Source organism: Lontra canadensis, unplaced genomic scaffold (assembly GCF_010015895.1).
Source record: "Lontra canadensis isolate GAN:19392208 unplaced genomic scaffold, GSC_riverotter_1.0 scaffold3, whole genome shotgun sequence".
Classification (NCBI taxonomy): Eukaryota; Metazoa; Chordata; class Mammalia; order Carnivora; family Mustelidae; genus Lontra; species Lontra canadensis.
This window is the reverse complement of record NW_022630997.1, coordinates 23,984,299-24,128,477: the sequence shown is the minus strand read 5'-3', so window position 1 is coordinate 24,128,477 and position 144,179 is coordinate 23,984,299. Positions and strand designations below refer to the sequence as shown.

Below are 144,179 nucleotides of genomic sequence, written 5' to 3'. Positions count from 1 at the left end.
CCCTCCCCCACTCCCCCCCTCCTCCCCTTACCCCCACCCCACCCCCTGCCCAGCACTGTTAATCTCCGCCTTTCCAGTGGCTCAGTCTCCAAATCTTGAAGCCTTTTTCTTTTACTCCCCACAGCTAATCATCAGCAAATCCCTCTGGCTCTCCTCCCCGAATACATCTCTTCCAACCAGAATCCAACCCTGTCTCACCACCCTGCCGGCCCCACCTGGCCCAAGTCAAATCTAAGGCGCCATCACCCTTGGCCTCCTGACCGGCCTCGCTGCTCTGCCCCTGCTCCCTTGCAGACCGGCAACCAGAGGGCGCCTATTAAAATGTGATGTCACTGTCTGCTTGGGCTCAAAGCTCTCAGAAGAAAACAGTTTGACCGTTCTGGAACCTGTGGCCAAAGTGCTGCCCAAGGCCGTGGTGTTCTTTCACCCAGAAGGAAATGGAGAGACTACCAGTCCAGGGAGGAAGCTGGGCTTGAGCCAGAGGCCTAGGTCACCTGCCACTTTCCCTGCGGGAGAGCAGCACTTACTTCCCCCAGGCCTCCAGAGGCCTGACGCTGAACCATAGCACAGACTTAAAGGCCAAGAGGGAGCGACGGACTTACCTTTCTTCCGAAACTTCTGCTCCTCCAACTCTGGTATCCGAGGCAGCAGCTGCCCTTCTGTCCCCAACAAGGAAGAGGAGAGAACGGGAAACCAGCTTCACCAGTCTCCTATGAACCAAAAGGCCAATTTAATCAAAGCCCACAGCGTGCTGTCCTGCCCAAACGACTGGCTTCACCTGTTTCAGGGCCGTTGCTGCTTCTTTTTTTTTTTTTTTTTTAACAGCTCCATTGAGGTACGTTTGACATATAAAAAAGTTGCTCACATTTAATATACAACTTGATGAGTGTGGGCATATGGGGACTCCCACAAAACTGTCACCACAAAGTAATAGACATACCATCACCTTGTGTCCCTTTGTTTTGCTTTTGTGATAAGAACTCTTAACACAGGATCTACCCTCTTAACAAATTTGTTAGTGTGTAACACGGCAAGCTCTATGTCCCAGCTCTGAAACAAATTCACCTTGCAGAAGTGAAACATTATTACTGACTGAACGAAAACTCCTCATTCCGTACCCTGCCCGTCCCAGCCTCTGGTAAGCGCCACCACACTCTTGGACACTCTCGGATTCTATTACTTTGACTACTTTTTAGATACCTCAGTAAGTGGAGTCATTCAGGATTTGTCCTGTGATTGGTGTTTTTTTTTTTTTAAGTAATAGTTTTTATTTTCTTAGGTAGGCTCCATGCCAAATGTGGGCTTGAACTTATGACCCTGAGATTGAGAGTCACGTGCTCTACTGACTGAGCCGGCCAGGTGCCCCAGTGACTGGCTCATTTCACGTAGCATAATGTCCACAGGCTCATCTGTGGACTCTCAAAGTGTTTTCTGTGCTCCCATGTTCATTGCAGCACTATTCACAACAGCCAATGTATGGAGTCCATCTAAATGTCTATCAGTAGAGGAATAAATAAAGAAAATATGGTATATACATACAGTGGACTAGTATTCTCCCTTAAACAGAAATACCATGGGCTTCTTTTTCCTTAAAGATATATTTGAGAGAGAGAGCATGAGCAGCAGGGGAAAGGGAGAGGAAGAGAGAATTCAAAGCAGACATGGTGATCAGCATGGAGCCTGATGCAGGGCTTGATCTCACAGCCCTGAGATCACGACCCGAGCTAAAACCAAGCGTTGGACAGTTAACCAACTGTGAGACCCAAGCACCCCTCATACCATGGGCTTCTGAGAGCAGGCTGCTGTGGAGCAGGAAGGACATGCAGGCTAACAAGTAGGGCACAGAAAGACTGGAACATTCATCTCCTAGGCAGGGCAGGGGGTGGGGTGGGGTGAGGACTGGGTTACTTTTGAGTTGGAGATATGGTACAAAGGAACATGGGGAAGAGGAGTGTTAAGGGCCCAGAGAAGAAATCGGAGCAACTAAGGATTTTAGAAGTTCTCTTTGCTCATCTCTAAAAATTGATGAGCCTTGTAACAAGTTTTCCTCCTAGTTTAGTTATTGCAAAATAAGCAATCACCCCAACTCCGTGGCTTAAAATAGTAAGAGTTTATCACTGCCCACAAGTCTGAGGTCATTTGGGTGGTTCTTTTGTTTGTGATGGGGCTCATTTCTGCAACCGTTATCAGCTGTGAGATCTGCTGATTGTGGCTGTGTTTTCTCCCAACTTTGGGCAGATTTGCAGGCTGGTTTAGGATGGATCACGAGCCTTGCAGGCTGGTTTAGATTGGTTTAGGATGGGCTGCCTCCCATGTGCTCCATTATCCTCTCTGGAAGGAGGTGAGACACACCTGAGAGAGCACATGCGAACTTAACAGCTCTGCAGACACAGGCGTGATATCGACTTACCTGTGACTTCCACCACATTCTATTGGCCAAAGCAACTTGGGAGGCCAAACTCAGAGTCATTATGGAAGGTTGCTACCCAAAATGTGGATACAGAGAGGTGAAACATTGGGGCCATAATCAATCTACCATACCATGCCAGCCCCATCTTGGAGTCTGCTACCTCATTGTCAAAGATGCCCCCCCCAAAAAACAGCAGAATGAGTGATTAAGACATTGGGATGCACCAGACTTGAATTCACATCTACTTGTGTGTTTGTGTTCGGGCAAGTTGCTTAACCACTTTGGCCTTAGGTTCCTCATCAGTGAAATGAGGATAATAATCTCTTTCCCTCAGGGCTATGAATATGAAATGATGTGAACTATGAAAAGACTCTCCCTGGCCCATAACAAGTGCTCAAGGATTGATAGCAGGTGTTAGAATATACAAGACTTACAGCCTGGCTCTGGAGCAGTGGGGGATCCCAGGGAAGCCCTGGGTACCCCCCCCCCCTTCCCTCCAGGCTGTAAGCGAGATGTGGAACATGAGCGGGAGCCTGGGAGAGAGGATAAGAGGGCGGAGCGGGGGGGAGTCTGTGCGGAGCTATCCTCTGTGCCGGGCCTCAGGAGGCCCTTGAAGAAAGTCACGATGGCCCGGCAGCCCCAGCATCTGCGAACCTTTGTCAACCCTGGAGGTGAACACAGCTGACTCTCTCCAGGAACAGGGAGGAAGCCATTCGTTAATTCATCAGGTCAGCTCAACTACTCCAGGAAGATGATTTTTTGTTGTCTTCACCTAACAGTGAAGGGGTTGTGGCCTCTCACTTGACTTGGTTTCTGCACAACTATGTGTGTTTGTGCATGAGAGACAGAGACATAGATTCCCTGAGAAGAAATTCATTTAACAACAAAGCTAAAAGGAACCAGCAGACTATTTGGTTTACCCTCCTCATGTGACCGATGAGCAAACTGAGGCCACTGAGGCCAAATGGCTCGTCCTAGTTCAGTCTGTCCGTGGGCCTGGACTAGAACCTAGGTGTCCTGCTTCCCTTGACACCAACTATGGGTTCAGGTTTCCAGAACCAGCCTCAAGTTGAAGAATTGCTTGAAGGAAACACAGAACTCATTGAAAGCTATTACACTCATAGTTACAGTTTATTTCAGGGAAAGGATACAGATCAAAATTATACAACAGAAGAGACACATAGGGCAGAGTCTGAGGGGTTCCAGGTGTGAAGCTTCCATTGTCCTCAGAATGCATTACCTTCCTGGTATGGCTATCAGTGTGTGGCCATATGCACAGAGTCTGGTCAACCAGGTTAGCTCAGCCACGCTTCAGTGTCTAGACTTTCTATTGGGAGCTTATTACATAAGTATAAGTGACTAATTGCCCATGAGATGTGAGCTCAGATTCCCATCCCACTCCACTCCCAAGAGGTCAGGTTCATTACACCTGGCCTAAGCAGCCTACCATGAATCACTTCAGCATAAACTATCAGGGGTGGGGTACACAGCCTTCCATGAATAACTCTTGGGAAATCCCAAGGGTTTAAAGTTTATCTCCCAGGAACCAGGAACAAAAGCCAGACCTCTTTGGCCAAGGCCAAATTCCTTATACATATCCATCACCTGCCTATGCCCTATAAAGACAGTTACAGTTAATGTAATACCTTTACTGAGAGCATACTGGGTGCCAGACCCTGTACATATACTTTGTCTAATTGCCATAACAATTCCGTGAAGTTGGTATTGGGCCCATTTCACATATAAGAAAATTGAAGTTCATTAAGTTGTCCAGTTTTAGAGCTGGAAAGTTACAGATCTAACCAAGGTGACACAGCATACTCTTTGGGCTATTGAGCCCATGCTGCCAACTTTGTTCATTCGTTCATTCCACATTTATTCAAGCCTACTAGGTGCTAAAGAATTAGCAAAGAAGAAAACAAAAATCCTGCTCTCTTAAAGCTGATGTTCAATTGGGAGAAATAGACAATAAGCAAATAAATATGTAAAATGTATAGTATTTCGGTTGGTGATATTGCCATGGAAATAATTTAAAGCGATGTATATATTTTGGACCTTAATTCAAACATATCAACTAGAATAAGACATTTCTGAGACAACTGAGAAATTTGATTATGGGCTAACATTGTATGATACTATTTTTTGTTGGATTTGATAAATGGTGTGGTGACTGTTCCCCAAAAAAGTACTTATTTATTAAAGATGCAGACTGATGTATTTATGGACAAAATAAGATTGTAAAAATGATGCTAATTATTGATGCTGAAAAATAGATACATGAGGAAAAGCCTTTATACTATTCTAATTTTGTGTATGTTTGAAAAGTTTGTTGGTAGGAAGTTTTTTAAAGTGATGGATAAAGGTGGCAGATACAATGTATGAAGGGTTTTGTGAGACCAAATATGTAGGTCAGAGAAGTCTTCACCAAGAAGGGGACGGTGAAACGAAGACTTGAAGGAGATGGGGAAGAGATCCATGTGGATCTCTGGGAAAGAACATTCCAGGCAGAAGTGGAAACTAGTGTAAAGTGAGAGTGTGCCTGGCAGAGCATGTTCAAAGAACAAGAAGTCAATGGCGGGAAAGGGATGATCAATGGGTAAAACAGCAGGAGATGGCATCAGAGAGTAACAGGGATGAGTGGGGAGGAAAGGAACTGCATACAAGACCATATCTGACAAAGAATCTATACCCAAACTATATAAGAATACTTAGAAACCAATAAGAAAAATGCAGGCAACCCAAGAGGAAAATGGACAGAGGACTTGAACAAGCACTTCACAGAAAAGAAAATGGCCAGTGAGCATATGCAAAGGTGCTCTACTTCATTAATCATCAGGGAAATGCAAATTAAAACCACAATGCTACACCACCACACACCCACAGAAAGGTTAAAATTAAAAGGCAGCAACACTAGGAGTTAGTACTGATGCGAGTGTAAATTGGTACAAATCGCGGTGTGTACTGAAACTGAAGGTACGCATACCTTTTAGGCAATCAGTCCCATTTCTAGGTATTATCCAACAGAAAACCATGTAAATGTTCACCAAAGACTGGAACGAGAATGTTCAGAGCAGCACCATTCTTAACATCCGACAACTGCGGATGACCCAAATGCCCAGGAACAGCAAAGTGGAGAAACCAGGGGCGACTCCACCACATTTAGAATGACAAAGTCAACCAGGTAGATGAATCTCACAAAAACAGTGAGCAAAGGAAGCAGACACAAAGAATACTGTGATTCCCTTTATGTAAAGTTCAAAAACAGGCAAAATTAATCTATGCTGTCAGAAGACAGATCGTGGGTCATGACTGCGGAGAAAGGAACTAGAAAGGAGGATGGGGGTTAAGGACGGACTGGTGACGTCCTGTTTCCTGACCATGTGTTTGATGTGTGGACAGCCACCGGGCTGCACACTGATGATGTGTGCACTTTTCTGTGTATTATGCTTCAGTAAAATGATTTTTAAAAATCACTCAGGGGCATCTTGCTTCCCTCCATGGTGAGCCATGATAGGTCCTCCATGCAGACTCCCCTCTCCCCCATCCCACACTGAGTGAGAGCAACACCAAGAATGGGGATTGTTGCCTGAAAAAGAAAGAAGACGTGCCTTCTCAGCTCACAGCTGCAACCTCTAGGGTTCTAGACGTTGAAACTGTCATGGCGAGTTCTCTGGCTCCTGGGTGAGGATCTACTCCAAAGAAACAGGGCAAAACTGTAAACGAGAAATGAAAATATGAGGACAGTCTCTTCCCCTCAGCATCATGAATGTTGATAAGGAGACTTATTGTATCTTCTCCAACAGAACATTCTTACAGAGGATCACGATGCCAGTTAAGTTGTGGTGTCATTCTGAATCAATTGTTCAGAGTTTTACAGAAAGAGAAATTGAATATTTTAATATATTTTAAGTGTAGACATTATGAACTCTTTAAAAGCCAAAAATTATTACAGCTTTTCAAACTAGACATGGAAAGCCCACTGAGGCATCCTGCAGGTTTTAATTTCTAATATGGTAAATACTAATCTCTGTAACCTACATAAACAAAAAGCTCTTTGGGTTCTCAATTTTTTTTAAAGAGTAAAGGATCTTGAGATCAAAAAAGGGAGAAAATCACTGTAGATGATCCTCTGCCACACTAGGTCCATTTATTCCTATGACCTCGTACTATTTTTCTAGAACTCCAACAACCAAAGGAATCTCTGGCTGCGCCTAGGGTGCCATTCCTTCAAGCTCAGGAAGCTGCTTTTCAGTGACCTGAAGGACTTTGACCAAGGTTAGCTTGTTTCCTCCTTGGCAGTTTGGTCTATTTTGGTTGTTGGGCTGTTTTTCCCCCATTCTTTTTTCTTTTTCTCATTTTTCTTTTATTTTTACTTTTATCATGTTTTATTGTTTTTCACTCAATTATATTTTAGTTTGTTGATATTTGCTTTTTGTCTAGCACTGTATTTTGATTCCATTACAAAGACCAGTTCCTCAGGTGAACTTTGAACTGATTTTCTTTTGAGGTGATTTGGACCAAGCCTCTCCCCAGCTTTTCCCAAATGTAAGCTGACCTTGACCCCAAGCACAGCCGCGAGGCCACGAGACTGCGGGGCCTCTCAGCCACCTCTGCTGAGGACAGACTCACTGGTACTAACAATGGTCTCCTGGAGGCCACGGGCAAGCATGGCTCAGCTGTGGGGAGGCTGGCCCAGCACCTCCTGCCCGGGGAAGCGGAGGCCAGGAAGGTCACTGATGAGACGCCACAGAGCTCCTCCCGCCTCCAGAGACTTCCCCGCAAAGCAGGAATCATGAAGGCGCTGAAGGATGATCCCAACACAGGGAAATGCTGGAGGAGCCGAGGCTGAGGAAGCTCCCGGCCTCATGAGGAAGGGCGCTGGCGGAGGGAGGGCTCCGAGTACCTAGTGGCTCCCGGCGGCAGGAAAGGGAAGAGGCTGAGGCAAGTTCCATCAGACGTTGTCCTCTGTGCAAACCGTCAGCAGAGGCGTGCTGCCCATCGAGACTTGAAGGCAGAAAACCTGCAACTGGAAGATGGCGGGAACATCACGATTGCAAACTCTGGCTTCGACGACAACAAGCCCGACACCGACTGTGGTGCTGCCGCTGGGCTGCCCCCAGCTCTCCCAGGGGAGAACAGGAGGGGGGAGTCCACACTCTGCCTTTTGAGGGATAGACCTTCCAGGAGCTGTGGGGTCGGGTACCAAGCAGAATATCGCCCATTCCATTCTCACCCACAGAACGTGAAAATCTGCGTGAGAAGTTGCTCATTCCCATCCCAGGAAGAGAGGCAGGTTGAGGATGCTGAGAAGGCTCCGTGGATTGCTGTGGGTCATGACCCCGAGGACCCGAAGGCCGTCCTGGAGCCAGTCTGCGACTACAAGGACCCTGGGCAGACTGCGTGCGGGGGGGTGGGGGGGGTGCTGGTTACATGTGGAAGGAGAGATCCAGGACTCACAGGCCACACACCTGCTCCTGCGTTCTAAGAGACCCAAGGGCGCGGCACTCCCTGAAGCCTGGGCCTTCAGCTGACCCACCCCCCGCAGCTCCCCTCCCCGCCGGCCCCTCTCCCCGGGGTGGTACCGGGTCTCCGCCAACCGCAAGCCCTTCCCACCCGAACTGCTACTCCAAGGCCGCTCGGAGGAGCCGCGCAGCTCCCGAGGAGACCCGGGGAATCGCAGAGCCCCTGTGCCCGCCAGCCCCCTGCCGGCCTGAGGGGAAGGCCCTGCTGTCCACACTGCCATCACCAGCCTCTCCAGCAGCACAGATCCAGGCAGGAATCCCTCACTGTGGGGGAGAGCCAGCCTCGGCCAGGCCTCCAGGCAGAAGGGCAAAAGCAGCCTAAGCCAGCCGGGGCCCCGGCGCACGGCCCCTGCTTCCGCCAGCGCCCCGGGGCCCCTGAACCAGGAACCCAAGGCCGCTCAGGCTTCTCCGCGGCGCCCCAGCAGAGCCCTTGTGAGGAGCCACGGCGGCCCCGCACAGTCCCCCCACCCCCGCAGGGCCCCGGGGCCTCCCCTGTACCCACCCTGTGCGGGCGGCGGAGCCCCGCGGGTCCACCGGGAGCGCCCCCTGCCGGCAGCCCGGCAGCTGCCAGACCCGGCGATTCCGCGCTCGGCGAGACTCGGCCTCTCCTTGCGGCGAGGGCGCGGCCATATCGTCCCCGGGAGCGTCTTCGGTCAGTTCCAGTTCACAGCCACAGGCGGAATCTCTGTCCCACGGTCGCCGGGAGGAACCTGCATGACCCTGAGAGCAAAGGCCCAAGGACGGCACCCGCACTCCGGGGCGGCGAGGGGAGGAACTGCCCGCGGACGCGGGGCAGGTGGAGGACGGAGGTGACAGCTCCGCGTGTCCCCGCGCTGCTGCTGGAGGCGGCCGCCGCTCTACCCAACAGCGGCCCGTGCCTCCGCGACCTTCCGGGGACGGGAGAGGACGGCCACACCGCCGCCGGCGACGCTGCTCCCGCCGGCCCTGTAGGGGGACAGACACAGTGCCAGGGAGAGCACACGAGGCGGCGCAAGCCCAGCTGGGCCGCCCGGTCGCCAACCTCACCGCGTTAGGCAGAGGCTCCAGCAGCCAAGGCGGGGCACAGGGAAGGCTCCCGGGTGCGGGCTGGAGGCGATCGGGCCAGCGGCCACCTTTCCTCCCTGCTCCACCGCGAGCTGCGGGGCTCCTGCCGGTGGCCGGGGCTGAGCCCTCTCAGGGCCTCCGCAGGCCCACTTCTACTCCTACCCTTTCTCCGCGTCTTCCCTCCTGGCAAACCAGAAGCCGGTCCTGCCCCGACCTCAGGCCCCTGGGCGGGTGGGCTGGTCCGGCTCTGGGGCGGCAGAGGTGTGGCTGGGGCTCTCTGGCCACCCTCCACCCCCAGCCCTATGCCTCCGCCTTCCCCAGAGCCGGACACTTCTCCACAAGGTGCTGTGAAAGGGGTACTTGTCCCCTTCCCCCAGCCTGTGCCATCACCTCCCCAACAGCCCTCCAGGGCTTGAGTGCTGAGGGGACTGATTGCAGGGCTCCGCTGGGGTCCACTGGGCTGTCTCCCTCGTGACAGGAACACTGAGCATTCTCCGCAATAGCTGAGACTTTGGAAGCATCCACTGCCCATCACCCTCTTTCCCTTGGTTTACACTGATGTGGACGCTCTCTAGTACCACCACAGTGACCTTGTCTCGCCCCACCCTCCTACCTAATCAATCTGTCTCCCTGGCTGTCCCTTCCTGACAACATGGTCCATCCTTGGGCTGGGGCACAAGCAGGGCAAAGTGGCCCCTGTCTGCCGGCCTCACTGCTGGTGTAGGAATGGTTGGTTATGGGTCTTGGCTGGTGTTGGCTGCTGCATCCCTCAATTTATTTCTCTGCATTTCTGTTCTTGAGAAAAAAGGCTCAGATCTAGGGCTCCTCTTCCCTTTACTGCCTATTCCTGCCTTGTGGAACTGTCCAGATGCTCCGATGGGTCCAGGAGGGCATGGCATGGCTCCTGAAGGGGGTGGGGCAAGGGGTACCTCAGCCAGCCCCCCACCCCCACCCTAGCATCCCTCCTGCACTTTATTTTTCTTCAGGATCAAACACATAGTAAAAAGAATGTTTGGGTGGGGGGAAGGGAAACGTTAAGCCTCTATAAGACTTGGAATCTGAGAGGAATGGGAGACATTGGAATTTTCACAGAGAATTGACATAAACTGACTGATTTGTTGTTGGGTTTTTTCAAGGGGGCAGGGGAGAGGCAGAGGAAGAGAGAGAATCTTAAGCAGGCTCCAGGCCCAGTGCAGAGCCTGATGCGGGGCTCAATCTCACAACTCTGAGATCATAACCTGAGCTGAAATCAAGAGTCTTCCGCTTAACCGACTGAGCCACCTAGGTGCTCCAAGCTAACTTTGACATTTTAACAGGATCCCTGTTATATTTAGGGGACCAGGAGGGAAGTAGGGAAACACCAGGAAATACTGCCATCATCAAGGGTGTGGTGAGGGTGGACAGGACCAGGGTGATGTGCGCAAAGGTGAGGAGGAGGGCATCCCTGTGGCTGGCAGCTTGTACCTGTGGGATTAGCCGGCAGGGTGGGATTTCCGACGGGCCTCCAGCCTGGCTCTCTCTGCCTCCCAGGCCCAGTGTGGCCTTGTGTCCTCTTCTATCTCTTCTCTCAGACCCCCTCTTCCAGCTAATATTGGAAGATCCAAGTAGCAGAAGCCAAAAGAAGTCATCTAAAATGCAAAGTAAGAAGTACAGAGTGAAAGGAGAGGTAACACAGAGGAAGAGAAGGCCCTCAGTTCATGGACTCCATTGTAAGCAACAGAAACCAACTCGGATTGATCTCAACAGGAAAGGAATTTATGATAATGATCTTGGGTAGATTGCCACCTTGCCAATGTACATGGAGAGCCAGGTTCCATGGAGCCCAGGGTCGGTGCCCATGACCAGCTGACCCAGCTCTTTGAGGGCAGGCAGCCCCACCTCCAGCAGCGAGCTAAAGGCTCTACAGCTTGCCCCATCCAGCTCTCCAGCCCTGAACCCTGCATCCATCTCACCCCAGCCCTGCTGCCACCACTGCTCTAGGAACTCAATCCAAGTGGAGGCTCCCAGTCCCCACTTCTCTGAGTCACGTGTTCCTTCTTCCAGGTCCATGTGAGTCACTTGACCATGGGATAGAGGGAATCTGGGAAAGCAACCGTTAGTCACTGTCATCTCCCCATGGAGTTGGGGGGCAGCCTCTGCATCCCACTATGACCCGTAAGGCATGGGACATACCAAACATACAAGGGACTACAGATGTTAAGCAGACTTCAAGGAAGACACACAAAAATGTCCATAAGAAAAAAGATATCAGATGGGGACCAGAAAATGTCCACACTACCAGAAGGAGAATCCAAGAGCAAAATTACTCTTGAGGGAACCACCTTAAATGAAAACACTTGTTCAGATATTTGTTTAAATATTATTGTCAACAGCATATAAAATTTCATAAAACAATATTGGTGATAGGACAAACACTCAAATCCTGATGATACCATTTGACACACACCCCCCTTGATCCAGCTCTCTCTAGAGTTGACTTAACCCTTAGAATTCACAGATGTTCAAGCAAATTATCTTTTCAATTCCAGCTAGTTTGAGATAAGTTTCTGTTACTTATACCCAAGAGAATCTGGTATAAACAACTATATTTGAATAAAATTGGCACTTAACATTGGTTGATTCTATTTGGTCTATAGACGTAAATGGACTTAAGTACTTTTAAGTCCTATCAGAAGGAAATGGGGAATAAAAATAGAAATGATTATAGATTTATTTTTATAACCATCTGTGAGAGCTTTGGTAAATTTTATTTTCTTTACAATTTTTTCTTAGTTTTTAAGGTTTAGCTTTTTATTTTTTTTAAGATTTTATTTATTTACTTGAAAGAGATCACAGGTAGGCAGAGAGGCAGGCAGAGAGAGAGGGGGAAGCAGACTCGATCCCAGGACCCTGGGACCATGACCTGAGCCGAAGGCAGAGGCTTTAACCCACTGAGCCACCCAGGCGCCCCAAGGTTTAGCTTTTCTTAAAGTGGGACAAACCAGTGTTGAGCAAAAGAAGAAGAGGTCCTACTTTCTTCTGAAAACATTTTAAGTTCCAGGCAAGGCAGGTTCTATTTGTTCCTGGAAAGAAACAAGCTTTGACGTAGATTTTATGTCAATGTGTGAAAGAATAGACTTAACTATATTATATGAGAGGAAAGGAGTAAGGGAGATTGAAGAGCGGTGAGAAGCCCCTTTCCACTCCCACTGGCAGAAGACTGGAGCTTTACTCTCTGGAGATGTTCATCCACAGAAACTCTGGATTTCAGGGCCCCAGAACCCCCAAGCAGGCGGTAAGCTGTACTGAAAAACAGGGGATCAAGTGAGCGTCTGCCCACCAGTCAGTGGGACCCCCTGGCTCCCTGGTCCACTGGGCTCCCTGAACCCTCTGGCTAATTTAGGGCGCTGCTTTCAGACTACTTCAGACTGCCTTTTCTTTCTTCTTTCTGATTATATTTATGTTTTGAATTCTTCACAAGGACATGTATTATTTATGTATATTAACAAACATTCAGGAGGTGAATTATTTCCAACTTAGATATACCAGGCACCAAAGAATGTGTCCATTTGTTTCAACAATGAAAGGACATCTGGAGCAACAGCTAAATTGGAATGACCATCTGATTAACTTGATAATCACTATTATTCACCAAGATCTATCAGCCCTTTGCATAGACAGCAGTCCTTGAAAGAGGAAGAAACTGGCATTAAGATAGCTCAAGTAATAAATGTCTGACCAGAATTCAAACCCATCTGTCTGGCTCCAAAGTCTAAGCCCACATCCAGCACCTTAAGACCTCAGTGCCTCTGCAAATCACATCAAGGTGCCACCCACAAATCTGGACTAACAGACAAATTAATGGTAATTAGTTATTCTTAATTTTCTAATAAAAAGAATACATTTTAAAAATTTAAAAATTTAAAAATACATTTTAAAAAATTCAACCTCTTTCCCCAATATTAAATAAATTGCGAGATAGGTACCCAAAATAAGATCCAGTCCTGCAGTAATTGAATGATTCCTGATGGAAATCCACAGAGTAAATGGCTTTCTAAATGGCGGTTTCGTAACGTATTACGATGTCCTTAACCGCCAGGACGCGCGCGAGGCCCGGTCCTCGCCTCCCCCCACCCCGAGCCCGGATGTAGATGACCTCCCGGTCGCAGCTCTGAGCCCCAGCTCGCGGGAGCTGGAACGCAGGGCAGCCAAGTGCGGCGGAGCTGTAAGAGGTCTTGAAGCACCAGGAGAGACTTCGAACGACGAAAAATTCATTTGCAAGTTGCCGCTGAGGGTGAAAAGACCATAGACTCTGGGCAGAACTGCAGGCGGTCGTTGCAGAACGTAAAGAGTATACACCAAGACCGAAGACCACTTCGGAGTGGTTGTGGACGCGGGTAAGGCCCGGAATTCTGACACTGATGCTTGGCATTTCATGGCTGGTTCCTGGCTGTTCCTCTGTCAATGACAGCAGGTCATCTAAAACAACCTCAGAGAAAGAGGGACGATCCATTCCTTCACAAGGGGTTGGAGAGTCTTCCGAGGCCCGAGTCTGCCGTGGCCCAGTGCAGGGCGAGGAAAATGATCAGGGATATAGAGAGGGGCATTACATTAGGAAAAGGGAGTCAATTCACTGAGAAGACATAACAATATTTAATGTGAGTGACCCTAACAACAGAGCACCAACATATATGAGCCAAGATTTGATAGAACTGCGAGGAGAAAGAAACCAATTCACTGTGGAGTGGAGACTCCAACACACCTCTGTCAGGCATGGAATCCATCAGGCAGAAAAGCAGCGAGGGTGGAGTTAAACTAAACAGCACTATCAATCAAGGGGATTTGTGGACATTTATAGAATCCTTCATCCAACCAGTGCAAAATACACATTGTTCTCAAGCTCATGTGGAACATTCACCAAACAGACCACGTTCTTGGGCATAAATCACACCTCAGCAGATTTACATGGATAGAAACCAGACAGTGTGCTCTCAGAACACAATAGAATTAAACTGGAAACCAGTAACAGAAAGATAGCTGGAAAACCCCCCAAAGAGTAAAAACTTAAGCAACATACTTCTAAATAATACATGGGTGAAAGAAGAGGTCTCAAAAAAAAAATTAAAAATGTTTTGAGCTAAATGAAAATGAAAATACAACTTACCAAAATCCGTGGGATGCCCAAAAGCAGTGCTTGGAGGGACATTTATAGCATCGAACGCATAGTTTAGAAAAGAAAGATCTAGAACCCATCATCAAAGTCCTATCTTAATAAACTAGAAAAGAGCAAATTCAATCCCAAGTAAATGGAAGAAAATAAATTTTTAAAAATTGGAGCCAGAGATTTCTCTGTTTCTTCAGTGAAATTGAAGACAGGAGATTAATGCAGAAAATCAAGGAAACCAAAAGCTGATTCTTTGAAATGATCTATAAATATCAATAAACTCTAGCCTAGCTACTGGCTCTTTTCCAAGAAAGAGAGAGGACAGAAATGACCAATAGAAATGAAAAAGAGGCCATTACTACTGACCCCACAGACATTAAAATGATAACAGAGGAATGTTACAAACAACTCTGTGCCCACAAATCTTGTTGATCTTTTTAAAGGACCAAATTTTGGATCTGTTAATTTATTTCTATTTTTCTATTCCCATTTCATTTATCTCCTCTGTAATCTTTATTATTTCCTTCTTTCTGTTATCTTTGGGTTTAGTTTGTTCTTATCTTTCTAATTGTTTAAGGTGTATAGTTAGGTGATTGATTTAAGATCTTTCTTCTTTGTTAATATATGCATTTATAGCTATTAATCTCCCCCCACCCCAGCATTGTTGTGCTGTGTCTCATAATTTGGGGTGTATTGTATTTTCATTTTCATTTGTCTCATTATATTTTCTGATTTCCTATTGTGATTTCTTTTTCAACCCATTGTTTGCTTAAGCATATGTTGTTCAATTTCCACATATTTCTGAGTTTACCACTTCTTCTTCTGTTACTGATTTTCAATTTCATTACATTGTGATCAGAAAAGATATTCTGTATGATCTCAACCTTTTAAAATTTTTTTAAGATTTGATCTTTGAACTAATACATGGTCTATTCTGGAGAATGTTCTATTTGTACTTGAGACAAATGTATATTCTGCTATTGTTGGGTGAAATGTTCTGTCTATGTCCCTTAGGTCTAATTGGTTTATAGTCCTCTCTTTCCTTATTGATCTCCTTCTGGTTGTTCTATCCATTATTGAAATGGGATATTAAAATAACCAATTGTCATTGTAGTTGGATATTCCCCTTCAGTTCAGTCCATTTTTATTTCACATATTTGGGGGCTATGCTATTCAGTGTGTATATGTTTAAAATTGTTATATACCCTTAATGAATTAAAGCATTTACAAGTAAATAATATTCTTTTTTGTCTCTTATAATCTTTTTTAACTTGTAATCAGTTTTGTCTTATAATAAAATAGTAAACCCATCTCTTTTTTGGTTACTATTTGCATGGAATATATTTTTCATCCATTAACTGTCCTCCTCTTTGTGTCTTTGAATCTAAAATAAGTCTCTTGTAGAAAATATAGGGTTGTATTATACATATTATAAAAATATGTACAAAATTTACATGAGGAAAACCACAACACTTTTATGAAAGAAATCAAAGAAGTTCTAAATAAATGGAAAGATAGTCCATATTCATGGACAAGAAGACTCACATTGTTAAGACATCAGTTCTTCCCAACTTAAACTATAGACCCATCACAATCCCAATCAGAATCCTAACAAGTTACTTCGTGAATAGCAACAGAATTATTCTAAAAGGTCCTGGGATCAAGCCCTGTGTCAGGTTTCTGGCTCAGTAGGGAGCCTGCTTCTCCCTCTCCCTCTGTCCTCCCCCTCTCCTTCCCCCTTGCTCTGTTCTGGGGCTCTCTCACATATGTGCTCTCTGTCTCTCTCTCAAATAAATAAATAAATCTTTAAAAAAAAATTAAAGACCTCTGTTCTGTGAAATACACCATTAAGAGAATGAAATGACAGTCTATAGGCTGGAAGAATATATTTGCAAAACACTCATCTGGTAAAGAACTTGTAACCAAATTATACAAAGAACACTTAAAATTCAATAATAGGGAAATAACCCTATTAAAAAGTGGACAAAACACTTGAACAGATACCAAAGATGGCAAATAGCAGATCAAAATATGCTCAACATTAAATGTCGTTAGGGAATTGCAAATTAAAACAATGAGATACCACGATGCATCTATTAGGATGACTAAAATCCAAACACTGACCATACCAAATGCTGGCCTGAAATTAGAGCCAAAGGAGCTCTCAGTCATTGCTGGGGGGAATGTAAAATAGTACAGTCCCTTTGGAAGATAGACAGGTAGTTACTTACAGAGCTGAGCATAGTTTTACCACATGGTCCTGCTATCATACTCCTTGGTAGTTCCCCAGGTGAAAACTCATTCCATGCAAAAACTTGCACGTGCCCAGGTAGATCAGTCTTACTCATAATTCCCCACATTTCGAAGCAGCAGAGATGTCCTTCAGTAGATGTCCATAGTAGATAAACTGTGGCATATCCAACAATGGAATATTACTCAGCAATAGAAAGAAATGACCTATCAAGCTAAAAAAAGACTTGGAAGAAATATAAATGTATGTTGTTAGATGGAAGAAGCCATTCTGAAGATCACGTACTTTAGCATTCTTACTATGACACTCTGGAAAAGACAAAACTGTAGAGATAGAAAATGATCAGTGGTTGACAGAGGTTTGGGGGGAGGGAGAGATGAATAGGTAGAATAGGATTTTTAGGGTAGCGAAACTACTCTGATTGGTTCTGTAATGATGGACACATGTGTTTGTACAAAAACTCTTTGTACAAAGGATATACAACACAAAAGAGTGAGCCCTAATGTTAACCATAGACTTTCGTTAATAATAATGAATCAATATTGATTCATCAATTATAACAAATGTACCACACTCATGTGAGAAGTTAATAATAAAGTAAATTGTGTTGGGGGGTAGTGGGGGAAGTGGGATATTTTGGAATCCATACTTGCTGCCCAGTTTTTCTGTGAACCTAAAACTACTCCCCCAAATTAAAATCAGTTAATTTTTTTAAGAAGTAGGTTGATTTTTGACATAAGTAGGGAACCCTGTAGAAAAGCTTGAGGCAGAAAAGCAGAACAGTCAGATAGAGGTTTTGGAGGAAGCTGACTGGAGGCCGACTGGGAAGGGATGGGGGTGGAGTGCAGGGCAAGGGGGCACTGAACAAAGTCTGGCATCAAAGAGTAATGCGTGGACCATGTAGAAGATGGAGACAGTCTCGCGAGGCTAACAAGGAAGGGAGAGGATCTGGGCTTGAGAAATACAAGGCTTAACAGGCGAGATGTGGCTGGTTGTGAATGAATGGTCAGAGGGAAAGGACAGAACAAAGCCCAGTTTTCTAGCCTGGGTGACCTGGTCTCCTTTCTGTCAAAAGAGACAGAAAGTTCCCCTAATCTCAGATAACACCCTGTGTCCATCCCTTTGTCCTCACAGAACGAAGTATGTTCTTGTCGTGTGTGTCTTTGTCCCAGGGCAGCCCGCCCCTCTGAGAACGCAGAGCAGAACCACGTCAGGTGCCCAGGCCCTCGCATCACCGGTGCTGGTGCCCAGTCAGCGCGCAATAAATAGTTGTCAAAATATAAAGAGAGAATAAGAAAGGGAACGTGAAGGGGAAAAGACACCAATTTAATGAGTTCCTTTCTGCACACAGTCTGAAATGACTGCACAAAACCTAGGTGTAGATAATGAGGAGGCAACAGGAATCGTGGGGGGCAGAATAAGTTTGGAAATAAAGATGTGGGAGTCTCCAGCAAGTGATAAAAACATAGAAATCAGGGGGCGCCTGGGTGGCCAGTTAGTTAAGCATCTGACTTCGGCTCAGGTCATGGTCTCAGGGTGCTGAGATCAAGCTCTGCGTGGACTTTGCTGGGCACTTCTCCCTCTCCCTCTGCCCCTCCCCCTGCTTATTCTTACTCCCTCTCAAATAAAGTCTTAAAAAAAAAAAAAAGCATGAAAGTGAGAAGGGCATCAGGAGCAAACCCTAATGAAATTCAACATTTAAAGGAATTTATGGGAGCACCTGGGTAGCTCAGTCAGTTAAGTGTCCCGCTCTTGACTTTTGGCTCAGGTCATGGTCTCAGGTTCATGAGACAGAACCCTGCATCAAGCTCCACACGGGCATGGACCTGCTTCAGATTCTCTCTCCCCTAACTGCCCCCACCAAGTGCGTTCTCTCTCTCTCTAAAAAAAAAAAAAAAAAAAAAAATAATAATAATAATAATAATAAAGGGATTTACTTATTCCTACTTCATAGTCTATTACCTTTGCCTTCTAGAAGTGCATTGTCCCCACTCCCTGGGCTGCTCTCAGAGCTGACCTATGACACAACTCAGAAACACACCAGTGACCTAGGGTGTACCCTGAGGAAACCACAGGCTGTGTCAAGCAGGGTGACAGGACATCCTGGACATTCCAGCATCAGTCTGTTGAAATCACCCTATAACCAGTGATATGTCAAACTATGCATTTAGAAGCTCAGATAATGTTCTTCAAGGAAGGATCCAGGCTCCTCCTGCCTGTCCTCCTTACTTATACTGGCTTTGTCCTCATACTTTTCATCTCATGGACAGTGATGGTTATTTCAACTCCTTTGTGTCTCCATGAAAATGGGCAGCAGGAGGAAAGGGAAACAAGGAGAAAATAACTTTCTTGTACAATATCTTTGCCATTTTATTCTGGATGGGAAGCCCTCCCCAGTGATTTTTTTACCTTCATCTCAATGACCATCTGCAGCTCCAAGAGGCCAGAGATAAGCCTGTAGCTTTTACAGCTGCTATGATAGAACTTAGAGACGGGAGAGATGAAACCTGAAAACTACCAATCAAGTATTGCAGACTTAGGAATAAATGTAAGTTACATTATTATACCTGTATATTTCCTAAAATCTTGTGCGCATATCTTAAGCTAATTTGCTCATACTGATGTCAATTTCTATTTACATAGTTTTTGGTGTGATCATATTTCCAAAATGTCCGCTCAATTATATTCCCGTCCTTTTTTATTTTCAGTCTTGATGTCGGTTCTGTGGTCTATTTTATTAAAGTGAACTCAGAAAGGATAGAAAATATTTCTAGATGCTAGCTCAGGTAGTTGGGGGAATAAGATATATTTTTAGCTATATGTTATTTTTTAAATTGGTTCCTGGACTTATCCCCAGTGGTGGCAAGAATATCTTGGTTGGCAAGCAACAGTACCATGGATAATTTTACCTATCTTCTCACATGTTTGCCTTGCTTGGTACATGACATAAATTGGAGTTGGTACAGATGTAAAGTCAGAGAATGGATTTTGTGTGTGTGGAGACTTTTTCGCAGAGAAGTGCTTTATCTCCATCTGGTGGACAACCTTGTCTTTGCAATGTCAGTGGTGCTTCTCAGCCCCCCCCCCCCCCCACACCCCTCAGGATCCCCAGTGATGCGTGCAAATAGCTGGATCCCCAGGACCCTCTCCAGACCATTTCAATCAAGTCTGGGAAAGAACTCAGGACTTCAGTATCTTTTAAAGATATGTAGGTGGTGGCTCTGGGTGGCTCAGTAGATAGAGCATTGGATTCTTGATCTCAGGGTCATGAGTTCCACATTGGGTGTAGATTAGAATACTTAAAAATAAAATCTGGGGCGCCTGGGTGGCTCAGTCGGTTAATGACTGCCTTCGGCTGGGGTCATGATCTCAGGGTCCTGGAATCAAGGCCCAAGTCAGGCTCCCTGCTCAGCAGGGGAGTCTGCTTCTCTCCCTCCCCCTGTTCATGCTCTCACTCACTCTCTCTCTTTCAAATAAATAAAATCCTTTTAAAAGAACCTTAAAAAACAAATAATGATATCTAGGTACTTTCAATGTGCAACTAAAGAGCAAGAGAAGCCCTAAATTGGTGAATTTTGGATAATCATTCCTCCTGTAAGATTCCCATGAAGGAAGACAATCTATTCAGGTAAATTCTGTAATCTTCCTGAGGCGTGTATACACACACACACACACACACACACACACACACACACACACGATCAGACTGGTCCCTGGTAGTTGCAATCCATGATTTTGATGTTATGTATTTGCTGAAAACTTTCTTACTTATTTTCTCATTTCATTCTCTCAATAACTGGTTGAGATGAGTCACTTTTCTTCCCACAAGTGATAACACCCCCCTGACAACACAGAGCCCTAGAGGATCCTAGCTGCCCCCTCAAACCCTACTTTTCCTTTCATCTTTTTGCTTAAATCTTACATTGCCAGAATCAGCTTCCTTTTCAGCTTGCGATCTTTAAAAAGCTTCTGAAAATAACCCACTGACAATGGCTCAGCCTTCATCATGCTACAAGCATTACTGATCTAAAATTCAGTTATTAAAACGACAAAGTTCTGGGGCATTTGGCTGGCTCTTCCCAGTGATTCTTAGGAACAGGCAAGTTTGAGAAGTCCTGGACTAAATGAGTCCCAAGTTCTCTTCTTAAAGGTGCGATGTGTCTAATCCCCAGCTTTGCTGAATCATTGTGGGATCTTTACAAATGCCATCCCCTGGACCCCATTTGTAAAGACTGGGATGTATGTAACTGGTCATTCTAATGTGATCCAGAGTTGACGGCCATTGTCTGTAGCCCATCATTCAAGGTCTCAAGCCTATTTGAGGAGAGTTGCTCCCTCTGAGATCAAGGGGAGCACACTTGGCTCAAGTTACCCCCCATGTGTTGTGGCTTCTAAGGCATATCTGATTCTTGGTCCTTAATTGAGAGAAGTTTCTAGCACACTAGGAACCAACCTCTAAATGCTTTGATGTTATCTTCCAGCCTGTAGTAATCACTTCTTGATTTTATTTGATTAAGCTATTTGATCATTTAGATTGCACCTATGATAAAGCAATTTCACTCCTAGGTACACCTATAGAAATGCACACAAGTGTGTACCCAAACACATGTTTAAGAATGTTTGTAGCCATGTTATTTAGAAGTAATCCCAAACTGGAAACCTAAATGTCCTTCAATAGAACAGATAAGTAAATTATGATATATTCATACAATGGAATACTATATAAAAATAAAAGTGGGGGGGAACGATGGTTACACATAATAAATGCATAAACCTGACCAATGCAATACTGTCCAAAGTCAGACTTAAACAGTGTATATTTAAAATCTTTTTATGTAAAGCTCAAAGCAAGCAAAACTAATTCATGCTGTTAGAAGTCAAGATAGTTGTTACTTTAGGTAACAACTGCAAAGGGGAGTTTGTGACTGCAAAGGGGAAAAAAGGGATAATGATTTATTTCTTGCCCTGATTTTGTCATCACATAGGCCTGTGTTCACTATGTGATAACTCATTGAACTATATACCATTTTGTGCAATTTAATAAAAAAGTTAAACAAAATAAAACAGAACATTCAAAAAACAGTTTTGTAAAAATTAAGTTTCCCTTGTATTTTTCACCTTCATAGAAGAGTTTTAATTGGTGAGAGGTAACTGGCAGTGTGCCTCAGACTTCACTGTACATGTGACTCACCTGGGCTTCTTGCTAAGAGGCAGACTTGCTCCAGGATTCTGGGGGAAGAGCCCAAGATCCTTGCGTTTTTAGCAATTTCCCAGGTGATGCCCATACTTTGAGTAGCAAGGACCTAGGGCAGTGCTCTTCCCAAAACATTTTCCACAAATAGTAATGTTTTGAATTGATAAGTGTAATCATCAGGGGGGAAAGACCACTTTGGGAGATACTGCCAAACCATTCTCCGAAGTGGTTGCACCAACTTACGCTTTCCTATGAGAGATGCAGCTGCTGACCATCCCTTGATGTTAGTCTTTCAATCTGGGCTGTTCTGATGGGTGTGCAAAGTACGCACGCGACAGCTTTAATTTTTATTGCTTTTCTTGCTCATAACTTTAGTTGCACATTGAAAGTACCTACATATCATTATTTTTTTTAGACTTTATTTTTAAGTAGGCTAATCTCTCCAAGCAATGTGAAACTGAACTCACGACGAGATCGAGTCACGTGTCCTACCTGAGTCAGCCAGAGACCCCGCCTACATATAAAATAAAAAGATTTTTAGAAACAAAGAACCAAACTGACCAAGCTTTTAACTAATTAACTAGGTTAGGCTATGCTAGCTCAAGCCTTAGGTTCAGAAAGCCATAATGAAGGCTCACATTTATGGAAGTTTAGCCTTTTTGGCCATGAAACAAGTCTAAGCAAAGCCTAAATTTCCTTAATGAGTTCCACGTTTTGGGAAATTAGGAACTTTACTGTGTGTGTGTGAAACAGAGTTCAGATACCAGTTCAAAACTGGTGCTAGTCACCCACGATAAATTAAAGGCTTTGAAGAATCAGATTAGCCAGTAAAATTCATCCAGTCACCATTCTGGTCACTTTTGGGGATCTGGCCAAAGGTGATATACTGACGTCTCTGTGCCTTACAAAATACACAGAGGCTCAGCTGGTTAAGCCCAGGTGATGATCTCCAGCGGGGCTCCACACTGACCACGGAGCCTGCTTGGTATTCTCTTTCTCCTTCCCTCCCATGCTAAAAAAAATACACAGAGAGGAAGGAAAATGACCATCTTGTTTGGGGGAGGGGTGGACAGGGAGAGGAAGGTAGAGAATCTTGAGCAGGCTCCATGCCCAGCACAGAGCTCCATGCAGGCTTGATCTCACAACCCGGAGATCATGACCCGAACAGAAATCACGAGTCTGATGCTAAACCAACCGAGCCACCCAGGCGCCCTGGGAAATGGCCATCTTGATTAAAACTGCCAATTATTACGATTGCAGTAGGCAGAGATCAAATAGCTAAGCTGCTTTTTATCTCGTTCCAAAGTAGTGTTAGAGCCAGCCTGGCACCCCTCTTGTGTATTCTGATTTAAGTGTTGCAGATATTTCTCCAAGTCAGCAGCTTTTTTTTTTCTTTATGGTTATCTTTTAATTTTTTAAAGATTTTATTTATTTAGACACAGAGAGAGAGAACACAAGCAGGGGAAGCAGCAGAGGGAGAGGGAGAAAGAGACTCCGCACTGAGCAGGGAGCTGGATGCAGGGCTCAGTTCCAGGATCCTGATGAGATCATGACCTGAGTTGAAGGAAGATGGCTTAATCGAATGAGCCACCCAGGAGTCCCTAAAGGGTATCTTTTAAACAAGAGACATTTTTAAACTTGAAAAGTTTCTTTGATGGTTAGTGCCTTTTGCACTCTAAGAAACTTTTGTCTACCAAACTTCAAAAATATTTTCTTCTATATTTCCCCCTAGAAATTTTGTACGTTTAGTTTTTGTTTGAATCTTTTTTGAGTTTTGTATGTACTGTGGGAGTTACAGTTGAGGTTCAAATTTTTTCCCCCATAAGGCTATCTGTTGTTTTTGAACCATTTGTTGAAAAGACTGTTCCCCACCACCCCCAACTGAATTACCATGCCATTTTTTTGCCAAAAGTCTAATAAAACCAACCTGGGGATCTACTCGTGGACTCTCTATTCTCTTCCATTGATCTACATCTATCCTTAGGCCAATACCACCCTATCTTGATTACTACAGTGTTTGGTTTTGGGGGTTTTTTTTTAGATTTTTTTTTTTTTTTTAAATTTTGGCAGCAGGTGAGGGGCAGAAGCAAAAGGAGAGAATCTCAAGCAGACTTCCCACTGAGAGCAGAGCCTGATGCTCATTTTCAATCCCACAGCCCTGAGATCATAACCTAAGCCAAAACCAAGAGTCGGACACTTAACTGAGCCACCCAAGTGTCCCTTGATTACTGTAGTTTTATGTAAGATTTGCTATCACAGTAACTTTGTTCTTCTTTTCCAGAACTATCTTAGCTATTCAGAGTCCAGAGTGCTAAACATTACGTTATGGAACCCCACTATTTTAGCTATTCAAGATTCTTTGAATGCCCATGTAAATTTCAAAATCAATTCATAAATATCTACCAAAAAACCCTGCAGGGATTTTGGTACGCATTGCTTAGAATCAAGGGGAAGAGGGGCACCTGAGTAACTCAGCCGTTAAGCATCTGCCTTCAGCTTGGGTCATGGTCTGGGGTCCTGGGATTGAGCCCTGCATCGGGCTCCCTTGCTCGGTGGGAGTCTGCTTCTCCCTCTGCTTGTGCTCTGTGTCAAGTAAAGTATTTGGGGGGAAAAAAAAAAAAGAAGAATCAATGGGGGAGAACAGATACCTTAAAAATACTGTCTTCCAATCCTTGGGTATGACACAAATATCCTTTCCTTTAGGTGTTTTTAAAACTGGCAGTAATGTTTTAGAGTTTTCAGTGTACAGGTTTTCACATTTAAAAAGATGTACCCCTCCTTAATTCTTTTTTTTAGTCTTTAGGATTTTTTGTATGTGCTCATGTCATTTGTGAATGGACAGTTGTACTTCACCTTTTCTAATCAACTGCATCAACTAGGACCTCAAATACAAGTCTGAATAGTGGTAAAGGCATACATCCTCATCTCGGTGCAGATCTTGGAGGCAAAGTATTCAACAGTATATCCTTAAATATGTTACCATTAGGTCCTTTATAAATTCCCTTTACTATGTTGAAAAAGTTCCCTTCTATTCATTTGCTAAGAGTTTTTATGAACCTTATAAAATGTTTTTACTGAACTTTGTAAAGTGGTCACATGGTTTCTCAATTGTTATTATGGTAAATGATACTAATTGATTTTCAAATATTATACCAACCTTGCATTACTGAGAAAATCCCACTTTGTCATCAAGTTTGTGTAGTATTTGAAAGTCAACTGTACAAAAATTCCTATTTATACATCGCTAGATTCAAATTGCTGACATTTTGTTAACAGAGTTCCCTCCTGTTTTCTAAAATATTACATAAGATGGTATAATTTCATACTTAAATGAATGATAGAATTTACCAGTGAAGCCAACTGGGTGTAGAATCTTCTTTGTGGGAAGAATAGTAATTCAATTTCTTAAACAGATACAGAATATTCAAACTCTCTATTTCATGTCTGTTTTGGTAATTTGTGTCTTTCAAGAAATTTATCTATCTCATTTGTCAAAGTAACCAGTATACTGTATCTAAACAAAGACAAAGGGGACAAAGGCTGGTCCTTCCTTTGGGTGAGGCCAAATTCCTTACATTGCCTTTGCCGTCAGGAGAGACTTGATGATGAACTTAGGGGTAAGACTTGATGATGTCTGCGACCTACTTAAAAGAGAGAGCAATATGTAGCAGACATAAAACCGGTGAAGACATATGGGAATTTATTATACTATTTTTACAACTTCTCTACAGATGTAAAATTTTTGAAAAAGATTAAATGATCTATTCGTATTCTATAACCCAGCAATTTAAAGAAATAACCAGAAAATCACACACATATTCAACACAAGGAGCTTTATCACGCATCAAAGTCTGAAAACAACCTAAACATCCTACAAAGAGGATTCGATAAACAAATGATAGTACATGACACTAAACACCCAACAACAAAAACAAAATTACATTTTTTTTCCTCAAGCGTATCTATGTGGGAAAATTTCACTACAGACCATTGAAGGAAAAAGTTGCAACACTGAATATATGACCCCATCCTATATGCATAGGAAAAAGACTGCAAAAAAACCCCGTGATCTAAATGTGGTTGTCTCTGAGTGCTGGGGTCACAGGAGAACTGGAGTCTTCCTCGCACTCCTTTTCTCAGTTTCTTGAAGGATCCCAGAGACTCTCATCGCTGCAGGGGCACCAGAAAGGAGAGCCTGCATTGATTTAAGGGTGTAGCAGGCCAAGAGGCATGGGTCTGAATTAAGCTGAACACGGAGATACGGCAGGCCACAAGACAGCCCAGTGGAGTGGACACCACCATGGACTGGGCAGATGCCTCCACTGTGAGATCTGGTCTCACTCCCTCCGAGACAGGCAAAGGTTGGGAGACTAAAACGGTACACGTAAAAATGGTAACATTTCATACAAATGCAAAAGCAAATGCTTTTCTAATTTGTTCCACAGGTACATTCATGAACTTGGTAGCTCTTATTATAGGAAATCCATATGGGACAATGAGGTCTCAAAGTTTAAAGATCAGAGTGGAGATTTCAATAGGTGCTTCCTGCATGGTCCTGGGCTACCCGTTTAGCCTTTCTGAGCCTATTCCCACCTCTGAAAAACTGGTATGATGAAGATAATTTTAATCCCTGTCCTTCTGGGTCGAAGATTATTGCGGAAGAGGTCTGTGAGGGCGGTCTATAATCTATAAAGTACTTTGTGAGGTTACTGTTCTTTTAGGGCGTGAGTGGTCCAAAATGCTGTCATATCTGTGAAGACCTGGCCTTGGGTGAGAACAGCAGCATTTCAGTGCACCAATGGGCACTGCCACATGAAATCTCGGGGTGGACAATGTCCAGGGTGACAAGGACAATCAACTTCATTTGACAGGCAGCACGGAACACCTGGGATCCGGGAGCCGACTGGGCAGAGGCCTTGCCAGGGAAGGATTAGGAGGGCAGGAACCACCCCTAGAAAGGGGAGGTGAGTGTGTGAGAAATCTTGGTTTTCACCACAGACTTAAACATCCTGTGAAGCTGTATTAGAGAATACGGTTAAGGAGCTCACGTGATCCCCCCCAATGCACCATGAGAGGGAAAAACTGCCCCAAGCCATAAAACCTGGGGCTGCGTTGGGCCCCCGGAGAGGGCTCCTGCAGCATCCCTGAGCACAGTGCTGACTGTATGGGCTGCACCACAGTCTAGGCTGCAAACACAAGAATGAGCACATTTCCTCCCGAAGTGCCCACGTGAGCCAGCTGGAAACCACACTAGTAGGAAGATTACCTTGGCTGGGCGTCAGAAGCCAGGGATTGGACAAGGTATCTGCCTAATCTGCTGCTGGAGATGTGGCAACAAGAAGCAAAACTAGCTGCTGAGGAAGTATTTGGCTTTTCTACCCTTTTTATTGTTCTCCCTGTAATGCCAAGGACAAATCTTTCTGGGTTTGGGGTCAGTGACAATACGCACAGCAAGGAGCTCAGCCCCCCACCAAGATTCCTTTCACAAAAGCGATCTACTCTTTGAGTGTGAAATTGATCCATTTATTTGACTAAATCACTGTCACCCAGTACACTCAAAAAAAATTTTCTCCCCCAAAAAACCAATTCATTGCTTTCTGCATTAGGAATAATGAAAGGAAGAAATAATGTCAAATTGGGATGTTAAGAGGTAGGCTGCCCACTAAAACTGTAAAAATAATACAAATGCAAACGCCAGAGGTTAAATTCAGGCAATTTATTGTAAACAGGATTACCCTAGCACTCCACCGTACTGGCTGTGTCACATGCTCTCCCTTCCACATCAACTAGGCAAAAAGAAGACTTTTTTAAAAAGTCGTAACTAATAACTTAGTCTGTTTCCCACAAATCTCATTTACTACGCGCTGAGTAAACAGCAGTATCCAAGGTGGTCTGTTATTGCTCATGGACTGCGGCTTGGACCCATTCCAATGAATCCATTAGAACGCCCGGGCGATCCAACAGCAGCCAGAGATCCAGTCTGGAAACCGGACAGTGCTGGCACACCCGGCGTGCAACCCCAGGTTCCTGGAAGACTACACGAGACTCCCTTCAGATTTCATGTGACTTTCTCAAAAAAATGACACTGTTAAATTTCACCCATTTTTTTTTTTAAAGAGCTAAAAATTACTCAATAGCACATAATTTTCCACAGAAAAGGTAGGTGGAGTATTTACTCTTCCAGTGGTGGATTTAAACACTCAGGGCTAATTTTAGATCCCTCTTGTATATATCTGCAGTTTGATGAAAAGCTGCATAGTCTACAAATGCATAAAACCAGAAGGAAGTGATGGCTCACCCACCTTCTGAGGGACAAAGACAGGCTTCCCATGAGGAAGCTTCGGCAGGTAGGGGTAAAAGGACGGGTACAGCACCACATTTATCTGACAGTAGACTGGAGGCCTGCTTTTGAAAGCAGCCTCCACAGCTGTGATTATATCACTCTTGCCCCAAATGGAGATTATCTGGGAAATGGCAAATGTGAAAACCAAAGGTGTGAAAAGACATGACTCTACAGAAAGAAGTCCTGGCCAGTCACTCACGTAGAGGTAAGATGTCATCAGAGAATGTCATCCTATACTTTGCCTGAGTTAGTGGACAACGGGGCCACGTACTATTACTAGGGCCTGTGTGTGGAAGGATATTCACAATTTCTCCTAAAGCAAGTTTTAATAACAGTAAATATTTCAAAACAGCTGTTAAATCTACAGTAACAATTTCATCTAAAATAGTATCTCATGAAAAAAATAGTTTTTTAAAAGTCCACTCCAGTCTTCATCTGTGTTTCTATGTTTATATTTATATATTCAAAAAATAACTTAACACTTAAGGCAATATTAGACTGGTAGCAAAAAGGGATTTTAGAGTCTTCTGGAGATCACACTACTTAAGAATCAAGGCTTTATTTTTTATACCTTCAAAAAGGTGGCTTTGTACTTGCTGTCTTTTAAATTCATAATGGGGCAAATATTTTGGTTCATATACTGACTGCAATATCATGGCAGCAAAAAGTTACAAGTGTTTTTAATAGCTGATGTTGGAAAAGCATGTCACACACTCAGTGGGATCTGAAGTTGACCCTATTTGTACTCATCAAATAAATACAATAAATGTTATTGATGGGAAAAGGTAAAAGTGATGGAACACGGCAAACGAACTATGAACAAAAACGTCAATATAATTCAATCGGAAAGAAACAAATCACAGTAATCCTGAGAAATTCAGTTTGGGACAAAATTGATGTAAGGTAAGTCTGTATTTCTAGCATTGTAAATAAGTAGGGTGTTCTAGGGTTTTCCAGCATTTTGCTAGTTTGAATAAAAAACATGTCCAAATTTTATAAAAAGATTAAAACCATGCTTTATATAATCAGCAATTTTACTAATAAAAGAAAATTATTTCGCTTTGTTCATTATCTGCCAAATGTTAATGTTCTCCATTGATTTACATGAAACCACCAAATAGAAAGCAAACTTGAGAATCAGTTTTTAAAAAGGTATTACCTTTCTAAAGGTTTTAAAGCCTTTTCTGTCAACCTAGGAGGCTTTTAGAAAAAAAAGGGACTAACATATTGTCTTCTGACAAGTGACTATTTTACAGAACAGGGAAGGTAAGATTCTATAGGAATATCATTTATCATTTTAAGTACTGTTATAGAAGGGCAATTTCTCTTAGTCATGAAAGAAAAATTTTAAAATATTTAAGAGGCATGTATTTAAAAATATTCTACATCTATAAGATTTTGTAATTTAATTACTTTGGATTTTTAATATTTCTACATAATGACATTTGACAAACCCCTCTTTTTTCTGTTTGTCTCTCGAATAGTGAGCCAGAAACTACTAAAGTGGCTGAGGTTTTCCCAGCCCCTGGAAGACTCAGGGACGCAGCCACCTGCACTCTCCCGCCCTGGAGTAATCTTCAGAGTTTGGCAGCCATGAAGTGAATGTGTGGTTTCACAAGGGGAAACAGCGGCAAACCACGCTTGAACTCAGTCATGTTCTGAATCACTTCAGGCTGCAAAGAAAAAAGTTCTTAGTGTTTATAGTCTAAAAAACCAGACTGACGAGAACGTTGACTTTTCTCTTCCTTCTTTCTTTCTTTACTTTTCTTTCCCTCCCTCCCTCCCTCTCCTCCCCCCTTCCTTCCTTTTCTTTCTCTTTCCTTCCTCCCCTCTCACCCACACTCCCTCCCTCCCTCCCACACACACTAGTTTCTACCCCACTTATTACGATCTAATCTTCCTGGCTCAGTAGGGCTGGATTGTCTATGCAAACCTATGGTGAGTGTCTGAGTGGGACCTGGGGCCAGAAAGAAGACGCCTGGCTTTCCTCTGGGCATACAAGGGTGAGGACGCAAGAGCGGGCACACAAGTCTCCAGCAGGACGCAGAGGCTGTTGTGCCTACTCGGCAGGGGCCTGGGCACACTGCCAGTTCCTTCCTCCTGCCAGGAAAGGCCAACCTTTCCAGATGATTAAAACATGCTTGCACCATGAAAGGGGCTAGATAAAAAGACATGGCTGGAGGTAACTCACTGCAGAGCAACATAACTCTTCAAACTAGAAGCAAAGGCAAACAAGGTCAGAGGCCAAGTCTTTCTGCTGATGAAAAGGGCATGAGCCCTGGGAGCTGTCAGAATGGCAAACCAGACTTTAACGGGAACGTAAAGTAGAGGCTCAAACACCTGGTGACCTGAAACCTCTAGCCTTATGTGTCCTGATAAACAAGCTCCTTCCACGAAGGAAGTCCTCTAACCATGCACTCTAACATGACATTTGCATTTCTTACTTGTGGCAAGGCTGGTGCTTGTGACAAATTTATATCATTTTGACATGGGAACTCTCCAACCACAGGACCTAGAAGAAAATAAAAGGTTTACTACTGACATAATAAATACTGGCCTACAAGAGCAACTTTAAAGAAACTGAAACCGGACTTGGCCCATTCGGAAACTGTACCAGGCCTGTGTCCCCCCCAGGCTGTCTGCTCCCCAACACCTCAACTGCTGGTCCTACCTCCTATCTGGAATGTTGCCAGTGATGGTTCACAACGTTACTGTGGCTATAAAGCCTGGCCCACAGCAACTCTGATGCCCATGCCTGGCCTCACTGGACCCTGAGGCTCTGACCACCAGGAAGGATCCAGTAAAACACCCAGAAGGCCAGGGGAGCTAATGGTTGGGAGGTAAACCTTGGCCACTCAGAGACAGAAGATGGGAAGGACTGAGCAGATGAACTGTATGCAGTGGTCCCTCACACAGCTTCTCCAAAGATGTCCTACGACTAACTAGCTGTGTCTCCTTGAAAAGCTGTGACCAGCTTGGCACTGTGGCAGCTAATGCTGGCGCTCTCTCCTCCCCTGCCTCATTTCCCTTTGCTCCTTATTTTTGCTTTGATAGAGCAGACCCTGCCTCCAGTTCGTCCCCTCCTCTCTTTACTCTCTGGTGCCCAATGGAGGGATGCTCCTAGGGCAAGGGACGACCATCAGGTGCCTAAAAATACACTTTAAGAAAAGTCAGTATTTAATACTTACAAGAATCCATTTCTCTGGCTAGAACATGGACGGATACCTTGTGTCTCCTTGGGGCATCTACTGCCAACATTTCCTAGGGAGAAAGAACAGCAGGGTCACCCTTCTGCGCCACTTAGGAACTTAAAATGAAGTACTCTTTTACAAATGTGAAGAATTGGCTCTCACATAGCCAGAAACAAAAAAGAGGTTTCCCCTCACTTAAGAGTATTTCCTTTAAACTCTACAAAGATTAGGTAAGGTAGCCAAGAATTATTATTAACCCCATTTTACAAAAGAGAAAATGGAGTCCACAGAGATGAAGTGATGTACTCAAACTCCTACAGTTAATAAGTACCTGGGCTGGGATTGGAAACCTAGCCTAGGACTCACTGGGGTGTGACGCAGGACTACACCTAGTAACCTTTAATGACTCCAGAGGCGATGGCCGGAGCTTAGTCAAGGGTTGAGCACAACCTGCTCCTCTAAGAACCTTCTTAGCTTCTGCACCAGGGCACTGCCATGGTTCCTCATCTACCGAAAGAGAAAGGAAACTAACATTTCTCGAGTGTCCCCTTATATCAGGCACTCTCCTGCATCAGCACACTTGAGTCTCTGTAAGCTAAGTGTCATGATGGTCTGATTTTAGAGACACAGAGAGGTATGATGACTTGCTGAAGTCACAAAGCTTACAGTGATGGTATGAGAGAAGCAAGCTGGTTCTCTTCACTCCACTAGGCTCCTTTGAAGGACTTCCCTAGGTCATACCATGAACACCAGGACCGATGAGTTGATAGATCCTGTGGGAAAGTGACTCTTGACCTTTTCCTTAATGCTGGACCACTATCTGTCTTTTCCAAGTGGAAAACAAAAGTTGTGTGGAAGCTGCCCCTGCTTACACTCTCAGAGGGAGAGATCGCTGCCAAAGCCACATCAGCTCACCAAGTATTTATGGAGCAGTTATAAGGCAGGTCTTGTGCAGCTGCAACGTGAACCCCACTGATGCTGCACCAATAACGCGACCACAGCTCCCGCCAGCTGCCAGGACAGCTCAGGCTTGCCCACAGGCCTCCCCCCAGACCCCCAGCCTCTTTCAGGGGCTCGGCCCAGGTATGCCTCCAGTAACACAAAGTACCTCACTTGAGACTATCTCACTTACTGAGTAAAAATTTGCTTCCAAAGATCTATTCGCTATTGCTTTTTACCCAAATCTTCACTGCCCTCTTATCAATCTTTTATCAGTAGAGTGTAACACCACCCTCTTCAGTTTCAGACTAGTCTCAATTTCCTGACCAACTTTGGACAATCGCCTTCCCTCCCTCCCTCTTTTTCTCCCTTTTCTTTCCTTCTTTTCTTTTTTCTTCCTTTTCTCCCCTTCCTTCCTTTCCTTCCCCCCCCCCCCACTTTTATTTTAAAGATTTTATTTATTTATTTAGTTGAGAGAGAGCACCCACTAGAGGGAAAAGGCAGAGGGAGAAGCGGACTCCCAACTGAGCAGGGCACTCGATGCGGGACTCAATCCCAGGACCCTGGGACCCTGACCTGAAGAGAAGGCAGACGCTTAACTGACTGAGCCACCCAGGTGCCCCAATCTCCATCTTTCTAAACACAAACGAACCAATAAAAAAATTGCATTTTCTTGCAAAACGTATTCTAAGGAACACTGGAGTCCCAGGAGATACTTATATTTTGTGGGGAGGAAAAAAGAAAAAAGGATGCACGCTGAATCACTTTAGGAAGTTTCGTTAGTCCGGGCACCTGGGTGGCTCAGTTGGTTAAGTGTCTGATTCTTGGGTTTTGGCTCAGGTCATGATCTAGGAGTTGTGAGACTGAGCCCACGTTGGGCTCTGGGCACTGTGCTCACCCAGTCTGCTAGGGATTCTCTTTCTCTCCCTCTGCCCTCTCCCTGCTCATGCTCTCTCTCTTCAATAAATAAATAATATCTTTTTAAAAAATGAACTTTTATTAGTCAAAATTAAATGCTAGGCTAAATAAATTTTTACTGTGGGGTTTCTCAGAACTTCTAAAATGCTAACACACTGTTGATTCTCTAAAAACAAGAATGAAGAGTGTAGTCTTTCCCAAACTTGCATGGTCATGAAACCCTTTTTTGTAGGTGCCCCTACTAATATCTTGTGGAACACTAGTGTACCATGGAACACAGCTAGCAAAAGATGCTCTAGACTTAGCTTAAGCTTGGTAATAAAATTCTTATTTTTTAAGACAAGAAAGAGTCTTATAAACTGCTATTCTTACAAATTCAGTAATTAGGTACTACTTGTAATTTCAAATGAATAATAGAATTTGTGGAGGGGAAGAAAAAAAATCCTCACTGCTTGTGGAAACACAAGAGTAAGTTATATTGGGACATCACTCCTCTTAAATACCCACAACTAATAATGCCTTAGAAGCCAGGAAGAGCTGAACATGATCACCCTTTCTTATAAGCCCTGGGAACAAAGACCTAACCTCACAAAGCAAATAGTCTGAAGCAATAAATAGACACAACTAAAACTTATTTTGTAATATCAACAAAGAAAACATATTCTGATTCAAAGCATTCTGATTAAAACATTTAAAAAACTCTGAGGCTGAGAATTACTACTGAAGAGGTAACAGCAACAGATACCATTTATTAAATGCTAAGTGCCAATGACTTTGCACACCTCACTTCAATTCATACTCCGCTTAATCTCTATTGCATAAATAAGAAAACTGAGGTTCAGAAGCTCTAGTCCCCGGGGTCTTCATTCAGAAGCCATGCACGGTCCTGCTCCTGCTTCACAAGTAAAAGACACTTCAGAGAATGTCAGCTGACCGAGGCTGCAGCAGGTCCAAAGCAGTAACATACAACACGGCACAAATAATATCTGCTTACGAGTCAAAATCTCAACATGTAAGTTCAACTTACCTTGTAGAATTTGATGATATCTTCCTTGGTAAGTGTCTTTAAATATGCAACTTCTGTATTGTCTGAAACAGCAATCAAACAATAATTTACTAATATCTCCATCTTAAGTAGCCCAGAATACTACAGTAAATGACCATTTACTTCGCTCCAGTGCTCTTAGGTATCCCTATTTTTAAGTGATCTTCTGCTCCTGCAAATAGTCAGGGGATAAATATCAAGTAAAGCACCTGAAGACATCCTGGCTCTCTACTTAGGAGCTACTGGATCTGCAGTCCAGTCACATCAGCTTTTCTGAGCTTCAGTTTCCTCATCTGGAAATTGGGGGTAATAACTACTTAAAGGGGCTGCTGTGAGAACTAAGGAAAATGATGAGTGACAGTCACACGCTACTACCCACGTGGCAAATGCTCAAGAAATGGTAGGCACCACTGCCAATGGCTAAAAGAATGACAGGTAAGGAAAAGGGAGCCCCAGACAAAGGCATCTTGGCTAAGATCTTCAGCTTGTTGGTGTCAGAATGAGAACACAAGCCCCTGATTTCCAGTGTGGCGCCCTGCCCTGTGACTCTCCACTGTAGAAGAAGGAAGCCACTGAGCAGGCGACTTCAGGGAGCACAACTGTCCCAAATGTAATGGCACCGACACATTTCTGGAGATCCCTGCAGGCAAAAGTTTAAACCCCTGTGCCTCAGGGCAGCCTTATCTCAGGAGAGTTCAATCTGCACATTTTCCTTTTTCTTTTTTTGGTGTTATGAGCCACAGATAAGTACATCATCTGTGCTCAGCGCCTCAGGGGCACGCTAACTGAACACAAAAAAGTGAAATTAGATTTATTATTACTGCATTATTATGAGATACAGGGAGATCCAGCTCTAGTTTTAGAGAAGAAAAAAAGATAAAGTTTTTTAATAAAAACTGTTATGATGTTAAAAAATGGCTCTTCAGAAGTGCAATTCTTCACACCCCAACCAAATTAGTACCAGAACATCACCTACAAGACGAGTACCATTTTGTAGAATGGCCTCCGTGTCCTCAAACATTACACTCATGTGTCGTAAATGTCGGGGCCCTCATTTTGCCTTACCTCTGTCAAAATTGTATTGCTGAGAGATGATTTCCCCCCAATATTTAGCACACTCTGCGGATAGTTTCTTTGGTTTGTCTAGTCGACGAATCGCTAATGCCTGAATGTGTTTTTGAAAAGCTTCTTCTGTCATGTCCTCTATGGACTTCTCCATGGTGATTAGGAAAGCTTCCACTCTGCTCTCTAGGTAGTGAGGCGGCTTTTCTGACTGGATGATGAATCGTAAGCCCTGTATGCCGTTGGCTCGACGCGGCCCGCTGAAGACGATATAGCCTGAAACATGAACATCAGCCAGTCAGGACTCGGGCATCTGAGCCTTGGGTCACTTTTAATCCTTCAAAACTTATCCTATCAGAGCAGTAAAATCTACTTATAGGCTTTGTATTATTCACCTCTGAAGAAATATGAATAACTAGGATATCCAAAGTCCCTAAGGATAGAGCAAAAGAGCTCTTTGAAGAACAGTTAGAAAGTTGGGAGATAATTCTTTTTCTTAAAAAAAAAAAAAAAAAAGGAAAAAACCCTCTTCATTATTCAGTCGCACATCCCACAACTTCTCCCCGTCCGCGAGCTAATCATCCTCCATCTATGTTAAAGTCATTCCCATCCCTAGGATAGACTGAACTCATTTTCATCCCCTAACCATGATTCCACCGCTGTTTCCTTTCACATCCAAGTTCCCTATGTGACTCCATCCCTAGACTGAGTCTATTCGGACTAAAAATCTCGAGAGACCAAGTAAAAGAAGGTCACACGTCTGCAGTCACCTTGTGAGTCCTGCACAACCACCCTTCCACATCTTGTTCAAACTGAGCTGTGACTTGCGTCCTTCAGCTGCTCTTCCCCGAACCACATCTCTGACAGCTGTGGTGTCTTTGGGTCCCACTTCTGAGGAAGTCACTGTCTTCAACATGACCTTTAGTTGCAGTGAAGTCTCTCAGCAACATTTACCACATTGCACGGTAACTATTCTCTTAGAGTTTGTTTATGGTCTGTCTCCTACACCATAACGTCAGCTCAGAGAGGGCAGGGACTTCTGTTCACTGCCGATCAGACAGTGAGCACCTGACGGGAGGGACCATCCCTAGCTTATCCCTTTTCCGTGATGAGCATCTAGTGTAGCGGTGGTTTAAAAAATGAAAATATGGGGCGCCTGGGTGGCTCAGTGAGTTAAAGCCTCTGCCTTCGGCTCGGGTCGTGATCCCAGAGTCCTGGGATCGAGCCCTGCATCGAGCCCTGCATCGGGCTCTCTGCTCAGCAGGGAGCCTGCTTCCCTTCCTCTCTCTCTGCATACCTCTCTGCCTACCTATGATCTTTGTCTGTCAGATAAATAAATAAAATCTTAAAAAAAAAAAAAAAAGAAAATACTTGGAGAGATAAACCCAAATCCTCTTTCATTGGTTCTTCCCAGTCATTACTGGGGATTCTTTCTTTCCTCATTGATTAAACCTGCCAGGAACTCCAGGACTTTAAATAGTGCCTAAAACGCTGTCTGAAACATTTTCTCAACCCTTTCTATATGCCCCAGGCCTGGGATGCAAAGATGGGTAAGAAATAATACCTGCCCTCAGGGAACCCAAAGTTTCACGAATCTAATCTTCTCTGCGTGGCTTGCTTTCCATCTTGCCTTCCATAATAAATAATCTTCTGTTTGCATCCTCTCCCCCTACCCAAAATGTCCCTTATTGACAGGTATGTACTGTAAACACACGGCCTTCTCCTAAGAAGTGCTTTAATGTCCACAAGATGTTAACTGCTTATTTTTTAAAGTGGATTCCCCACAACTTTGCCTACGGGCGAAGTTTTCACAGCCTTTCTCAACGCAGCAAGGCCGAGGCACCATGCAAGTGGACGGTACATGTGCAGAATGCTTCCTGAGGACAAGGGTTGCTCAAAGTCTATGGTATCCCGCTACTCCCCACTTCTCTCTCACCCAGCTGCTCCTTGGTGCGCAGGGTGTTGAAGCAAGGTTCAGAGATGATTTGACAGAAGAGCTCTAGAAACATATTCTCTGAGGTGCTCTGCATGTCTGTCTGGTAGTATATCTCGATGCCACAGTTATTGTGAACTTCATTCCTCTGCTGATACACAAACCATCCTCCTAGGAAGTTTCAAAAAGAGAACAGGTTCAAAATCTTATTTAGGGTTTAATAAAGCCAATGTTTTGTCTGGCTTTTTAAAGTTGTTTTATTTGGTTGATTTTTTTGGCAATTCCAAACTGCAATTATTTTATTAAGAATGTGAAACTCAACTAACTTACCTAAGGGAAGCCCTTGCTGAATATAGTGATTTGAACTTGGCAGGCCCTCAATAAACATTCATCAAATTTAAAGGGCAAAGAACTTATAAAAGACCCATTTTATGGCTAAGTATTAATGCTAAGTAAAACCCACAGTTAATACAATGTACAAGTTAGTGCATGTACTAGCTTAGAACTAGCTAATACAGATAAGACTCTCAACAGAAATACCACTTATGTTTTAATAAACATACAAAAGAATTCTTTTAAAATTACTAGTTGTTGGGGCACCTGGTCGGCTTGGTCGGTTAAACATCTGCCTTTGGCTCAGGTCATGATCCTGGAGTCCTGGGATCGAGCCCTGCATCAAGATCCCTGCTCAGGGGTAAGCCTGCTTCTCCCTCTCCCCCTGCTTGTATTCCCTCTTTCTTTGTCTCTCTCTTTCTCTCTCTGTGTCAAATAAATAAGTAAAATCTTAAAAAAAAAATTACTAGTTTTGACTTTATTATCTTGGATTTCTATTTAGCATTTTATTTTTAATATCAACGCCCACACCAAAGATCATTTCACAAATTTACAGAAATGTGTACAATGCTTGGAGATAACTCAGCCTAACTCCTCACTGTAGAGATGAGGAAGCTAGGGCCCTGAGAAGTGGGGGGACTTTTCTAAGGACACCACATTGAGATGGTGGAGTTACCCAGAGATGATCACGCTTCGTGATTTAATAACTTTACTTCATGAGTCATCTATGTGACTGAGTATATATAGTGTTTAGTGCTTAGTATAAGACTCCTCAAGATTTTTCAGAGTAGCAATGATACATTGTGTTCACTTAGAGATGGTGATTTAGATATCAACAGTGAAGGGAGACACACAAGCTGGAGTTGTATTTCACCTATTTCATTTTTCTGACCAGATCCAAGTTTGACCAACAGTCACACTTTCTGATTGTGTACTGGCGGCACAAAGTTTCCTCTTATCACAAGAGGAAGGGGAACATGGTCTGTAGCTACTATGACTTCCCCTCTCCCAACTTCTAGCCTTTTCACATATATCCCAAACTGTCTCCTTCACAAGGCCTGAACATTTCCTTTTTAAATTGTGAATACTGTCTTCTGGAGAGTTAACTGAAGAACTGTGTAAGACAGTCACACCTGGTCAACTGGCTAAGTCAGAATGACTCCCTAACTCCCAGCATTTGGAGACTGGGATGTGAAGTGAGCTGTTTCTGAGCATGGAACATCTGGCCAGTGCACTTGAAGAGAGAGAAGGCCCTAGGAGAGGAGAGAGAAAGCAGGAGGTGTGAGAAAAGAGGTGTGAAAGACTGATTTCACTTTGAAAATCTGTTTCTGGACTGGCCTCCCTTTGCCTGACACCCAAATGCTGTGGTGTCTGACTGGCATATCCTGATTCCTCCTCTCTGCTCCGTGGTGGTGAGAGACAGCGCCAGTTTGACATGAACCATTGCCAGGCCTGTGATGATGCAGAAGAGCAAGAGCTGTGTGAAGGGGTCTGCGAGCGTTCAACAACAGGAACACCGTGAGGTAACACGGTGAGGGAACACCGTGCTGGAGCAGCTTCAGCAGCTTCTCAGAGGAGTCAGACACAGAGCCCGACCTTAAGGACTGTACAGTCCAACAACGGAGATGGAGATGCAGCTCAATCCCAATGCAAGAGAAGAATGGCTCAGCATCTTCAACAAGGAAAGCTTCAGAAAACCTGTGCTGGGAGGTCGGAAGAGGAGGACTACTTCCAGCTGGGAGTTTGAGGAAAATTTTAGTGGAATGGGTGGCTAGTAAGATGGGGCCTGGAAGGAAGAATAGGGTACAGATGTCGATAAGGAAGAGAGAAGGAAAGGGAGCACTATTTCAGACAGATAAAATAGTGTATGTGTGTGTGTGGCGGGGGGGTGCCTGGCTTGGAGCACAGACCACGCATGCATGGGGAATAGCCAACATCCCATTTAGCTAAAAACAACAACAAAAAGAACACATTAAAAAAAAAAATCAATGCTTCTCATCCTTGGTCTAATTATTACCTATTACAAAATTTTGAACAATAAGTGAAAATAATGCTTAATGAGTTCTTCTATGAAAAGAAACCATTGTTAATACAAAAGTAATCCAACACTGCAAACTCCAGTGTATTAATTATTACCCATTCTTTTATGCTAATTCCTTATGAAATATGCATGTAATGAATACATGCTATTGTCTGCACCTGTGAGTTTCCTAAAACTATTTCTGCCAAAGACTCCTATGGGCCTCCAATTCAGTTTTATGACTCTAGTTTCCATTTTTCATAAATAGATTTTATTTCATGCTTCACAGTCAACACTTCTTCAGCTTTGTACCTTTCTTACTTCCTAACTCTTCTACATTCAACTGCCAGTCAATTCCGATGTCATTCTCTTAAAATTACTGCCTACCTCCAATTTCACCTCTTTGGCCTTACTGCAGAGAATTTTCCGGCAGAATTAATTCTCTTTAACCATATTTCTATGAATAGTAGAGGATCCAGTAGATCTTCACCATAAAACTTATGTTATCATCCAAGTGACTTCAACCCACCTGTAATTACCCACAACATTATGTCAAAGCAGTCCGGTACCAAAGTTAAGACATCCAACTTACCGTCGGGGAGCTGAACTTCTCTATACCGAACCAGCTGACTTGGAAGGAGAGGTTTTGTATGAGCATGTTCAATGAGGGTGTCTTCAACCATCTGCATAATTCCTAGTGCAGCCTGTGGGAAAAGAGCATAGCGCATTACAAAACCACAAATGTCCTCTGTGAGAATAAAAATGACATACTGGGTGGTGGCCCATGCAATATGAAAACAACATAAACTAGTTATCATAAAAATGGATTTTTAAACCTTAAATATATTTGATCCTACTCAAATGGGTAAAAACTGAATTTATCAATTGGTAATACAGTCAGTGTGGCAGAGGTGAAGAAAAACGGACCCAGACCAGCATCGACAATGACCTCAGTGCTGTAGGAAAAGGTACCGCCAAAGCTGGAGAGGTACTGGTGATGGAAAGTTGGTCCCAAGTGAATGACCCTGACCACAGACACAAAGCAAAGGAAGTGAGTGAGCATAAGGCTTTTTAAGAAATACAACTGGGGTGCCTAGGTGGCTCAGTTGATTAAGTGCCTGACTCTTGGTTTCAACTCAGGTCATGATCTCAGGGTTCTAAGATTGAACCCCGCCCTGCATTGGGCTCGGTGTTCAGTGGGGATTCTGTTTGAGATTCTCTCCCTCTACCTATACCCCACCCCCAATCGTGTGCACTCTCTCTCTCTAAAAATAAATAAAATCTTTAATAAATAAATCTGACCTTAGTTAAAAAATCCTGTCTCTGCTACTTATTAGCATCTGACCTCAGGCACACTGTTTTGGAGACAGTATAGCAGAGTAGTAGGGAATGTGTGGGGTCTTTTTTTTTTTTTTAAGATTTTATTTATTTATTTGTCAGAGACAGAGAGAGAAAGCAAGCAAGCACAAGCAGGGAGAGTGGCAGACAGAGGGACAAGCAGGCTCCCCGCTGAGCAAGGAGCCTGATACAGGACTCCATCCCAGGACCCTGGGATCATGACCTGAGCCAAAGGCAGACGCTTAACTGACTAAGCCACTCAGGCATCCCGAAAGTGTGAGGTCTTGTGAGAGGCTGCCAGAATTCCAGAATGGGAATTCCAAAATGCCTTCCATGTGCTAAACCTTTGGCATGCACCATTTAATTTAATCTTTAAACTCTAATTTACAGATGAAAAAAAACAGTACTGAGAGGTTAACACATTCTGGAAGAATAAGTATCTAGTACGTGACAGAGTCAGGATTTGAATGCAGGCTGATTGCACGCCATGTGCTCTTATGCACTACACAGTCCTGCTGTCCTACACAGGGTAAGGATTATTATTTCCATTTCCTCCTGTGACTGCACAAGGTGGCAAGAGTGGAGGAGGCAGCCATGAAAGTAGGTCCACAGTTGACCACCATCATTCTACCCTCTCATATGCTGTTCTATCTTCCTCCATAGAGCAGAGAAGTCAACACTAATGTGCTTATAATCACACTGTGGTGGTGAACAGTTTTAGGCCAGGGTAAAGAAAATCTCTTACACTGATCCATACAAGTCTGCTAGAACCTCAACCACTCACTTGCTTTGTTATGTTTCCATGGAGAAGGGCTTCAATGTGCAGCCGTGACAGGAGTTGAGGTATGAAGGCCTTAAGGCGAGGAAGGGTGACATCTGTAAAGGTGTAAAAAAATAGTGAGCTCTACCTATGAGGTTTCAAAAGAAACCACCCTGAGCTAACCGAAGACTTACAGAAGAGCTACAAAAACAGTACAGAGTTCCATATGCGCTTTACCCAGTTTCCCCGAATATTGGGAGCTTCCCATAGCACAATGGTCAAAACTAAGAAATTAACCCTGCTCCAATACTAGTCACCAATGGAGTATATATTTGATTTCAGTTTTTCCTAATATTCCTTTTCTGTTCTGTGATGTAACCCATGATTTCACCTTGTATTTTAGTAACATGTCCTTAGTGCTGTAGGTCTCCTCTAATTTAGGACAATTCCTGTCTTTCCTTGACTTTTACGATCCTTAGATTTTTGAAAGTACTGTTCAGTTACTTTATAGAATGTCCTTTGAATCTGTCTAGTGTTTTCCCATGATAAACTGAGCTTAAACACTCAACTACTAGGAAGAGTACCACAGAGGTAATGCGTCCTTATCAATGTATCACAAAAGGGGAACAGGATGTTGGTATGCTGTCATCCTGGTGATGTTAACAATGACCACTTGCTTACAGTGCTGTCTGCCAGATGTCTTTACTGTAAGTGCACTGTTTCATCTTTCAGTTAAAACAGAGTAACTCATGCATGTTCTACAAGCAATTAGGTCAAGCCATGTGCCCATCAACGCTAACTTTTCCCATTGTGATTAATAAATATTTATTTGGGGGGAAATGTACTTTGAGACTATACAAATAACACCCTGTTTCCCCTTACTCACTAATTTTAGCATCCATTGGTGCACACTGCCTGTGTCAATTACTGCTATGGCATCATTAACAGTGATTTTCCCCTCATTCCTTTTCCATGCATTTATTTATTTCTTCAGTAAGAAAGAGTCGTCCCTTCTCCATTAGGACATCATACTAGTAACTGCTGCAGTGGATGCTAAAAACAGTGACTAAAATTCAGAGACACGGGAAGGGAATTAGCCAGTGCTTACTATAGGTCATTTTATATGTGTTATCTTATAAACCTCAAAGTAGGCACCACAACCCCTGTTTTAAAGGTGAGAGAACCCAAGGGAAGATAATTTAAGTTTCTTTCCAAAGGCATCAAGCTAGTAAGTTGTAGAGCTGGCATGTAACCCCTGGCTTCACTAATCTTGAAGCACACGCTTGTTCTCCAGACCCTGTGAGCATGCTCTGCAGATCACTATCACAACACCTACTCTCTCTGCCTACACTGAAATGATCTGTTTATGTTCAGGCTTGGCCACTAGACTGGAGGTCCCTGAACCAAGAAACCCCAACTATAACTGATCATTGTTTATCTCAAGCACCTGAAGTCTAGGGCCTGGTGCACAGCAGGCAGTCGGTAAGTGTTGTGGGACCGAACTGAACTCTGAGGTTCCTGCTACCCCAGCACCTGGACGGCTGACTGACTGACTGACAGTCATGAGGGAGCCAGCCTCTCACATTGAAACATCAACATTCCTGGATGACTGTATGAGTATACACATATGCCGCAACAGAAGGATTATTTTTTGAGCAGAGAGTGTCAACCAAAAAAGCGCTTTCTCTATAAAAAACACATTTAAGGTTTCATATGCCTATGATATATTTTAGAGCTTATTCTGCTTAAAATTAATATACCATCTGACCCAGAATCTAACAAAGGGAGGAAAAAACCCAACATTTTTGCTTTCTGATTGTAATGAGTACAGGTTCAAGTTTCAAAATAGTTTTAAAATCAATTATGTGGCTTTTTTTTTAAAAGGTAAAACTCTTGCTATTAACTAGACATGACTCAAACATTTTGTGAAGTATATTAACTGTCCCAATTAAAAATGCATTAGTTCTAGTTAATGAATTTTATAATCTATATGCCTACCCAATGACTGAGGCAACCACTAAAATGACTGTCAATACTCTGCTCTTGATTTGTCACTGAAGACATCAAAAGCATTATACTTACATAATAAGTAAGGACTTGTCATACAAGGTCATTAAAAATTCAACAGTATTCTTTTACTGCTGAGCATGTGGGGGAAAAGATGAGTTGGTGAAGTAATGCTGAGAAGCGAGACAGATAAAACAATAAAGGGCACTATCAGTCTTCATTCTTCCCAACGAAACAATCCTGAAGTAATCTCATTCCATTCAGTAGGCATTCATTACATGCATACTGAGGACATACTTTGCACTGGATACCAAATAAAGAGGGTAACAAGAAGGCATAATCACTGCCCTCAAGGAATTTAGGACTTTCAAATGAAACCTATGAAAACTAGATTTGAGATTTTAGAAAAAAAGCAACAGAGGATGACTCTTTAGGCTTTACACATTTTTCTGTGTTTAACTAACAGAGGTTCAGATGCCTGAGCACGATTCCTACATGTCAAGACTTTCAACCTCAGCCCTTTTATCCTCTTCTGAAAACTTCAATATTAATAAGGTTAAGTGTTTTGGTCAAAACCTTTAGTCACCTGCAGAAATCTATGAACAGCAATAACTAACTGCTATGGGTCCAGGTTGAAAGCAGCAAATGTGGCAACACAGCCTGAATATGAAAGCCACTTCGAAGGGCACCACTATTTTTATTTAAAAAAAAAAAAAAAAAAAAAAGTATATGCACAGCTGGCTTTAATAAAACTAGAAGTTATTAGAAACATAAACACTAGATATCAGGATAAATCAAAATGATTTTAGAAAAAAATGAAGAGGCTTATAAGCAGAAAAAGTCTCACCATCCAGGGCTTCCTTTAATTCATCTTTAGTCCAGGCCACTTCAGTCATCAGCAGGCGGAGGTAGTACATGGCGTGCTGGTGAGGCTGCTCAGCTCGGAAATTGTTAAGCGATCGCATATACTAGTGAAGGAAGACACAGGTTCATTAATTTTATAAGTCCTTTTAAAATCATTTGAAAAGATCAACTATAATCAAACTTTATTCTGCATAAATCCTGTGTTACTGGGATACAGGAATATTTGCTTCTTTCTCCTTTTTGAAGTGAGGTAATTTAGAATGGGGCTTACTCAAATATTCTCTGAACCTTTAATTAAAGGGCATGCTTTTTCTTTATCTGGGCTGCTGCTTTATCCACAGCATCTGACATGTGTTCTAAGTGTCCTCCTGTGGGACATCTTTCAACCCTCAAAAAGTCATCTCCAGTTTTCAGGGCCTGCATCTCTTCGTGTCCTTGGATTCTGTACCATAAGGACATTCCAAAAGTCTGTATAAGCAAGCAAGTCCACTTACATATGCAAAATATTGGATCTTCATCCAAAAACTACATTTGAAAATGGTGATTTTTCTTTTCTTTTTTTTTTAACTTATTTATTTGACAGAGAGAGATCACAAGTAGGCAGAGAGGCAGGCAGTGAGATGGGGGAAGCAGGCTCCCCACCAAGCAGAGAGCCTGATGCGGAGCTCGATCCCAGGACCTTGGGATCATGACCTGAGCCGAAGGCAGAGGGTTAACCCACTGAGCCACCCAGGCGCCCCAATGGTGATTTTTCTTTTGGTGTACAATTAAGGTCACAATTTGGCTTTTAAAACTGTTATCTATCCCATATTTCCATTATCAGGCCAACTAAGAGTTGAGTTTAATTGGAAGACACCTCAAGCCTAAATAGTTTGCACTCATGTGACAAGGTTCTCATGACAGGCAGACCTCAGTCTGAAGAATCATGTGTCCTTCTGAAGTGGAGGGGGGATGAAAGTTTCAAGGGGTCTCTCGCAGCTACTAGGTCTACCTCAGGCTTCTCTCTGAAAGTCAGTGCTGCAACATCCCCAGCTCTTGAGGGTCAGGTGTCCCCGAGTCACCAGGGGTCACTTCTGGGTAGAGGAAAGGACTTAGCAAAGACAGAGTGAGAGGCCTGCCATAGGGTTAGCAGTGCTTTCCCTCCTCTCCTCTTAAAAATGTTTGAAATAAGGCAAAATTACCACCTTATGAACAACAACAAGATTACAAAAGTGAGTTCAGAAAACTTACTGCCTCTTTGATAATTTCAAATCTTTTTTCATCAATCTCAAAAGTAGCCATTTTCTCAATAATCTTCTTTAGCAAAATCGGCTGCTTGTCATTGTAACCTTTCACCGAGAGCTACAAAAAAGAGTTCAGAGTATTAGAAGTCTAAAAATATCACAAAAAAACCTTCCAAATAAACACTTTAAGCTTGATTTTTAAACACTGAGAAAATCCAAAGCCAGGTATATTAAAATAAAAGTGAAGAAGAAATTCAACTAATTTATCTTCTCATAAATATAATTTAACTTAGGAAGAGAACATCTTTATTTACATCTTTATTTACTAATAACCCAAAATCCTAATTTTGTTATTCTTAAACAAAGGCAATAATCAGAAAACTCACCTGATGCAAGATTACAGAACACACCACATCATCAAAATTCAATTCTCATTAAATCAAAATTAACTGCAGAATGTGTTTTAAATTTAATCTTAAAAAATAACTTCCAAGGAATGCCAGGCTTAAGGTGGTTTTTAGAGACGTGGTAAGAAGGTAAAAATCACCAGTAGTTATCATCTAGCGAACTGTTAGGAATGTCTCAAAATTGTTTAAATATTTTTTAAAAATCATCTTTGGCGAAATCAGACAGCCCCAATTTTGTGTGTGGGCATGTATATTTTTGTGGCATTTTGCCATTTTTGTCATTCAGTGTTGCCTTAAAAGGATCCGTATGTCTCACCACTTGCTTGTTTGATGAGTCTCCTGATGTATCAAAAGCCAATGGCAAAACAGATGTACTATGAAGACACACGGTCTGTATCATCAGGATTTTTGCCTTGGGACAATTTACTTTAATAGTCTCCAAAAGCTAACACTTTTGTTAAGCAGGGGCTGCCTATTGTACTTCCACACGGTGGCACCCACAGCAATAGAGGACCTACTGCAACTGAAGAACTATGAAAGCCTCTACCTTACACAGAATGACGGGCAAGAATCTCAGGAGTGAAGGCCCTTATTGACTATGGAGGCCACATCATGTACCATGGGAACTAGATTTACAATGAGCAGAAAGCTCATTTTGTCATGAATTAAAAATGATCCATTTTAATTGTAATATGCTACTAAAACTCAAGAGCAAAAAATAAACAATAGATTATTACTTTTCTATTTGGAATTTACTTTGATCTCTGAGCTTCAAATTTCCCTAGACTCTGAAAATGGTTAGTTATGTACATACTTACACATTAAATGAAAGCTACCAGAAATTTTACTTGTTGTGGGGGGGAAGCACTGCAAAATAAAAATTTTAAAACCCTAAAACCTTTTGTATAAGAACTGATTAAGAGGAGTACAGAGTACACAGCACATGCTCTCATTTCAGTTGTTACTAAAACATACAATATTTTTTCAAGAAAAGTGAAGATGAATGTGTGCCATGGAAGGAATGTTAATTTGGAAATGAGATAGAAGTTGAAACACATCAGAAATAGTTTCAGGGGAAAAAATCCAGTTATTTTTGGGGATTTTTTTTAATAATGATTATTTTAAAACACACTTAAAAGTAGTTAATGGTGCATGCTACAAAATAAATTAAATGAAAACATCAAATGTATTTGAACACAGGAGCTTTCTATTGCTGTCAGCAAAAATAAAAGAAGCTTATATAGGAGTAAAATTCAAGCACCACAACAGTAACTACAGATATCTTTCACTTATGGATGTTAATACACGCAAGCACATGGGAAGAACAACATGCTTTCAGAATTAATATGTTAAACATTTCAAACAGAGGAACATGCAAATAAATGTAGCACACATACATGTTCACAAATTGCACTAAACTCTACTGAATCATTCATTAGTGGAACTACTACTAATTTGAGTTCTTCAATCATTAAAAAGGTGCAAGGAAAAAACCATCAACCTTCTCGTTTAAAAATGCAGAAGTTAATAGTTTTCCCAAGCTCAACATAACACTTAAATGGTGTGGCGCCTTTTCTTTGGTTTTCATTTTACTTACAAGTATTGCATTCATCCCTGATGCAATGCCATAGCTCAAACCTGAGAGGCGTGCTGCATATGTATACTCTTTTAAATCATCCTTCAATAACCTGATAAACAGGTATGTCATGTTGCAATGGAGAGGATCAGCATAAATGTAGCGACTAACAAAAAGAAAAACAAAAGAAATGCTTTGATACCTCAGGCAGTGGCATGGTAATGAAGAAACATGACCGAAGAGTATGGATATGCAGCCTCATGATCTCAATGTCTAGGGAAACAGAATCAGCCAACCTTATGTTTTACAATGGCAGAAGACATTATTCTGTTGTGAAAGACCGAGATTTCACATAGAGAATGGGTGAGATCTAAACCTCAATCAGGGTCCCATTTTGTTTGAGGAGAAAAATAAGACAATCTGATGAAAGATGTTAAAAAAAAAAACAAAAAACACAGAAATCAAGGAAAATTTGCATAATGTGAATGTAATCACTGAATACTTAGAATAAAAGCTAACTGAAAAATTAAATGAGAAAATATGATTAGCCATAAATATTCTTTTAAAAAGAAATTAAACTCATACCCTCAATCAAAAACGCTTCCATCAAATCAATATAAAAAAATGTTGATGAGTGGAAGGCTCTAAGACGTGGGTACTTACATACATCCCATAGATGGTATTTTGGAGGTCATAGCTCAAGCCTGCTAGCTCTGCTGCATATGCATACTCGTTGAGTGAGTCTTTGAGGAGCTCAAGGTACAAATAGGCCATGTTACAGTGCAAGGGGTCCACATAAGCAAATGGGCTGGAAGAAAATGTTGACAGTAAAATAGCTGATTTATTACTTCCCAATGTGATGGGGCCTTTCGAGATGGAGCAAGAAACTGAACATCGGTTAATATCATTTCCTGAAGATATGGTTTGAATTCTTGAGTCTGTTCTTCTCGGGAGGCAAAAAAATACAAGATGTTTGAAAAAGAAGCCTGAAGTATGCCATGTGAACGTTCTGGTGGTGCCGAGGAGGGAGAAGCGACTGCTTGCCCCAGATGGTGTGCGGTCAGACTGACAAATTAGAAATGCAGGTAAGGAGTGGGGACAGGCCAAAAGGCAAGCCTGCGTTGAGGATGAAAGTACAAGGCATGCTGGGGTGCCTGGATGGCTCAGTTAGAAGTCACATGACTCCTGATCTTGGGGTCGTGAGCTCCAGTCCCACACTGGCGACTTAAAATGAAAAAATAAATTAAAAAAAAAAAAAAAAAAAAAAAGGAGGCATGGCCGACAGAGCTCATCTGGCATTTAATGTCCTCCTCCCTTTAAGCAAGCCATACTCTGGGTGGACATGAGTATGAGACTGAGAAGTTTGTGTGCTGTGATTTTTGAACTAAACAGGAAAAACGGATACCTGTGAAATGTTAGCTCATATCTGAGTTCCCCTACAAACCAATAAAGCTACAGCACTGTCAGTAAAATAATTGATAATTCCCACCATATAACTGCAGACAGAGATAGGAAAAAATATTAAAATTAAAAAAAAATAAAAACTTAAATGAAGAAGAACAACCAACATGAGGAAACAATCAGAAAGTGCAAAAGCTAAACAGGACCACAGTGATCCCCTAACTTGAATCATTTCCCAAATAAGAAACACAGTTTTCTGCATGTCGCCTGGGCTGGTAGTGGCAGAATTAGGATTCAAATGCAAGTCAAGTGACAAAGTCATTTGATTATATGACACTGCTTATCTTTATGACAAATAAAAGTCATTCACTCAACAAATGTGTACATGCTTACTACTGTAATACATGGAAGCAGGTATGACTCAGAAGAGCCTACTGCTAGGCCTTTCTCTAGGTACTGGGAATAAAATCAGGCAAAGCCACTGACCTGACCGAGTTTAATAGTCTAGTTGGAAGAGAGAATAAATCTTAATATATCAAGTGGGGATAGTGCTATGAAAAAAATTAAGCAGGGTAAGAGGAATAGGATTGAAGGGCAGTGGTAGTAAGGTGGGATGATTGCTAATTTACATAAGATAATCAATGCCTCTCTCATAAGGTGACACCTGGGCCTGGACCTGAAGGAAGCAAAGGAACAGGCTCTGGGTATATCTGGGTGGGGCTGGTTGAGGAAACAGCCAGTGCAAAGGACCTGAGCCCAAGGTGCCTGCTTGGCTTGTTTGGCAGCAAATTAAAGTTTCACTCTATCTGTAGCACAGTAAATATAACCAATATACTGATGGAAAAGGCAACAATTTTGTCAAACCAGATAATGAAGCAAAAATAGAAGAAGCTTAAAAAAAAAAATAGAAGAAGCTTAGCCACTAAGAACTAAAATCAAAGAGAAAATTCTGTAACTACATAAACATTCTCCATCTGGAAAATCTAAATGGATGCTCTGTCACTGTTTTTAAAGTACTGTATTATATACATGACAATTATAGTACTGTATATAGTACAATTAAAGTACTGTATTATATACATGACACACTTCCTTCTTTAGGCAAACAACAGCTCAGAAACTCAGAGCACAATTCACAAAAGCAAAATTATCAAATAAAAGAGAATCTAGGAAGGACTTAGACCCACAGGCACCTATGTGCCAATCTCAGGTGGATGTGAAAAGCCAGAAAAAGCCAAGTCTGGGAGCTCAGAGCCATATGGCTCAAGCTTAGAACGCAATTGCAAAAAGTGTCCTAAAATGCTGCATGCACAGCAGCTGCGCTGGTGAGCTCTAAGAGAGAACATGATTAAATCGCAATGTTCAAACTCTGGTTCACTTGTTAATTAAAAAATATTATTTTGTATTCAGGTGCTGCATGCTCAGAGTTTTTAAAACTGTATCTAAGAATGGATAATATAACCCGGTTTCTGAAAATACTAAAAGGTGTACACACACAGAAAATGTCTTGAAGAATACATAAGAAACCTAACAGTGTGAACTCTAGGAAGAGCAGAACACGGAGAGAGGAAATTTCAGGAAGCAAAACTATCAAACGGTCTCTCAAAAGGTAAAAAAATTCATAAGCATATAAGTCAAATGGGAAAGTGGTGACAAGCTGCTTGGAATGCTACAAATATCACTCTGAATATCAAAAAATAAAACCAGCTTTGTAATGCTCTCTACCAACACCAAGCCATAGCCAGACAGCTCATGTTTAGTGTGAGAAGTATCTCAGGAAGTTCCAGGCTAAGTCCTGCTATAAAATACAGTGTTTACATCCACCTGCAAGCTCAGCTGTACATGTTGGTGAAATACTAATTTTCTATTTAGAGTTTCTTTTTCCCTATTCCAAAACATTTAAAAATGCATTTAGTTTTAATTTCAAGTCAAGTAGATCAAATAAAAATTAGTGAACATTATGTGATGACCGATTTCATACACACACACCATTGAATTTTAAACAAAAAATCATTAAGTATAAACTCACAAAGTAAAATTTGAACTGGATGGTACACTGTACTATACAAATAAATAAAAGGAGACAGAGATGAGCTGCAGATTTATATTGTGAAATCATTCCAACAGTAGTATTCATAAATGTTACTAAACATGTTCTTCCTTTTAAATTAAATCACTTTTAAGTGGCCATGCCAAGAACAGAGAAAACAATATCTAAGGGCTTCAGACATGTAAAGGCTGGAAAGGACTCCAAATGGTTTAGTAACTACCACCTCCTCCTCTGAGCAAGTTTCAGAAATACAAAACTGAAGCTACAACAGAAAACACCCTCAATTATTTAACTTTTCCTGAATGAAATTTCTGGAGGAGTCTACAACCTCCCCAGGATCCAAAGTTTTGAAGGCTAGGAAGGTCCTCAAGATGGCTAACAGAAATCATGTCAGTTAAAGGGTGTGCTCACCAGTGCAAAGGAAGACTTGACAACCTCGACTTTTACAATATCCCTTACCAGCAGCAGCCCTCCCTGGTCCAGGCTATGTAACTCTAGTTCCTTCCATTTCTACACATGGGTCCTCCCGGAAGCAAAGAAAACTTTTAGGAATGAGATTATTGATTTTTATAAGAAACTGTGTAGCTAGATTCATTTAACATACCTGAAAAATTCAAAGTTGAGACAAGCCTTTGGCAAGAAAAACTTATCATCTTGTTTGAACCAGAGTTTGCTCATAGCTGTATCCTGTGATGGAGAAACAATTCGGTTAATAAAAAAATATGGACACATTCGGCAAAAAGCTCAAACTACTCTTCAAGAGGAGTAGGATAGAGACAATGTTGAGTTTCATGGCCTTGAAGCATACTCAGAAGGTCACCAGGTGGGAAGGTGTAGAGAGAAAACTGCCGATTCTAGCAGCAGAGAGAAATCACCCTTCTGTCCCCCCTTGGTGAGGGAAAGGGGGACATAGCAGAGGAAGAGACAGACTGGAGAAGCCAATACCAAATGTCCTATTCTTGTCTTTCTGAACACTGGGAGGCAGATGCAGGAGTCCTTAGCAGGGTGCTGCTGCCAGCCTCCAAGGTAGGCTACAGCAACTCCTGCCTAAGGGCATTTACCTCCCTGTAGCGTATCTCTCCCACAATGAACCAGGATTGGTCTATGCGAGCACAGACTAGGACAGAAGGGATGGCATGGCACCTCTGAGATTAGGCTCTAAAAGACGTCGTGGCTTCCATCTTGATCACCCACTTTTCTCTCTTGAATCACTCACTTTGGGGGAAGCCAGCTTCCAGGTCAAGCAACTCTACTGAGAGGCCTATGTGTTGAAGAACTAAAGGCCTGCCAACAACCACACAACTGAATTTAGAAGAAAATCCTTCAGCCTTTATTGAGCTTCAAGAGGCTGAAGGCCCAGCCAACAGTTTGACTATAACCTAATAAGACACCCTGGGCCAAAATTACCCAACTAAGTTACTTCCAGATTCCTGACACTCAAAAACCGCATGGAGATAAATGTTTTAAGTTCCTAACTTTTGGAGGAATTTGTTATGTAGTAATACATAACACAACCAAAGATGAACAAATAAGCCACTACTTTAATTCTCCACTTCACTCATACTGTATTAAAAACTCTTGAAACTCTTACAAGAGTTAGAAATGTTCTTCTTAGTTTAGTTGGAGAAGACCTATTTAAAACAAACAACAAATAATAGGAGAGGTAAACAAGATTTCTCCTTGAATAACTTAACCTATGACTCATTAAAAGATCATTTTTTTTCTTTTCAAACTTTTAATTTAAATTCTAGTTAGTTAACGTATAGTGCAATATTAGTTTCAGGAAAATTCAGAGATTCATCACTTACATACAACACCCAGTCAGTGCTCATCATAACATGCCCTCCTTAATACCCACCTCCCTCTGTTAATCCTGTTTGTTCTCTAAGAGTCTCTTATGGTTTGTTTCCCTCTCTCTTTTTTCTTTTCTTGTCTCCCTCCCCCCATATGTTCATCTATTTTGCTTCTTAAATTCCACATGTGACTGATATCATATGGTATTTGTCCAACTTCTTTCTGTTAGCATAATACACTCTGGCTCCGTCCACACCATTACAAATGACAAGATTTCATTCTTTTTGATGGCCAAGTAATGTTTCATTGTATATATATGCCACATCTTCTTTATCCATTCTTCAATCAATGGGCATTTGGGCTCTCTCCATAGTTTGGCTAGTGCTGATAATGCTACTATAAGTATCATGGTGCATGTATCCTTTTGAACCTATGTTTTTGTAACCTTTGGGTAAATACCTAGTAGTGTAATTGCTGGATGGCAGTGAATGATTCTTTAAATGTACTGTTGGATTCAATTTGCTAGTATCTTGAGAATTTTTGCATCCGTGTTCATCAGGGATAATGGTATATAATTCTTCATTTTAATGGCATATAATTCTTCTCTTTGTCTGGTTTTGGGATCAAGGACTAGCTTTGTAGAAGGAGTTTCGGAGTTTTCCTTCTATTCTATTTTTTGGAACAGTTTGAAAATAGGTATGAACTCTTCTTTAAATATCTGGTAGAATTCCCCTAGAAAGCCATCTGGCCCTGGACTTTTGTTTGTTGGGAGATTTTTGATTACTGATTTAATTTCTTTGCCGATTATGGGTCTGTTCAGATTTTCTATTTCTTCCTGTTTCAGTTTTGGTAGTTTGTGTATTTCTAAGAATTTATCCATTCCATCCAGATTGTCCAGTTTGTTGGCATATAACTTTTCATAATATTCTGATTATCTGTGTTTCTGTGGTGCCGGTTATCATCTCTTTCTTCATCGTTTAAATTTATTTGGGTCCTTTCTCTTTTCTTTTTCATAAGTCTGACTATGGGTTTATCAACTTTATTGATTCTTTCAAAGAACAAGCTCTTAGTTTTGTTGATCCATTCTGGTTTTTTTGTTTGTTTCTATATCATTTATTTCTGCTCTAATCTTTACTATTTCCCTTCTTCTATTAGCTTCAGGCTTTATCTGCTGCTCCTTTTCTAGCTCCTTTGGGTGTAAGGTTAGCTCGTGCATTTGAGACTCTTCCTGCTGCCGTTTTTTTGGTTTTTTGTTTTTTCCTTTTTTGAGACTTTTCCTGCTTCTTGAGGAAGGTCTGTATTGCAATATGTTTCCCTCTTAGGACTGCCTTTGCTGCAACCTAAAAATCTTGGACTATGGCATTTTTTTTCTTTTTGATTATTTTTATTGATATATAATGTATTATTTGCCTAGGGGTACAAGTCTGTGAATCATCAGGCTTACACATTTCACAGCACTCACCATATCACATACCCTCCCCAATGTCCATAACCCAACTACCCTCTCCATACCCCAGCATTCCCCCCAGCAGCCCTCAGTTTGTTTTGTGAGATTAAGAGTCTCTTATGTTTTGTCTCCCTCCCGATCCCATCTTGTTTCATTTTTTCCTCCGGACTAGGGTATTTTCATTTTCAGTTGCTTCCATGTACTTTTTTATTTCTTCTTTAATTTTCTGGTTAACCCATTCATTCTTTTAGCAGGATGTTCTTTACCCTCCATGTATTTGTGGTCTTTCCAAATGTTTTCGTGGTTGACTTCAAGTTTCAAAGCACTGTGCTCTGAAGATATGCATGGAATGATCTTGATCATTTTATACTTCTTAAGGGCCAATTTGTGTGTGATCCAGTATATGATCTATTCTAAAGAATGTTCCACATACACTAGAAAAGAATGTGTATTCTATGTTTGAGGATGAAATGTTCTGAATATATGTTAAGTCTGTCAGGACCAATGTGTCATTCAAAGCCATTATTTCCTTGATTTTCTGCTTAGATGATCTGTCCATTGCTCTGTAAGAGGGATGTTAAAGTCCCCTACTAACACTGTTTCATTATCAATGACTTTATATTTGTTATTAATTGATTTATATATTTGGATGCCCCTAAACTGGGGGGCATAAGTATTTACAACTGTTAAATCTTATTGATGGATAGATTCATTATGATATAATGCCCTTCATCTCTTGTTAAGTCTTTGTTTTAAAATCTAGTTTGTCTGACATAAGCATGAATACTCTGGCTTTTTTCTGACATACATTAACCTGAGAGATGGTTCTCCATCCACTCACTTTCAATCTGCAGGTGTCTTTAGGTATAAAATGAGTCTCTTGTGGGGCACCTGGGTGGCTCAGTTCATGATCTCAGGGTCCTGGGATCAAGCCCCCCATTGGGCTCCCGGGTCAGTGGAAAGCCTGCTTCTCCCTCTCCCACTCCCCCTGCTTGTGTTCCCTCTCTCGCTGTCTCTCTGTCAAATAAATAATTAAAATCTTTTAAAAATAGTAATAATAAATAAAATGAGTCTCTTGTAGGCAGCATTTGGATGCATCTTGTCTTTTTTTTTTTTTTAATCCATTCTGATACCCTAGGTCTTGTGATTAGAGCATTTAGTCTGTTTACATTCAGAGTAATTATTAAAAGTTATGAATTTAGGGGCACCTGGGTGGCTCAGTGGGTTAAAGCCTCTGCCTTCGGCTCGGGTCATGATCCCAGGGTCCTGGAATTGAGCACCGCGTCGGGCTCTCTGCTCGGCGGGGAGCCTGCTTCCCTTCCCCTCTCTCTCTGCCTACTTGTGATCTCTATCTGTCGAATAAATAAATAAAAATCTTAAAAAAAAAAAAAAGCTATGAATTTAGTACCTCTGTATTTATTACCTGTAAGGTCATTGTTCCTGTAGATTTTCTGTTCCTTTCTAGTCTTTGTTACTTTTGGTCTCTCCTTCTCAAAGGGTCCCTTTAATATTCCTTGCAGGGCTGGAACTCCTTTAGTTTTTGTGTGTCTGGGAAACTCTTTACCTCTCCTTCTGTTCTGAATGACAGCCTTGCTGGATAAAGTATTCTTAGCTGCATATTTTTCCCATTCAGTACATTGAATATATCCTGCCATTCTCCTCTGGTCTGCCAAGTTTCTGTGGACAGATAGGTTGCAAACCTGATTTGTCTTCCCTTGTAGGTTAAGGACTTTTTTTTTCCATTGCTACTTTTAGAATTCTTTCCTTGTCTGTGTATTTTGTGAATTTGACTATAATATATATAGGTGATACCTGGCCTTTGTTGAATTTAATGGGAGTTCTCTGGGCTTCTTGGATTTCAATATCTGTATCCTTTCCTGGATTAGGAAAGTTTTTAGTTAATTTGTTCAAGTAAACTTTCTGCCCCTTTTTCTCTCTCATCACTCCTGGGGCTCCTATGATAGGAATGTTATTACATTTTAAGAAGCTGCTGAGTTCCCTAAGTCTACCTTCATGATCCAATACCTTTCCCTTTTCTTTCAGCTTCATTATTTTCCATAATTCTATCTTCTTCTATATCACTGATTCATTCCTCTGCTTCATTCATTCTTAGTGTTATGGCATCCATTCGGGTGTGCATCTCGGTTATACCATTTTAATTTCGGTCTGACTAGATTCTAGTTCTTTTATCTCTACAGTAAGGAATTCTCTAGTGTCTTCTATGCTTTTTTCAAGCCCAAGTAGTATTCCTATAATTGTTGTTTTAAATTCTAGTGCAGAGGCGCCTGGGTGGCTCAGTGGGTTGGGCTTCTGCCTTCGACTCAGGTCATAATCCTGGAGTCCCAGGATCGAGCCCTCATCCAGCTCCCTGCTCAGCAGGGAATTTGCTCTCCCTCCACCCCTAGCCCCCTGCTCATGTGCTCTCTTTCTCCTTCTCAAGTAAAGAAAATTTAAAAATAAATAAAGTAAATAAATTCTAGTTCAAACATCTCACTTATATCTGTATTGGTTAAATCCCTCACTGTTACTTCTATTTCTTGCTCTTTCTTTTGGGGTGAATTCCATCTTGTCATTTTGTCCAGAAAAACAAAAACAAAAACAAAACAACAACAAACTAGATCCTAGGTGTGTTCTGGTCTGCCTATCAAAAGAAGCTAGATCCTATTGCCCCTAGAGCTGAAGCTCGGTAGCACTTTATGATCTGTAGACTTGGTACATGCAAGGGGTTTGTGCTGGTCTTCTGGGGGAAGGGCCTGCTGCACTGATTCTCAGGCCTATTTGCCCTTGTAGAGATGCGCCTGCATGGTGTTGTGGGGGGGGTGGTATAAGTGACTCTGATCTCTGCTTGATGGTGTGGTTTAGCTCACTGAGGTCAGTCAGTGTTGATGGGGTGGGGGATGGGAAGAACAGGGGATATGGCTCCACTCTGCTCTCATCTCTGCAGCGCAAAGCTCGTGCCCACCACTCTTCAGGAAGCCCTCACAGAAGAGCAAACAATCACCCCTCTTGTGCCCTAGCTTCTGTCAAATCCCTGCCTTCACCCTATCTGTGTCCAAGCTGTTTTATCTCAGGGCACAGCTAGGATTCTAAACTCCAAATTTTAGGGACTCCCGCAGCACCACTCCATACTGATCCTCTGGGGAAGGATGTCTCCCCACTTTTGCTGTTTGTAACCAGTCCCAGGAAGGACTGCAGGACTGAGAAGCAGTTCAGAGCTTATAGTAAAGCAGAGCCAAAAGCCTGGTGTCTCCCTGTCCTCAGCTGGTGTCCCTGCTCCTATGCCTAGGAACAGCGCAGCACATTGGTGCCACCCTTTCTTCTGTCCATGGAGAGGCCTTGCTGTCACTCTAAAATGTACTCCAAAGAGGGGAACTGTTTCCCCCTGCAACCCAGGGGATCCTCAGACTACATTGTCCACTCCTAGGTATCTGTCCTCTTCCCCCACAGGAGCACCACTAAGGCAGGCATGACCCTGGTGGCAGGAGACTTCTAAAACTTTAGATTTTGTGGTCCGATGCTTATAATACCCTGCAGTAGTCTCCGTAAGTAGGGGTCCCTCCCCTCCGCAGCTTCCACAGTTCTTAACTCCCCCAAATCCACTCTCCATAGCCCCTACCATCCACAATTCTACTGGTACACTTGCGGTTTTGTTCTTGCAGTCCTCAGATTGATTTCTTGGGTGATCAGAATGCTTTGATATTTATCTAGATGTGTTCAAGGAACAAGGCAAGCTTAGATTCCCCTACTCCTCTGCCATCTGAATTCCTCCCTTTTTTAAGGAAAAATGATTGTCTAGTTAATAATCTAGTTGCTTGTGATAAATTTCAAGTTTCTAAACACTAATTCTTATCTCATTGAGTTGATCTGAATGTTAGGTGCTTTCAAGAAAAGAAAAAGATGTATGTCTTTGGCGGTGAGCTTAGAAAGAGAATTTAGGAAAGAGGATGTGCAGAAATAATTTGATCCATTTTTCTACACAATCTACTCAAGGTGTGAAATAATGAAAAGAGAAAATTCTGAAAAAGAAAAACAAGCCCCATTTCTCAATCACTGTTCTCACTGACTTACTAATTTCCTAAGTTCGTTGTTCTTATCAACTTCCTAAAGCCACTCTAACAAATTGAGAGTTAATTTTAAGGGCAGGAAATCCAACAGCTTCCCTTGGATATGCCCTCTTCCAGGGTTTAGAAATTCTCTTTATCTCTAACGTTAACGATGCAGCACATATCAACTTCCTCACTCGGTCTTCAGTGAATATGGAAAGTAGGCCAATAACTTTCAGTAGATTTGCGGTTATACAAGGTGCCTGAGTGGCTCAGTCGTTAAGTATCTGACTTTGGCTCAGGTCATGATTCCAGCATCCTGAGATGGAGCCCCCATATAGGTCTCCCTGCTCAGCGGTAAGACTGCTTCTCTCTCTCCAACTACCCCATGCTTGTGTTCCCTCTCTCGCTCTCTGTCATAAATAAATAAAATATTGAAACAAAAATTGTGATTGTAGTCCAGACTTAACTTTTTTTCTGCAAAGAAAACAATACCCTAGATTCTAAATTGTTTAGTAGTTTGTTTGCTTTAACACTTCTAGCCTCTTAATATTCCTTGCAATTATTCCTTCTACAACTTTCGGTAGCTCTTGGGATATGAGCCCCCAAAACCAACATAGTACCGAATGCAAGAAATCATCTCTCCAGTCTCTTCCATGTAATAGGTATATCGCCTAAATTTAAAAATCACCCATTCCAACATGTTACCTTAATAAGAGATGGGTACGGTGTCGCTTCTTTTTCTAATGATAAAATCTCAAAATTCGTGGGAATAAATTCATTCTTCGTTGGAAGTTTAAATTTCCCATTCAAGTCAGCATTTTGCCATTTCTGGATGAATAATGAAAAAACACACAAAAGCAATTAAAGTTGGATTCAGAAGTTTAAAATAGCCCTTTTGCTTAATATCTAGCCAAGTATTAAGGGGATAAATGTCACACAGCTTTTCTTCTCCACTCCCAAGATCCACTGATGGCTTTTCATGAAACTTGAGTTGTTCTCTCTGTTACTAATCAAGATTTTGTACTTAGTAATCTTTCTTCTTTACATATTTCCAAAATGACTGGCTGAGGTTAAGGGGCAATCTGTGACTACAGAAACATGAGAGACTACTTAGTCCATATGAAGATCACATTGGCTCTAGCTCTTTAAAGAAGGAAGAATAATTGTATAGGGATATATTCCTGCAACTGGTAGACAATAGGTCATTTACAGAAGAATAAAACTTCCAGCTGCACTAGGTTATTTTTATATGTAGCCTGAAAACTACTAAGTTTCAGTACTGCTCCTTAGGGCCTGGTCCACAACTGTCCTAGATGATCATGTGAACTTCCAAGTGAACCAGTAATTCAAGCACAAGGTCAAGAACAAGGTGGAGTCTTAAGCCTGGATTGTGCAACAGGGTGGATACAACCTACAGGTTGGATGCGCTCGATGGGCTAGTTCTGAAAGTTCTGAAAGGTCAGTGGGACAGATCACAGGTCAGTGATTGTTGGACTCTTATTATAAGACTTCATTATTTAAAAAAAAAAAAAAAAAAAAAGCAACCAAGTGCCAATAATCCCAGGTTCAGTAATTTGTTCTCCAGATGAACTAGCACACCTTGTAGCTTCTGCAGTTCTATTTTGGTCCCTGAGTTTATGTTTTTTGGCACTAGGATGGTGGGGATGTTGGCCATATTGTTTATGAGTAACAGCTTAAATCTCCCAAATGGCTGAATAGTGGAGGCTGGGAAACATGTAGTAAATCGTTTCACTGCTAAACTCCCAGATAAATTTGGATTGTTTTGTTTTTAAAATTAAGTAAGCTCTATACCCAACATGGAGCTTAAACTCATGACCCTGAGATAAAGAATCTTGGGCTCTACCAACTGAGCCAGCCACGCATCCCCCAGGTAAATTTGTTTAAAAAAAATTCCAATTCAGGCAGCACCTGGGTGGCTCAGTCAGTTAAGCATCCAACTCTTGGGTTTAGACTCAGGTCATGATCTCAGGGTCATGAGATCAAGCCCATGTCAGGTTTTTTCCCTCCCTACCCCCTGCACCTCCCTCCACTTGCACACTCTCAAATAAATAAATAAATAAAATCTTTTTTTAAAAATTTGAGGTAGGTCTGTTGTCATCAGAGTTTGGTGACTAGAGGTTCTCTTCTGTTTTATGGATTAATTCATGGGAGATCAGCATTCCTCGTTTAGCTAAATGAGTATTTTTCCACACAAAGTGGCTCTAGTGATCTCATCCTGTTGTGAACATGTCAGAGAAGTACCAGCAATGATTTTCTTAAACTATTTCTTTTTTTTCTGTATTACATAGGTATACTTAAGAAATGTCCATTACTGGGCGCCTGGGTGGCTCAGTGGGTTGAGCCTCTGCCCTCAGCTCTGGTCATGATCTCAGGGTCCTGGGATCAAGCCCCATATCAGGCTCCCTGCTAAGCAGGGAGCCTGCTTCCCCCTCCCCCTCTGCCTGCCTCTCTGCCTATTTGTGATATCTCTCTCTGCCAAATAAATAAATAAAATCATTAAAAAAAGAAAAAGAAATGTCCATTACTCAAGTTTAACTAGAATCTAGTCAGAGCAAGGCTTTCTGGTGTCTTCCCATGAATAAAGGACACAATCTCAAAAATAAAATGACAATGAAAACCAAAAAAGGAAGTGAAATAGTGTGAAATTAGACTAGACACTAGACAAGTAGAAAAGACTCAGAAACAAAATCTGGACTACTGATGAATGGGCTAACATACTATCTAAACACGCCTGTTTTGAAGCAAATTTTAACTTCCTTACATAGAAAAAAGAGCAACAAGACAACAGGAGGCATACAATATAGCATCTCCTAAAGTGAAGACGGTGTGAATCCAGAGTCCGCTCCCACCTGTATACACAGAATGACCATAAGGCCTCTGGAGCCCTTGTTATCTGTCTTTCATGCTCTCTACTTCCATCTCTTCTTGCCTGTTTTGCTCCTCTGTGTACTTTAGACTTCAGTGATCTCTGAGTGCGTGAAGCCGGGAGTCTGCTTTCAGCCCTGCTGATCTAACAGACACAAGAGAAGGTGGCCATAGTGCCATTTCTTAATGCAAAAATCTCAGCTCTAGTTCTCCATCTCCTTGTTCATTTTGTTCAGGACAGCACAGACAGCCGTGGGCCATCACTCTCCATACTCTGGGCTGTGAGTTGGTTGATGTGGAAAGCTCATGCTCTTGTGTGTCCCTCACACATCAAGTTTATTCACAGATGAACGAACCCTACCTTAATGACTTCGTCTGGTATAGCTTCTTGCTTGTACTGGGTTCCGTACCACTCTTCTGTGCGGTCAGTTTTTCCTTCAAAGGACTTGGAAACTATTGCAACCCTAAAGGTAAGTGGAAAAAAACAAACAAACACTATAAACTCATGTTGTATATATGCATTTATAAAACCTGAGTCATGAAAACGTACATAATATCCAAGAGCATGCTAAGACCCAGTAAATCCAATAACGCTTAATCAAAACAGGCAATCAAGTATAGAGGCTTCTGATCATGGTCTCTATTACCCTTTGGCTAGAGCCCTTCATTTTTAATGTGAAAAACTGCATGCAGGAATCTTGTAGGTAATGCTACTGACTAAAATTTTAAAAGAAGAGTAGCTGGGGAAAAAATGGAACCAAGTCAGTTGAAAAATAGTCTTTAAAAAAGCAAAACAAAGTACTCCTTCCCAGGAACAGCTGAGGCCCGGGGTTAACAAAAATGGTAAGAGTAAAAAAAAACCAACCCACCCTTATTGGCTCATCCAGAGATCCAAAGAAACAAAAACATACTTTTATTATTATTTGCTAAGTTTGTGCTCCGTGGTTTTTTTCCTGCCAGAGACTACCATCAACTACATTTAGTACATGTACATTGGCCTTTATACCTCTAGAGGTAAAGAAAACAAGACCAAGAAACACTTATGTTCTGGTTTATTAAAACCTTTCATTGAGGGCAAGACAGAAACAGCCCAGAAAAAAAGTCAGAAGGAAAAAATGTTCAGGGAGAGAGGGTAGAGATAAGATGATGTCAAAAGATATGTGAACAGAAGATTACGAGAAGCATAGCAAAAGCAGCTCTGTACCACAGCAGAACTCCTGTTCCCTGCAGTATCATCAGGGATATTTCTGCCTCTGCTGCCTTGTAATTATCAAAGTGGGAATCACTGCCATCCTCTCAGCAGACTCAGTGCCAGCCTGGGACCAATCTTATTTGAATCTTGTGGATAAAGAAGCTCTAGGCCAATAGCTTTGATGGCTTGCCATGAGGTCAGTCCTGTCACTGATCCCCCTTCTCCCTTACATCCCAATTCAAGTAACAAGGCCTATGTCTTCTCCCACTCGTTCTTACCCATCCTCTCAGAGGTTTGGTTCTAGCCTCTGAATGTCCGTCTCGCAGCTGAAAGCCCACTACTTGCAATGAAAACTCCCCTTTACTGAATACCCATCCATTTTCAATGTGTTCCTACTCCTCATTGGACCTTCGCAACTCCAATGCCTGACCATCAGAACCACTGTCTATTTCTTATTTATTCTAGACAAAATACTCTACCTGGCTAGCTGGACTTAGTCCTACTGCCTGGTGTAGGGTAGATAAAAGCAATCTGACTAACCTCTCTGTGAGTATGGCTGACTAATCCCCCAGCTGATGGTATTCCTGAACTGGCCTAGCTGCCTCTGACCACTACCAGTTCGAAAAACATGCTGAGGAGCACCTGGGTGGCTAAGTGGGTTAAAGCCTCTGCCTTCGGCTCAGGTCATGATCCCAGGGTCCTGGGATTGAGCCCCACATCGGGCTCTCTGCTCAGCAGGGAGCCTGCTTCTCCCTCTCTCTCTCTTCCTGCCTCTTTGCCTACTTGGGATCTCTGTCAAATAAATAAATAATCTTTTAAAAATTAAAAAAAAAAAACCGTGCTGAATAAGAATATTTTCCATACAAACACAGGGAGGAATCATTAAGGCTTAATGGATGGAAGAGTTCTGTTACTGTGTCCAGAAGAAATGTTCCATGTTGGCATTTTGAGAATTCCTTTTGAGGGGTATACATAGGGTGCATATAGAACTCACATGGCCACATGAAGGACATGTAATGTTTGTTAAGGACTTTCTTTCAATACATGGGAGAACCTGCTAAGACTCAGCCCAAGAAAGTGCTTCTACTCCTGCTGACTTCCTAAAAAAATGAGTGGGCTAAGTCTCAAGGAGAACTCTGAAAATTGTGTTAGGAAGTAAAATAACTTGGTAGACAGGTGGTATTACCATCTTCTCTTCCACGAGGTGCCTGATTTTGGACAAGTTTGTTACACTGGTGGCTTTGGTCTCCCTGAATGACAGCCCACGCATCAGAACAATGTACAAGAGATTGATGACAACTCATAAACATTCATGAAACATTCATTTGGGAGTGGACACAGCCCCTGCAACAAGAGCACTTTCAACTCTGTCCTGAGAAAGTGAAAAAGCTCGGGAGAACTGCCAGAGGCTTTGGAGGATGACTTCCCACACAAAATGCAACAGACACTGGCGGCTGCGCAGTAATGCTCAGGTTACGAAGGGGAAAATAAGGGGGGACTGCCCAGGTACAATCCTAAGGGATTTAGACAGCTGTATGCCAAAGTAAAGTGGATGGGTAACATTTGAGATGTTATTCTAAGCAAGTAAGTACGAAATAGATGAACACAGTTCCCTCAAACAAGGCAAACATCAAATACTGGTCTAACAAAGAGGGATACATTTGCAAAACAAGAATTAGTGTACCACTGAAGAATTCAGAACTGAAACATACAGTGAAAGACAATTCAAAAATAAATTACAGGGCACAGACCTGTACCCCTGGGGCTAATAATACATTATATGTTTGTATAAATGTATAAATGTATAAATGTATAAATGTATGTATGTATGTATGTATAAATAAATAAATAAATAAATGAATGAATGAATGAATAAATAAATAATAGGGGTGCCTGGGTGGCTCAGTGGGTTAAGCCTCTGCCTTCAGCTCAGGTCAGGATCTCAGGGTCCTGGGATGGAGCCCCGCATCGGGCTCTCTGCTCAGCAGGGAGCCTGCTTCCCCCTTCCCCTATGTCTGCTTCTCTGCCTACTTGTGACCTCTCTCTCTCTGTCAAGTAAATAAATAAAAAATCTTAAATAAATAAGTAAATAAAGGTAAGCAAGAGGAATAACAAAAGAGACACAGCATATACACATCAAACTTACACCAAAATCTACAAACCAGAGTATGAAAGTGTAAGAGACTTAAGTTAGGAGAAAAAGAAGAGAAAGCACAGTAATCTAAGTATGCCATGGAGAGCTGCAAAATATTTAACTGCAGACAGCTGAGAGAAACTAGCACAGAGACTGCTGCATCCTTAGACTATCTGCTGGAAATCTAATTATGCTTAAAAATAGTCTTGACGAGTTTTTTAAGTGTGTGTATGTGACAAGGCTATTCTTTTTTTTTTTTTTTTTTTAAGATTTTACTTATTTATTTGACAGGGAGAGAGAGGGATCACAAGTGGGCAGAGAGGCAGGCGGGGGGGTGGCGGGGGAAGCAGGCCCCCTGTTGAGCAGAGAGCCCAACACGGGGCTTAATCCCAGGACCCCGAGATCATAACCTGAGCGGAAGGCAGAGGCTTAAACGACTGAGCCACCCAGGCTATTCTTTAATTCTATCCACAAAGAATTGGCTGCTGATATGGTACTATACGGTCCTTAGAAAGGGGAGAGAAAAGAACTTTTCTTTTCATACTGAAACTTATAGCAGTGAACTTACAGTGAAACTTACAGCAGTGGGCTAGAATGAATGCCCACTACCAACTTCAAGTCAGCCATTTAGAAATGTTCAGAGGAAATGAACAGCTGTTATGGCTGGACAACACTCTTTCAGAAACAATAAGCATCCTGACTATAGACAATCAGGAATATGGCTCCCCAGACATGAATTCTCATGAGACTTTGGCAAATAATTCCTGAGAGAGCAAAGAAAGACATCCAAGAATGAGAAGAGGCTTCACAGGTAACTGTGATGAATTCAAACAGAATTAGTACAGAGAGTACAGATCTGGCCATCAGAAACTTGGATTCTGGTCAATACTCTGACTCATTTTCTTTGAGATCTTGCCAAAATCACAGTTAAGATCTAAATTAGGCAAGCCTCTGAGCTTCGGTTTCATTACTTTTTAAATAAGGATTCTAAGTAGATGAATTCTATCCTTCCACCCGAAGAACTCTACCATATCATGATATCAAATCCTATTTCCAAAAAACATGCCTCAAAGAAGAAAAAAAGTACAAAAAAAAATTTATTGATGAGACCCGAAGCCTTAAAGAATTTTAATAGGAAGGCTACAGTGCTGAAGAAATAGAGGTTCATGAAACATGATTAAAAAAACACTTCTTGTGTGTAAACCTTGCGAATCACAGACCTGTACCCCTGGGGAAAAAGATATATGTTTATAAAAAATTTTAAAAAAATTAAAAAAAAAACAAACACTTCTTAAAGGGGTTTCTTAAAGAAAGAAGGAATCAAGAAAGGTTAGGTTAAAGGCTTAGGGAAGTCAACCACCTTTTTTTGAGCCCTTGGTAACTTGAATCTGAAAAAAACACAGTTCTTACCTGGAAGGACCTCATAATCCAATAGGACATAAGACCTAAAGCAAAATGTGATACACTGGTCTTAGGCTGGCAGATGACAGGACTAATACCATCTTATTTATATTGTTTTTAGAAAACACATGGGCCGGGGTGCCTGCATGGCTCAGTCCATTAAGCAATTGCCTTCAGCTCAGGTCGTGATCCCAGGTACTGGGACTGAGGCCCACGTTGGGCTCTCTGCTCAGAGAGAAGCCTGCTTCACCCTCTCTCTCTGCCCCTCCTGCTGCTTGTGCACACTCTGTCCCTCAAATAAATAAATAAAATCTTTTAGAAAAAAGAAAAAACATGGGTCTTTAAACTGCAAAGGTGGACCAAACAACAGAAAAAAAGGTGGTCAAAACCCAGGCCAGGATTAATGAGTGAGCCAGCCAAGTAATTCAAATGAATTCACATCTCCAGTGCAGATCATTTACATTCTCTGATACTTAGGCAACTAACAAATCCCAAAAGGATCACTGCCCACCACCTTTTAGAAATACCAGAGGTGAGGCACCTGGGTGACTCAGTCATTAAGCGTCTGCCTTTGGCTCGGGTCACGATCCCAGGGTCCTAGGATCAAGCCCTGCATCGGGCTCCCTGCTCAGCAAGGAGCCTGCTTCTCCCTCTCCCACTCCCCTGCTTGTGTTCCCTCTCTTGCTATGTCTTTCTCTGCCAAATAAATAAAATCTTAAAAAAAAAAAAAAAGAAAGAAAGAAAGAAAAGAAATACCAGAGGATGAAAGAAGAGGCAGAAGATGGAGATGGACAAATGTTCTAATTTTCAGAAAGGGAAAGGAGTGGAGCCTAAAAAAGCATAAGCCACAGGCACTGACCTCTCATAAAATTCTAGTTAACTATCAGACTACCAAACATTTAAACAAGAACACAGTATCCTAGGACCTGCATGGATTCAGCAAGAACTCCTAAGCAAAGATTTACTTATGATTTAAGCAGGGCATGTGGCCAAGACTCTACAGCCATATTTGTAGATTTAATTTGGCAAAACAGAAATCCTGTCACATAGTACAACACCTTTGAATCTAATAGACATTATGTTAAGTGAAACAAAGATATATTGTATGAGTTCACTGATATTACATAATAAGTAGTCAAATTCATGAAAACAAAACAGAATGGTGGTTACCAGGAGATGGTAGGAGGGAGAAAAGAGGACTTGTTGTTTAATGGGCACAGTTTCAGTTTTACAAGGTGAAAAAGTTCTGGAGATCTGCTTCACAATATGAATATATTTAACAATATGAACATAATACTGAATTGTAAACCTAGAAATGGTTAAAACTGTAAATTTCATGTGTTTTACCACCACCACAACAAAAATCCTCTGAGCATGTATGTGTGGGCCTATTTCTGGACTCTGTTCTATGCTAATGATTTCTTTTTGATCCTCAGGCCAATGCACAATGTCTTAATTAACATAGCTTTATAGTTAGCCTTTAAATCCAGTAGCTTGAGTCCTCCAACTTTTGTTTTTATGTTCAAGGGTGTTAGGGCTGGGCACATGGGTGTCTCAGTTGGTTCAGCATCTGACTTTTGGTTTCAGCTCAAGTCATTATCTCAGGATCCTGGGTTCAAGTCCCCCGTCCGGCTCCAGGCTCAGCATGGGGTCTGCTTGAGATTCTCCCTCTCTCTCCTGATGCCCTTCCCCCTGCCCCACACCTGCTCTCACTCTAAAATAAATAAATAAATCTTAAAAAAAAAAAAAGGTATATGGATAATCCAGGTCCTTTGTATGCCCATAGGTATTTTGGAATCAATTTACCAATTACTGAAAGGAAAAAAGGCTACTAGGTTTTTGATTGTGATTACACAGAGCCCCTGAATCAGCCTGGAGAAAATTTAATAGCAAGTCTCCTAACAAGGTCTTTAACTTCTTTCAGCACTGTTTTGTAGTTTTGTATGATAAAGTCTTGCTTATCTTTGATTAAATTCATTCCTAGTTATTTTACATTTTTGTTGCTATTGTAAATATTTTTTCTTTCAAGTCTGAAATAATTACAAATTCACAGAAGTTACAAAAATAATACAGGGAGGTTCCATGTACTCTTCACCCAGTTCCCTCAATGGTTACATCTTACATTAATTATAGTAAAATACCCAAACTAGGAAAATTGTATTTGATAGAATGTGTACATAGAATGAGTTCTATGTCATTTTATCATATTTATCACATTACATAACTACCAATAATATTTCTTTTAATTTTCCCATCGTTTGTTGCCAGTACATGTCTGGAAAAATGCAAACAATGGTAACTAGGAAAAAGACACTGATGGAACAGTTCGGTCAGAAGGATTTTTCTTCTTCAAAATCTTCAGCCAGATTGTTGATTTTATTCATAAAATGACTGTTCCAAAAAACATATTTACTCAATCTCCATGTTCCCAGGAGAATTTTGGAAATACGTGCTTGACAGAGGAGAAAAAATAAAAATGCAAAATATGTGCCCCTTAAATATATTTCTGGTATTATTTCACTTTGGAAAACATGGATGAAATTCAATTTTGAGGCAGAAATATCATGGGATAGTTCATAAGCTCTGTAGGGCTGAACCTCCTCTAATAAGAACATATTTGTTACTGTGAGAGCTCCTCCAACTTTTGATCTCCTGGTTAATCACTGGTCAGTGAGAAGGCTTTTGAGACTGTATTCCTTAATTCCACTTAAGAAAAAAGAGGGTGTCCTCACTTGTTTATGAAGCCAGATATGTACAGTGATTTGAATTGGGATGAAGTCAGGTTAAGATGATCTATTACTACATTTTATTCATGATAATGAAATTATGATTATTTTTTTTTAATATTTATTTATTTGAGAGAGAGAGAATGAGTGGGAGAAAGAGAAAGAGAGAGAGATGGGGGAGAATCCTCAACAGACTCCCTTCTGAGCATGAAGCCTGATATGGGCTCAATCCCGGGACCCTGAGGTCATGACCTGAGCCAAAATCAGGAGTCAGAAGCCCAACCGACTGAGCTATCAGGCACCCCTTACTTCATTTTTTTTAAAAAAAGTCTTCATGGTTTTAGGGCACCTGGGTGGCTCAGTGGGTTAAGCCTCTGCCTTCAGCTCAGGTCATGATCTCAGGGTCCTGGGACGGAGCCCCGCATCCGGCTCTCTGCTCACCAGAGAGCCTGCTTCCCCACCCACCCCCTGCTTGCCTACTTGTGACCTGTCAAATAAATAAATAAAATCTTTAAAATAAATAAAAAGTCTTCATGTTTTAGAGGTCCTTCCTCAAAATAATCTAGAGTGGAGGGAAAATGAGTGAGGAGCAGTGGTTAAAGATAACAAAGGCTGGTCATGTTTTGATTTGCTGATGTTTGGTATTGCTTCACTATACTATTCTTTCTACTTTAATCATGCTCCATAACAAGTTTAAAAGCGTTTTACTCACAATTCCAAATTTTCAGCTTCTAGCCATTATTGGAAATATAGTATGTAGCAGTAAAATCTATAGAGTGACTCACCGGACATTTTCTGGTCTGAGTTTGTCGAGAACCATCTCTATTAAGTCAGGTCTAAATTCTTCCAGTAAATATTCAGCTGTGAGCACTTCTTCTAGGGGATAATACTTATTAAAAGGAAAATAAATAGATAAATGAAATGTGCAAGGCTACTACAGAGTCTAACTTATTAAAAGCAAACAAATCTCTAACACATTAAACCCATTATTTTACATCCCCCCATCCTCCTTCAACTAAATTTTACTCAGCTGGAAAAATTTCCTTTTTCTTTCTTACCACACTTGAAGCAGTTTCCTATTGCAGGATGATTTTGCAGTTAATCCCCAAATACATTTACATTATTGAGAGCAAAATCACAATTTTTTCAGGGAAAAGTGTACTATTTCTGGCTAAAAACGGAATCCTTGTTAATGAAGAAAATTTGATAGTGAAATGCTGACACCTGTAGGATTCTTACTATAAAGTACATACATTTTTATAAACAGAATTTCCTCTCAAATTTCTATGAATGAAATTAGAAAAGCATTTAGAAAGGTGCTGGGGGAGGAGTGGCTTATATTTTTGGCTAGTGAAGAAAAATAATGCCGAAGGTTTTTTTATTAGTAAGAGCAACTTCCAATATACTGAGACAGATTGAGTCACTTGTTCAACAAATATTTAACAAACATCTACTCTGTGCCAGGCAAGACAGATGATGTCCCTGCTCCCTAATGAGCTTATATTCCTTTTTTTTTATTGTGGTATACAATACATTTGGGGATTAAGACTCAAGGCTGAACTAAAATACAGAACAATGAACATGTAAGTTAGGAGAGGGAGTGACCAGAGTTTTAAGGTTTTGGTTTTTTTTATTCCAGTTTGGTTAACATAGAGTGTTATATTAGTTTCAGATGTACAGTGATTCAACAATTCTATATTATTGCTCAGTGTTCATCAAGGTAAGTGCACTCTTAAGCCCCTTCACTTACTGGACCCAAGGAGCTTATATTCTAATTAGGAGGGAGGCAGACAATAAACAAATTGCGTTGTTATAGTGATAGGTGCTATGAAATAAAAAGGGGCAGGGCATGACTGAGAGGTCAGGGAACGTCTCTGTGAGGAAGACACACTTAAAGTGGAAACCCAAATAAGAACCAAGCCATGCAAAGACAAGAGAGAGGAGTTCTAGGTAGAGAAAACAGCTAATGTAAAAGGTTCCACGAGGGAGAATAAACTTAACACTTGAAGATTAGGCAGGCAGGCAGCCAGTACAGCTGGAGGGGAAAGAGAACAGGGAGATGGGTTGGGGAGTCATATAGAACATGGTTAGAGAGTCAGGCAGATCACTTTGTAATCCAACATGCCATTTTGGATTTTATTCCAATAGGAAACTACTGAAGGATTACACAGAGAAGAAAAACAATCTGATTTTGGTTTTCAAAATATTACTGAGGCTAGAAAAATAAACTATAGTGTGAAACAAGAGGGAGAACAGAGATCCCAGGTAAGAGATTATAATGGTAGTCAAGGCAAGAAATGATGGTAGCTCAGACTAGGGTAGTAGCAACAGAAATGGAGACCAGTAGATGATCTATATAGCTTTCACACAATCAGCAACTGATACATTGTAGAATTGAAAAATATTTCAAATATTTAAAATATTTAAATCCAAGAAACAAAATGCCTCTGTAATGAAAAATATTATAGATGATAATTTTTAGGGTGATGAAAATTAAGATTTTAAGCATGGTTTGACATCAAAGTTTGCCAGGTTGCTACAACATCTTAAGTTTTATACTACAGTTTCTATTTTTATCATTCATGTAGTACTGAAGGTAATATATGCAGGATCACAAAAATACTCCATATACTAATGTATACATAAAATAACAAACTTACATGCAATATTCCTGCAATCTTAGAGGTATAGCCCCGTGGCCTCTCTTTATCTTTAAACCTAAATGCAACAGCATTCAAGTCCTAAAATGGAAAATTAATCCAATTACACGTAAGTCAACTACTACTTAGAAATACTTAAAAAAAAAGTTCTTTTTTTAGTGTCTAGCTTGCACTACAGACTTTCTACTCCATATTTAACTTTATCAGGAAAAATCAGCTATGCTTGATTTAGAAATGTACAGAACACAAATGAAAATAACCAAAACAGAATATGATTGTGTAGCCTAAAATATTGAAACTATTAGTCAAAGAATTTAGGAAAATTGTGCAAGAACTTTGCAAGATCAACAGTTACACAGATGATCATTTTGTTGATCCATTCAGAGAATTGCACCCAGATTAGAAGCTCCTACCCTAAGTTCTACAAGCAGAGTATCCCTTTAAACTTTAACCTAAGTAAAAAGAATTTCTTTTGGGCACCTGGGTGGCTTAGTTGGTTAAGCGGCTGCCTTTGGCTCAGGTTATGATCCCAGGGTCCTGGGATCGAGTCCCACATATAGGCTCCCTGCTCAGCGGGGATCCTGCTTCTCCCTCTGCCTGCTGCTCCCCCACTTGTGCTATCTCTCACTCACTCTCTCTCTCAAATAAAGAAAATCTTGAAAAAAAAACACACACAAAAAACAGGACTTCTCTCTTTTTATTTATTTATTTTTTTAATTTGACAGAGAGAGAGAGAGAGAGATCACAAGTAAGTAGAGAGGCAGGCAGAGGGAGAAGGAGAAGCAGGCTCCTCACCAAGCAGAGAGCCTAATGCGGGACTCGATCCCAGGACCTTGAGATCATGACCTGAGTCGAAGGCAGAGGCTTAACCCACCGAGCCACCTAGGCGCCTGGCTTTCTCTCATCTTAAAAATACATTTCAGAATCTCAATAAGCCTTAAATATAAAGCACAAATTTCTAAAAAATATTTTAAAGAAGGCTTTAAAATTCTGACAGGGACACCTGGGTGGCGCGGGTGGTTGAGTGTCCAACTCCTGGTCTTGGCTCAGGTCATATCTCAGGGTTGTGGGATCGAGCCCTATGTCTGCTTAAACACTGCCCTTCCACTGTCCCTCTCCCCTGTGCGCACTCTCTCTCAAATAAATTGAACTTTAAAAATAAAGTAATAACAGTAAAATTCTGAAAGAGAACATCTGTTTTATCAAAAAATAGTAAGAGATAGCCAGGCTTTTCCAAACATACAACAATAAAAGCACTTTTAAGAACATAATCATATAAAAAACAATTCACAATTTCTTTGAAAGTTCACTGTAGATTTTTGTCAGCAGATCTGAAAATGACAGAGGCTCATGAAGCTTTTGGCAAACACCAAGGTACGCCCTGATAGATACAAGCTCAAGAAACTGCTGGCTTTGTTCTGAGGAACAGAAAAGCAATTCCTTTTTCCCTCCGAAAAAAAGTTACTTGATGCCTTAGCCCTAATTGTGCCCCAGGTAGCCAATCAGAGTAGTACAACTAAGCTTTAACTAAAGCTATTACGCATTGCAAGATTTTAGAGTTTAAATAACAACAAAAAACCCAAAAACTTTAAAAGTTTCATTGGGCCTTAAATTTAAATTAATTCACATATATATGTTTCCTGAAAAAACTCCCTTAAGAAAAATTTTGGTGAAACAAAATTACCTTGCACTCTTGGAAAACCCATTCTTGAGGTCCTTCTGCACGTAACTTCTGAATGTACTGAAACATGTGCAAAATTATATCTTCAACGTGTACTGGAAGAAAGGGGCACACTTAAACACCATTCAGTCCTTGTATCCTTCAAAGCAGTGAGCTCACTCCTAAGGTAAAGTCAGGTAGGTAGAAATGGAGTCCTCACCTCCCTGACACTGGTTTTAGGGTTCCACACACTTGGCCCTCCAGGCTCTAGGACATGGGACAGAAGGGACTTTGGGGAAGTTAATGAGCCAGCGAAAGGCCAAGGACACATTTCATAAATGTAACACAATGACAGGTTGTTAAGGAGGAAAAAATCATCCATGAAATGAAGGCCAAGCTGCACATGAAAAATACAATGGACGAATTGTATGAATTAAAGGCTTTATGGCTTTACATAAAACAGATCCACAGCATTAAGAAATTTTTAAGAATTTATCATAAGAAGTCAATTTTCATTAAAAAACAAACAGGTCAATACTTACATAATCCTTCCTCAGTCAGGTCCACATTAATGATGAAAAACATAAAACCTCGGGCTCCTTCCTTCTGTCCACCAACAAGAGTATTTACCCAGCCTGTAAAATTCAAAGGAAATCAAAACAGGCTTGTCTGTGTAGCTTCCTTAAGATAAAGAATTTTTTTTTTAATTTATACTATATGTTCTCAAGATATTGCAATGGGCCATTTGCACAAAAGAGCAGAAAAAATTGGTTCAGAAAAACTATTTCAGACACTGTGGAAGACTGAAGGGATTTTTTCGGGTTGGGAGGTTTCCTCAGGACTCTTCAAGTCATGAAAGAAGAGCCTGAGCTGAGAGGGGCGTTGGAAATCACCTACTAACTAGATCCTTATACAACCTCTGGTCTGATGGGTAAGAGCAGGCAAATAAATAATGTGTACTGTTATTCCACAGAGATGAGAAAGAATACCAACGTGAGCTTTTACTTTTGAACCTGTTATTTAAAACATGTAGCACAATCTCTTGAAAAATCTAAACCTCGCTGCACAATACTGAAGAGTAAAACAAATTATGGCGGTAGGGGGAGAACCCAGAGCAAAAGATCAAAAGCACACTAACAACCACCAACTCACTCTTCCATAAACCCAAAACTGTCTCATCCAAATATGTTCCTTCACACAAAAAAATCTAGGAGAAAATGAGAGCCAGAGTAAAAGGATGTGTGGTACTACCCTCAGAAGCTGGTACCCAAAGACTTACCTTTTTTTTTTTTTAATTTAAATTTTATTTTTTATAAACATATATTTTTATCCCCAGGGGTACAGGTCTGTGAATAGCCAGGTTTACACACTTCACAGCACTCACCATAGCACATACCCTCCCCAATGTCCATAACCCTACTCCCCTCTCCCAACCCCCTCCCCCATCAACCCTCAGTTTGTTTTGTGAGATTAAGAGTCACTTATGGTTTGTCTCCCTCCCAATCCCATCTTCTTTCATTTACTCTTCTCCTACCCCCTTAACCCGCCATGTTGCATCTCCTCTCCCTCATATCAGGGAGATCATATGATAGTTGTCTTTCTCCGATTGACTTATTTCGCTAAGCATGATACCCTCTAGTTCCATCCACGTCGTCGCAAATGGCAAGATTTCATTTCTTTTGATGGCTGCATAGTATTCCATTTTGTACATATACCACATCTTCTTTATCCATTCGTCTATTGATGGACATCTAAGTTCTTTCCATAGTTTGACTATTGTAGACATTACTGCTATAAACATTCGGGTGCACGTGCCCCTTCGGATCACTACGTTTGTATCTTTAGGGTAAATACCCAGCAGTGCACTTGCTGGGTCATAGGGTAGTTCTATTTTCAACATTTTGAGGAACCTCCATGCTGTTTTCCAGAGTGGTTGCACCAGCTTGCATTCCCACCAACAGTGTAGGAGGGTTCCCCTTCCTCCGCATCCTCACCAGCATCTGTCATTTCCTGACTTGTTAATTTTAGCCATTCTGACTGGTATGAGGTGGTATCTCATTGTGGTTTTGATTTGTATTTCCCTGATGCCGAGTGATATGGAGCACTTTTTCATGTGTCTGTTGGCCATCTGGATGTCTTCTTTGCAGAAATGTCTGTTCATGTCTTCTGCCCATTTCTTGATTGGATTATTTGTTCTTTGGGTGTTGAGTTTGCTAAGTTCTTTATAGATTTTGGACACTAGCCCTTTATCTGATATGTCGTTTGCAAATATCTTCTCCCATTCTTTCAGCTGTCTTTTGGTTTTGTTAACTGTTTCCTTTGCTGTGCAAAAGCTTTTGATCTTGATAAAATCCCAATAGTTCATTTTTGCCCTTGCTTCCCTTGCCTTTGGCGATGTTCCTAGGAAGATGTTGCTGCGGCTGAGGTCGAAGAGGTTGCTGCCTGTGTTCTCCTCAAGGATTTTGATGGATTCCTTTCTCACATTGAGGTCCTTCATCCATTTTGAGTCTATTTTCGTGTGTGGTGTAAGGAAATGATCCAATTTCATTTTTCTGCATGTGGCTGTCCAATTTTCCCAACACCATTTATTGAAGAGGCTGTCTTTTTTCCATTGGACATTCTTTCCTGCTTTGTCGAAGATTAGTTGACCATAGAGTTCAGGGTCTATTTCTGGGCTCTCTATTCTGTTCCATTGATCGATGTGTCTGTTTTTGTGCCAGTACCATGCTGACTTGATGATGACAGCTTTGTAATAGAGCTTGAAGTCCGGAATTGTGATGCCACCAACTTTGGCTTTCTTTTTCAATATTCCTTTGGCTATTCAAGGTCTTTTCTGGTTCCCTATAAATTTTAGGATTATTTGTTCCATTTCTTTGAAAAAAATGGATGGTACTTTGATAGGAATTGCATTAAATGTATAGATTGCTTTAGGTAGCATAGACATTTTCACAATATTTATTCTTCGAATCCAGAAGCATGGAACATTTTTCCATTTCTTTGTGTCTTCCTCAATTTCTTTCATGAGTACTTTATAGTTTTCTGTGTATAGATTCTTAGTCTCTTTGGTTAGGTTTATTCCTAGGTATCTTATAGTTTTGGGTGCAATTGTAAATGGGATTGACTCCCTAATTTCTCTTTCTTTTGTCTTGTTGTTGGTGTAGAGAAATGCAACTGATTTCTGTGCATTGATTTTATATCCTGACACTTTACTAAATTCCTGTACAAGTTCTAGCAGTTTTGGAGTGGAGTCTTTTGGGTTTTCCACATATAGCATCATATCATCTGCGAAGAGTGATAGTTTGACGACTTCTTTGCCGATTTGGATGCCTTTAATTTCCTTTTGTTGTCTGATTGCTGAGGTTAGGACTTCTAGTACTATGTTGAATAGCAGTGGTGATAACGGACATCCCTGCCGTGTTCCTGACCTTAGCGGAAAAGCTTTCAGATTTTCTCCATTGAGAATGATATTTGCGGTGGGTTTTTCATAGATGACTTTGATAATATTGAGGTATGTGCCCTCTATCCCTACACTTTGAAGAGTTTTGATCAGGAAGGGATGCTGTACTTTGTCAAATGCTTTTTCAGCATCTATGGAGAGTATCATATGGTTCTTGTTCTTTCTTTTATTAATGTGTTGTATCACACTGATTGATTTGCAGATGTTGAACCAACCCTGCAGCCCTGGAATAAATCCCACTTGGTCGTGGTGAATAATCCTTTTAATGTACTGTTGAATCCTACTGGCTAGTATTTTGGTGAGAATTTTTGCATCTGTGTTCATCAAGGATATTGGTCTGTAGTTCTCTTTTTTGATGGGATCCTTGTCTGGTTTTGGGATCAAGGTGATGCTGGCCTCATAAAATGAGTTTGGAAGTTTTCCTTCCATTTCTATTTTTTGGAACAGTTTCAGGAGGATAGGAATTAGTTCTTCTTTAAATGTTTGGTAGAATTCCCCTGGGAAGCCGTCTGGCCCTGGGCTTTTGTTTGTTTGGAGATTTTGGATGACTGTTTCAATCTCCTTACTGGTTATGGGTCTGTTCAGGCTTTCTATTTCTTCCTGGTTCAGATGTGGCAGTTTATATGTCTCTAGGAATGCATCCATCTCTTCCAGATTGTCAAATTTGTTGGCGTAGAGTTGCTCATAGTATGTTCTTATAATTGTCTGTATTTCTTTGGTGTTAGTTGTGATCTCTCCTCTTTCATTCATGATTCTATTTATTTGGGTCCTTTCTCTTTTCTTTTTGATAAGTCTGGCCAGGGGTTTATCAATCTTATTAATTCTTTCAAAGAACCAGCTCCTAGTTTCATTGATTTGTTCTATTGTTTTTTTGGTTTCTATTTCATTGATTTCTGCTCTGATCTTTATGATTTCTCTTCTGCTGCTGGGTTTAGGGTTTCTTTCTTGTTCTTTCTCCAGCTCCTTTAGGTGTAGGGTTAGGTTGTGTACCTGAGACCTTTCTTGTTTCTTGAGAAAGGCTTGTACCGCTATATATTTTCCTCTCAGGACTGCCTTTGTTGTGTCCCACAGATTTTGAACCGTTGTGTTTTCATATCATTTGTTTCCATGACTTTTTTCAATTCTTCTTTAATTTCCTGGTTGACCCATTCATTCTTTAGAAGGATGCTGTTTAGTCTCCATTTATTTGGGTTCTTTCCAAATTTCCTCTCGTGATTGAGTTCTACCTTCAGAACATTGTGGTCTGAAAATATGCAGGGAATGATCCCAATCTTTTGATACCGGTTGAGACCTGATTTAGAACCAAGGATGTGATCTATTCTGGAGTATGTTCCATGTGCACTAGAGAAGAATGTGTATTCTGTTGCTTTGGGATGAAATGTTCTGAATATATCTGTGATGTCCATCTGGTCCAGTGTGTCATTTAAGGCCTTTATTTCCTTGTTGATCTTTTGCTTGGATGATCTGTCCATTTCAGTGAGGGGAGTGTTAAAGTCCCCTACTATTATTGTATTATTGTTGTGTTTCTTTGATTTTGTTATTAATTGGTTTATATAGTTGGCTGCTCCCATGTTAGGGGCATAGATATTTAAAATTGTTAGATCTTCTTGTTGGACAGACCCTTTGAGTATGATATAGTGTCCTTCCTCATCTCTTACTATAGTCTTTGGCTTAAAATCTAATTGATCTGATATAAGGATTGCCACTCCTGCTTTCTTCTGATGTTCATTAGCATGGTAAATTCTTTTCCACCCCCTCACTTTAAATCTGGAGGTGTCTTCGGGTTTAAAATGAGTTTCTTGTAGGCAACATATAGATGGGTTTTGTTTTTTTATCCATTCTGATACCCTGTGTCTTTTGATTAGGGCATTTAGCCCGTTAACATTCAGGGTAACTATTGAGAGATATGAATTTAATGCCATTGTATTGCCTGTAAGGTGACTGTTATTGTATATTATCTCTGTTCCTTTCTGATCTACTACTTTTAGGGTCTCTCTTTGCTTAGAGGACCCCTTTCAATATTTCCTGTAGAGCTGGTTTGGTGTTTGCAAATTCTTTCAGTTTTTGTTTGTCCTGGAAGCTTTTAATCTCTCCTTCTATTTTCAATGATAGCCTAGCTGGATATAGTATTCTTGGCTGCATGTTTTTCTCGTTTAGTGCTCTGAATATATCATGCCAGCTCTTTCTGGCCTGCCAGGTCTCTGTGGATAAATCTGCTGCCAATCTAATATTTTTATCATTGTATGTTACAGACTTCTTTTCCCAGGCTGCTTTCAGGATTTTCTGTCACTAAGACTTGTAAATTTTACTATTAGGTGACAGGGTGTGGACCCATTCTTATTGATTTTGAGGTGGGGGTTCTCTGAACCTCCTGGATTTTGATGCTTGTTCCCTTTGCCATATTGGGGAAATTCTCTCCAATAATTCTCTCCAATATACTCTCTGCTCCCCTCTCTCTTTCTTCTTCTTCTGGAATCCCAATTACTCTAATGTTGTTTCGTCTTATGGTGTCACTTATCTCTCGAATTCTGCCCTCGTGGTCCAGTAGCTGTTTGTCCCTCTTTTGCTCAGCTTCTTTATTCTCTGTCATTTGGTCTTCTATATCGCTAATTCTTTCTTCTGCCTCATTTATCCTAGCAGTGAGAGCCTCCATTTTTTATTGCATCTCATTAATAGCTTTTTTTATTTCAACTTGGTTAGATTTTAATTCTTTTATTTCTCCAGAAAGGGCTTTTATATCTCCCGAGAGGGTTTCTCTAATATCTTCCATGCCTTTTTCGAGCCCGGCTAGAACCTTGAGAATCGTCATTCTGAACTCTAGATCTGACATATTACCAATGTCTGTATTGATTAGGTCCCTAGCCTTTGGTACTGCCTCTTGTTCTTTTTTTTTGTGGTGAATTTTCCCGCCTTGTCATTTTGTCCAGATAAGAGTATATGAAGGAGCAATAAAATACTAAAAGGGTGGCAACAACCCCAGGAAAATATGCTTTCAGAAAGTGGTTGATTTTCTGTTTCTAGAATTGCTGTTCTTCTTCTCTTCGATCTCCCGTTGGATTTGTAGGTGTTTGCAATCTTTAGATAAGCTATCTAGCTGATCTCCCGCTACCTGAAATAGTCTCAGTCTGCTACTTCTCCACCATCTTGACTCCTCCTCCAAGACTTACCTTTTGATTTAAGTTCTGATAACAGACTTCCAGGACCTTCATGACCAATGAGATGACCAAGATAATGGCCAGGATTTGATTTGTAGTATTTCTGAAGGTCAGGTATGGGAAATGTCACGTAAAGATTCCTAATGTCCTTAATGGGTACTATTTTGTAAAGTTGCTGGAAAAAAAAATCAAGGAAGATTAGCTATATCAACTCCTACTGAATAAAATATTTATGAACTATGAAGAATACAGATTTTCATGGAAAAATCCCAAATTCAAGAGAATCAATTGCCCCAGAGAAAACTGTACTGACCACAAACAGTAATTGCCTTGGGCTCTTCCTAAATGGACTTTCATTACAGTTGGTGTACAGCCCATGTCTGGTCCCCTTGGCCGTGTGGCTCAATATGCTTGCCTTCTGGCACTGGAGAAGAGCTTCTACAGTTTAGCAAGGCTCTAACTACCAAAACTACTTTTAGTATGCAAAGATCAGATATATATCAATATCTCTTTGGTGATACATATCCCTAATAAATGTGAAACTGATTTAACTATCCAAACAAATATTAAAAACTGTATAAACACGGGGGCCTGGGTGGTTCAGTCAGTTGGGTGTCTGCCTTCAACTCGGGTCATGGTCTCTGGGTCCTGGGATCGAACCCCACATTGGTCTTTCTGCTCAGTGGGGAGTCTGCTTCTCTCTCTCTCTCCCTGTCTGCCTCTCCCCACCACTCATTTTCTCTCTCTCTCAAAATAGATTAATTAAATCCTTAAAAAAAAAAAAAGGATTGAAAAAAACCTGTATAAATAAAACTTCCAAAATTTTTCATCTACTCTTTGGTAAACTGGCATATATTATGACCCTGAATTAAAAAAGGAAAAAATAACAGAAATACATGCACTTACTTTAAGATGTTCTTCCTGGAAAGGGTGTTCAGGAAATTCTGGCAGTGGGACATTTTTGTTCTCAACTTCAGAAAATAACTTTACCACCAGATCAGTTAGGTCGTCTAAAGATTCTGTAAGAAAATAATGAAAACAGAACTTAAACTACTTGTAACATGACAGGCAGTACTTAAAACCTTAGGATCTTTTATACATATATAAAATCACTATATTGTATACCTTAAACTTATCCAATGTTACATGTCAATCAAATCTCAGTAAAGCTAAACAAAACCTTAGGATCTCCTGAAAAACCTCCAGACTATTATAAAGAAAACCTATGATTTTTTTAAAGCTGCATCTGATGAAATTGAAGCACTCTGCTCAATCCCGTCAGGGCCTGTGCAACTTCTAAAGCCAAGCCATACCGGTAACTATACCTCACACATGTCTAGCTCTTTACGGTTTAAAAACTGTTTTACAAATGTTGTCTTGCAATAAATTTAAAACGTGTATTAAAACAGTAAAAGAAGAGTTGGCTGCATTTGGAAAACTAATTGATCTACAACTGCCAACAGGCACATACGAAACCATCAGCTGGTGGATGATAACATATACTTTATAAACAGACACAGTCTAAGCCCATTGTTAAAAGTCAAATATTAGAACTTGTGAGTGATTCTGTGGGAAAAGAGTACAAAATAGTGAAGAGTCCTGGGTGGGGAGATGAGACGACTTGGATCCTAACCCTGGCTTCACCAACCATATCAACTGACTACCTGGACAACCCTGGTTAACCACTTCAGGCTCTGTAAAATGAGAACACTGGGGGAGATGATCACACGTCTCTTCCAAGGTCTAACATTATATGGTTCTGTATCATAATGTGCCAAACTCATTCAAAGGCTTGTGATTACTGTTAGAATGAAATGGCCACTTGAAGTTATTCTATGTTATCACCTACCTATATTCTTTTATAAAGAGTTATACTTGAAAAGTTTATAAAGATGTATGATATGTTCACTGCAGCATTTTTTTATAACAAAAACTAGAGATGACCTAAATATCTATGAGTATGTGAATATTATTAAATGTCTATACACTAGAATTTTATGCAGTCATTAATAAGGGAGAGATCTCTATGTGCTGATACAAAAATATCTTAAAGCTCTATGAAGTGAAAATGGCAGGCAATCTCAATTTTTTTAACAGGCATACTTACGTGTGAGTATATTAACAAAATCCCACTTTTCGAAGTATAACAAAAAATGACTTAAGGTGAGTTTTTGTTTTTGTTTTTTTTTAGAATTTTTTTTTTAAGGTTCTTTTTAAAAATTTACTTATTTGAGAGACAGAGAGAGAGAGCATGAGAGGGGAGGTCAGAGGGAGAAGCAGACTCCCTATGGAGCTGGGAGCCCGATATGGGACTCGATCCCAGGACTCCGGGATCATGACCTGAGCCTAAGGCAGTTGCTTAACCAACTGAGCCACCCAGGCGCCCCTAAGGTGAGATTTTTGAGGAGAGGGCACTATTATCACAGGATGGGAGAAAAGAGAAAAACTTGATTTCTAGTTTGTATCTTTCCACGTGGAGTAAATTTTTTTCTGTGTATACATATTTCCATCATTCAAAAAATTAAAAAGTGGAAAAAGGACTGTTTTTTTGTTGTTGCTATTGTTTTTCTTTTTAAGTAATCTCTATGTCCAACATGGGGCTTGAACTCATGGAACCTGAGATCAAGAGTGACATGCTCTGACTGAGCCGGCGAGGTGCCCAAAATCACTCACCCTGATTCTGTCTCCTCAAGAATAGGGTATTTATATATGGTATAAACATTCAAATTACCTGTTACTGTCAGGAAGCATTTGGATCAAGTAAGAAATTTCCCTCAGTATTCTGTAACCCATTTTGAACTTTTTAAGAGAGCACTTAATCACTACTTGAGATCTGCCTTTATATAGTATGAAATTCTCCTTTAGGCCTATGAATATGAGCATTTGTACTTCACGTATTAAACGTACATATTTTTACTTCTATTTTTTCTGACATGTACACAGGACCTCAAAATGTCCAGAACCCAATACAAGGCGGACCAGTAGCTGCTCGTTATATGACAAGGAAGCTCAGGAATGGAGTAAGTGTATCTGGAGCAAGAGACGGCAGGCGTATCTTTATGCACAGATGGAACATGTGACTTGAAACAAGGTGGGCAGTCCACAAAGCTTTACCAGCCTGAGGGGCTGGCAAGAGCGAGGCTCTTTAGAGCAAGGTTCTCCCAGGTGAGCCTTTCGAGTATTTCTACCCTGAAAGCATTAAGTTCACAGTGTAGTTTTTTAAAGGTAAAGCAGCTCTATGATACTGCAGTCTGTCTTTTCCCCTCTGCAGTGCGCTACAGGACATCACGGAAGCAAGTCCCTTTCATCGTGACATCATGAGGATTTGGCAATCCCAGGGTCTGTACTTGACAGTTACCTATTTGCCAAGTTTCCAGGTAATTAGTGCTGTCACGACTAGAGGGATGGTCCCGTGGGAGAACAGAGAAAAACCTTTTTGTCCCTTTGTGACAGAGATCCTTCCACATGCTTACTCTTTCTCTCCCCCTCATCCTAGAAGAAGGAGCAGATTTTCTATTAAACCTGAGACTTCCTGTTTCCTCCTCACACCTCTTGTGCTGCAAGGACACCTCTCCCAGGCCCTCATCAAGTCCACTGAACTGAGCACAGGTCAGTCCTACTAGGAGAGTGGTGTGTATCCAATCAGGAAACTGAAACATCTGTTTCTTTTAGACACTTGCTCTGTCACTTCCAATAAACAGGGAACAAGGAAGGCAGGCCTCCTGGATGATTCATCTGTTGTCATTATCACTTGCCCAGTAAGTGCTTACTGAAATCAAGTGTTTTTTATTTCAACACAACACAGATAAAAATATTCCCAGGACTAGGCTCTAAATACCCAGGGTTACTTAACACTCTAGAACTAGCTACTGTTAGCAAGCACACAGAGTTACAAAGACTCCTTTTATTTTATTGCCTTCACTCCTTGGACCCATTTTATATCCTGGTTCCTATTACCAACTTAAAATATATATAGTTGTTTATTTTCTACTTACAAATGTAACATTTGCCAAAAGTAGAAAACGAACAACAAATGCAAAAAGAAGGAAACAAAAGTTGTTCATAATCTCAGGATTACGGGATGCTAAAAGCAGCTACCGTTTATGGAGCGTTTGCTCTGTGCCAGGCACCATGCTAAACACTTCCGCGTTACCTTGATTAAACCTAATAACAGCTTGTGAGGTAGCACACCTCCATTTAAAAAATGTAAAAACTAGAGTTCAGAGATCTGAAAAGTCTGTTAGCTCAAGGCCGCACAGCTAAGTAGGTGGTATATCTGGAATTCAAACTCAAGTTGTAAGAGTCTAGAGCATGATTCCCAACTACTATATCATATTAAATTTCTAGTATATGTTTATTTTGTCTTATGTCTATATTATATATGTCTATAATAAGTTTTTATAAATCCCCAAAGAGACCACATAGCACATTGTTTTTATAGAGTGCTTTTGCTTTCTATTGGACATATTAAGAATATTTTCCATGTTATTGAAACACTGTCATAAAATTATTTATTCACTCAATATATATTTACCATGTGCCTATGATGTGTCAAGCACTAACTCAGGCACTGCGGACAAAGCAGTGAACAGAATAGCTTCTGTTCTCAAGCACATTACTTTCTAGTATGGTGGACAATGATAAATAAATATTTAATATTTCAGGTAGTAATAAATGTTGTAAAGAAAAATAAAGCAGGAAGGAGAACAGAAAGTGGGAGAAGACATGCAGTTTTCTATAAGATGTCATATTACATAGCTATAACATCATTATTTAACCTATCTTCCATTAGTTGAACAATCAGATCATTTCTAACTTTTCACTAATATTATACTGACAGAAACATCCTAGTACATCCACTTTTTGAACAACTCTGGTTATTTCCTTAGACTGCATTTCTAGAAGTAAAAAACTTTTTAAGGGTGATACACCTTGTTAATCTGTTCTCCAGAAAGTCTAGAACAACTGCATAAATTGTATACACCATCACCAACACAAAAAGGGCACTCCTCCTCCATAATGAGTATTACTTAAAACAAAAACAAAATTATGGTAATTTAACAGGAGGAAACAGTACATTGTCTTATTTAATTTGCATTTAAAAAGTCAAACCTTTATGTGGAAGTACCCAAGTATCCACGAATAAATGAATGAATAAAGATGTGATATATAGAGAGAGAGACAGAGAGAGAATGGATTATATTACTCATCCATAAAAAAGAATGAAATCTTACCATCTGCAACAACACTGACAGAGCTAGACAGCATAATGCTAAGAGAAATAAGTCAGTCAGAGAAAGACCAATACTATATGATTTCATTCTTATGTGGAATTTAAGAAACAAAACAAGGGGGTGGGGAAGGAGAGAGACAAATCAGGAAACAGCCTTGTAATGACAAAGAACAAACTGATGGTTACCAGAGGGGAAGTTGAGGGGGATGGATGGAATAGGTGATGGGGATTAAGGAACGCACTTTTGTCATGAGGAGCACTGGGTAATGTACAGAATTGTTGAATTAGTATACTGTACACCTGAAACTAATATAACATTGCATATTAACTGGAGTTAAAATAAAAACTTAAAAAATAAAACTAAAAAATAAGAAAATAAATAGTCAAACCTTTAAACCTTTATTTATATTCCAAATCATTTTTCCAGTGTACCATCATCTGATTCCCCCCACCCTTCACCTGCCTTTTAATCCTATTCCTAGTTTTCTGAATTGCTACAAGGTCAAATCTATTAATCTGTTTATACTTCCTTTCTTTGCTTTTATATGTTTATAGGACCTACTATATTTTTTTATATACAGTGCCTACTGTATATTTTTCTCAGGTCTCCATTTTAAAGCATCTATACTCCTATTTAGAATACAGAGTTAAAAACAAAATTCCCCTCCACATATTCTCCAACAAGGATATCATTTTCAAAAGCCTCTCTGTAGATAAAAGGCCGTATATTCTTCTCCCAATACTTTGAAAGAGTCAAATGGAAAACTAAGATTATCCAATTCTATGGAAAATTTTAAGGATTCTTACCTCGACCTAACACACAAATAGCCATTAAGTTGGATGAATAATAAGTAGAATGGAATTTCAGTAGCTCCTGTCTTACATCAATGCCTTCTTGGTTTGGTCTAGTCTCTAAAGTATATTTGTTACCTGAAAAGGAAGAAAAACATTTTTTAGAAAAAGAAAAATATGTGAACTTTAAAGTTATGGAATTGTTACGGACATTGCTATAAAGTAAACTTAAAAAACAGAGTTCTAGCTAACACACATAATGATTAGTTAATATGTCTGAATGTAAGCTGGATACACAGGAAAGAAGAATACAAATTAATAACATTCTAAACCACAGAGAGTGTCCCCTTAGGAACTTAAAGGGCTTTATGAAAATTATACACCTTAAAATCCCTATGAGATAGTAGGTATTATGAGCACTTATAGGACAAAATGAGATCTACATGGCCTCCATTCACACTTACTTTAATTTTCAATTCCCTATGTGCTCCATAATTAATTGAAGAAAGTCACTGAGGGATCTTTTTGGAACTTGCCAAGTTACTTGTGGAAAGAAATGTACTATTCTTGGCTGTAACATTAAATTTGTGATGTGAATTCTCATGGATTTGATCTAGACTGGCAAAAATAGGATGCAATGCTATTTTTATAAGTCTCAAGCAATGTGCATACATATATATGAACCACAGAGATCTCTTACAAAATGTAATAACTCAATTACAGTAAACTAGGCAAGTCAAAAGCAAATGGTCACAATCTCTAAGTACTACCTTTCTAATAAAAATCCTGCCATTTAGGGACTCGGAGAATTCTAGTGATTGGAGTCTCCCCCAAAATAGCATCTTGACTAGAAACCTCCTAAAATCCTTGTATAACAACTTTAATTGTTGTTCCTTCTTACACTACTAAATGGGTTGCTTTCATCTGCAGAGATGAAACTATGGCAGAACACATTCTTGGGGCACCTGGGTGGCTCAGTCAGTTAAGCGTCTGTCTTCAGCTCAGGTCATCCAGGGTCCTGGGATCGGCTCCCTGCTCAGCAGAGAGCCTGCTTCTCCCTCTGCTTGCCATTCTGCCTACTTGTGCTATCTCTTTGTCAAATAAATAAATAAAATCCTTAAAAAAAAACATTCTTTATATATTTTCTTTCCTTGGGCCATTATAATGGCTGTGCTGAACTGGCATTGGAAGTCCCTTTCATTAACGTGGGTATCTATAAAGAACCACCAGATGGCGCTCTTAGATCCAGTCTTTAGCCCTGTACGACTGCATAGTCCTGAGCCAAGGTGCCATGCCTCAATGTTTGAATCCACAGATCTAGTGGAGAGTGTGTGCAAGCAACAGCCTAACAATGTGCTTATTGAACTTTTTCTAGTCACAAAGCAATCAAATGTACTCAATATTCACTAGCAGTAGCTTTTTAGTCAAGTTTTCAGGTTCTTAACCAGTCCTCTCAGTTTCTTACTTAAGAAATTACTTAAATTCAATTCCAGATTTGCTCTACTTGGGGTCCTGAGATATCCCCTCACTCTATCTGAGGGATTCAAGTGCTCTTAAAAGTATCCAGAAGAGGGGTGCCTGGGTGGCTCCGTCAGTTAAGAATCTGCCTTCAGCTCAGGTCATAATCCCAGGGTCCTGGAACCCAGTCCCACACTGGGCTCCCTGCTCCGTGGAGAGTCGGCTTCTCCCTCTCTTGTGCTCTTGTCCCCTTCTCCTCTCTTGTCCCCTTCTTGTGCTCGCTCTCTCTCACAAATAAATAAATATGATCTTTTTAAAAAAGTATCTAGAAGAAAAAGCACTTTTTGCTGGGTAATGATTTGAAGTTCTCTCATATTAAGGTAAAACTTGCATACTGATGGTATCTTCCTTTTCTACTAACCGAAGATTCTAAAAGCCTCAATTCCAGAGGATACTAGTCATTACAGTTTCCTTAATCATTTAGACTGTGAAGCTCAGATTTCTATAATATGTGAACTAAATGACACCGGGACACTCAAGTTTGGAGAAATTAAGTTTTATTTCAACAGACTATAAATGTCATAGTGTGAGATCAAAACCAGAATTTTAGTCTAAATGTGTTCTGATTTGCCTACTCACAATCAGGTCAATATTCTCGGTTTAAAAAAACAGCCCTCAGATCAAAGCTTATGAAGACCGAGATCATGGCCTCCCTCCATCTAGAACATAAAAGTTCCATCAGGTTAGCCAGCTCTAGAACATCCTACTTTAACTTCAATGCACCTGAACATCCTACCATTCTAGTCCCTATTCTTTTATTTTTAGGCCCATTTTAAAAATAAGAGATGGGGCACCTGGGTGGGTCAGTCAACTGAGCATCTGACTCTTGGTTTCAGCTCTGGTCACAATCTTGGGGTTGTGGCTCTGTGCTTGGTAGGGAATTTGCTTCTTTCCCTCTGCCTCTGCCCCTCCCCCTGTGCCCACATGCACCTGCTCACATGCTCATACTCTCTTTCTAAAATAAATAAATAAATAAATAAATAAATAAATAAATAAATAAAAATAGAAAGTAGGAACATACACCAAACACACTAGACCACAGATTATGGCAAAACACTGACGATGCTGTATTAAAATGAGCAAAGGAACTGCGACAGAATACTAGACTAGCAAAGAGAATGAATAATCCACGGTTTCTATGCAACAGTATGAACGAAGTTCACAACCTCAAGGTACAGTGAGAGAAGTCAAACACAAAAGAATACACAGTTTTTCATTTCACTTATATAAAGCATAAAAACAGGCAAAACTAACCTGGGTTACTAGAAGTCAGACAGAGGTTACCCTTAGGGGATGGACAGTGACTACAAAGGGGCACAAAGAGGGCTAGGGAGGCGCAGGTAATGCTGTTTCTTCACTCGTTCCACGGTGTGCTCAGTTTTTGAAAATTCAGTGATTCATATATAAATAACAGCAGAACATTCATTTACTTGATTCTTCAAATAGCAACAAAAGTAAGAATAACAAGAATAACTGATCAGAACCACACACAGGCTTATGCATACTTGCTATACTTTACAACACAAAGTTAAAAGGAACAAAGACCCAAAGGAATCATTGTCAACAACAATCTAGCTCACCTGAGGTCCTATATCTAACCTCTGGCCAAACTGCTGAAGAGAAGCTCAGTCACATCTGCTCTGAAAAGTGGCTTTTAGCCATAAATAGGTAACTCTTCCATCAATCTACATAGTCTTTGCTGCCTAGATGTTTTCATCTTTTCTGATACACAATGACAGAAGGAAGTTACAGTCCACTTGGAAACACAGCCCAGCATGGCAGCTCCATGTCCTCCGAGGTACCTGAATCAGAAAGAGGAAGGGGTTCTCCACTATAACTATCTTGGGATCAGGATAGTCAGCTCTCAATCCATTGACAGAGAAACACGGATACTAGGTATGATGAGCCAACCAAAAAAAATTTTTAAATAATAAATCAATACACACATACAAAGCATTTTTCTTGGCAAGTGGCAGAGGAAGAAGTCAAAGATTCAAAAAATAAGAAAGAACTGACCAGCACACCATCACGGCTACAGGACCGTGTAGCAAGGAATACAGGTGACATTTAGGAGCTCAGAGCAGCCCCTGGTTGACAGCCAGCATGGAAATGGTGATCTCAGTCTGATGGCTAAAAGGAACTGAATTTTGTCTATGGTTAAGAATAACCTTGGAAGATGTTTTTCCCAGGTGGGCATTTCATGTAGTCAATATCTTGGTTTCAGCCTTGTGATACCCTGAGCAGAGAATTCCATGCCATGCCATGCCAGACTTCAGACCTATAAAACTAGGAATAAATGGGTACAGTTTTATAATAATAATTTTTTTTTAATTTTTATTTATTTACTTGAGAGAGAGAGAGTGCACAAAGAGGGAGAGGAAGAAGCAGACACCCCACTGAGCAGGGAGCACAACACAGGCTCCTTCCCAGGACCCTGAGATCACTACCTGAGCCAAAGGCAGATGCTTAACAGACTGAGCCACCCAGGTGTGCCTATAATAATTTTAAAAATCAAAAAAACAAATGGGCCAAAGAGTCAGGCTCGCTGTTAAATTTATTAATCCTTTTATAACAAATCCTTTAAAAGAGTTTACTAAAAAAAGGAAGGCTAGCTGATGGAATTCTCAAGAAACAGTGAGACAAGGAAATGAAAGGACAAGCAGGACATAAAGCACAGAACTCTGTAATTAGTCCTTAAATCAACTGGGCTCTGCTAGAGTTGGTGGCAAGACCCTTAGGCAGAGAAGTGCAGAGAAACAGGCCCGGCTTTGGTGCTCACAGAGCTCTCGTCTCATCCAGCCTCAGCCAGCTTCCATTGCATGACCTTAAGCAAATTACTTTACTCCCCTTAGGCTCAGTCTCCATTCTGACATTGGTAGGTTTATACCAAATTAGAAAAAAAAAAAAAAATCGTGTAAAAAAGCTTAAGAATAATATTTACATTCAATAAATAGCAAAAATATGAAAGTCCGATGACAGCAACTGCGGTTTAGGGATGCACAGAAACAAGAACTCAGCCACTGCAAGAGAAAGTATGAACTGAATCAACTGCTATAAGCACCACTTCTGGTGTACCAAATGTGAGGACGAACATACCCTACGACATGGTAACTCCCTAAAGAACTCTGTGCACAAGGACACATGTACAAGAATGCTCACAGCAGCACTATTTCATTAACAGGAAAACATAAACAGTGACACAATCAATTTGTCAAATAGCAGCAATGAAAATTTAAAAACTCACCAGAGGTACATTCACCAACTTACAATATAATGGTGAATGAAAAATACAAGTGGCAGAGATTATTCAGAATAAAATACCATTTTTGTAAAACTAAAGACTATATTAGTTTAGTTTACCTCTAAACTAATATAGCCTTTAGGTAAATACAGGACAAGCGATTTTTTTTTTTTTTTTTAAACATGAGACCTGACAGTCACCAAACTTAAGATAGTGGTTATGTCCCAGAAGCAGCGAGGAAAATGCAACTGGAGAAAAAAACATCAGATGTTCAAACTGTATTTGTAACGCTCTGCATCTTTAAGTACTATGTAGAGAATGACCTGCCAAATGCTTTTGAACTTATCTCTTTTATGGCCTAACGAATCTGTAAAAATGTTAACATATTCAAGAGAATACTTGATGTATAACAAAATAAACACACAATAAACAGCAGCTACTGCTACTATGCTGTGGACTGTAGGAGGGACTCCTGGCTTCTGAGAATATCACAGAAACCATGGCACTGGAGTAGAGAAGAAAGCTCAGGAAATGGTCTAGACGACTTTCCTCTACCTAAGAATCCATTCGTGGAGAACAATGTGAGTATGGCTAGGATACCAAATACCAAGCAGTTCAATCTCTAGACACATACTGTCCTAATTTGGTGCTAACTCAGTGAGGTCATTCCTATCAAACGGAAATGCTGCTACCAAAATCCTGACTCCTACCTTTCTGGCTCTGTTACCATTCCAGGGAGCTCCAGCAGTGGACTGAGGACATCAAGGTTGCTGACTGGGACACTTCCACTCTGGGCTGAAGAGAGCACTGGCTTGGCAGATGGGAGACTCAGGGTTTCTTGTCCTGACTCCATCATGTATCAATTAAGCAACCTTGGAAAAGTCTCTCAGTATCTCCAAGGGGTCATTTATTTGATCTGCAAAATAGGGGCAATATGGATACATGCCCAGTTGTTAAGAGCTGGGGCTCAATCCCTGACTCCTCTGTCTCCCAGCCACGAGACACAGGCAAGTCTCTTAACCTCACTAGACCCCAGTTTCCTTATTTGTAACTAAGAATAATAAGAGAACCAAACTCACGGGATTGCAAGGATTGAATGAATAGCCTCTGTCAGACAATAACTATTAAATATTAACCTGGATTGTCATGAAGATGATGAAAAGTGAAAATGGAGATGAAAAAGGTTTTGTAAACTACAAAGCTCAGTAAATACGATCTTCTACTTTCACTGCTACAACTACTTTAAACACTATTAAAAAGAGAAAAACTTATAAACTCAGTACTAATAGATACAAATACTGAATTTATTTTCCTAGAAAATTCTGGAGCCAGGAATATATTCCTTACATTGTAGGAAAGACTGAGTTTGAAGTTTTAGAAATCTGTTTTAGAATATAAAGCTGTCTTCAATTGTGTCTGATAAGGTGTTCAAGGAAGGATCAAGTTGATAGTAATAACCATGAAAATCTTAAATGTTCTCTGATAACCCAAGATTCTAAAAATTAGTATTATCTATAGCTAGTTACTTGAAATTACATTTGACCCTTGAACAACTTCATAGATCCACTCCTATGCAGACTTTTTTTCAATAAATACAGTACCTGTGTAAATGAATACAATTAAATAAATACTATAAATGTACTTTCTTTCTCTTATGATTTCAACATTCTCTTTTCTCTGGCTTACTTTAAGAATACAGTATACAACACATAGAATATATAAAATCCATGTTAACTGATTGTTTATGTTATTGGTAAGGCTTCTGGTCCACACAGGCTATTAGTAGTTAAGATTTTGGGAAGTCAAAAGTTACACAAGAGGGGCCCCTGGCTGGCTCAGACAGAGGACTGTGCAACTCCCACACTGTTCAAGGATTGAATGTATTATAAATCCTTTTTTCTAAAAAAGTTCTTTCTTCCTGCTATAACAATCTTTTAAAAATCCTGGAAGAGACTAGGGCCTTTTGAGACACATATGAATGTTCCTATAAAAAGGGCAATTCTCCTGCCCCTGGGTTAGTACATACAAGTACAGGATGCAAATTATGAGACAGGACTAGAAGTGAAAACCTCACAAGTGCCCTAATAAAGCACCTGTACACTTGATTAATCCAGTTCTAGGTTCCCGTAAATTTCTAGTTTTCCATAGACACATATCCTAGCAAGGAGAAAAACAAGACAGTAAAAGCATCCTGGAAAAACTTAGGGAATATTAAATGACTAAGTGGGCTGAAACATCAAATATTTGTAATGTCCAAACAAATGAGTCATCATCCAAGGATGCTAGGGAACCAACTCATTATTTTGAAAACTGTAAATGAAGGGAATGAATCAAGCATTTGTCAGGGTGCCTTTCCTATAATAACTACTATTCAAATAGGAGGAGAAATAACCGAATTAGAATTAGGGAGGCGAAGCACTGAGAATCAATGGTTGAGACACTACAAATAGAGAGACAACTAGACTTTATACGCCCCTGATGGAAGAACACACCACCACCTATAAACTCTTGTCCAAAAACACCCCAACTACCAATTTGTGGAAATTGTGACAGAGGTCAGAGGAATATGTTAAACTACATTGTTGGGATGCACGCAGAAAAATCTGGGCTATGCAAACTTCTATACAGTTCTATAAACTTCTAATCCTTCATTAACTAAATTCTAGGATGAACCTATACCTACCAACCAGAAGATATTTAAAGACCTATCAATTACTAACATTTCAACATTATGTGGACCCTAATCCAAATAAACTTTTAAAAATTATAGATTTTTATGAAACAACTAGAAATTTGAAAACTAGATATTGGAGATTAGTGATAGTGTTATTTTTGTCATTGTTAAAATAGCCATTATCTTTTAGAGACATATATTGAAATATTTGTGAGTAAAAGGATATGATGTTTAGGATCTCTTCAAAATAATACAAGAGGGTAAATGGGAATGTGGATTAGCCAGGACTGGCCAGGGGCAGAGTGATACATACATAGGGTTTATTACAGTATCTGTCTACTATTGTAGGTTTTAAAGTCTTCGTTTAAAAAGAAGAAAGGGATGGAGAGATGGGAGAAATGGTAAATAATTAACTGTTATCGGGGTCCCATTCTGTGTCATTATCATCATCCCAAGATCAGAAGTCAATTACCTTCGGGTTTATATTTCATACTTTTCAATTCTAATCTATTTTCTTGCTCTGTTCCTCTTCCTACGGAAAAGTGTCTTTTATTATAACTAAATTACTCTGAGTCATATGCTCTAAAAGATACTGGGTTCATTCCTCAGTCACAGTTTTTTATTCTTGTCACAGTTTTGGGGGCCAAGCTAACATTATGGTAGAGTACACAGGCTTTGAGTTAAGACTGACTTGGTATGGAAACTTCTAACCTACACACACTTCGATTGTCACCCTACCTCCCTCTCCCTGCTTGCCCTCTCTTAGTTCGGTTCAGCATCTGTCAAAGGGCATGAGGAAATTTCAGTATTGGTGGTGAAGGTTAAGTGAAATCGTATTAGGCAGAACGCCTACCCAGTGTGTGGCATTTAATACTCATACAATAAATACTAGTTCTTTTTCCTCTTGAATGGCTCTTCCTTCTGCTTAAGAAAATCCTACCTACCCTTCAGAAGAATTCAGTTTGCATTTCCTCTAAGATCCTGGAAAATTTAATTCCAGGGAACACTAAGCAGGTAGAATAGAACAGTGATTAAAAGCTGGGTTTTTAATCATTGGGTTCATATCACAGCTCCAGCACTTAAAAGCTGAGTGACACCAAGCAATTTTTTGACCTCTCAAGTGTTAGTTTACTCATCTATAAAGTGAAAATAATAAGTACGTATCTACAAAGGATATTTTAAGAATTAAGTTAAATAATCCATTTAAAATACTTGGCACAGCGCTCAATAAAATTTAGTGCACAGGAAGAGAAAAAAGAGATAATGATCCTGGAAAATCAAACCCGACATTATTCTCCAGTGAAATCCTGGATTTGCCATAAGTTTCCAACTCAACTATAAGCACCTTGAGTGCAAAGATATTGGCTACATTTCTTCGCATATTCTAACGTACTTTACATGTAGGGGGGTTAGAGAAGAATTACTTGTCAACTAAGGGAGACAGACATCATTTGGGCTAACTTATAACACTCTACTCAAATTCTTATAATCCTGTGGCACATACTACAAAGCATACTCAAGTAAATAACAATTAAGTAAGAAAAATAGCGCCTATCCCTAAAATACAGCGCTACCCACCCTCTTTTTCCACGTGCCCTCCAACTTTGTCTTTCACTCCACCTGTACAACAAGGAGGGCCTGTTTTGTTTCCCTCTTCCACTCCTTGATTTCCTTCTTTTATTTCCTTTCCAGCTGACTAAATCCAGTTGTTCGCACAGTGTGTGTGGTGTTATGTTCAGAGAAAGAGATCACTGAAAAATAACGAGAACTTGGGGCTCGTGGGTGGCTCAGTGGGTTAAGCCTCTGCCTTCAGCTCAGGTTATGATCCCAGGGTCCTGGGATCGAGCCCCTCATCAGGCTCTCTGCTTAGCGGGGAGCCTGCTTCTCCCTCTCTCTCTGCCTGCCTCTCTGCCTGTTTGTAATCTCTGTCTGTCAAATAAATAAATAGATAAATCTTAAAAAAAAAAAACAAACAGAACTAAGGTTTTCCCTTTCCTTTTCTAAACTACTTTAAAAAATCCAATTGCTCCTGCTTTTATTCCAGGGAGAGGCAAAATGAATGAATAAATTCATAAATGGCATCCAATTTATCAGGAACCATGGAACTCAAACTAAAGGCACAGGTAACGATACATGAAGTAAAAAGCTCATGTGGACACCAAGAGAACAACATTCCTCTAAGAACACAATGCCTGAAAGTCAGTTCACCAAACCTACTCGGGAGTCGCTCTTGGCTGACCAACTAACCTTTCATGGCAAGGTCCTTTTCAAACTTTGGACCTCTCTCACAGCTATGATATAATTATTGTGAAGACTACTGTTATTTATTTAAAATTATTACAGTCCCCAGACATTTTGCTAGCCACTTCACATGTATAGCTTCATTTAATTCTCATGTCAACCCAATATGGGAGGAAACTGAGGCTTACAGAAGGTAAGAAACTTGCCCAGAGTCTCTGAACTGCCCAGTGGTAGTGGAAATATTCACCTTGAGTACTGCCCAACTTTGGAAGCCAAACTTAAAATCACCTAGGAATATGCTAGTTGGAAGTGGAATTCTTGGCTGAAGTCTGAGGCTAGGAAAGTCACACAGGGATTCAATGAAGACATATGTGTGGAGACAGATTTAACACACAGTAGCTATGAAAACAACTTTCAAACAGATTAACTGACTTCAAACAGAAAAATACTTGCCAGATGTCATCTTGAGAATGTGAGAACTGAGCATGGGAACCCAAGACACAAGAAAAAGGACAACAGTTTAAGGGCTTGTCCCACTTGGTTAGACAAAGGTTTACAAGACCAAATGCTTAGTAGAACAAGACAGGTAATCTGCAGATTTCTTTCAACACAGACAAGCTTAAGTAGTAAACATACAAACAGTCCTCACACACAAAAGTAGGCTTTCTCCCGCTCATCTTGAGAAGTGCTACCCTCTCAGCCTTTCATTTTCCCCTTTTCTTTAGGTAATTGGGTAAAAGAAATATTTCTCTATTAATCTTAAAATTGTGAAATATTTATAAATATTTAAGCATCCAGAATTACACCATTTATACCTATGTACTCACTACCCAATTTTTTCACTCTTCACATTTTGCTGTATTTTGTCACAAAATTATTTCCTCCCAGAGATAAAGTCTTGCCTCCCCTCTCCTCCTGTCTCTCTCTCCCCACTCCCAAAGATACTAAAAAGAATTTGGTGTTTAATCATTCACATGCATATTTTATACTATATTATATAAACATAAGGACATTAACAAGATGCAGTACTGTTCTGCCTGTTTTCAGATTTTATAGAAAGCTATCCCACGAAACACAGTCTGCAAGTTGAATTTTGCTCAAAATATTTTGTTCTTTACTTGGTTTTGATACATGAGCTCTAGTTCACTCATTTTAACTTTTCTAGAATATTCCACTGTATGAACAGACAAAAATGTATTAATGTATTCAACTGTTGACAGTCATTTTAAGTCATTTCCTACTTTTTACTAGTTCAAAAAAATGCTTCTTGACCATTCTTGTGTATGTTCCCCTGTGCACAACAACTAAACTTGTTTCTCTCTAGGGTATGTGTCAAGAAATGGGTTCCTTGGGTCAAAGGGCATGGGCACCACTTCATTAGATATTGCTAAACTGCTTTATGACATGGATGAACCAATTTATTTCCCCAAAAACAGCATATGAGTTTGTTTTTCTACATCCTAACCAACACAATTCTCAGTTTTGCCTGACTTTTGATTGTTGCCAACCTGATAGATGTGAAATGGTATCACACTATTTATTTTTAATTTAATTTTTTAAGTAGGCTCCATGCCCAGCATGGAGCCCAACTCAGGGCTTGAACTCTCAACCCCGAGGTCAAGACCTGAGCTGAGATCAAGAGCCCAGGCGCCCCTTGTTATTTCATTTTTTATTTTTTTATTTTATTTTTCCCTGATTTTAATCATTTGAACATCTTTTTTTTTTTTTTTTTTTTGACAGACAGATCACAAGTAGGCAGAGAGGCAGGTAGAGAGAGACAGGAGGAGGAGGCAGGCTCCCTGCTGAGCAGAGAGCCCGATGCGGGACTCGATCCCAGGACCCTGAGATCATGACCTGAGCCGAAGGCAGAGGCTTTAACCACTGAGCCACCCAGGCGCCCCTGAACATCTTTTTAATGTTTACTCGACTACCCTCTTCTTTTAAATCCATATTCATATTCCATGGCTATTTCTCTAATGAGCCCTTTTATCTTTTACTTATTTACTTACAGAAGTTTTTCTGTTATATGCTTTGCAAATATCTTCACTGGATATGTGGATTATCTTTTGCTTTTAGGTCTATTGAACAGAAATTTAAAATTTTAATGAAGTCAAATTTATCTTTAAACAAGTAATTTATCTTTATCTCTAGAAGATATGATTTGTGCTTTGTGTGTTTAGTAACACTTCAAAAATTTTTAATTCCAGCATTGTTAAGATAAAGGGTATTAGTTTCAGGTGTACAGTATAGTGATTTGATAATTCTGTACACTAGTCAGTGTTCTTCATAAGTGTATACTTAATCCCCTTCACCTATTTCACCTATCCCCACCCACCTCCCCCCTGATAACCATCAGCTTCAATTTGTTCTCTATAGTTTGTCTGTTTTTTGATTTGTCTCTCTCTTTTTATCTTCCCCCTTTAAGAACACTTTTCTTAAGATGAAAAAAAAATCTGTATTTTTCTCTACAAGTTGTAAAGTTTTCTTTCTATAATTAGGTCTAATTGACCTGCAATTTATCTTTGTGTATGGTATGAGACAAGCACCTAATTTTACTTATTTCTATACAGGTAATTTCCCTTTTCTTCATCTTTTTGTAATGTACCTCTGTCTTGGGTCAAATTTCCATATATGTGTAGTTATATTTCTAGGGCCTATAGTCTGTTATCTTTCTGTATTCTTGCACCAATTCCACTACTGTAACAACTAGAACTTTATAATAAGTGTTGGTATCTGGTAGAATTAGTATTTTCTTTGTTGTTCTTCAAAGCACCTTTGCTATTGGCCCTTTACTCTGATTTCTTTTTTAAGATTTATTTATTTTAGAGAGAGAGAATGTGCACCCGCAAAAGGGGCAGAGAGAGAGGGAAAGAAAGAATCTCAGGTTCCCCATTCAGATTCCCCACTAAATGGGGAACCTGACATTGGGCTCAATCTCACGACCCTGAGATGATGACCTGAGCTGAAATCAAAAGCTGGATGCTCAACCAACTGAGTCACCCAGGCACCCCTCTTTCTTACTAATTTTATAATCAGATTATCAGATTCCTCAAACAAACAAACAAAACAAGACAAAACTAGGGCTTTCAACTGGCACTGCACTGGATTAAGATAAATTTGTGGTGAACTCACATCTGTGTGATACTGAGTTTACCCATTCATGAACATGGTTTATTTTCCCATTTACTAAAGTATTCTTTCATATGCACTATATATTTCTTGCACCTCTTGTTAGATTTATTTCTAAATACCTTATAGATATTTTTATACTAAGTAAAATCACTTTTCCTGTAACATTCTTCTAATTGATTACTAATAATACAAGAAAGCAATTTTAGTGTTTCTTGTCTTTTGGCAACCTTGACGAATTATCTTACTTTTAATGGTTAATGTAAAGATATTCTTGGGGGTGCCTGGGTGGCTCACTGGGTTAAGCCTCTGCCTTCATCTCAGGTCATGGTCTCAGGGTCCTGGGATAGAGCCCCGCATCGGGCTCTTTGCTCAGCAAGGAGCCTGCTTCCCCACTCTCTCTCTCTGCCTGCCTCTGTGTCTACTTGTGATCTCTCTCTCTCTGTCAAATAAATAAAATCTTTAAAAAAAAATAAAGATTTTCTTGAATACTTTTACGCAGACAATCATGAAATAAGTTTTCTTTTGCTTCCTTTCTACCTCTTACATATCACACTGCCTTCCCTTATTTCAACAATTAGTAACTATAGTACAGTAGCTGAACAAAAAACAAAAAAGTAAGCACACAGTATTCCTGTTTTGTTTTTGCCTTTCAATGGAAATCCTTCTGAAACCCTATCATTAATTATGTTTGAAACAGGTTTTTATCAGCTCAAGAGTATTGTTGTTGTTTTGGAGAGAACACATGTGTGCACATGTACACACACACGTATGTGCGCAAGCTGGGGAGGGAGGGTAGAGGGAGAGGAAGAGAGAGAGAATCTTAAGCAGGCTCCAGCCCAGGGCAGAGCCCAAGGTGGGTCTTGATCTCATGATCCTGAGATCATGACCTGATTCAAAAATCAAGAGTCAGAATACTTTATCAACTGAGCCACTCATGCACCCTCTTGCTGTTCTTATCCATGAACAAGTGCTGAACTTTAACAAATGCTTTTTCTGAGTCTACCAAAATGCCTAATAATCCTTGGTTTGGGACCTATTATGATGAAATAAAAATTTTTAAAAAGATTTTATTTATTTATTTGACAGAAATCACAAGTAGGCAGAGAGGCAGGCAGAGAGAGAGGGGGGAAGCAGGCTCCCCGCTGAGCAGAGAGCCCGATGTGGGGCTCGATTCCAGGACCCTGAGATCATGACCTGAGCCGAAGGCAGAGCTTAACCCACTGAGCCACTCAGGTGCCCCATGATGAAATAAATTTAATGTACTGGCAGACCAGAATTTTTTTTTAAAGAAAGAATATAACAGAGGGATCAAGATATTAGATAGATACTATTTGGTAAAACTTTCATTTGGCTGCTTACACAATCACACATCTATATGCTCTGAATTATTAAAGCATGTAAAACATGCTTCTACAGAGGGCTGTATACAAAAAAGTTTGAAAGCAACTGATCTATACTATTTTGAAGCATGAAAAACCACTATGAAAGACAAACATCTTACTGTAAGGTTTTCTTAAAAATAAATAACACAATGCTTGGCTTTTGTTCATTCAAAAATACTCAGCTTTTCCTGTTATCTTTATCTAAATAATGTTTTAGGGGCACATGGGTGGCTCAGTTGTTAAGCATCTGCCCTGGGCTCAGGTCGTTATCCCAGAATCCTGGGATCGAGCCCCGCATCAGGCTCCCTGCTCAGCGGGAAGCCTGCTTCTCCCTCCCTCACTCTCCCTGCTTATGTTCCCTCTCGCTCTATGTCAAATAAATAAAATCCTTAAAAAAGTTTTAAATATATTTTAATATTTTAAGTATTATTATTATTATTATTAACATAATAAGTCCTAATCCCTTGATGGAGAAAATGACCCATTCACAGAAACATCTGAAGTCAATAAAAGTAAAAGAAGTAAATTAAGTATAAATTTCTGAAAAGGATTCTTTTTCAAGGATTACTTCTGTAAAATGTTATATGTGTAATTTCTAGAGTAAGGGTATACAGCTTCCATCATGTTTTCAAACATATCTGTGACCTTAAAAATGGACAGAACCTCTACTCCAAAAAGTTCAATGTTAGGTTATACTTCTTTTAAAAACAATTTTTTGAAAAGATTATTTTAGAGAGAGAGAGCACAGGCACAAGCGCGTGTGCCTGCATGAATGGGGGGGGGGGGGCAGAGGCAGAATATCTCCAATAATCTCCTTGCTGAACACGATTCGATCCACAACCCTGAGATCAGGACCCAAGCCCAGACAGAGTCGGACACTTAACTGACTGAACCACTCAGGCGCCCCTAGTTTATACTTCTAAAATAAGAAGGTAACTGGACATTTGCATTACATCTATCACATTTTCTGTACTTCTGTGCTGAGTCTGGCTCAGTCATCTCTTAACTGTTCCTCTTACCTCATAGTTCACTGACTAACTGCCCAGCCTTGTCAGGGGTTTATTAAAAACAAGCATGCCATGATCTCCCTGATATGAGGGAGAGGAGATGCAACATGGGGGGTTAATGTGGTAGGAGAAGAGTAAATGAAACAAGTTGGGATTGGGAGGGAGACAAACCATAAGTGACTCTTAATCTCACAAAACAAACTGAGGGTTGCTGGGCAGAGGGGGGTTGGGAGAGGTGGGGTGGTTATGGACATTGGGTAGGGTATGTGCTATGGTGAGTGCTGTGAAGTGTGTAAACGTGGAGATTCACAGACCTGTACCCCTGGGGAAAAATATATATATATATATGTTTATTAAAAATAAAATTATAAAAAAAAAAAAAAACAAGCATGCCCTCAGAATCCATCTATACATAAATGACCATTCAATGTTTCTCTTCGCCCATCACTCCTAAAACCTTCCTCCAGAACATTTTAAGACTGTTCCGTGCTTGTGACCAGAAGTAATATCACCGGCCTTATTCACCGGATTTATTTCTGGAAGATTTAGGGCTGCTTCCTGATTATGCGGATTATGATTTGTCACCAGTGAGGCTATTTAAAAGAAAGCAACTCTCAAAGAGGAGCTCCAACATGTTCTGCACAAAAGCAGCATTGTTGGTGTAAGTAACCTACCAGTGAGACGACTTTAAGTACAACAGTTTGGATGGAATGATTTTGAAATTTGTTGTTTTTGTTATTGTTTTTACAACTCATATCCCCTTCTTGATATACCACACATGCTCACATTCTCTACCAAAGCCACCTTTTTCTTTTTCTTTTTTTTTTTTTCATATGGGGGGAGAAGCAGAGGAAGAGGGACAGAGAGAATCTTTAAGTAGGCTCTACACCTAGCACAGAGCCCGACACGGGGCTCAGTCTCTCACAATCCTGAGATCATGACCTGAGCCAAAATCAAGAGTCGGACACTAAACCAACTAAGCCACCTAGGTGTACCCAAAAGCCACTTTGCAAACAACTCAGAGCTACATAGACATTTTAGGGACCACAGTATTCATTTTAGCCATGATGTTGACACTGACTGCCAAGTACTAGAGATAAAAATCTAAAAAATATAATATCACTGCTTCTAATCGCAATGTTTAAAAACTCTTATAATTCTCTTTTCTCTCTCTGCCCCTCCCCCTGCTTGTTCTCTAGTTCTCTTTCTCTCTAAAATAATAAATCTTTTTTGGGGCACCTTGGTGGCTCAGTCATTAAGCACCTGTCTTCAGCTCAGGTCATGATCCCAGAGTCCTGGGATCAACCCACACATCAGGATCCCTGCTCAGCAGGAAGCCTGCTTTTCCCTCTCCCACTCCCCCTGCTTGTGTTCCCTCTCTCGCTGTGTCTCTCCCTGTCAAATAAATAAATATAACCTTTAAAAAAAAATAAAGTAATAAATCTTTTTTGAAAAATAAATTAACTAAACAAATAAAAACTCCTAATTCAGGGCACCTGGCGGGCTCAGTCAGGAGACCATGTGACTCTTTTTTTTTTTTTTAAAGATTTTTTTTTTTTTTTAATTTATTTGACAGACAGATCACAAGTAGGCAGAGAGGCAGGCAGAGAGAGACAGGAGGAAGAGGCAGGCTCCCTGCTGAGCAGAGAGCCCGATGCGGGACTTGAGCCCAGGACCTTGAGATCATGACCCGAGCCGAAGGCAGAGGCTTTTAACCACTGAGCCACCCAGGCGCCCTACCATGTGACTCTTAATCTTGGGGTCATGAGTTTGAGCGCACTGAGTGTGGCAATTACCAAAAAAAAAAATAAATAAACTTAAAAAAAAACTTCTAATTCTGCAAAGCTATGCTAATTCCCTGGCTGCTGTTGGGCTATACTGGAATGGTATCCAAACTGAAAGAAAGCTGTCTTTATAGTCTTAAAAAATGTTCCCAAATTAAGTTATATAAGATGCATAAATTTGTAAGTGCACTGAACAATCTATTATTTTTATGCCATTTTATAATCCCCAAAGCAGTATTTTAATCATAGCAACCTGTTAACGATTACATCTGGTGAGTGGGATTGGCAGAAGTAGATGAGGAAAAGAAAGTTTTTGTTTTTGCTTTTTTTAAAAAATACTTTTGCACTGTTTAAATATTTAAATTAAACACACGCTTTTTAATGAAAAATTGAATAAAGAAAAACAGTACAATTATGAAATCAAGAATCTCCACATTTATTGTATTCTACTCCCTGTCATCCCCACCTCTAATCTCTTTCCAGGAGATTGCAGCACCCTGACAGCAAGGGCCTGGTGTTCTTCCACAGTGTTCGAGCTCCCACAGCCATCCCTAGGAGGGATGCTAGGCCTGTGCAGGGAGTAGAGGTGGAGGCGATGGGAGCAAGACAATTCAACAAGCCTTGAAGTGAGCATTAAAAAAAGCACTCCTATTTGGAAGGTAGACTTCAGAATACAAGGATCTATTTTCTCTTTGAAACGCTACTTAACGTCTATTCACACCTCTAACTGCTGTGCTCCTTAAACATCCAGACCCCTCCCTGTTTGAATGACGGCCAGAGTACATCTCCTAGAGGGCGAAATAATTGCTTACGTCATTATTATCATCACTTTGAGTATTATCATCCCAAGTTTTATGTATGAAGTCCACTGCCCATCTGACATCTGACATCTTTTTGAACTACCAGCTAAAATGCTAGTCACCTGTTAGAGTGACTTCATTCTTACTGTTGCTAAAGTCTGAATACATTCTATATCTTCTTATCCAACAAACTTGCTTCATATTTGATCAGTGTTCTTAATAACCCATCACTTTCTCCATGCATCTCTTACAACTAAGCTTCAGCCTCATTACAGGTCACAAGCCACAAATATGAGCGCCAACACAGGGACCAGACAGATAACAAACGCAGGGGGTATGGTAAGCAATAACAGGGAGTAGCAACAATATAACAACATCTTCTCAGGGCTGCCAGTTTATAAAAAACAAGGTACTAGGAATGGGGAGTCCTAAAGTCCTCTAACCTGAACTGTAAAATACAATGCTGTGAAAAGAGGCCGCGGGTTTAAATGAGGTCAGAGAGAACTAACGCATGAAAGCCGCTGTTTGACAAACCTGTCCCAAATTTGCTGAAGGGGTGTTTGGGATTCCCCGTAGCTTTTTCCAACTGGAAGAGTCTCCAGGCATCGTTCATCACATTCTTCTCATGTTCTGAATCAACCGCATTCACCTCTCTGTCTTTGCAACTCTCATCAAATAAAGGGCACAAGAAAAATTGTGCAAACCTAAGGGTGTGAAACACAATTGACAATTTGAAAGCTGTTATTTTAAAAGAGTGGCCTTTAAAAAATAAGTTTGAAACTTAACAGATAAGAAATATGAATTCTACTGAACCAAAAAACTGCCATTGCTACCAAGAAAAAAGAAATGCGAAATAAGTTCCAAGTAACAGAAGAAAAATACTGGACATGTGTAAATTCAGAGGAACCAATCTACCCCAGATATTAGTGAAAATATACTCCACAGACACACTTCAGATGCCAATCCCAAATTCACCTTGTGCCTGGGCTTCTAACTAACCGCCTACAGGTCAGAGGTTCCCACCACCTCCTCTGGTTCAATTAATTTGCTACAGCAGCTCACAGGACTCAGAGAAACCTTTTAGTTACTAGATTACCAGTTTATGATAAAAGGATACAAATCAGGAATAGCCAGATGGAAACAATGCACAGGACAAGGTACACAGAAAAAGGTATGGAAGCCACTCTCCCCCAGCTCCAGGTTTTCACCAACTAGGAAGTTCTGCAAACCCTGCCCTCTTGTTTTTTTTATGGACACTTCATTACATAAGCATGACTGATTAAATCACAGGCCATTGGTGACTGAACTCCAGCCCCTCCTCCCCCTCCTGGAAGGTTTAGGGATAGGAGTGAAAGTTCCAACCTTCCAATCATAGGGCTAGTTGCACTGGAAACCAGCGCCCCATCAGGTTACCTAAGGGCTTCCCAAAGTCGCCTTAATAACATACCAAAAGAGACCTTTAACACTCTCAATCACTTAGGAAATCCTAAGGGTTTTAGGAGGTTTTGGCCAGGAATAGGGAGAAAGACCAAATATATATTTCTTATTATAAACCAACAACAGCAAAAAGTCAGGCAGACTTAGAAGACAGTAGCAATCTATTTAAAATATGCAATTTGACAAGTCATGAAAATCCTTGCTATGTACGGCTAATTCTCCAAAAAAGGAAAATGCAGGTGACAGTTCTTGGGCAAATCAATCTTAAATTTACAGTTTTAGGTGCAAAGGCACTAAGACTCAGACATTTCAGGACAAACTAAGTGACCTACTTTTTTTTTTAATTTCTTTTTAAGTAGTCTCCACCCTGGGCATGGAGTCCAACATGGGGCTCAAACTCACAACCGTGAGATCAAGACCCGAGCCGAGATCAAGAGTCTAACACTTGGGGCGCCTGGGTGGCTCAGTGGGTTAAAGCCTCCGCCTTCTGCTCAGGTCATGATCCCAGGGTCCTGGGATTGAGCCCCGAATCAGGCTCCCTGCTCAGCGGGGAGCCTGCTTCCCTTCCTCTCTCTCTGCCTGTCTCTCTGCCTACTTGTGATCTCTGTCAAGTAAATAAATAAAATATTAAAAAAAAAAAAAGAGTTGAACACTTAACCAACTGAGCCACCCAGGCACTTCAAGTGACCCACTTTTTTAAAGGCGCTATTTGAATAACTTTTCTTCTTCTGGAGAAAAACAAACCACCTTTAACTAGTGGGGAAAGAATAATGGAATGAAAATCCTACAACATACTAGTTTGACAAAGACACAATTATGGGTTTTTATAAAATATTAAGAGAATTTAAAAATTTTAATAACCAGTGATTCAACAAATCACATGGCATATAATTTTAACATAAGTAACCAAATGCTTCTCTTGAGGCTATCCTTTAGAAGTAGTACCAAAGTTTAAACTAAAATAACAAGTGGGAGACCTGGGTGGCTTAGCTCAGGTCATGATCCCAGGGTCCTCGTCAGGACCCTGATCGGCAGGGAGTCTGCTTCTCCCTCCGCACCCACACCCCCTACTCATTCTCTCTATCAAATAAATAAAATCTTTTTTAAGAAATAAAGTAACTTTAGTTATAAGTTAATTCTCCTGCATCAGGTTGCAATTTAAAGCATGATTTCACAAAGTAAATCTTAAGAAACTTTAGACCCCATCTTATAAAAACAAGATCCAGAAATCAGATGAAGCCACAAAGCAGAGGCTGTCTGAATAGGGCCTAACAGACTCCCGAATCTATAGATATCAGCAACTGCACTTCACAGTTTAGTTGTCAAAGAGACTGTTATCACTACTTGATACTTATTTTATGCACACAGTAAATATGATACTGTGCTAAGTACTTTACACATACCAATCGAAAGGAAAACTCCATCTATCTGGAATCTATAATCAAAGATACATGGAAACAAATATTTCTGGACACATAACCTCTTTTACTTGTCTCAATATATTTAAGCTATTAAAGTGCCTAAAAGCACATACCATAGCTGAGTAGGTCCATGAAAAGGGTGATAAAGACCCAACATAATGGGGCTCCTGGGTGGCTCAGTGGGTTAAGGCCTCTGCCTTCGGCTCAGGTCATGGTCTCAGGGTCCTCGATCAAGCCCCATATCAGGTTCTCTGCTCAGCTCTCAGAGAAGCCTGCTTCCCCCTCTCTCTCTCTGCCTGCCTCTCTACCTACTTGTGATCTCTGTCTGTAAATAAATTTAAATAATTTTTTTTAAAAAAGACATAACATAATCAATATTTTAAAAAGATCCTCTCATGAGGTGCCTAGGTGGCACAGTCCACTCAGTGTCAGACTCTTGGTTTCGGCTCAGGTCATGATCTCAGGGTCGTGAGATGGAGCCCTGTGAATTCTCTCCACTGAGTGCAGAGTCTGCTTAAGATTCTCTCTTCCTTTCCCTCTGCCCCTACCCTCCCCACACATACATGTTCTCTCTCTAAAAAAAAGCCTAAAAAAAAAAAAAAATGCTCTGATACAAGTGTTTTTGCTTTTTTTTTTTTTAAATCCTCTAAGTAACAGACATCCTCCATCATACAGAGATTATATGAACATCTGCTGTAGCATTCATAAAGCAGGAAATTAAATTCAGTGTATGATCCCAGGGAACTCACTAATGGAAGTCTTCTGGGAATACATACAAAAAATGATTACACCTCAAAGCTGCTGCCTAAAGACTGAAACATAATCTAGAATGAGTAAGAAACAGGCTACTATGACCCAGACACATATTCCAAACCCATGTCTCTTCCCTGTTTATGTTCTTTCCACTAAGGAATAAATTCAAACTACTAAGTTTTTAAAAAATATGATGACTATTATTAATATAAGTAAGCATATAAAGCTAGTATTAAAACTGCTAAGTCAAAATTCATTATAGACCCATCAAAAAGTTGTGGAATTACACTTCCTTAGCAATATAGAAAACTATAAAAAGTTACCAAGAAAAAAATTACACTTTGGATAACGAATCAAAACACTAGTATGACAAAAAATTAGAAATTGTTAGCTGTGTAGAAAACTGGCCAAGAAATTAAACTGGCCTAGGGGTGCCTGGGTGGCTCAGTGGGTTAAAGCCTCTGCCTTCGGCTCAGGTCATAATCTCAGGGTCCTGGGATAGAGCCCTGCATCGGGCTCTCTGCTCAGCAGGGAGCCTGCTTCCTCCTCTCTCTGCCTGCCTCTCTGCCTACTTGTGATCTCTGTCAAATAAATAAATCTTTGAAAGAAAGAAAGAAAGAAAAGAAAAGAAAAGAAAAGAAAAGAAAAGAAAAGAAAAGAAAAAGAAAAAGAAAAAGAAAAGAAATTAAACTGGCCTAATGGAGCCTGGTCCAGAAAATACCTTCACAAAATGTCCCCAGGGTTGAAACAGCTGGTTGAAACATTCTGTGTCACACAATGAGATATCACCTCACACCAGCCAGAATGGTTATTATCAAAAAGACAAGAAACAACAAGTGTTGGCAAGAATGTGGAGAAAAAGGAACCCCTATGTTGGTGGGAATGTAAATTGCCTCTGCCACCGTGGACAACAACCTTCAAAAAATTAAAAATAGAACAATCATATGATCCAGCAATTCCACTTCTGGGTGTATATCCAAAGGGAAAAAAACACTAATTTGAAAAGATATAAGCATCCTGATGTTCACTGCAGCATTATTTACAATAGCCAAGATATGGAAACAACCTAAGTATCCATGGACGGAAAAATGGATAAAGAAAATGTAGTGTATATACACAATGGAATACTACTCAGCTGTTAAAAAAAAAAGAATGCAATCTTAACCATTTGCAACAACACAGATGAACCTAGAGGTATTATGCTAAGTGAAACAGGTCAGACAGAGAAAGACAAATACGATCTCATGTTTTGTAGAATGTGAAAAACAAAACTCATAAATACAGAGAACAGACTGGCAGTTGTCAGAAGAAAGGGGATTTAGGAAGTGAGTAAAAGGAATAAAGAGATACAAACTTCCAGTTGTAAAAGTCATGGGGCTATAACATGCAGCATGGTAACTATAGTCAATAATACAGCATTGCAAACTTGAACGTTGCAAACGGTAAATCCTAAAAGTTCTCATCATAAGAAAAAAAAATTTTTGTAACTTTGTATGATGACAGATGGTAACTAGACCTACAATGGTGATCATTTTGTAATGTACACAAACATTGAATCATTATGTTGTATACCTGAAACTGCTACAATGTCAACTATACTCCAATTAAAAAAAAAAAAAATCCATATGCACTAAGTATCCCTGAGACTAGAGTAACTAAAGGAGAACAGAATGTTTAAGTTCTAGCATTCTGGAATAGGAGCACGTTTGAAAAGAAATCCATGACACTATTACATTTATTCTTCATGACATGCTTCATATGGAATACCAGTAAGAATGGAAGAGCTGGTGAGAATTCTGTAAGTCAGTAAAATATTATGTAGGGCTGAAGACTGGTTTAAAGTCATGCCATTATTTTCCCTCTACCACAAGGTAAATACGTAGTATCACCCATTATTTTTCTTCTTTTTTATAAAACATAGGGGAAAATATAGTTAAAATACTTTTTGTTAAGCTATAAAGCTGTGGAGACATCTTTGTAAAAACAGTAACTGTTACTACTATTAATGTAATAAAGTACACAAAACTGGATAATTCATAGGGTATTTGGCATTACCTGTCCAGGGCACCCTCTAGGTGTTCGTGGGAAACATCAAAATAGTAATTGGTATGTTCTCCACTAGTAAAGGCATTTGAACTTCCTGCATGCTCACTGAGAAACTGGCTGTATTCATTTTCCTTAGGGTATTTCTTTGTTCCCAAAAATAGCATATGTTCACAAAAATGACTTAAGCCAGCAATATTTGGAGGATCTGACAATGAACCTGAAAGAGAAGAAAAAAACACATCTTTTTTTTATGTTGAAAGTCATAAAATACAGATGGATTGCAAATGATCTGGAACTTCCGTTAACATGACAACTCCAACCATAGAGCCAGAGAAAGTTAGGCACAGTCTGCTCTAAAATGGTATTGTGTAGATTCTAGCCTCAGCTTCTGATAGTAATTAGCCGGTAACTTGGGACAGATTACTCAGCCTCTCTGGACATTAGTTTCCTCACACATCACACTGGAGGGAAAGAAAGAGTTGAACTGACTCTTTTATAAGAGCTAGAACTTTCTAGTTCAGGCATTTTATTGCAGGAGATAATACAGTGTAGTGGTAAGAGCATAGGTTGAGGGTTACCAGCTCTGTGAAATTGTGAGCACAATACTTTATCTGGCCTCAGTTGCTTTTTCTATACATACCTAATCTAGAGAGCTGTGTGAACACAAATCAAATGAGAGCTGCAAAGTGCACTATGTCATACTTGGCAATAATTATTTGTTCAATACATGATGGTTATTACCTTATTTCCTCTATTTTAAAATGCTATTGAGTTAAATAAAAGCTTTTCAGAGAGGAAAAAAAGAAACACACCTATGTACAGATAGGTGAGAAACAACCTGATGAAAGCTACATTAAATTAAAAGGAAATGTGCACACAAGAATCTAGAAAACATGGTATTCCCTAGTGTACCAAAAGTATACAAAAGTGAAAGCATTACCATTGCTACTGTAAAGGATGGGAATTGATTTCCTCACCGCTAGGTCACCTTAACTGAGAACCTGACAAAATGTCTTGGTAAATAAATGTAAGATTATTTGATTTTGACGAATATAGATTGCCAATAGCTGTACAGGGCTACTGCACGAAGTAAGGTACATCAAACCGGTAACTAGGAGGTCTTCATTTGCACACATATGGAGAGTTCTAATAATGTCAACATTAGATGAAGAAAACAGAACCAAGCTTAATTCACAATTTTAAACTGTACCTATGTGCACATCAAGTGCTGCTGATGACTTATCCGTGGTCGGATCACTGATGAGAAGTACTTTGATACCATTGGCCAGCTCTAGCCCACGGTATTCTCGCTTGTCTTCAGGAGATTTGATAATGTGATTTCCTAGTCTCTTGATAGCTGGATTATTCATCTTGCTGTAAGTCTTCTCTTGGAAACTGAAAAGAAAAAAAAAGTTTTAATTATTGCATTGTGGCTTAATATTTTTTAACAAATAAAGAATAGTATCAAGCAAACCCATATATCATCAGATTAAAAAATAACTGGAGGAATTTTTTTTATAGCTCATCAACAGAGTATAATCATTCCTCTCTTCCCTCTTACCCCTCATTCTTTTGTTAGAAAAATGCTAACAATATTGTTTTTGAGGAGCCCTATTTAATCTAGGAGAGCATCTGGGATAAGGATTTGAGACAGGATAGCTGGTCAGCTGTGCTGACCTAGAATGGATTCTTAATTACCAATAACTGCTTTCCACATATTTCAGAAATATTTACTAAAGTAAGATGAGAGATTGTGTAAAGATTATTATTGGACCAACAAAAACATTGCTCAACCTGATGATATTCAAAGACAGGACAGAGCTAGAACTCACAGGTCTGATACGCACACGCTCATAACATAGAGGACAACCCCCCACGAGAAAAAAAACCTGTTAAGTCCTGATACAAATAAGAGACCTGGGTTACACTATGAAAGCGAAAAAAAAAAAAAAAAAAAGGAAAGAAAGGTAAGAAAGGGAGGAAGGAAGGAAAGAAGGAAGGACATACAAACAAAAAGTGGGAAGGATCCCAAGTAGTTTTTATAATCTGGTGAAGCAGTCCTCTCCTGTCCTCTCTAGGAAAGCTGAATTACTAAGATGGAAAGAGGCTGTTAACACACAGAATTCTGTAGGAGTATTGTCTGGTATTAGCGCAGGGAAGGGATGTTCCAGAGTCTGGGATTATGCATGTTTTTGAAACAAAGAGTAGATGCTTTTTTGGTCTATGTTGGGAATCATCTAAGAGACAAAAATGAGCCTGTTATTACCAATCGGCTAATAATCAGGTAAAGCCCAAAACATCTGACACTAGAGAGGAAAAATGACCCTATGCTAGCATATTTTCTTCTTAGATCTGTCTGCACCTTAAAGACTGACAGACGTTCAGATTTAAAGATAAATCAGAAGGGGCATAAATAGGCATTACTATTATCTTCAATAAAACCTTTATTTTTTGCATTAAAATACCTGGAAATTGGAGGGAAAAAATCTGGCTTGCTTTTATCACAATACCTTCCTCTCTGAAATTGTCTAACTATTCTTCTGAGTAACAACTGATAAAACAAAGAGGTCTGCTCCTATTAAGACTGTCATCTAGGCACCTGGGTGGCTCATTAGTTAAGTGTCTGCCTTTGGCTCAGGTCATGGTCTCAGGGTCCAGGGGATAGGGCTCCCTTCCTGCGGGGAGTCTGTTTCTCCCTCTGCTCCTCTCCCTGCTTGTGATCGCTCTCTCTCTCTCTGTCTCTTTCTCTCTCAGACAAATAAAATCTTAAAAAAAAAAAAAAAAAAAAGACTGTCGTCTAGATGTCATCTAGATCTTTTGGGAAGACTCTTCGGAATTTTAAAATAGTATAAGTCATACCAAAAATATAATACTGGTTTTTAAAAAATCACATAGTACTTTAAATAAATAGTGCTAATAGTCATGCCCTATTTATAGTAAAACTATTTTTTGAAAAATAAAGCATAAAATATAATGCTAACATTTTTGGAATATAAGATCACCACTGGAAAATTCAAAAGCAATTTGGAAGTTATAAGGTATTATTAACAGCTCCTTTCTATTTCATTAGTCACAAGCCACTGAATTTCGATGCTCAAGACAGATGAAAATATCTGAGTGCAACGTCTTAGAAAAGGTGTTTTGCGGTTAAAAAAAAAAAATCTCAGGGTAACAGAAAATGATCTACCTGAGCCCCCAAAGAGGGGCACAAAGATAACAATCCTGGCTAAGACATTTCCCAAAGGACAATCTGTTTCCACTACAACAAATGCCTTTAGTACGTAGCTGATTTCAAGGACTTTAATCTGGGTTAAGATTAAATAAACCATGAGGCAACCTCCATTAAGACCCCCAAGAAGAAGGGCAGCATTAAAAGAAAATAGGAAAGCTCAGTGTGTACCACAGAGAAGAGCCTATGCTCCTTCCTATAAGGCTCTACTAGGTTGGGGGGGGGGGATTCTTGTAATGGGTTTCACCAAGCGGGAGGAAAAACCAAAGACTATTTTTTATTTCAATATGCCATTGCTTTCACCTAACTCCCTCTACTGTGCTTGCCCCAGTTAGTCTGGCCTAGGAGAACCAAGAGCTACAAATGACTAAAATGTAATGACAATGATAATGGAGCTCTAAAAAGTCTGTCCAACCCCCAGCTGTGGTGGGGAAATGAAATACAGCTTACTTTCCTAGGATGAATGGTCTTATTCTGTGGGAGGTGAAAAATTCATTAGAAGATAACCACCCTCCACTACAGGCTACATTCCCCTTATCCAGATTTCCATTTTTTCAAAGGAAAAAAAATCTGTGCCATCACAGTTCATCACAGGCATGTACAGAACTCACTGAGATAGTGAAGGCATGCCTGATTGATATCCTTGGTGCGGCTGACCACAAGAGATGGATTTATTCTCTAAGTCAAATATAAAAATTAGTCCAACTACTTTTAGACATTTGTATAAGAGATCAAGGACAACTATAAATTTCTATGCTGGCAATGCTACCAAATCAAATATCATGACTTATTGAGGAAGTAAAAGCCAAAAGAAACAGTAGCAACATCTTCAAACAAGACCCATCCCCAGCAATCTATATTCAGTAGGCATAGTCTGGATCCCTGCAGCCTAGCTATATCAGCACATCCAACAATTCGATTCTCACCTTCTGGAGAACTGAAGGAAATGATCGGGAAACTCCTCTGATGATGAATTCATCAACAGCTTGTCTGTCTCTGTATTTATACTCATGAGATCATATCCCAGCTCCCTCATTAGCATAAAGCCTTCAGGAGTAATTCTGACTTTCAGATGACGGGCTGATGCTAACTCAAATGCTTTCCCAGACACTTATTTGATATTTTTAACCTAAGTCAAAATCTTAGGAGCAATAAAACTACTTTCCATTTTAGCAACCTTATCATACATTGGAAACTTCATAAAGCACAACATTTGTCAGTGTTCAGCATTCTGATAAACTGGAGAGAGATCGAGTAATTACAGCGTATTTTGTAGTTCCGTTCAGAATTTAAAACAATGCCTAAAATCACATTAGGTAAAAGCTGGAAGAGTCATCACAGATTATCTGGTCGTTTGCAGTATGGGGACTGGCAGCACTGGTCCTTCCAGAGAGCTGGTTAATAATGCAAAATATCAGAAACCACTGAGAGACCCACTAAGCCAGAATCTGCATTTGAACAAGATCCCTAAGTGGGCTAGTCTCATCTTACTTATATGGAAACTGAAGGTCAGGGAATTTAAATTGCTTATCCAGGATCATACAGCAAAAGGTTACAATTAGAACTCAACTCTTAACTTCCAGTCCTGTGTCCACCCCAGCTCCCCCAGAGCCAAAGGAACATGTAAAGACATCTATTAAAGGGACGCCCAGGTGGCTCAGTGGGTTAAGCCTCTGCCTTCGGCTCAGGTTATGATCTCAGCGTCCTGGGATCCAGCCCCGCCGTCAGGCTCTCTGCTCAGTGGGGAGCCTGCTTCCCTCTCTCTCTGCCTGCCTCCCTCTCTCTCTGCCTGCCTCTCTGCCTACTTGTGATCTCTCTGTCAAATAAATAAATAAAATCTTAAAAAAAAAAAAAGAGGCCTATTAAGGTGCAGACACTACATCACATATGTTAGCTATAAAGATGCGTGCCCCAGAGCCCTTGCTCTGAAGGAACCAGGACTAGTGAAGGGAAAACAGGTCATTATCTTTTAAGTGTGGTGACAAAGTTGTTCCTGGGGCACTACGAGAATAATGAAATGGGGGAGGGGGAATAATGAAATGGGGGCAAAACTCTAGGAGGGGAGAGAGGGGAAAGAGGAAGTGGAAGCATGCCAAATAAAAGGAAGGACATACCTGAGCAAAGGACTGGTGGTGAGAAAAAAAAGAGGAGGCATAAAGGAGAAAAACAAGAGCTTGGAGTTAATAGAACTACAACCAGAACACTCCCTGAAAGATCACTAATTTTTATCTAGACAAGTAAAGACCTAAACTGCAGGTGTGCAAAATCAAATTCCCACACAGGTCATTTCCAAATTCCCATACCAAGAGGAAATTTTTTATGCAAATAATCTTTTATTCAAATGACCTTCTGCAGTCTTTTTTCCCCTTTTTTTGTAAAGATTTTATTTATTTATTTGACAGAGAGAGAGAGATCACAAGTAGGCAGAGAGGCAGGCAGAGAGAAAGGGGAAAGCAGGCTCCCTCCCCACCGAGCAGAGAGCCCAATGCAGGGCTCATCCCAGGACCCTGAGATCATGACCTGAGCCGAAGGCAGAGGCTTAACCCACTGAGCCACCCAGGTGCCCCTCTCCTATCTCTTTAAAATGTGTCTCTCAGCCTATGTAACAGGAGATTGAGAAATTTTACTTTGTGTTTGCTCTTTACCCACCCCCATAGCCCCAGACATATTTAAAGGTAGACCTCATCTATTTCTAATTTCTAAATGCATGACCTATAAACCTGAACAGGTGAGTGACCATGCTAATAGCAAAATTATAAATCAAAACCTCCCTTCTGTGGAATCCATCCACCCACTCCTAAAACCATGGGCAGAAGCTGAGCTTGCCTACCACGCTCCTAACTGTGGAGGAGGCAGCCAGAGAGAAAAATGCCTGAAATCAGAACCACACAATAAACGTCCTTTCCTCCCTGAGGAAGACAGAGGTAAGAGAGAATATCAAGGTAGTGGTGGTATGAGCTCTAGGATGCTTCAGTATAAGATCACATATTCTCAAATACTATTCATGTTATTTGACCTAAAAAATCACAACGTCTCTCAGGGAAGCAAATACCCATGGCTCTTCAGTTATACGGACCAGTATACCTCACTTTATACACCAGCTAGATCATAAAGGTGGGTATAAACTAAAATCTTGTCAATTAAATCTTATTTTCCTGTGATGAGATGTTTGCCTTTCTTTGTTCCAAGCAGAATGTCAGCTGTTCTAACTTTGCAGCCTATGGAAAGAAGTTTACCATGAAAAAATGAACTTTAAATGAATAAGGGTGGTTGCAAGTTAAAGGACTCCTACAGCAGCACGTGGCTCAGTTGGTTAAGCATCTGACTCTTGATTTCAGCTCAGGTCATGATTTCAAAGTTGTGAGATGGAGCCCTGTGGCAGCAGCTCCCCACTCAGTGCCCTGTCTGCTCAAGATTCTCTCTCCCTCTGCCCCTCCCCCTGTGGTGGTGTGTGAGCTCTCTCTCTCTCTCTCTCTCTCTGAAATAAATAAAATTTTGAAAAATAAACAAAGGAATCCTATAGCGGCATTTTAGAGATAAGTGCTTTTGCAAATTTTTAGCTTTGGTGACTACATATCACTGGCTATTCATTTCAAAAGTGACAAGCTTAACATGGAACACTTTATAGGGGCCTTATGGAGGTTGAAGCAAACTAGAAAAACCTTCATTTTATACCTCTTGCCACACAGTTACTTAACTATGGTTTTCTTACAGTTGTACGTTTGGGGACTGAAGGTGTTTCACACCTTCTTCCTTCTCCTATAGGTAGCCTTCAGAAATTTAAGATGCCACACTGCAAAACCAAGACTAACAATTACTCTCATTTTTAAAGTGTCCTATGCTTTATAAACTGCTCATTTAATTCTCCCATTCTCCCTAAGTGACAGGTCACAGCAGCTGTTGATGGTCATTCTCCTCAACCCCAGAAGAGGAAACAAAAGCTCAGTGATTAAGTGACTTGCCCAACGGCATTTACACAATTGATTCATGGCAGAGCTGGAACTATAGAGAAAGAGGAAGCGTGGGAAGGGGAGGAGCAGAAGGTGGTACTTAAGAAAATCATATATGGCTTTCTTCCTCAGCTCCCACAGCCCTTCCTTGACCCAATTCCCCTGCCTTAGAATCCCAAATAACAAAAACAAGGAAACAAAATTAAAACAGGTCAAAATAAATGCTCCAGTTCTTTTACTCCTTTCTCCCCATAGAAAATAGAGATATGTAGTGGAAGGAGCCTGGAAGAATGCTTCTAATCTGCCAGACTCCTGGGAGGAGAACCATACTATCTCATGATACTTAGATAATGAAAAAATAAAAAGGAAAACGTATGGCAGGATTAAATGTATGGCAAGTTCAAAGAGAGAGAAGAGTGTACAATCATTTCATGCATGAAAGGGAATACAATAATAATGACTACAGTAGATACGGTAGGGCTAATTTATTTTTATTTTTCAGAAGTATAGAGTAAGCCACATGAACAAACAAAAAGGAGAAAAATAACAATCATCTGAGTAGATGCACAAAAAGTTAACTAAACTCAACAATTTATTTTTTTAACTCTGCAAACTAGAAATAGAAGAAAATTCCTTCATCTGAAAAAATATTCACAAAAACTACAGCAATCATCATACGCAATGGTAAAATAATGCAGACACCCACAACCCCCTTCCCCACAAACAGAATGTCACTATCCTCTCTTCTATTCAACAATGGGCTGATGATTCTGACCAGTCCAATAAGCAAGAAAAAGAAAACACAAAAACATGAGAAAGAAAGGGGAAAAGCAACTAACCTTATTCGTAGATGACATGAGACATGACTGTGTATGAAGGGGTTATGGGCAAGTGTCCCCAAACTGTGCCACTTTGGCATGTGGACTATTTTAAGCTGAAGTCAATTAAGACCCTGCAGGCTCAGGGTGCCTGGGTGGCTCAGTGGGTTAAAGCCTCTGCCTTCAGCTCAGGTCATGATCCTAGGGTCCTGGGGTGGAGCCCCGCATCAGGCGCTCTGCTCAGCGGGGAGCCTGCTTCCCCCTCTCTATGTCTCTGCCTGCTTCTCTGCCCACTTGTGATCTCTGTCTGTCAAATAAAATCTTAAAAAAAAAAAAAAAAGACCATGCAGGCAGTAGAAAAATTATGGTCCCTCCTGTAACTACCTAGGAGAATCTAAATTGGGGGGCGCCTGGGTGGCTCAGTGGGTTAAGCCGCTGCCTTCGGCTCAGGTCATGATCTCAGGGTCCTGGGATCAAGCCCCGCATAGGGCTCTCTGCTTGGCAGGGAGCCTGCTTCCCCCTCTCTCTGCCTGCCTCTCTGCCTACTTGTGATCTCTATCAAATAAATAAATAAAATCTTTAAAAAAAAAAAGAATCTAAATTGGGGGTCTCCCCCAGAAGTAGGGTTATTACCAGAGATAAATTTTATCTGAGTGACTCATATGTATGGGGGCCAAACACTTAGTTATCAAACATCTGTTGTTCTTACCGCCCTATGAACCTCCCCTTTGAGGCCCTAGGCCTCAACCCACTCCTTAGCTCGGGATGGCAATTTCACCTTTCTGTCTTTGAACCTCTCTCTCATCTGTGTATGGTTCCTATATACACAAAATTAAATTTTATTTTGTTACTCTGTCTCATGTCAATTCTTAGACCAGCTAGAAGAACCTCTGAAGGACAGAAGAAAAATTTTCCTCCCTAACATGTACACAGAAAACCCCAAGAATCTCTGACAACTTCCATTTCTGGATGGTTAATAATAGGTCATGGCAACCACATTCAGCTTCAATAAACAGAAAAGGCCATGATGATTAGAAAATCACATTTTCAAAGATATTGGAGAGTTGTAGAAGAAATGAGGATTGGATGAACGCAAATCCAGAGATAGTCAAGCCCTCTGGGGTGGGCTTGACAACCATCTCCAGTCTTCTTCTCTAGGTGTATTTGCTAATTTTGAATGCAGACTGAAGATCACACTTGTCCTAAGAAGAAGGACTATAATCAGGGAAGATAATCAAGGCTTTGGTGGGTGCATGAGTTAAGTGTGACAGATTACAGGCTCAAGATGCCCCAAATTCACAGCTGATTTTTGTCACAGATTTTCTGAGCTATCGCTACATATCCACCAGAATGGCTAAAATGAAAAAGATGGAAAATATCAAGTGTTACAAAACTTATAGGGTAACCCAAATTCTTATATATTGCTGGTGAGAATGGAAATTGGTACATCCATTTTCTTAAAACTGGCAGTCTAGGGGCACCTGCATGGTACCATCAGTTAAGCATCCAACTCTTGGGTTTGGCTCAGGTCTGATCTCAGGGTCATAAGATCAAGCCTGGCATCAGATTCCACATTTAGCACAAGTCCACTTGGGTTTCTCCCCCCTTTCCCCTTTACCCCTCCTCTCACATGGGTGCACTCTCTCTTAAACAAATAAATAAAATCTTCAAAAGATGGCAGTCTATACTAAAACTGACAATATGACATAAAAATTCATAAATTAGGGCGCCTGTGTGGCTCAGTGGGTTAGGCTGCTGCCTTCGGCTCAGGTCATGATCTCAGGGTCCTGGGATCGAGTCCCGCATCGGGCTCTCTGCTCAGCAGGGGGCCTGCTTCCTTCTCTCTCTCTCTCTCTCTCTGCCTGCCTCTCTGTCTACTTGTGATCTCTCTCGGTCAAGTAAATAAATAAAATCTTAAAAAAAAAATTCATAAATTAGATATATACCTGAAATAAGTGCATTTATATGTTACAGCAATACGATGTACAATAGCCAAAACTAGAAATGATCAAATGTCCATTAATAGTGAAAAGACATGCTGTGATATATTCACACAATGAAGTAATATACAACATGAAATATACAAAATGAAAAGCCTAGAACAAGGCTCATAAGGATGAATCTAACTAACATAAGGTTAAGTGAAAGAAGCTTTATGCAAATACTGTGTCCTCCCACTTATATAAAGTGCAAGAACAAGTAAAACCAAGCTAAGCCTTTTGTCAAGATAGTGGTTTCCCTTGGGGTCAGGGAGCAGTGATTAGAAGTAAGCATGAGGGAGGCTTCTGGGACACTGGTCACATGTCGGATTACACACGTATGTTCAGTTTGTGAAAATTATCAACTTGAACACTTATGATATATTTCAATTAAAGGTTTTTTAAAATAGGGGTGCGTGGGTGGCTCAGTGGGTTAAACCTCTGCCTTCAGCTCAGGTCATGATCCCGGGGTCCTGGGATCGAGCCCCACATCGGGTTTTCTGCTCAGCGGGGAGCCTGCTTCCCCTTCTTTCTCTCCCTGCCTCTCTGCCTACTTGCAGTCTCTGTCTGTCAAAGAAAGAAAGAAAGAAAAATCTTTCAGTTTTTTAAAATAGAGCTTTTAAATTTTTTTTAAAGGTTTTATTTATTTGACAGAGGGAGAGAGAGATCACATGTAGGCAGAGAGTCAGGCGGGGTTGGGGGGTGGGTGAGCAGGCTCCCCGCCGAGCAGAGAGCCTGATGTAGGGCTCGATCCCAGGACCCTGAGATCACGACCCGAGCTGAAAGAAGAGACTTAACCCACTGAGCCACTCAGGCACCCCTAAAATAGAGCTTTTAAAAATATCAAACATGGGGCACCTGGGTGGCTCAGTCATTAAGCATCTGCCTTTGGCTCAGGTCATGATCCCAGGGTACTAGGATCAAGCCCCACATTGGGCTCCCTGCTCCACAGGAAGCCTGCTTCCCCTCTCCCACTCCCCCTGCTTGTATTCCCTCTCTCGCTGTGTCTCTCTGTCAAGTAAATAAATAAATAAATAAATAAAAATAAAAATAAAATAATAAAAACATCAAACATAAAAAAATAAAGGAGGAAGCAGATACATGAATTACTCAAGGCTAATATCATCATGCACAAAAAGTCATCTTGGAAATGGTGCCACATGGAAACTGAGAAGTAGCTCTCCAGATCAAACAAGTGCTAAGCTAGGAAGGCTCACTAAGAAACAATAGTCCAATTAACATGATAATTATCTAACCCTTCTCAGGTGTGTCTTGAGACAACTATTTGTGTTGATGTCATCTTGGCCAGAAGAAATAGGAGGCCCATATAAGTACAGCATGAGTCAATTTAACTAAATCAATAATGAAGTATGATGTTAAATATTTTAACTCAAGTCTTTAGTCACTAAGTATGATATGAAAACTAGCTTTGGAGTAATTACTTAAGATCACAGTTAAGATTTAAAAATAAAACTTGATATCCCAGCAACCAAGAGTGACAAGCAATGAACATAATACAAATTTAAAAAATGATCAAACTTTAAATAAATGTTCCCCTCAGCAATTTTTGACATTTACAATCAAACAACTTCTAACTCAGGAGAATTAGAGAGGTTCTTTATTTTAAAACAAAACAAAAAGAATACTACATAAAGTTAAAATTTCTTGGGCAGATGGGTGGCTCAGTGGGTTAAATGTTGGACTCTCGGTTTCAGCTCAGGTCATGATCTCACAGGTCATGAGATCAAGCCCCAAGTCAGGCTCCCTGCTCAAAGGTGAGCCTGCTTGGATACTCTTCCTCTGCCCCTCCCCCACTCCATCTCTCTCTCTCAAATGAATAAATAAATCTTAAAAAAAAAAAAAAAGTTATGTGAGGTGGGGTGCCCAGGTGGCTCAGTCAGTTGGGTGTACAACTCTTGGTTTTGGCATGGGTCATGATATCAAGCCCCACATTGGACTCTGTACCCAGCAGAGTCTGCTTGAGATTCTCTCTCTCTCTCTCTCTCTCTCTCTCTCTCCCTCTCCCTATGCCCTCCCTCCCTCTCTCTCAAATAATTTTTAAAAAAAAGAGTAATGTGAAGTGTTCATGTGAGTCTGTTAAACTTGACAGAGGTAACTAAAATTCCATCAGACTTGAGCAGCTTTTATAGCATTTCTCCTGTAAAATAGGTATAAAACAAAACGAAACAAACTTCATCAAGGCACAGTGTCTGGTACATATGAGGCACTCACAATGGTATAATCATCATTATTATGGTCCCACAGGGGTGATATGCAAACAGACCCACCTTGGTAACCACCATGTTATTACCAGCATTCTTATTATACACTCATGCAAGTTCCAGTGGTATGTTGTCATCTCTAGAGGTCAAAACATTCACTGGACAGGCTGGTAATAACATGGTACTTTATAAGACTATCAGAAAAACAGGTAAATAATTATCCCTTTATAATTGCTATAGGCAATCCACTGTTTATGGCTGTGGTTCTCAACAGGTGACAATTTTGTGGGACATGTGGCAATGTGTCACAACTGAATTATCACAACTGAAGGGTGAAACTGGTCACTAGTGAGCAAAGGCCAGGGATGCTGCAGTGCACAGCACAGTCCCCACAACACAGAATTATCCAGCCCCAAATGTCAACAGGGCCAAGGGTGGAAGACACTAGTTTATAGTTCTGAATTTATCATCCAAAAATAATGGATGAGAACCACTACAACCAATTCAATCCACTTAAAATAAAACCAGGAGATAGCCTCATCAAAACATAGAAAGCTGGGGCCCCTGGGTGGCTCAGCAGTTAGGAGTCCAACTCTTGATTTTGTCTCAGGTCATGCTCTCAGGGTCCTGGAATTGAGCCTGCCTCAGGCTCTGTGCTCAGTGGGGAGTCTGTTTGAAGATTCTCTCTCCCTCTCCCTATGCTCCCCTCCCCATTGCTCATGCTCACAGGTGCTCTCATCCTCTCAAATAAGTAAGCAAAATCTTTAAAAAACTACACAAAGTTGAGAGGGTATTGACATTTTAGCACAAGGAAAGAAAAGGAACCACACACCAGTAGAAGACAATGTTGCTCAGAAATCAAAATTTATTAGCACTAATGGGGATTTTGAAGCTACTTGGTTTGACGTCCAGTAAAGAGTCCCATGCAAAGTAACCCATTCAAGATAACGAAGTCAATCTGTGCCAAAGAGGGCTTTACCTCAGATCTTACGACCGCTAGACAGAGTGACTATTCCACTATACTACACTGCCCCCCACCCCCAGAATAGAATTACAGCACAAATAAGACATTCTGTCACCATGGGGCGCCTGGGTGGCTCAGTGGGTTAAAACCTCTGCCTTCGGCTCAGGTCATGATCCCAGGGTCCTGGGATCAAGCCCCACATCGGGCTCTCTGCTCGGCGGGGAGCCTGCTTCCTCCTCTCTCTCTCTGCCTCTGCCTACTTGTGATCTCTATCTGTCAAATAAATAAATAAAATCTTTAAAAAAAAAAAAAAAAAGACATTCTGTCACCAGATGGCAGTCTGGAGTACAAACTCAGAACCAGAAATCTAGGGGTGCCTGGGTGGCTCAGTCCTTAAGTGTCTGCCTTAGGTTCAGGTTATGATCCCAAGGTCCTGGGATCAAGCCCCACATCGGGCTCCCTGCTTGGTGGGAAGCCTGCTTCTCCCTCTTCCTCTACGTGTGTTCCCTCTCTTGCTGTGTCTCTGTCAAATAATTAAAATTTTTTTTAAAAAATAGAGAGAGAACCAGAAGTCTAGCTCACTGATACTCTCCCAGGGTACCTGGATGGTTCAGTTGGTTAAGTGTCCAACTCTGGATATTCTTTCCTGTTTTGTGGACAATTAGTTGACCACAGAGTTGACAGCCCATTTCTGGATTTTCTATTCTGTTCATTGACCTATGTGTTTTTGTGCCAGTACCATACTGTCTTGGTAATTACAGCTTTGTAATAAAAGTCTGGACTCATGATGCTTTTAGATTCGCTTTTCTTTTTCAGGGTTGCTTTGGCTATTCAGGGTCTTTACCAATTTTAAGATGGTTCAATATTTGCAAATCACTCAACATGATATACCACACCAACAAAACAAAGAATAAAAACCATATGATCATCTCAATCAATGGATGCAGAAAAAGCAATTGACAAAAATTCAGCATGTTTATAATAAAAACTCAACAAAGTGGACTTAGTAGGAAGATACCTCAACATAATAAAGGCCATATATGAAAAACCCTCAGCTAACATCATATACAATGGTGAAAAACTGAGCTTTTCCTCTAAGATCAGGAATAAGACTAGAATGTCCACTCTTGCCTCTTTTATTCAATTAGTACTGGAAGTCCTAGACACAGCAACACTAATAATGAAACGACAGAAAGAGAAACAGTCCACAAATTCAATGTAAACCCATGAAAATGCCAATAGTATTTTTCACAGAACCAGAACAAATAATATTAAAATTCGTATGGAACCACAAAAGACCCAAAACAGCCAAAGCAATCTTGAGAAAGAAAAAGCTGGTGGTATCACAATTCCAGATCTCAAGATATACTACAAAGTTGTAACAATCAAAACAGTATAGTACTGGCACAATAACAGACACACAGATCAATGGGGCAGAAGAGAGAGCCCGGAAGTAAACCTATGCTTACTTATAATGGTCAATTAATCTGCAACAAAGGAGGCAAGAATATACAACAGGGAAAAGACAGTCTCTTCAACAAACAGTGTTGGGAAAACTGGACAGCTACATGCAAAAGAATGAAAGTGGACCCCTTTATACCACACACAAAAATAAACTCAAAATGAGTTAAAAACCTAAATGTGTGACCTGAAACCATGAAACTCCTAGAAGAAAATATACGGAATAATCTCATGAACACTGGCCTTAGCAATGTTTTTCTAGCTATGTCTCCTCAAGCAAAGGCAATAAAAGCAAAAATAAACTATCAGAACTACCCTGAAATAAAAACCTTTGCAGAGCAAAGGAAATTATAAATAAAATATAAGGCAACCTATTGAAGAGAAGATATTCACAGATGATATGTCCAATAAAGAGTTAATATACAAAGTATAGGGATGCCTGGGTAGCTCAGTCGATTAAGCCCTTGCCTCTGGTTCAGGTCATTATCCCAGGGCCCTGGAATGGAGTCCCACATCGGGCTCCTTGCTCAGCGGGGAGCCTACTTCTCCTGGCTGCCACTCCCCTTGCTTGTGCTCTCTCTCTGACAAATAAACAAACAAAAATTTAAAAAATATATATATACAAAATATGAAGTTATATAACTCAACACCAAAAAACCAAATACACAATTTAAAGATGGGCAGAGAACTAAACAGACATTTTTCCAAAGGTGACATAACAGATGAAAAGAGTCTCAACATTACTAACCAGCAAAGAAATGAAAATCAAAAACCACAATTAGGGGGTGCCTCAGTGGCTCAGTTGGTAAGTATCTGCCTTTGGCTCAGGTCATGATCCCAGAGTACTGGGATCGAGCCCTACATCAGGCTCCCTGTTCAACGGAGAGTCTGTTTTTCCCTCTTGTGCATGTTCTCTCTCTCTCTCTCTCTCTCTCTCTCTCAAATAAATAAATAAATAAAATCCACAATGAGGGGTGCCTGGGGGGCACAGTCAGTTAAGCACCTGGCTTTTGATTTCAGCTCATGTCATGATCAACCCCCACATCAACTATGTGCTCAGCAGGGAGTCTGCTGGAGATTCTCTCTCTTCCTCTGCCCCTTTCCCTGCTGTCTCTCCTTTTCTCTAAAATAAAAAAAGAAAGGGGAGGGGGACCTGGGTGGCTCAGTCGTTAAGCATCTGCCTTCAGCTCAGGTCATGATCTCAGGATCCTGGGATCAAGCCTTGCATCTGGCTGCCTACTCAGTGGTAAGTCTGCTTCTCCCTCTCCCACCCTCTCCTTGTGTTCCCTCTCTCGCTGTCTCTCTCTCTGTCAAATAAATAAATAAAATCTTAAATTAAATTAAATTTTAAAAAACCCACAATGTGGGCGCCTGGGTGTCTCAGTGGGTTAAAGCCTCTGCCTTCAGCTCAGGTCATGATCCCGGGGTCCTGGAATCGAGTACCACATCAGGCTCTCTGCTCAGCGGGGAGCCTGCTTCCCTCTCTCTCTCTGCCTGCCTCTCTGCCTACTTGTGATCTGTCAAATAAATAAATAAAAATCTTAAAAAAAAAAAATAAAAATAAATAAAATAAAAAACCCACAATGGGACAGCACCTCACATCTGTCAGAATGTCTAAAATCAAAAAGAATTAAGTGTTCAAAAAAATGAATTAAGTGTTGGTGAGGATGTAGAGAAAAAGGAACGCTCATGCACTGTTGTTAGGAATGTAAATCGGTGTGCAGCCACTGTGGAAAACAGTATGTAAGTTTCCTCAAAAAATTAAAAATAGAAATATCGGGGCGCCTGGGTGGCTCAGTGGGTTAAGCCTCTGCCTTCAGCTCAGGTCATGATCCCAGAGTCCTGGGATCAAGCCCCGCATCAGGCTCTCTGCTCAACAGGGAGCCTGCTTCCTCCTCTCTTTCTGCCTGCCTCTCTGCCTACTTGCGATGGCTGTCAAATAAATAAATAAATAAATCTTTAAAAAAAAAAAAATAGAAATACCATATGATTCAGTAATTCCAGTACTGGTTAGTTACCCAAAGAGAATAATAAAAAGATATACACACATACACACCCCACACCAAAAAAGATATAAATACTCTCATGTTCATTGCAGCATTATTTACAATAGCCAAGTTATGGAAACAATCAAAATGTCCACCAACAGATGAATGGATAAAAGATGATGTGTGTATATATATGTGGAATTTAATGAAATATTACTTAACCATAAAAATGAATGAGATTTTTGCCATTTGCAACAACACGGATAGACCCTGAAGGTATTATGCTAAGTGAAAATAAGTCAGAGAAAAACAAATATCATATGATTTCATTTATATGTGGTATCTAAGAACAAACAGCCAGCAGAAACAGACCCATAAATACAGAGAACTGATGATTGCCAGAGGGAAGGCATGTCAGGTGATGGGCAAAATGGGTGAAGGAGAGTGGGGGAAACAGACTTCCAGCTATGGAATGAACAAGTCACGGAGATGAAAGGGAATATAGTCAATGGTATAGCATTGTGCTGTACAGTGACAGATAGTAGCTACACTATGGTTAGCAGAGCACAAGGTATAGACTTGTCCAATCACTGTGTTGTACAACTGAAACTAATGTAACATTGTGAGTCAACTATACCTAAAAAATAGATGTGAATAATAAAATATTAAATTATAACATTATACTCTAGCATACTATTATACTGTTTCAAAGTCTATAAAAATATACATCATAAATTTAAAAACTTCACCTCAAACATTTAAAAAATGTAGAATATACAGCAAATGACTCTTACAGGACAAGGTTTCACTTATGTGAAATGCTTTATTTCTTCATAATGCTAGGAGTAAGCTACTGCTTTACTCCAGAGTTTACTAAATCTAAAGCTCTTCAATTCTATAAAATTAACTATCAGAATTTTAAATGCACTCAATTCCATGTTACTTTAAAACAAGTAAACATTTGCTTTACTTATCTGATCATCTGTCTTCCCCACTAGAAGGATGGGGATTTTTGTCTCTTGTTTATTCTTATATCCACAGCACTTAAATTAATGCTGACACATACTAGTTGAACAGTAATTTTTACTTTTGATTTATAATTCATGTAAAAGTAGACCTTGGGATGCCTGGGTGGCTCAGTCAGTTAGGAGTCTGCCTTTGGCTCAGATCATGATCCCAGGGTCCTGGGATCAAGTCCCATATTGGAATCTCTGCCCAGTGGGGAATCTACTTCTCCCTCTGCTGATCTTTCTGTGTCAAATAAATAAAATCTTTAAAAAAAAAAAATCCATTTCTAATTAAACACAAATAAAATGAAAACTAATGCTAAGTGAATAGTAATAAAAGTAATCACAGTGGGATTTCCAAAATGTTAAATAAAAACAATTTTCTGTGAAAACAAAAATAAGACTAGAATCCAATGGAAGTAAGCCTTTGTGATGTAGAGCTCTTTTCCACCACACTGTCCTTTCCTTTATGTCTGATCCCTTTTCAAACTGCCTTAGCTCCTATGAATAACTCAGAAACACAAGAAATCTTTAAAACACACTCCTACCCCTAATATCCTTATAATAGGAACAGACACACAATACTACTTACTAGCTACACTGACAAATTGTGAACAAAAACTAAATTGAGTTTATGACTAGGGCTCTTACTACTTCCAGGAGTCCATGTCTCTGGACAAATTCATCCAACAAACACTAAACTCTTACTATGTGCCAGACACTGTGCTAGGTGCCAGCAATACCATTATAGGGGACCCTTCCTTCTTCAGAGGTTCTGGCTACAAATAGAACTCTAGAGATCCTAAAATAGCCTGTAGAGTTGGGCAAAGAATTACCATGTTAAATGAACTGGAACCCATTCTCCATACTAGACCCTGGGAGCATTCCTTAAAAATCCAACCTTTTTTTTTTTTTTTCAGCTGCTGGTATTAACAGCATAGAGAAAAATGTGAGAACTTAGAGCTAGAAGGGTCCCTTCTTCAAATGAGGAAACTGAGGCCCAGAGTTTTAAGGATCACTTACCTTTTTTAAACTCTTTATAAGCAACTGCCCTTTTAAATCAATACCCATAAGATATTACCTATAATTAATACCTATAAGACATAAGAGGGTAACATTGGAAGAATAAAGATTTAAGAAATAAATATTTATTTAAGAAATAAATCTTTATTCTTCCAATGTTACCCTCTTCACCTATATCTTCACACCCACTTTCTCTAGGCCTTCCCTTCAGAATTATTCTCCTCCACTAACTTCTTCCTCTTAGCCACCAGTACTAAGGTGGCTTCCATACTTCTGCTCAACCCTACTCTTTCCAGCTACTACCTATTTTCTCCAACTCAATACCAACATTTTTTTCAAAGTCACTCTCTAGGGCCCCATGAAACTTGGCTTCTATTCCTTCCCCTTTATTTGCAGGTTACCAATGAAATGGTCTCTGGTCTTTCCCAAGGCCGCAGTCTGCTTAAAACCTCTCTGGCTGGGGGCACCTAGGTGTCTCAGTAGTTGAGCATCTGCCTTTGGCTCATGATCTCCAGGTTCTGAGATCGAGCCCCAAGTCGGGCTCCTTGCCCAGTGGGGAGTCTGCTTCTCCTTCTCCTCCTCCTCCCCATTCCACCACTGTCCCGCTCCTGCTTCTATTTCTCTCTCAAATCTTTTTCTCTTAAGATTTTATTTATGAGAGAGAGGGAGTACAAGCAGGAGGAGCAGCAAGCAGAGGGACAAGGAAGCTCCCCACTGAGCAAGGAGGACCCTGGGATCATGACCTGAGCCAAATGCAAACACTCAACTGACTGAGCCACCCAGGCACCCCATAAATAAATAAAATCTTAAAAACAAAACAAAACAAACCTCTTTGGCTGGACACTTCTAATCATTCTGCTTTTGACATTATCTTCTGCCTCTCTAACCCCCAACCTCGCCAAGTCTGTTTCCTCATCCTTAAATGTCAGCATTCCTCATGGTGTAACTTGGGCCCTCTGTATCTCTACACAGGTATTTCCCAGATACCAATCCATCTCAGTGTCTTCGACTATCATCTCTACACACAACTATCTGATATAGGAAATCAGCTCAGACCTTTTTGTCAAGGTCCAGCCGTATTTCAAATGCTTCAAACCTTCCATTAACTACTCAGCATTAGCTCCAGATTCACTATTACCAACTCACCATATACCACGTCTATCCCTTCCAAAGCCTCCTTGTTCTGACTTCCCCATCTTCACTACAGATGCCAAGCTATCTCTAAGGAGGTAAAAAATATAAAGTTCTTGAGTGAGACCATTTGGATTCACTTCTGGCTAAGCCACTCACTAGTGTATCCCTCAGCAAGCTGACCTCTTTGAGCCTCATTCTCCTTATCTGAAAAGAAGAAAAGAACCACAATTCCTCTCTCAGAGGTAAAAACATAGGGGAAGCTCCAAATATAAGGCAAAACACACAACAGGCATTCAATAAATGTGAGCTACTACATCTTTTATGGTTCACATTAACAGCAACACCAAGAGTCTCACAGCTGAGTCTAGTTAGCCTTCACTGGCGCTTAGTCTTGTTCTAGACTCTGGACCCATTTCCCATCCTTAAACAGTGGAAGTTTTAGACACTCCTGTTCAAGACTCATCAACCAGGTTCTGAACTCTAAACTAAATTCTTTCCTTAACTACAGTCTGCAAGCTGGATCACCATTTTGGTTCTGAGTATTTAAGGACTGCTCAGTCTTGTCCACTGCCCTGAGGGACCCTGGGTCACCTACCTTCCTGATGGTTAACAGCTAACTACAAGATGGTTAACAGTGCCTACAAGACTGCCCCACCACTGCACCTGACCAACCTGTTCTTGGTATGACTTTAGAACACCAGCCCCCCACCTGCCAAGACCAACATCTCACGTAACTGGACTTCTTCCCTCTGCCTGGAGGTCAATCTCCCCACAAGAGCCTTCCCTACCCTGGTGGCTCTCCTAGTCACGTCTCATCTTGGCACTCATCTGAAAGTCACTCAGGACCAAGACCTTAGGCCTCTTGGATTCTTCCGTCTCCCCCCAGACTCAATCAAAGCTGCTGAAATCTTTCACACACACCCTCTGCAGACACTCTTCTTGTTATATACACTTCTTCTTTATCCTTTGTCTCTGCCTGCATTTTAACTGTGCTTCCGAAAAACAGCTATATTTATCATAAGAAAAACACAGTTTTCATATGTGACTGTACTGCTCAAAAGGCATCAGAGATTCTCTACTTCCTATAGGTTAAAATTTACTGTCCCTTCATTATATTGCAAAGTTTCCTACTTCTGAGCTTTTGCTAACACTATTCCTTCTAAAATATCCTCTCTTCCCCTTCTCTGCTCATCCAAATTTTTTATTTCCTTCAAAGACATTTGCTCAAACCCTATGCTCTCTGTGAATCCCTCCCTATCAATCAATGGTAGAAGTGCAAATAATCTGAGTCAAGTAAATAGACCAGTGTGACTAGAATGGGGTGAGAGTGATTATTTTGGAATCAAGGTCAGAGAGGTGATGTGAGGCCAGGTCCCACGGGGCCTTCCTGGCTATTATAAGGATTTTGTCTTTAAATATGAGCAAAATGGGGATCAACCACAAGGTTTTAAGCATTCACTAGCAAAAATATAGGATTTGGATTTCAAAAAGATCATGCTGCCTATGGTGACAAAAGAAAGCTACACAGACAGAGGCAAGTGCAGAAGCAAAGAAACTGATTAAGAGGCTATTACAGTATTTTGGTAAAAGAGTGTGATTAGAACCAGGGTGGTGGCAGGCAGAAGCGGTCCAAATCTGAATGCATATGCTGACTGATGAAGGATATGAAAACAAAAAAGGAGTTAAGGATGACTCCAAGTTTTTAACCTAAACAAGTGTAAGAATAGAGATGTTAATCACTGAGATGGGGGAGAAGATGGTGGGAGGAGCAGGTTTTGAACATGGTAAGTTTAAGATATATATTGGTCATCCAAAGGAAATGATAAGTAGGAAGTTTATTACCCAAATCTGAAATTCAGGGGAGAGAGGTACATTTGGGAACTAGTGGAATATGGATCAGGTGGGTTTCACAAAACATTAGTGATGATAATTGCTCTGTAATTGCTCTGCCTCATATGATAGCCATGAGCTACATATGACTTGAAATGCAGCTAGGGTGACTGAAAAACTGAATTTTTAATTTTCATTAATTTACATTTAAATCACCTGTGCCTCATGGCTACAGAATGGCCAAAGCATATATAAATAATATTTAAAGCAATGTGATTGAATGAGAACCCTACTTGAGTGTAGGCAGAGAAGATGTCCTAAGAGTGGGTACTGGGGCATGCCAACAACATGGATTATTTGCAATAGGAGGAAAAAAAAAAAGTGCAACAATCCAAATCTCCATCAACAACAGAACAGAAAAATAATTACTGGCATATTCACATAAGACTGACATTCAGCAGTGAACGCACATATCTATGTGAGTCCCAAAACAAGGCTAAGAGAAAAAAAAAAGTAACTCAGAGAAGAAAATTTCCATGAAGATCAAAAGCAGAAAAAAATAAAAAGTACACTGTTTAAGAATATATTCACTTCTATTTTTGCTCCTTTTTGCCACCATCCTGGTGTGTGTGGCTGACCGTTCCTCACCATGTCTTCTCACAAGACTCAGAATCAAGCGATTTCTGGCCAAGAAACAAAAGCAGAATCATCCCATTTCCCCAGAGGATTCAGATGAAAACTGGTAATAAAATCAGGTACACCGCCAAGAGGAGGCAGTGGAGAAGAAACAAGTTGGATCCATAAGGTATCACACATCATGAGACGACACATGTAATTGGCACACATATTTAAGGGGGATGAAAGTCATGTGTTCCTATCCTATTACTCCTGTAAACATCCTTCCTAGCTGGCCAACAGACATGTTTTATCAGGGAAATTATTTTTCTGTCACTACACCTCTACACCAGGAGGTTGGTTAAGTAATAAATATAAGAACTTTCAGATGGGATGGGGGTGGGGAGTACTTAATCACTTCCTCAAGAAACAAGAAAAGTCTCAAATACACAAGCTAATCTTACACCTAAAGACCTAAAGGAGCTGGAAAAAGAACAGCAAATAAAGCCTAAATCCAGCAGCAGAAGAGAATAATAAAGATGAGAGCAGAAATCAACGACATAGAAATCATAAATGCAGTAAAACAGATCAATATAACTAGGAACCGGTTCTTTGAAAGTATTAATAAGATTGATAAATCCCTAGCCAGACTTAGAAAAAGAAAAGAGAAACGACCCAAACAAATAAAATCATGAATGAAAAAGGAGACATCACAACTAACACCAAAGAAATTAAATTATATGAGATTATTGTGAGCAAGCATATGCCAACAAATTAGGTAGTCTGAAAGAAATGCATAAATTCCTGGGAACATATCAATGATCAAAACTGAAACAGGAAAAAATAGAAAACCTGAACAGACCCATAACCAGCAAAGAAACTGAAACAGTAATCAAAAATCTCCCAACAAACAAAAGTCCAGGGTCAGATGGTATCCCAGGGGAATTCTACTAAACCTTTAAAGAAGAATTAACAACTATTCTTCTGAAACTGTTCCCAAAAATAGCAATGGAAGGGAAATTTCCAAGCTCATTCTATGAAGCCAGCATCACCTTGATCCCAAACCAGACAAAGACCCCACTAAAAAAGGAGAATTACAGACCAATATCCCTGTTGAATATGGATGCAAAAATTCTCACCAAGATACCAGCTAATAGGATCCAACAGTACATTAAAGGATTATTCACCACAAGCAAGCAGGATTTATTCCTGGGCTGCAGGGGTGGTTCAACATCTGCAAATCAATCAGTGTGTTACACCACATTAATAAAAGAAAGGACAAGAACTATATGATCCTCTCAAAGACGCAAAAAAAAGCATATGACAAAATACAGCACCCTTTTTTTTAAATATTTTATTTATTTATTTGACAGAGAGAGGGAGATCACAAGTAGTCAGAGAGAGAGGGGAAAGCAGGCTCCCTGCTGAGCACAAAGCCCGACGGGGGGGCTCAATCCAAGGACCCTGAGATCATGACCTAAGCCGAAGGCAGAGGCTTAACCCAATGAGCCACCCAGGCGCCACCTACAGCATCCTTTCTTGATAAGAACTCTTTGCCATGCAGGGATAGAGGAAACGGACCTCAGTATCATAAAAGCCATATATGAAAGACCCACAGCGAGTATCATCCTCAATGAGGAGAAACAAAGCTTTCCCCAAAAGTCAGGAACATGACAAGGATGCCCACTCTCACTACTGTTGTTCATCATGGTACTGGAAGTCCTAGCCTTCACAACCAGACAACAAAAAGAAATAAAAGGCATCCAAATTGGCAAAGAAGTCAAACTTTCACTATTTGTACACAACATGATACTCTACACAGAAAACCTGAAAGACTCCACCAAAAAATTGCTAGAACTGACACAGGAATTCAGCAAAGTCTCAGGATATAAAATCAATGCACAGAAGTCAGTTGCATTTCTATACACGAACACTGAAGCAGAAGAGAAATCAAGGAATCGATTACATTTACAATTACACCAAAAACTATAAGATACCTAGGAATAAATATAACCAAAGAAGTAAAGGATCTATACCCTGAAAACTATAGAACACTTAAGAAAGAAATGGAGGAAGACACAAAGAAATGGAAAAACATTCCATACTTATGGATTGGAAGAAGAAGAAAGCAAAGCAATCTACATATTCAATGTAATCCCTATCAAAATACTATCCGCATTTTTCATAGAACTGGAACAAATAATCTTAAAATATGTATGGAACCATAAAAGATACCTAATAGCCTAAATAACGTTGACCAAAAAAACCCCAAAGCTGGAGGCATCACAATTCCAGGGTTCAAGCTGTATTACAAAGCTGTAATCAACAAGATAGTAGGGTATTGGCACAAAACAGACAAATAGGTCAATGCAACAGAATAGAAAATCCAGAAAGGGACGTCAACTCTATGGTCAACTAATTTTTGACAAAGCAGGAAAGAATATCCAATGGAGAAAAGACAGTTTCTTCAACAAATGGTGCTGGGAAAACTGAACAGCAACATGCAAAAAATGAAGCTGTACCACTTTCTTAAACCATACACAAAAATAAATTCAAAATGGATGAAAGACCTAAACATGAGACAGGAAACCATAAAAATCCTGGAGGAGAACACAGGCAGCAACCTCTCTGACCTTGGCTGCAGCAACTTCTTTCTAGACATGTCTCCAAAGGCAAGGGAAACAAAAATAAAAATGAACTATTGGGACCTCATCAGGATAAAAAGCTTCAGCACAGCAAAGGAAACAGTTAACAAAACTAAAAGGCAACCTATGGAATGGGAGAAGGTATTTGCAAATGACTTATCAGATAAAGGGTTAGCATCCAGAATCTATAAAGAACTTACCAAACTCAACACCCAAAAAGCAAAAATCCAGTCAAGAAATGGGAAGAAGACATAAGCAGATATTTCTCCAAAGACAACATACAAATGGCCAACAGATAGATGGAAATATGCTCAACATGACTTGCCATCAAGGAAATACAAATCAAAACCACAATGAAGTACCACCTCACACCTGTCAGAAAGGCTAAAATCAACAAGGCAGGAAACGACAGGTGTTGGTGAGGATGCAGAGAAAGGGGAACCCTCTCACACTATTGGTGGGAATGCAAACTGGTGCAGCCATTGTGGAAAACAGTATGGCGGCTCCTCAAAGTTAAAAAGAGAGGGATGCCTGGGTGGCTCAGTGGGTTAAGCCTCTGCCGTCGGCTCAGGTCATGATCTCAGGGTCCTGGGATGAAGTCCCACATCGGGCTCTCTGCTCGGTGGGGAGCCTGCTTCTCCCTCTCTATCTGCCTGCCTCTGCATAATTCTGATCTCTGTCAAATAAATAATTAAAATCTTTTTTTTTTTTTAAGATTTTTTTTTTTTTTGACAGAGAGATCACAGTAGACAGAGGCAGGCAGAGAGAGAGAGAGAGAGAGAGGGAAGCAGGCTCCCCACTGAGCAGAGAGCCCGATGCGGGACTCGATCCCAGGATCCTGAGATCATGACCTGAGCCGAAGGCAGCGGCTTAACCCACTGAGCCACCCAGGTGTCCCTAAATAATTAAAATCTTAAAAAAAAAAAAAAGAACTACCCTACAATCCAACAATTGCACTACTAGTTATCCATCCAAAGGATACAAACATACTGATTCCAAGGGGCATATGCACCCCCAATGTTTATAGCAATGTCCACAATAGCCAAAATATGGAGAGAGCCCAGATGTCCATCGATAGAAGAATGGATATAGAAGATGTGGCATATTTATACAATGGAAAATTACTCAGCTATCAAAAAGAATGAAATCTTGCCATACAAAGACATGGATAGAACTAGTGGGTATTATGCTAAGCAAAATAAGTCAATAAGAGAAATATCAATAGGATTTTACTCATATGTGCAATTTAAGAAATAAAACAGATGAACATAAGGAAAGGGAAGGAAAAATAAAATAAGATGGAAACAGAGAGGGAAGCAAGCCATAAGAGACTCTTAACTCTAGGAAACAAACTGAGGGTTACTAGAAGGGAGATGGGTAGGAGGATTGAGTAACTGGGTGATGAGCAGTAAGGAGGGCACCTGAGGTAATGAGCACCGGGTGTTATATGCAACTGATGAATCACTAAATCCTACCCCTGATACTAATAATACAGTATATGTTAACTTAATTGAATTTAAATTAAAAATTTAAAAATAAAAACACTTTCACCTTCATGAAAGAAAAAAATTTACTCAGATTGATAAAGTATAAAGAACATCAAGGGAATTATTATCCAAATACAGAATAACACCACCTCTCCAGAAGAGGGAGAAAGTTGCAATTGGGGAGGTGAACACAGAGAGCTTCAAAGTTACTGGAAATGTTCTATTTCCTGGGCACCTGGGTGGCTCAGTTGGTTAAGGGTCTGAATTTTGACCTCAGTTCAGGTCTTGATCTCAGGGTTGTGAGTTCAAGCCCCCTACTTAAAAATAAAAATTTTTTTTAAAAATAAATTAATAAAAAATTTATTTCTTAAACTAGGTGTTTGCTATTCTTCTTTATCCTATATACTCTGCCATGTATGATATTAAGAGTAAAAAAAAATATGAGGGGCCATCGGGGTGGCTCCGTCGGTTAAGCATCTGCCATCAGCTCAGGTCATGATCCCAGGGTCCTGGGATCAAGGCCTGCACTCGGCTCCCTGGGAGCCTGCTTCTGCTTCTCCCTCTCCCACTCCCCCTGCTTCTGCTCGCTCTCTGTCAAATAAATAAATAAAACCTTTAAAAATATATATATATATATATATATATATATATGACATCATCTACAGTTAAATGTCAAATGGATGTTTCAAAATCTCAAATAAATCTTTAAGTTTAGAAAAAGAAAATACAACTGTATGACCTAAATAAGGTCTAAAAAAGAATGACAGATTTAGTCATTTAAAAGAAAAGACAGAGGGTATTTGAGAATTGGGAATGAACAGCTCATGTACAAGAGACCAGAAATTGACGGACCTGACTGAGAAGAGGAAAGTTAGATTGAAAAGTTAGGCTAGGGCCAGCTTATGAGATGCTTAAATGCTAGGTCAAGAAGTTTGGACCTGATCTTTAAATAGTGCAGAACCCAAGACAATGGCAGGGGGAAAGTGGTATATTAGAATTAATCAGATGATAAGGATCAACTAGTAGGGAGACAGGAGCCTAGAAAAATCAGTTACAGCGATATATGTACCACTATGTTTATTGCAGCATTGTTTCCAATAGCCAAGATACGGAAGCAACTCAAGTGTCCATTCACAGATGAATGGATAAAGAAGATTTATACATGTATATACATACAATGGAATATTACTCAGCCATAAAAAAGAATGAAATCTTGCCATAAGCAATAATAGATGTATCTAGAGATTATAATGCTAAGTGAAGTAAGCCAGCAAAAGGCAAATACCAGGGCGCCTGGGTGGCTCAGTGGGTTGAAGCCTCTGCCTTCTGCTCAGGTCATGATCTCAGGGTCCTGGGATCGAGCCCCACATCCGGCTCTCTGCTCAGCAGGGAGCCTACTTCCTCCACTCTCTCTTTCTGCCTGCCTCCCTGCCTACTTGTGATCTTGTCTGTCAAATAAATAAATAAAATCTTTAAAAAAAAAAGGCAAATACCATATAATTTCACTCATTCGTGGAATTTAAGAAAACAAATGAAGGAAAAAAAGAGACAACCAAAGAAACAGACTCTTAAATATAAAGAACTGGTAGTTGCCAGAAGGGAGGAGGGAGGAGAATGGGTGAAATAGGTGAAGGGGCTTAAAAGTACATTTATCACTATGAGCACTGAGCAATGTATAGAATTATTAAGTCACTATAATGTACACTTGAAACTAATAGAACACTATATGTTAATTATACTAGGGTTAAAATATATATACATACAGAACTTATAGATGTGAGATGTCAGGGAAGATAATCATAGTCTAAACTAGGAGGATAATGGAAGATTAAGTTTACTCCAAAAAACTTCAGGATGAAAGACTCAAGAGTTTGGTCTTCAGAATAGACAGCGAGAGAAAAAGAGATGCAAAGATTACTCCAATTTTGAAGCTAAACTGAGAAAATGATTAACAGCAATATTTGCAAAACTAGGGAAATCACAGAGAAAACTGGTTTTGAAAAAAGACCATTCACTAATTTATATAAGAAATATGCCAGGCAGAGTGTAATACCTTCCCCTCAAGGAACAGCTTGTGGGTCCCACCTTTTTTTTTTAAAAAACAGTTACACATTTTTAATAGGCAAAGAGAAACTACATAGTTCTTTGCAGGAAATAAAAGCTTTTATAGCTTTTAATGCAACAACAATTTCTAAGTCCCACTTTCAAAAGAAAGAGTACTGGAATAAAATACTGAGCTGCTTTTCAAAATAAACTGAAAGAGGCAACAACGCAAAAATGAGGATTTTTAATAAAAGATCCTGAGTAAAGGAGTGGAATCACTCTTTAACTGAAAGCTCCTTGAGGACAGAATTTATCATTGACTCTTTGCATCCACCCACAGTGCTGAGCACACTGTAGTGAATGATCACTACAAAATAGATATTCAAATGATGGCTAAAGGAACAGAGAAGAGTGAGGGTTGACTCAAGAAAAACAAAGTAGGAATGCCCTACCCAAGCCTCCACCCAGCATACCTAGAGGATCTACCCCTGTCACCCTGGCTGAAAGGCAGGCTGGTTATCTGGGTACCTCTTTAGGACATCTAAAATACCAATGGAAAAACAGAAAGGAAATCAATTCTTATGAAAACATACACTGAAATTCTGCTCCCCACACTACTCCCTGGTAAGATTATCCCCAACCCTAACCTTAAAGGCAGCAAGGCAGAATGTAATTTTTTACTTTGTATGGTTTGGGCTAATGCTAATTAAAGATACTCAAGGGCATTCTTTCCTTTTAGATTAAAAGATATTTTTCGGGTTAAAAGTAATTTAAAAGCCTGGTGGCACCTGGCTGGCTCAGTAGAGCAAGGGACGCTTGATCTCAGGGTCAGTAGTTCAAGCCCTACAGTGGGTGTACAGCTTGCTTACATGCATACATACATACATACATATAGTGCTTATACCATTAAAAAAAGTAATTTAAAAACCTGGATCTTAATAGTTACTCCATTTGCCATACCACTTTACACAGAGAACAGAGAAATGCAAGAGAGAGCTGCCTGCAAAGTGAGAAGACCGATGCACAGGTGTTCCAAGTAGTTGCCTGGGACTGGGCTATTACCTCTAGGTTCCCCCAACAGTTCAGATAATTACACACAGCCCCAACTTATCCAATATAGCTAAACAGAGGACAATGAAGCTGATTTTTAAAAGAATAAATCTTATGAAAATGCTTTAAGAACATCTCTTTCTCAAAAAGTTAGAACAGGAGTGAATGGCTCAACACTGGCCAAAGTAGTATTACAGTTAAGAGCTCAGGCTCTGGCTCCAGACAGACATGGGTTAAATCTCAACTCTCCCAGTAAACAGCCCTGTAACCACCTCTGTTACTACATCTCCCTACTTTGGGATGCCTGGGTGGCTCAGCCAGTTAAGTATCTGCCTTTCGCTCAGGTCATGATCCCAGAGTCCTGGAATTGAGTCCCACATCAGGCTGTCTGCAGCTCCCCCTGCTCACTCATGCTCTCTCTAATAAATAAAATCTTAAAATATATATATATATATATATATATATATATATATATATATATGTATGTATACACACACACACACACATACTTTGTACGGTAGTATTACCTTCCTTAAGATTTGACTATGGGGTAGCTTCGGATGGTAGCTTTCCTTCCTATAACTATACCCTGATCCCTTTGATTGGAACTGTATTTTCCCTAATACCCTCAACCACTAATTTTTAATGTAGAGCTTTCTAGATGGTCAATCTCATTCATTATCTTTGAATCTTCTGAATTTCCTTCTTTGAGAACAACAGTATGTTGAAGCGCTAGCAGTTCAACAACCCATGCCCTGAACTTTATCAGTGGAAGTAAAGAGCAATGGGACAAAAGCAGAGAAAACTGGATTGTAGGTAGAACATACAAACCTCTCTGTTGTATAAAACTGGTGCTTTCTTTAAAATCCCAAATTCTGGGATGGCTGGGTGGCTCAGCTGATAAAGCAGATGCCTTCGGCTCAGGTCATGATCCCAGAATCCTGGGATCAAGCCCCACATCCAACTCCCGGCTAAGCGGAGAGCCTACTTCTCCTTCTCCCTTTGCCTGGTGCTCTACCTACTTGGTGCTCTCTCTCCCTCTGTCAAATCAACAAAATCTTAAAAAGAAAAATCCCAAGTTCTGGGACGCCTGACTAGCTCAGTTAGTAGAGCATTCGATTCTTGATATCAAGGCTGTGAGTCTGAGCCCCACAACGGGTGCAGCGATTACTTAAAAATAAAATCTTTAATAAAAAATAAAAATAAAACTCCAAATTCTGTACACTGGAGACAATATGGAGCTAAGCACAGCCTATTAGCAACAAATTAAGTACCAAAAAAAAAAATTTTTTTTTAAGATTTTATTTATTTATTTGACAGACAGAGATCACAAGTAGGCAGAGAGGCAGGCAGAAAGACAGGGGGAAGCAGGCTCCCTACTGAGCAGAGAGCCTGATGTGGGGCTAGATCCCACGACCCTGGAATCATGACTTGAGCCGAAGGCAGAGGCTTTAACCCAGAGCCACCACAGACCCCCCCAGTACAAAAAAAAAAAAAAAAATTCTGACCTGAAGGAGGCCCACAAAGGTACCCTGCCCATGCTCACCACTCCCACTTCTTTATCGAAACTCAGGGATCTTTACCCATGTTGTAGTGGATTTTGCATAGAGTGGGAAAAAGGGAAAACAATTTTTTTCATTTGCATTTGGCCTTTTTAGCACCATTATTACTACCATCCTAGTTTAGTCAGGAAAGACTAAGTCCCAACCAATTTCTCTGCTTCAGGTCTCTCCATTCCCTTAAAACCTGTGTACAGACATCAAACTAATTTCCTAAATTACCAGTTTCATTAGATCACTCCCCACCTCAAAAACTCTTAACAGCTCCCAATAATATGCACTGGAAAAACCCAACTAACATTCAAAGCCCAGGCTAGCATTATCCTACTTTCATAGTACACGATTTGTTTCCTCCTAATTCCCCCACAAATTCTCTAAGGCTCCAACTAGACTAATCTGGTCACTGCCCGTCCCCGACCTGAAAACCCTCCGTGCCTGGGCTGGATTACACCCACCACTGTTGATCCTCTCACCCACTTTCTGCTTTTCCTTTAAAGGCCAGCCCAGCCCAGCCCAGCCCAGACCCCCTCCTCTATCTATCTCTGCCCTAAATTGTGCTCCCAAAGCACGCACTGCCCATACTACCCATCTTCTGACCCTAGTCAAACACATCCTTGTTAGCTGGCTATACTCTCTTGGCATCCTAATACGCTCAAATGAAGTCAAAGTTCTTGGAAGGCAGACCACATACTTACATAGAGGGTCCATCACGGTGCCCTGCGCTTTCTAGATATTTCTAGCTATTATTAAAATCAGAGAAGGGGTTCAAATGACACATCTAAGTAGGGCAAAAGCATACTGCCCATCTCTGCCAAATCCTCCCTATCCACAGTAAAAGACATTCAGCGTTCGCTACAAGCCTCTGTATTTCTAGTATACACTGAGCAGCGAGTAGAGAGAGCACGCCACCGGATGGCAAAAAAAACCCCGCGTCCCCATCCTGGTTTTTGCCACAAGCCCTGCAATTGGTAAATCACACAATCTCTCTGGGCCTCGGTTGTCTCAGGTGTAAAAGAAGGGAGCTGCTTTGATGGATCCCAAGGTATTCTTCGGCTCCCGAATTCCCCGGGACAGGAAACCCAACACTAGTCTACTCACTAAGGCGCAGGCAGGCAAACTTTTACGGTTCCCAACGCAGGCATTTCCATATAGTAGTGGAAACTCCGTCCCCATGGAAAAAAACAGGGCTAAGTGGAGGTTGAGAAGCGGTCTCCCTGGACGCGGATTCCTTTACCCATGGCCAGGGGTGTTCGGACTCGGGTTCCCGGCCCCTCACCGGCGGACTCCAGGAGAGTGGCACGGCAAGGCTCCCGGGAGCCGGCCGGAGTCAGTCCGTCCGCGCCCGCGCCCCCCGCACTTGTGACACACGCCCCGTGACCCTGGGTCACAGTCCCCGTCCGCCCTCACCGGCCCGAGGGGCGCCCTCCTCTCCCGGCAAGGCCCCGCGCTCCCGCCCGGCCGGCCGCCCTTCCGGGCCCCAGGGCGGCCTCTGCGCGGGCGTCCGGGCCCCAGGCCGGCGGGACTGGCGGCGTGAGGGGCGGCGGCGGCTTTAAGTGCTGAATCACCACTTTGCAACCCGAGCTCCAAACCGCCGTGACCCACGGGCCCCGAGGGCCCGGGTGCTCCGCTCCGCTTACCCACAGAGGCGCTCCGGGAACAGCAGGCGGGCCCCGAGGACAGAGCGGAAGGTACTGGGCCGCGCCGAGTGCAGCAGCCACGCTAGCCCGTACCGCATACCCCAGCGCAGCCGCCGGGAGCACCGCGGACGCTTCCTTCTTGCGCCGGGAGCCGGCCCTGCCCACTGCGCATGCTCAGTCCGCCGTGCCGCGCCGCCTCCCGGGAGCCGCTGAGCAGCCGGCGCTCCGGGTTTTGCCGGGAACCCGACGGTGGGGGCGGCAGGCGTCCCGGGCCCCAGCCAGCGAGCTGGACGGAGTCTGGCCGGGGAGCGGCGGGAGCCCAGCAACCCGGCTTTCCCAGGTTGGGGGTTATCGGCCGGGTCACGCGGGGCGCACATAGGAGGGCGGCGAGGTGTACCTGGCTAAGCGCATGGGGTGGGGGGGTGGCAGAGTCTCACGAATACTGTGAGAGCGCAAGGGGCCATGTTTGCGGAGGCGCCCCCATTGGCTGTCGCCCTGGGCGGTGCAGGTGTTGGAACGAAATCCGAGGACTAGGCGGCCCCACGCGAATGACTCCTCTGTGCGCGCGCGGCCCGCGGGCTCCCTCTAGAGCGCAATGGGGACGTGGGACCCGGGGGGATTTAGATCGGGGCGAGGAGTCGGGGCACCAGAGGGAGGCGAGGACCTTGGGGGAATTTAGCAGCCCCTCACAGAGCCCCGGGGAGATGGGACTGGCCACGGCGAAGAAAGGTTTCGGTGGACTTTCAAATCCAGAGTAGAAACTCCTACTCCGTACTACTGCCGTATTAAAACACCAGACATATAAAATACTTCTTCTTTTGTCAGTGTACTTTAATCATTATTTATAACACAAGAATCTTTTCCCTGATGGCTTTATGGTGGTGTGCATCCAAAAACAGCCTAATAGTTGTTAGGGATCTGACTTTCTATTACATTTGCATTTTACGAGGGTTTTTAGGGCAAAGTGCAATTAAGGATAGCGACTCCCTAACTTGAGTACCTTTAGGTTTCCGTTGTGGGGGACCTAAGGCTGCAGTCATAACCAATGCTTTGAATCCCCTTATTGCTTCAAATAGGAATTCAGGAGGAGGTTCCCTTAATTAAATGGACGCTTCATTAAAGAGCTACAGGGATTTCTTTCTTTCTTTTTTTTTTTTTTTAATACAGTTTCAGCTAAAGGCAAATGTTGGTTGGGTGGAAACTGAGGTGCTGAAGATGAGGAACCACTCCAAGTGCAATGTAGGGTAAAATTCCGCAGTATTACATTCTAGCTTCAATCCACCTCTAGTGTCCTGCAGCTGCCATAACAAATTATCACAAGAGAAATGTGTTCTCTCACAGTCTGGAGGCCAGAAGTCCAAAATCAAGGTATTGTCAGGGCGGCACTCCCTACGGAGGATCTTAGGGGAGAATCCGTTCTTTGCTACTTTCAGCTTCTTTTAGATGCCAGTTTCCTTGGCTTATGGCCACATCACTCCAATCTCCGCCTCCATCTTCACATTGCTTTCTCCTCTGTGTATCTTTTCTTCTGTCTTTTGCAAGGACATTTGTCATTGGATTTAGGGTACAATCACATAATCCAGGATTATCTCATCTCGTCCTTAACGTGATTGCATCTGCAAAAATACTTTTTCCAAACAATGTAACAGGTTCCTGGGATTAGGACATGGACAGTACTTTAGGGGCCACCACTCAACTCAGTACCCCACATTTCCAGCTTCTATCCCTACCCTCTACTAACAGCAATTCACACAGCTGTCACAACAAATTAATGCTTATAGCAATAGTAACTTGTCAGATCTCTAGCAACTTGCAAGCCCAGTTGAAATAATGTTGCCTTAACAAAACTTTCCCTCACTTCTTTCCTCACATAACTTATTGGAAGTAACCACTCTCTGATCTGAGCTGCCAGAGTAGTTTGCCTCTCTCCAAAGGCATTTATTTGATTTTTTAACCTTCCGTGCTTGTAAGAAGCAGTAGATTATGAATGATGTCTTGGACATTTTTGTATCTCACCTGGCAGCAAGCACAGTGCTTAGTTAACACCTGTCAACCGCGTGTTTGCTGAATGTGATTAAGCCTGTAGATGTAACTACCATTCATAGGAAATACAGGGTATAAGCATGTTAAATCACACCATAATTATACAATCAGCTAAATTTAGAATGTTTGGAACCCTACAGGAAAAGTGACTGAATTGCAAAATAAGAAAGGAAGGAGAAACCTATGCTTTAAAGGAGACTTAGAATAGACAAGTTATTACAAGTTGTTCATAAACTTTTATATGAAAATGCAAAAGGTTGGGAAGACCCAAGCCTGTCTGGAAGAAGAATCTGGAACACTTATAGTACCAACTATTAGGAGTTACTATTAAGCTATAGTATTTGAGGTCATATGATAATGGCATCAGGACAGACAAATGGGCCATGGAAAACTATTTGGTAAGATCTCTTAAAGCTGCATATATGCATAAGCTATGAACTAGCAATTCAACTTCTAGTTATATGGTTAACAGAAATGTAAACATGCATCCACAAAAATACAT

At 40.7% G+C, this 144,179-nt stretch overlaps 1 protein-coding gene across 5 annotated transcripts; it reads right to left on the bottom strand.

Moving 5' to 3' along the window:
* Positions 1–25,382: 25,382 nt before the first annotated feature.
* Positions 25,383–141,811, bottom strand: IDE (insulin degrading enzyme). 5 transcript variants are annotated; one of them, XM_032836381.1, is made up of 25 exons: positions 141,635–141,811; positions 110,204–110,388; positions 109,003–109,210; positions 103,871–104,040; positions 85,573–85,695; positions 80,439–80,551; positions 79,545–79,707; positions 73,463–73,555; positions 72,945–73,036; positions 71,261–71,341; positions 69,386–69,489; positions 61,509–61,611; positions 58,967–59,089; positions 51,579–51,661; positions 47,545–47,689; positions 45,548–45,658; positions 44,301–44,421; positions 41,471–41,562; positions 39,941–40,052; positions 36,999–37,166; positions 35,066–35,338; positions 33,983–34,044; positions 31,096–31,168; positions 30,352–30,419; positions 25,383–29,580 (listed from the first exon to the last, which is right to left on the bottom strand). In XM_032836381.1, the coding sequence occupies exons 1-25, from the start codon at positions 141,730–141,732 to the stop codon at positions 29,485–29,487; spliced, it is 3,060 nt and encodes a 1,019-aa protein (XP_032692272.1). In that variant the 5' UTR covers positions 141,733–141,811; the 3' UTR covers positions 25,383–29,484. The 5 variants fall into 5 exon arrangements, with proteins under 5 accessions (XP_032692272.1, XP_032692262.1, XP_032692280.1 ...); XM_032836371.1 differs by lacking the exon at positions 47,545–47,689 and adding an exon at positions 48,187–48,331 and having other exon boundaries at positions 141,635–141,809; XM_032836389.1 differs by lacking the exons at positions 47,545–47,689; positions 141,635–141,811 and adding exons at positions 48,187–48,331; positions 141,096–141,331.
* Positions 141,812–144,179: the final 2,368 nt, after the last annotated feature.

What these genes read in the sequence shown, in the direction of transcription:
- IDE (XM_032836381.1), bottom strand. Translation starts at nt 141,732, where the DNA reads ATGCGGTACGGGCTAGCGTGGCTGCTGCACTCGGCGCGGCCCAGTACC. An exon ending in GGGTTTTCCAAGAGTGCAAG is followed by an intron (nt 71,342 to 72,944) that starts GTAATTTTGTTT and finishes TTTCCATTTTAG; the next exon opens with GACTTGAATGCTGTTGCATT. An exon ending in AAGCACCAGCCTTGCCACAA is followed by an intron (nt 29,581 to 30,351) that starts GTAAGAAATGCA and finishes TTTTCTTTGCAG; the next exon opens with CCTGAAGTGATTCAGAACAT.